At 29.4% G+C, this 144,179-nt stretch overlaps 3 protein-coding genes across 5 annotated transcripts; 2 read left to right on the forward strand and 1 right to left on the reverse strand.

The window, feature by feature from the left end:
• Nucleotides 1-7,388: 7,388 nt before the first annotated feature.
• Nucleotides 7,389-17,861, forward strand: LOC142317807 (uncharacterized). The gene is given in 3 exon segments (XM_075354356.1): nucleotides 7,389-7,467; nucleotides 7,470-7,958; nucleotides 17,533-17,861. Coding segments are annotated over 3 exon segments (897 nt in total).
• A 13,566-nt stretch (nucleotides 17,862-31,427) lies between these two features.
• Osi10a (Osiris 10a) lies at nucleotides 31,428-57,724 on the forward strand. The gene is made up of 4 exons (XM_075375676.1): nucleotides 31,428-31,525; nucleotides 34,990-35,299; nucleotides 43,931-44,128; nucleotides 57,338-57,724. Exons 1-4 carry the CDS (start codon nucleotides 31,517-31,519, stop codon nucleotides 57,667-57,669), a joined length of 849 nt encoding a protein of 282 aa, XP_075231791.1. The 5' UTR covers nucleotides 31,428-31,516; the 3' UTR covers nucleotides 57,670-57,724.
• A 4,753-nt stretch (nucleotides 57,725-62,477) lies between these two features.
• Nucleotides 62,478-100,262, reverse strand: LOC142330441 (uncharacterized). Of its 3 annotated transcripts, none has more exons than XM_075375691.1 (4): nucleotides 100,147-100,262; nucleotides 77,302-77,535; nucleotides 70,824-71,002; nucleotides 62,478-62,699 (listed from the first exon to the last, which is right to left on the reverse strand). In XM_075375691.1, the coding sequence occupies exons 2-4, from the start codon at nucleotides 77,505-77,507 to the stop codon at nucleotides 62,560-62,562; spliced, it is 525 nt and encodes a 174-aa protein (XP_075231806.1). In that variant the 5' UTR covers nucleotides 77,508-77,535; nucleotides 100,147-100,262; the 3' UTR covers nucleotides 62,478-62,559. The 3 variants fall into 3 exon arrangements, with proteins under 3 accessions (XP_075231806.1, XP_075231800.1, XP_075231813.1); XM_075375685.1 differs by lacking the exon at nucleotides 100,147-100,262 and adding an exon at nucleotides 100,015-100,131; XM_075375698.1 differs by lacking the exon at nucleotides 100,147-100,262 and adding an exon at nucleotides 82,456-82,684.
• Nucleotides 100,263-144,179: the final 43,917 nt, after the last annotated feature.

Consider the following 144,179-nt stretch of genomic DNA (forward strand, 5'->3'; position numbering starts at 1 on the left):
TGCGGGGAAAGCCGCGACGAGGAATGATAGTGTTTACTCAAATAAGGGGAACTACAAGCCAACGCAAACAAACGAGACATGTTTTCTTTGTATAAAGTGTAAAATATCTTCCTACCCACCATACAGTTAACTCTCTTTTCTGAAACAATACATACACTAGTGTATTATTTTGTTGTGTATTATTTTTATTAATGTAGTATCCCCTGAAATTGTTGGGCGATCCGATATCCCCTTCCCCCGACAACTATTAGACTTTATCATTCAGGGATTAAGTCTAATAAGCTGGATCCAAAAAATTCATTTTTAGCATTTTACATTTTCGTAATGTGTAACATCTTAAAAGTATTTTCACAAAATTTGAGACTATTCGATATACATAAATTATACGTAATCATCTCCGTAGTCATTATCCCCTCCTGTGTACCTTTTTTCCTGTTTAGCCTCCTGAATCACAGTAAGGTTTTCTTCAGAGGATGAAAGAAAGTGATATGTATGAATGTAAATGAACTGTAGTCGTGAACTGTAGATGTGTGGTTAATTGAAACCCAACCATCATAGAACACCGGTTTCACGATCTAGTATTCAAACCTGTGTAAAAGTAACTACCTTTACTAGGATTTGACTCTTAGAACTCTCGACTTCGAAATCAACTAATTTGCAATGCATTAGACCAGCCCGATGGGCTCCTATATACCTTAACTCGACGCGTGAGCGCCGCGCTCACTCTGACGTAATACTAATAAAAATTATTTATTACTGTGGGTTTTCCGCAACCCAGATATTCAACACTTGCTTATCGCATTCCAAACACATGCGTAGGCAGCTAGACGGCATTCCAAGAATCAAACATCAGCATAAATATAATAGGAAAAGAAATAATATCAATGTGAGCGTTCAACTTGTCAAATCAACACTATGTTGCAAGGAATGAGTGATGATGCAGAAAATATTTTCGAAAATATTCTTGTAACTGCCAAACAATTTTTGCGCAAGATATTTGAATTTGAAATAAGAACTTCGCGAATAAAGAAGGACATAGAGAAAATTACAATACTATAACAGAAGATACTACCGAGTATCTTGTTTTATTCCCTCCATCGATACGTTGAAGGAGCATTTGAAAAGTAAATTCAGTGACAATGCTACCTTCTTAAAAAATTATAAAATTCTTTTGCCAGGTTCACCTAGTCCTAAAACAGTGGATGAACTATTATCTTATCGATGTATTATGATAATAAATGTTCTAAATCTGTCCTCCAAGCGGAGTATCTTATTTGGTTCAAGGATATAAAGTCATTAAATTAAAAATGCGATCTACAGTGATTTAAGTATTTGATCACTCCAATAAAGAATATTTGCCTAATATACATTATCTCTTGTAAGTTTGAGCGACTCTTCCGATAATAACATGTACAAATGAACGCTGGTTATCCACAGAGGACAAAAAAATTCCGCCCAGCAAGTCGGGAGATGGAAGATTAAGTTCGTTAGTCTCTTAATATTACTATTAATAGAGATATTACTATTAATCCTGATGAAGGTGTAGATATTCTAGCGAAAAAGAAAAATCGACGACTAGCTTTCTAATAATTCATCACTTTTATTGGAGTAAATTTGTGAGTGTGAAATATAAATGTGGATTGTGAAAAAAATAATATCTAAAATTATGATTCTATTGCACTGTAGATGATGAATTAAATCTAAGTCTTTTTTTTTTATTTTGTATTTTTCAAAAGCAATTAATTATATAAAACCGTTTCGATATAAACTGATTTTTATTGTTATTTTAATTTTATCATCATCATCGTCAGCCCCCTATTTTTATTAAATAATCCAACAAAGGATGTAAAATGGAAGCTATTTACTGATAAACCGTGACCAGTACTCCATTATATGCGTTTGCTTTTATTCACTGTCAGTCTGAATGTCTTTAATATAAATATCCATAAGTGCTTAATATTTGTAGGCATATACTTTCGCGCGTGTGTGTGTGTATGCGTATATATACATATTAGAATCGCAACAGTTTTTTACAAAATACCGTAGAAGTAGGATGTTTATAATAATCGTTAAACATAATACAAATAAAATTATTTGTTGCAATTTTTAACTACCATCACAATAATATTGCAATTATTCAGTGTAAAGAAACATTTTTCTATACTAAAATATCCATTATTAATCTATATTTTATTAAATTGTAATTGTTACCTGTTGTAATATAATGCTATGCGTGTATTTTTTATAATTAAATAATATTATGATACAGAACATTAATTAATTGTAAGCGTTCTTTCTTGGATAATTAACTTACTCAACTACTTCAGTGTTACAGTTGAAAAATAATTCATAAATGATATAAATCTACTTCGGTTGATTTAATCAAATAATTATGAATTTGGCAATATTCTCTGATAAAAGTAATGAAAAAATGTTTATAAACATCAAGACATATATTGTATTACCTTGAAACGGCTGAAATACAAATCTCTCAGGGTTTTAAAAGCGGTTTTATTTTATGTAATCACAGTAATTAAACTTTATTCTTAATTTTTTGTCTATTATTACGTTTTGTTTATTATTATTGAAAACGCTAATATAAATGGAGGTCGTTTATAAAAATATTTTTTTCGTGAATTAGTCTGTTATCCAAAAATTTTCGTTTTAGCGAAATTTTGTTTCTGCTCTTTTTTCCCAATATAAGCAATTTACTTTTACGTAATTTATTTCTGTCAATATAAGCCTCACATTATGAGGCTTCTTAAAATCTTGTAAATTGAAGCTATAAACAGACGGTTACATAACAGTCAGTTATGAACAAATATTCAATCAAAATTTTAAACAGATGATGTAATTAATAGTCATATAAATGCATATGAGTCAGTCAAGTAATGTATGTAGCTGAGATTACAATTAGTAAACAAGGTACAATATTCAATATTAATAGTACAAACCGATCATACCGCTGCTACGCAGATCTAGTTGACATTTTAATATGTTTTTTTTTATGACCAAAGAATTTTCATAAAATAATTAATTTTCATCGAGAAATAATACGTAATAAGGTTTATCAGCAGAGTTATATTTACGTAAAAACTTATTTACCGACCGATATCAACGAAATCTCAATTTCTTGAATTGTTTTTGTTATACTTGCGTTTTTTTAATTGAAATTATGATGTTTAAAACCAAAATTAGGACTTAGAAATCTAAGTCCCCGGTACTTGACTTCGCAATAGTTTCGATAAGACAGAGATCCTCTACACAAAGTAGTTAGTTTCTTGTTTCTGTAACTCTACGATCGTCTCCTAAACGAAAATATTAATTAAAATTTTTGAACGATTCGGTTACTTTAAAAAATTATTAATGTTAATGAATAGGTAGAAATATTAACGAATTATCGGGAAAGAGTAGATTTACAAAAATAAATTGATAAATAGTTATTTTTATCATTTTCCAGTATGATGAATCAAGAAGTTTTCTTCTAGTACAGAAATTATTTCAATTAAGGGTTTAAGACGTGTCTTGGGAAATCTACTTTCACAAAAATCTATTTGATATTGAAAAACTCATCGCTAGAGATGAATTAGGGAAATCAATCCAAGTCGGCAATATGAATAAAGTATAAAGAGATTATTAAAAATAAGTAAAAAAAAGGAAAAACCAAAAATCCCCGTGATAAACCAAAGTGTACAAAATGTAGATCTCAAACAACTCAGAGGAGATCAGTTTTTGCATAATTAATTATTCACTAGTAACAGAACATATTTTTAATTGCCGTTATTTAGACAATGAGTAAACCGATTTATGACTTATTTATATTCACAATGCCCCACCTATTCATTAGTAACCGACAACAAAAGTCGGCATTTAATATTTATGAAGATAAAATTATAATGATTTCTTTAAGAAAATTTAGATTTTATTGTCTTTTTGAATAATGTAGCTGACTCAAATCGATTGTATGCCTACATATTTTACATCAATGTTTTTTAAGTCGGTTATAAGGCCAACATTAAATAATTTGCTCAGTACGTGTCTAATTTACGTGCTCGGTGTGATGTTACTATGGTAATACTATTGTAAGTAACGGTAATGAAATAAAATATTCGTTTTGAATCTTTATTCGAGTAATTTATCGGTTTTGATAGAATTTTATTATGACTCTTCAAATAAATTATCTTTGTGATTTGTGCTATGAACAAAAAATGTAATAATGATTCCTCCAACTTTTGCATTATTTTTACATCGTATAATCTACATATACGTAATCTACGCTCTCAAGAAATGCGAGGACCTCATTTTTAGTAATTGATTTCAGAAAAAAAAATGTTTTATTTTTCAATAAAATAATTCACCTTAATTAAAAAATGTACAGGTAGAATCAAAAGTAATCCAACGAAAAAATTGATCAGTTTATCTGACTTAGTCCATTAGTCGTTTAAGACCTAGTATGGCCAAATTTAGAGATATTAAAATTTTATTTATCTAATTAGAATACTGTTGCCGACTACAATTTAATTTACCATATAGATATCTTAAATATTACAATTAATTACACTATGTTTTCTTTTATCGTGAATAGAAATATTAAGAAAAATTCTTCAAACTCTTACTGCTAAGACCACTTATTATTATTCTTAATACAACTTAAAGTATGTAGATCTAATTTTATAAAATAGTGGTGTTATTTAACACTGCCAATGTTAAAATCGTATTTATTATGCAGAAAAAATTCCGAGAACAATCACTGGAGCTTTTTCCATGGATGTTACAAGCTATGTTATCGATATTTCTCATTTAGTTCGGCATACATTCGCTTAAATTTAATAGGTACAAACAATCGTTTAAAAATTCGTATTATTAGTACGCATACAATCATACTTATTATACAGAGTATAAGCATGATTTATCATTTCTACATAAGATAAGCATTAAACAAGTCTCGTGTTATATATATATATATATATATAAATTTAATAGGTACAAACAATCGTTTAAAAATTCGTATTATTAGTACGCATACAATCATACTTATTATACAGAGTATAAGCATGATTTATCATTTCTACATAAGATAAGCATTAAACAAGTCTCGTGTTATATATATATATATATATATATATATATATATATAATAAATATATATATTAAGATATATTTATACCAAAAACTCTGAGCATGTACAGAACTGTGTTCTGTACATGCTCCTCAAAATAGATATTATTTTAGAAATAAGTACTGCAGGTACATATTTTTCTTCTTTTTTTTTTCATTTTTATCCTGGTTAGAAAATTTATTTGAGCTAATAAAAATGAAAATGAAAAATATTTAAAAAAATATATATATAAATATATATTAAAGAAAAATATAAAAATATTTACTAAACCACTGAAAAAATTTGAAAATTTTATATGGCAATATTTGTTTAGAATATTAACTTTTTTTTTATGAATTTTAAAAGTTATTTATTCCTTTATCCCATAAAATAATAAAAAATAAACTCATAAACTTGCAATTAGAGCAGCAGAATATAGTAAAAACATAGTTAACGAATAATACCATCCCGCATATGTTCCTCAGCAGTAGCATTAGGATGAAAGTTAATTTTACATTTTCTTGATAGGATAATAAAATTTTTCTTAATTGTTCTGACTTAAGTAATTTATTCTATATTTTGATGAAATCAAAGTATATGTTGTACTTAGCTGGTGAAAGAACATAAAAAAGTAAGTAAATAAATTTAACGTAAAACTATTTAACTTTAAACTGATAGCCCCGATTAACGGATTAGTGAGTGAGGTATCTGTAAATAAAAAGAATAATAAATAAATAAATAGATCTTTTTATTTTGATTTATAGATAATTATACTTTATATATAAACACGTCAGAAATAAGTAAACGCCACTTTACAGGGCCATATATTTATATTGTTTTTACATACTATAAAAGTCCCATCAAGAAAATAATTATTATTAAATTTAAACGTTTGTAGTATCAAGTGATACTCTTGAGTTGAACAATAAAGATTCCAAAAATGTTACCACTGTCACAACTTTGCACTTCTATAAAATTCCTTGCTCATATTAATTACATTTTAGTTTATTAAAAGTGAGATTGTATTCGACCAGTTAAAGTGAAATCGTTCCGGCTCGGATAAGTTGAACCGAGACACATGTAGGAGATTCACGACTACGCACATAGAAAATCACTGCACAGAACTTTACAGATAAGACTTTGATAAATGATTTCTTTCTCCTAAATTACTTGAGAAGACTATCCTAGAATAACTGAGAGTTTAAGGAAAAAAGCATTGATTTCTTATCAAACAATAAAGGGAAATTTAACACCGAACTGTTCATCCTCATTTAATGAGAAATCAGATTAATGAATATTAGTTTTTAATGGTAAATAAATTAATATTTTTTACAGTCCGTGACAATCATATAAAATTTAAATTTAATTAATAAATTTGGAAATCATGGCCAAAGTCATTTATTATACAGCTTGTTTTTAAATCAGATATCTGTAAAATAGTTACATTTAAACATCTTTAAAGCGAAAACAGTATTTTTTTAAATATAATTACAAAAGAAGTATTCAAATAAAATTTTTTTTCAATAAAACTATTTTTTGGCAGCTTTCAGCAAATCTCTATCACTAAAAATGGTAGTTTTTAAATTGATACAAAATGTTTAAGATTAATACAGAAACAAAAAATAAAAAAGATGTTTAGGTTAAGGGGGTACAAAAAGATTAAATGAATGCGATAAAACGTTATTTGATATTTAGTATGATGTTTGGGAAGTGGCAGGAACCAATTTCTGACAGGATATAATGTTTAACTAATCCATTCACTTTTGAAGTGGCACACAAATTAGTAATTTTTTTTCTTATTTTTATATGAAAGCGGTATTTTCCTTGTAAAAAAGTAGTATCTACACTCGTTAAATTATTATTCTTTCTGTAAAAATATAAATACTTTCCTTTATGCCGTATTTCTATACGAATATAATAGTAAAAAATATAAACAAATCATAAATTTCGCTAATCGCTTACTTCGTCGAGTGTTGCTTCTTTAAAAGTTTAATTCGTACTCTTATTATTACTGTACTTTTTCAGTATAGAGTAATCGAGAGAGTACGTAAACTTTCTTGATAAAGCTAAACTTTCTAAGTTTGGGTTTAATATACTATACGCGTACTTGTAAAAGTAAAGGTATGAGGAATAATTCAGCAGTAGATAGGTAAGGCGGTGTTTCACTTTTTAGAATAACCGCTCGCTGTCTGATCGGGCGGTGAACGTGCCATGCCGCCACTGCTGGGAGGGGGCTGGAGTAACAGGCTGTATAGAGGGCAAGCACTTCCCCACCACATCAGCATATATTATGATTTCTCTACAGGTTTATCAATTTAAGGAGTGGATAAAAGAAGCTTTTGTGTAAGAGCGCCTTCATTTGTTGATAGTCGTTCTGTGGTGAAGATGATGAGGGTTACGTGTACGGTAATATGTGTGGTCCTCTGGTCTTCGGGAGTCTTAGGATACCCGACGACGGATGGAGTGAAGGAGACGCAACAATCTTCCTCTATGTTAGAAGATAGCCTCGGAATGGCTTATAGGATGGTTCAAGGATGTGGTGATAAGGATATGATGCTCTGCCTCAAAATGAGAATGTTAACTTACGTTGATCGTGCGCTAAGGAAATCTGACGACATTTCTCTCATCGATGGTATTTCTTTAGTCAGAACCGACACAGAAGAAAATTCTCGTATATTAAACGGCAGAGCGCTGTCCGAAGACGAATTAGACGCTAGCCTTCCGAAGGATGCTGAGAGCCGTGACACCCAAGTGGAAAACATGCTTGTTGACAGAGTAGCTCGTTTCTTGGAAAGCCGTACGCTGCAACTTAAAGTGCCCGAATCTTCAATTAATGATATGAAAAAAACTCTTGAAGAAGGTAAATTTTTTAATTATAAACTTAATTTATATAAACATAATGCATTTCGGTAGCAATTGTGAATAAATTAGTGTAATTAAAAGAACCAAAAAATGTGTTTTTAGTCAGCTTAATTATTTTTTATAATAGATAAATAAAAATAATGTTTGTTTAAGACTATTTTTTAGTCACTTCCGTGTTTATACACTAGGGTCTTTACCGACGGAAAGAATTTTACTGAGATTTGTAATTAGTGAAATATTTCCCGAAATTTAGAATCGAAATATGTGCGATTGTTCAAAAATAATTTTACTTTAGATTTTATTTGAAATCAATGAGTGATTATTTATTATGGAGATTACGTTTCCGAAAAACGTTCCAGGTTTTTCCTATGAAATTAACATCGGCACTGGTTTTGTTAGAAATTATAATTTTTTCCTTCATAAATGTAACTTTTAATATAATGTACTTACGGTCTTAATTTTTCATTTACTATGTATTAAAAAACAAATTTTGTTATAACACAATAATTTTTATATCATAATTACAATGAGAATCTACAGTCAAATGTATTGTCTTAGCAATTGTTATAATTAAAGAAAGAATCGCTCTTACAAAAAGTTTAAATTGAGATCAATTTTGAGATCATTGAAACCGCTTGCTAAATAATTAATTATCTAGTAAACAAATTATATTCCGTTACAAGTCACAAGCGTTAAGATATTTTACTTTTGAACTCTAAACAGCTAAATAATTAATAAAACCTCACCGTAACATTCATTATTTATTTATATATTATTATTTTTAATGAGCTTACTGCATTAAGGGTCATTTCTATTAAGGTTAACATGCTGTTATTATTTCCTGAAAGTAATTTTAAAAATTAATATTAAAACAAAGTTTAAACATTGACATTATCAACTTCCTTAAAAAAAGTAATTTTTTTGTCAACTGCAAACCATCCTCAATGGATTTTTTTAAATATTTTTGTTAAAATTAAACAGATAATAAATCTTTGACCTTTGCTTTTTTCATAAAATGCGTCTTAATTGGAATTTGGTGCGCAAAATTAGAACTTAATACCTCGATATTAGAAATTTACAGAAATACATTTTTATGATAATTTCATAAGAATAAAAAAGATAATCCCAGTATTATATCCGCTTAATATTGGGAAGAATAAAATATTTCATTAAAAATTTAAAATCTGTGTATAAGAAAATAAACTGATTCATTTTTCAGTTTCGAGAATTTAATAACGTGAGATTTATTTGAAAGTACATACGTATAAGTGCATATTAAAAATAAGGTATTTTACAACCAATTTCAACAAAACATGCACTAAGCTAACGTAATAGATGATGAAGGTGGAAGAAAGTACTAATGCGAGATGTTTGCATAATAGGACCGTGACAATAGCAGAGAGAGAAAGCGTATAACATTGAATTATTTCTTCCTCTGTATCCCTTGACCTCAGATACAGTCCTTGACCTCACACGTATCTTTCTGTTAAGTTTATTACAGACAATAGTGGCATCCTTATTTAAATAATTAAATGTACCAAATGTTAATTTTACGGTATAATTGATCTTGAATAAGTAGTTTGAGAATGTATTCATTAATTGAAATTTCTGAAACAATTGCGATCCTCCGTTAGTAACAGTTATATTTAAAATAAATCTGTAATTGATTTCTAAGACTTCACTTTACGGTCATAGTTATACGTCACGCATTTCAAATTTTAAATCGAAATAATAGGTCAGTCAAATCATTGATCAAACTTACTACAAAAAGGTTTATATAATAGCAAAAACACTTTTGAAATAACTAATAAATTATAATTATAATTCTAGAAAAACAAGTATAATTATTTTTCAGGAAGCTGAAAACTCTTTATCATGTTGCAGATTTTATTAAATAAATAGAAGCAAAGGGAACAGTCAGGAATGGGGTATAAACCAAACCTAAACTAACACATAATCAAAAATATTAGGATTGTTTATCGAAAAAAAATTAGAATTTATAAAAAGAAAACCCAACAAGAAACAAGGTCGCAATTATTTTAATTTCAAAACTTATTTCGACTAAAATATATTTGATAAGTGCCAAAGCTGTTACGGACATTAATAACCTTAAAGGAATCAAAGCCACTGCCAGTAATATCACAGACATCATGAAGTGTAACAAGCATCCCCGTGTCGGGCTTATTAAGAGATGAGTGAATCGGTTTTCTCCTTCGATTCTTCATTGAAATGAATATAATCTTGCATATCAGCTTGACAGATCCTCCTCGAAATCCAGATGGTACTAAAAATCTGTACCACAAGGCTAGCTGTATACTAAAAGATTATAACTCTTAAAAAAGCTATTGAACTGTTAATCAATTAACTATAATACATCATTATTAATATTATTTTAACTATCTATCGAAAGATAACATATTTTACAAACTGTTATCAAGACATAACAAGATTCTCATAACAATAATTTTTACTGTTTGCGTTGCGGAACGTAACGCAAGCGTAATTACATTCAGACGTCTGCATGAAAAAAATGTCAACTTTACTATTACCGGGACATATTTGCCTTTAAGTATTAATTAAAATAATATAATTAAGAAAGCTTAAGAAATTAAAAGTATATTCTAATACCTTTTCCAAAAAAATAATTTAACTTTCGTACTATTTCAGCTTTTGTAAGACTGTTTATGAGCACAATTTTTTATATATGTGGTTGTGCTTATTTAATTCAGGAAACGAATTACTGTATTTTGTGAAAATAGTAAGAAAAAACAAACATTTAATCATTTTCGCAAAAATTAAGCTTTACCCATTATATTAAACTGACATATCATCCAAAATGTAATACATTGTGATAATTATAAACATAAATTATTATTTTTTTTACTTTTTTCTTTTAATTGTTACTTGTTTGTGCAAATATATATATTTTTTTAATTCCTTTTCCTTAATCCGTTAATCTTCTTCAATCTAACTTACTTTGAGTTTTCCTAGTGTTCTTTAATCATTGAAATTTCTTTCAGATATTAGTGAAATCATTTTTTGTGAGTTTTTGCACAGGGTTTGATAAGAAAAATTGTATGTAATTATAAACTGCTCTTCTAAGTTTAAAATATATTTTTTTTTGTTTTGTAGTATATCTTGAACTATATAGCATAGCTCGAACGGTTTGTTGTAATACAACAACAACTTTTTTATAATATTAAAATCGGATTTGTATACCTTTCATCGTTATATTTATCTACTCATTAATCTACGCCCTGTTATTGATTTTTAAGAATGAATTGCCACTTTTTCTAATATTTAAGAATATATCAATAAAATGTATATTTAATTTTAATTCTTAATTTACTTTATTTCAATTTTATTTTCATTTGAAAGTATTGGTTCTGCTGAAAATAATTATATATTACATACATCCCAACCGCCGTACGGGAAGACACCCGCCTGGTGACGATTCCGGTCTCGCCACACCAGCCCCCGTTCATAGCCATGATAGGCTTTAACGAGGTAATTATATCTTACATAAACGAATTTCATGAAAATTACGTTGTTCTACACCTTAAATGCGGGTAATAATACTTTTTTTTAATGACTCATTGTTATCGCCATGAAAAAAAATTGGATTTATATATTTTATTTTCATCGGCAATCATTTGGCTAGGTTGATGCTTTTTTCTCTGTGCCAAACCTTTATTCTCGACACACTTACTAAACCCTGATATATTAGTTTTTTACACGGTCCAATATTATTCTTCCTCCGCAACTTTTAGACTATTCAAAGGCAATAGACTATTTCTACACCAAATGAAATAAAGCTGGTAGTCTTAAGGTATGGTCTTCCTTTACCTTTACCTAATTCCTCCTTAACCCACCGGCTTGGTCTAGTGGTGAACGCGTCTTCGCAAATCAGCTGATTTGGAAGTCCACAGTTCCAGCGTTCAGGTCCTAGTAAAGGCAGTTATTTTTATAAGGATATGAAGACTAGATTGTAGATACCGGTATTCTTTGGTGATTGGGTTTCAATTAACCACACATCTCAGAAATGGTCGACCTGAGACCGTACGAAACTATACTTCACTTACAGTCATACGTATTATCCTCATTCATCCTCTGAAGTAATACGAGACGGTAATTCCCAGAGGCTAGACAGGAAAGAGGAAGAAGTTCCTCTCTTAACAAGATTCTGCCATAGATTTTCACATACCGTGTATCCCTTAAATAGGAAAGAGAAAATTATTCTCCTCACGGTAAATGTTTTCAATCCACCTAATATTTCAGCATCCTCCTTCAACATCTCTACGGTTTAATTCTGATTTCACTATTTATCATGCTACTAGAAACAGTTTCTTTCAGAAATAAATCTTTTTAAAGATATATTTCTTATTCTTAGATAAATATTATTTAATTTAGAGGATTTTCTTTTTTCTGCAACAACTCTCTTTCTTGTGCAGTCTACTCTTGAAGTGAACCTTATGCCATTTATCCATCATCGTAATCCATCTGCTATTCGTCCACCTTTGTAATTTTACTACCTTATACCAGAATTTTCCAGATTCTAATATAACGTGTTCTAGTAATACCTCATTATCCTCTATTGAATTCTAATGTTTTTTTTTTTTTTTTTTTTTTTTTAATTAAATTCACTTCCGAGCAACAATTCAATATTTCTCATAATTCATTTTAGATATCAGCCAAAAGAATAATATTACCATTGAATCTTAAACCACTACTTTCTCTCCTTGGATTATTAATCCACTCCCAGATTTCAGTAAAAACAAATTCGAGTTCTGTTTCAATATTTAAATAAATTGTTATATTTTAACTGTTTTTGAAAGTAAAGTGAAATACAAAAATATATTATTAATAACTACATTTTCAAATGTTATTAGCGGTTATAAAAGTTTAGAACCAAATAGATATTTTTTAAATTATTTTTAAACTCTTAAAATGAAACAGAGATCAAATATTCATTGTATTTGTAAACACGATGACCAATCCAAATTTTTTCCAATAATTCAATCAATTTTAAATACATAACTCTTACCAATAAATTACTTTTTAAAAATACCAAAATTATTTTTCAAACAGCAGCCATTTGTTTATTGACGATAATACAAAAAAGTTAGTTTCAGTGAGAAAAAATAAAATCGTTAGATACAGACAGTTAAAGAAGGAAATTTAAAAAGATAATATTACTAAAACCAGAATGAACTTAATGACTAATGATTTCATTACTTCATGATATTTAAAAAAATAATCGCCATTACATCAAACTATTTAAGTTTGGTAGAATTTAAAAATGTATTTTATTTCCTTAAGTATTGAGTCTAACAAAAATTATGCGACAAAAATTAAATTTTCAATTATCTTTAATATTATTTATTTCACTGAGACAAAACCTGATACTTGTGCGAAGAAATTAATGAAATTTGTCTGAATATTTTAAAAATATAAGTATAAATTTAGTCATTTTTAACAAACTCATTAATTATTTTACGCACCCTATTCAAGTTATTATAAGTAATATTATATATAAAAGGTTCGGACGCTACTTCACCGTAATGTAGATCGGCGGATCTATTCATTTGTTTTGTTTTTTTGTTAGCTGCGGGGTTTTGGCGGATTTTATATTGTAGAATTTTCTTAACGATCATAAAATTCTTAGTGTGCCATAAAATATCATACTTGATCAAGAATTGAACCCTTAAACTTCCGACCGTTTGAGGGAAAGGATGACATTGCACCTCGGAGCTCAATCATATAGAAAGCAATTAGACAATGATAACTATAATTTAACATGAGAATGCAACAGGGTGAAATTTCTGCTGAAAATTTTGTTAAATTTGTATATTCTATATCGGGCAAGAGCAGGTTATATCGTTATTGTATCTTTCAATATCACACTCTTTCTTTAAAAACAAATATACCCTTGGGATTGCAGTATTTGCTCAGAATTTTAATCATAATTGTAAACCATTACTTATCACGTACACAAATATCAGTTTAATACGGTGTTAGGTTTAAATTAGTTATAAATGAATCGTTAGAGGATGTGATGGCAGTACAAATACGACTAACATATTAATAAAGTAGAAGTGTGTTACCGGAGAAATATATTGACTCGCCGCTAATCTGTTGTAGGGAAAGACGGATATGTTTATAAATAACAATAAACAAGCTATCTAACAGGTGGAAATGTTACTCTATTGTGGGTCACTGTACTACTCTCCGACATAAAGTTATGTGTCCTTTACCCGGAAAGAAATGTCACTTCTTTTAGGACTTGTCCTTTCTTAGAAGACCTCACATGGATCTTTGGAAACACGTTTTACACTACAACTGAGGGAATAGGTCATAGTCAACCGCACAAAAGTATTCCCATAAAACTATTAATAAAGTAATATTATAAAAGTATTAAACATTTAATTATAAATGAAACGCTATCCATTTTTTTTTCATTTTAATATATTTTTCATTTAAAAAAAATAAAAATACATTTTAGAAATACCATCATTATTAATTTTAACTACCTCCATTACGATTGTTTTTTAACATAAATTAATAATGTTATTATTGTCTTGTAATTTCATTAAACTGTAATAAAAAGGAAAAGAATCAAATAAGTAACTTAAGAAACGTTTGTCAAAAAACACAGGTATCAATAATAATACAACTAGATCTCTGAAACATCGTTAATAAAATGTTGAAATTTAAAAAATTGTAAAGCAAATTAAGATATTACCCGGTTTCTTTTTTTCTTTACTTCCGGCATAACTTATTTAACGTTTTTCCTTTCTGTTAAGTTATAAAATTAATTTTATAAATTTAACTTAGTTTGTTCCACTGAAAGTAGAGACAGGTTTATATTTATATATGCCCACTGACACGAGTATATGTAGGTAAACGCGCTAATCATTTAAATACAAATCAAACCGTAAAAATTTCTCTTTTGGTTAACTTTCACGCGCTTTTTTAGCATTAGCTGTTATGTTTTGGTATTTTTATGATTTTGTTTTTCATTTAATAAATAAAATTATTATTTTCTTTTATTATTTTTTAATCGTCCTTTATAAAATGCAATTCATTACATTAATCTTAATTTTGTAGTATAATTAACTAAAACGTCGTTTATATATTTATCTGTCAAACTACATTTCCCTTAAATTAAACGATTAGAAGAATTTCGTATGACATAGCCTAACACAGTTCACGCGTACAAACAAATATATTATTTATATATAAATATATGTGCTAGAAATTTCGTTGTGCATATTCGTCTGGTTAATTATTAATATAATACAATTAAAAATGTAGCTAAATGACATTTCTGAAACGAAAGGATGAAGAGAGTGAATGAAATAGAAAATTAAGAGAAAGAAAGAGCGATATTTTCGTTCATCAATAGCGACCTCCTGGAACACTTGCGTGATCTCTTTATTTAACGACTGGTTCGTCAAGTTAAAACAGCTTTGCACTCGCTTTAGGCTGAGCAGCAAATATGGAATTCTTGTCGAAGCATTGGCACACTTCCTGTAATGCATTTAACTCCTGATGTTTCTACTTCTTAAATGACACACTAGTGTGTAGTTAGAGTGTGTTTTTTTCCTGGTTTCTAGCCCCGTATCAAAGTAAAAGTATATAAAAAATAAAAGTAAATAAAATTAATTCGAGTAAGTAATGTGAACAATTTAACTTGTATTTTATTTAAATAATGAAGAAGAAATTTACGATAAATTTTAGACCTTAATTTAAATCAAGTTCTTTTAAAGAAATAATTAATTGTCCACCCGATTTTAAAGAAAAAATTAAAATTAAAATTTTAATATTTATACAATTGTAATTGTTATAAAAATGAAAAAAAATTTAAGGTTAACATTTAAATTAAATTAAAGTTAATTGAAAAGAAGAAGAAAAAATTAAAAGTTGATTAAAAATAAATAAAATTAAACTTTAAAATTAAAATTTCTTAAAGTTAAAGTTATTGATATAAAAATGTTTATTTCATAATCTTACATTTATATGATAATCAAAAGTCAACAAGTATACGTAAATTTGGTTTCTCTCATTTTAAAATACGTTCATCATATCCAGTTTTGCCCTACCCTTGTCGGTTCAACGTTTAAGAGTGTTATCGGCTTGTAACTTAGTTACAAGTGGCTCATTCTGTAGTATGATATTTTACTATCCCAAGATTGTAAGCGCAAATATATTTCTATATTGTTGAATTTGTAGTATTTTTAATTTATATTAAAATACAAAGTCGCAAAAATAAATATGTTAATAAAAATTCAGACAGTAATGTTTTATTTTATTGATATTTTTGTAAAATTAAAAATTTAATATCCTTCTCATTAATAAATTCAAAAAATATTTCGATGCAAACTTTGCAAACTCTATTATATAAATTAATAAAATAAGAAGTATAGTTTTATTATACTTTATTCTTCGGGGTAAAGTAAAAAATGTAGGTTATTACAAAAATTAACAAAAAAATCAACTATAAGAAAACTGACCATTTTATTTTTTTTTTTCAGCTCGTTGTCAAAGTCGTGTATAATTTTTTTTAACAATACACATACATAAATTGGATAATGTATATTTTTATCTGACTAGTCATCATATATATATACATATATATATATCATATATATAAAATGATATATGATATAAAATGATGCATATATATGCATCATATATATAAAAAAAGGAACTGTCTCCTACTCCAAAGCTTATAAATAAGAGCACGTCTTTGGTTTTATCTATGGTTGATACAGAGGCTGTGGGTTACAATGGACAATTTCATTCATCCTTCGAGCAAATAACACTCCTACAGAGACTTTTAATTATCGTTTATAAAATTTGATTGTTCAATGTAAAATTATCTTATCAAATTCTCTTCACTACTTCTAGCCTTCCTTTACTGGGTTATCATTCAAAAGAGATTAATATTGAAAAATGATTATATAGTGTACGAACAAATTTATTAATATTAGATATTTTGCAAGATAATTTATGTATATATATATATATATACACGATAACATCTGAAAATCAAAGTGAACAAATTAACGTATCTTGGATAATAAGATCAATATTGATGTGAAATTCTGTTTAGAAATAACATTAAGTACGAGTGTCAGTCTGTCAGTCTAATCGCACAAGGGTAACGATAAATATTGTAACTAAAAGAGGGAGCAAGAGTGGAACAACTTTAAAAATAAGTAAAACATTGTTAAAAAATATATAAACACTTGTGCATTACAACCATATTAATTAAAACAAAATTACAGTAAGGCAACTAACATAATAAAACGAATCTGCAAACTGTTAAATTTTAAAATAGTAATGTTCACGAGATTAGGTACGAGTCAAAAAATGTTTAGGGTACTCATAAAATTTGAAATGTGTTGTGTATATTATGTAGTTAGCTTCTTATATTATTATATTTTATTATTGTCTTACATATTTGTTTTAATTTCACGCATTGAGTATAAACGTAAACTAATACATAAATAAATCGCTTATTGTCACAAAAAATTAATGTTAATAACAATTTTTTTTTATTTGTTTAGCCCGAGGAAAGAAGAAGAACAAAAAGATGTTGTTGCCTCTCTTGTTGTTGCTCAAGATGAAGGCTGCTGCTCTCATTCCCTTGGCATTAGGTGCTCTAGCTTTACTTGCCCTCAAGGCGCTCATCGTCGGCAAACTCGCTTTGGTACTCTCCGCTCTCATCGGGCTTCAAAAGCTGCTTGCCAGCAAAAACCACTCATCTAGCTACGAAGTAGTCGCCCATCCTCATTACGAAGAACACCACGGACACTACGCTAGAGCCATGCAGGACCCTCACCAATTAGCTTATCGGGCGTACGAGCCGGATTCTAAAGAAGATAAGAAAGATTAGATCTCTCGTCTAATCCTTCGCAGAGTCGGAATGTAAAAACTGTACACTTTCGTTACTTAATTTTTGTTTTATTTTTATGTACAATTACTAGGTACGATAGACTACTACACATACGTACAAATAATTACGTTTAACACTAATTGACGTTACCATATGTTAAATGACAATATTAGTGGAAATGACGCTTAGTAACTTAGATACTCAAATAAGCACTCATTCATTTTTCTTCTTTTTTTTTATAATTCAAGCATTTTTTGTGTAAATACTATTTCCGTCTCTGTCTGCAAACCGTTAATGATTTAGAGTTTTATACGTATTTTACTTACTTTCTTCAACTTCAGATATAAATGACGATGTACTACATATGACTCTAACAAAGATAGACTTAATATCAGTCTTCCTGACATTGACCTATAAACCACTTGGATTTCTCGTGTTCTGTTACTGCTGCTGCTACGTTTTAATTATAACGCACTTCAATAAATTTAACCCTCACAAATTTTATACGTTTACGTAATCTATTTATTGAAGTAACATTGAACCCATATAGACAGAGCTACATTAAAATTACACGCTTACTGCACTAAAAGACGATACGTTAAATCAAAAGACATGAATACATTAAAATTATTACTATTGTTTAATCTTATGTGTGTATATATGTTATTAATTTGTGTTTAAAGTATTTATAATTATTTACAACGTTAATTTATTTTATAATAACAAATCTTAACATAGAGAAGCTGATCTTCGAAACTATAAAAATGAAATTATTGTTTAAAATAGTAAAGACTAATTTATAAAAGAATTGAAGCATTATAAATACATATGTATGCAAATAAGCTTTGCAGTCCGTAAGTTAATTTTAAAAAATACTGCAGGCTTATCCAAAGCTTTGCTGCATATATGCAGGTAATCGTGTGTAATCGGCTACTATGTTTTGATTTATTTTTTAATTTGAATACAAATTGCACAAAAAATTGATAAGAGAAGCGAACCCGTTTACCAAAAGATATTAAAATAATTAACGTTATTATAAGTTATGATCTTGAAAGAGAGTTCTAACCAAAGAAACAATCTTAGATATTCAGTAATATTTAAAAATATAAACCTGGTTGAAACGTGTCAAAACAGATAGATCGATGAGATTTTTTCCTCCACTTCACTAGTAGTTCGATAATTAGATGTAACCAGAAACCAGTCCACCTTTGTTACACGATTTTGTAAATAAATTTGTTTTAACTCAGGCTTATTATTTACAAATAAGACTGAATTAAAATTCTATTTTATATATAACTTATAAATATATTATAAGCTGTAATTTGCTGTGAAAATCTTTATTTATTGAAATTAGTGATTACTTATTTATTTTGTTGTTTTATACATATAAATATAAATAATATTTATTATAAAATAATCGTAAAATATTTTTTTTGTTTTTTCTTTGCTTCCTAATTATCTCCATCATGCCATTTGGTCCTTCATAAACGTTAAAAATAAATAATTGTAGTGCATTAGTTGACAATAGCCTACTTATATTAACATTATATTTCTCAAATTTTAATAAAGTAGATATAAACAATTAAAAACCCAATGACTATATGTGTATAATTACATACACAATATTATAGAAATATTTCTTATGTTTTTTGTTTTTTTTAAGAAATAAAACTGACTACGTATGTATATATATATATATACATATATTATAATTTATAACTAGAACACTTAAAATGTTGATACTTCAGTCATTAGTGGCATCGTAACATTTGAAGGACACATACAGGATTACATGAAGTGGAAATTCTACTCACTTCATTTCTCTGAGGACGTGAAATCTTTCAGCCATGTACTGATAGTATTAATTCAGTTTAGAAAAGAAAAGCTGGTTAAAAAATGTAACGATAGAATAAATTTTTGAAATCAAAATTTTTAAAAGACTGGAAAAGAAAAACATCTATGGGTATATGCAACAGAAACATTATAATCTCAAAATTTATAAGAGGCCTGTTGAACAGCATTCTTTCCACAGAATTTAAATGGTGTACACGTACAAGGTGTCAACTGGATTCTAATTAAAAAATAAGAGATTTTTTTCATTAATTTTTCTTGTCATAGATTAAACTTTACGATAACAAAATACATTTTTAGTTTTTCTATAACTGGCCATTTTAATTTTTGAATAAACTACATTATTTTGATTTTGTTCAAACGCCTTATTTCAATGTGGTGGTTTCATTTGACGATTCTCTAGACAAAGACCAAGATACGTTTCGTCCTTTGAACAGAAATCTGTAAGTTATTCAAGAACATCAGCAAAGAACAAGTGAGCAAAATAGTGTAATACAGTTTTACATTAAGGTGAGGGACATTACATATATCTTCTGTTTTTAGAAGTCGGTAAAAATTCTTTTTGCTTAAAATGTTTTATTCTCATTACTATGTTATTCGTGATTAATATTACATATAGGGAACGTAAAGTTTGTGTAGGTCTTGGTGGCTAAACAGGCATCAAATGAAATCACTACATTAAAATAAGAAGTCTTGAATTAAACAATCAACTCAAATTATGATGTAAATTATTCTAGGATTAAAATTACTAATCAAATCAAAGAAAACCTTAAAGCATTTATCAGCTTCTTAAAATATAATCTATGACATAATATAATATTGATTTTAAAAAGATTCACTTTTTTTAATTGATGTTGAGTTATAATACACGCTTCTTTTTACACAAATAGTCTCATAATAATAGTAAGAAAACCGTGTGCAAAAGACGAAGCATTTTTACATCATAATGAATTACTTTATTGTTATTGATATAATAAATAATAAAATATTAGTAAATAAACATGTATTATGAAAACAAAAAAAGGGAGAAAATCAACATCCTAGATCGTGGGTTTCAGTAGATCAATAATGCTGTTGAGCTACAACAATATTATTTAATTAAAATTTTTCTAATCAGTATCAATACCGGTATCACTCATAGGATTAAGACGAGAAATCTTTTGCATTAAGATCTCGATGAAATGTTTTTACATTTTGCGAATACTTACCCTCACACTACGTCAAATATTTATTTATTTTTATTTAATTATTTTCAACTATTTTAATACTTTATTTTCAAGAATACTTTATTTAGTACTTTATTTTCAACTATTTAGTCTTACCTTCCTTCCTTTTCAATAAAGTTTTCATATTGATCTTTATAACTTCGTATTAAATAATCTGCTAACTGACTAATTATATTTTTACGTTTTTACTTGTTTTTTTTTTTTTTTTTTTCATTTTTTTAATACTACGATATATTTCTCACATAATGATCTTTTTTTTCCGTTTTGTATTGGCGTAATTTAAAACGTATTCTGAACGGATAATGTTGTTATAGAACTTTATATTTACATACATTCAAATTATTGATTTTACATGACAGTAATCATGATTTAAATGAAAGTTCATCAATTTGATGCCTCTTCTAATAAATTTTTGACAATTTGAAAATTTTTTGCATATCGAGTTTGGAAAAAATGGTGTGGTCGACTTGTTTTGATTTTGTCAAAGTCGTTATGTACGGTTGCCAACAAATTTTTTGATGTACACTTCTTGAAAACTGGCCCGTAGTTCTAAAGTTAAAAAAATGATACAGTATATTTTCCTAGCTTAGAAGTAATAGTAAAATATTAATTATCCTTGGTAAAAAGTAAAGTAATATAAAGTAGATACATTTACTTTCATTAAGAGTATATTTATTTATTTCGGAATTATTGTAACAGATATGGTCGTTCACATTATGTTTTTACTTTGTTTTAAAATTTATTGGAAAGACTGTAGTTCCAACTTCTTGTATATAAATTATTTATCGAAATCGCATTTCCAAATATGTATGCATCTTACATATTATAAGAATAAAATTTTCTTTAGAAAATTTGTATTTTACAGAAATATTATTTTGAAATTGAGTGCCATCTAGAAGCAGATCACCGTAGTTCATAGTTTCAGTAAATATTTTGAAACGTATATTGTCAAAGTTCTTTCAACATGTTTCTTTCTTATGTTTACAAATTATTTAGGAAGTGCTTTTTTATTATCCTACCCAAATAACCATTTAATTGCCGTGACAGCTCAATAATATGCAATTCACGTAGAAAATAATTAAGAAAGTAGAGCAAAGTTAAATATTAAAGAAAATCATCTAAGTCATTATTTTTATAGATTTTTTATTTTCCTTCTATATCTTATATTTTCTTTCAATTATATTTACCAGGTAGTTAATTTAGAAAGTAGGTAACTTGTTATATTCTGGATTTAACATAGAATTGTATTTTTCTACAAATGTTTTCATATTTGTTGATTATTTTGTCCTTGACCTTTTGTAAAGCTAAATATTTTACTATATTTTAATAGCAAATGAGTTATATTTTTAAACTATTCTGTCACAATTGGAAGTGAAAGGTTAATCAATATTTCTCAGTTTATCACTTTTACAAGTGATAAACTGAGAAAACAAGTAAGTCAGAAACGTAAGTCTAAGTAAAACGTAAGTCTAGACTTACGTTAGACTTATTGAGATATAACCTAACCAGAACAATCTTTTAGGCTCTACTCGTTTTTTTTTTTTTATACATTACTAATATGATAATTAGTATAATATTTAGTTATAATAATTATAAACTTTGGTAAATAGGCAAACGACAAGATAATAGCTATTATTATCATTTTTAAATTAAATATCTCTAATGTTTTTAGAAAATTTTCTTCTAACCTTCAGAAAACTTACAATTTACTTCCTGAAAAATCATTTGAGGAGGTTTTACTACAAATTAACTTTAACAGTTAAAAAAGTATATATATATATATATATATATATATTTCCTGACATACTGCTATAATTTGTTTGTGAAATAGACACTTTTTCTAATCTTTACACGACACGATATTAATTCATGCATAACAGTAAGATTCGATAGAAAATGCCTCACGATTTATGTCACGGAAAAATAATTTTTGCTTTCCTCTTGAGAATATAAAATCTGTATTTAATAATATAAATGAATAAACAATTTATAAATTTATGTAAGTAAAAAATAAATCAGAATAGATTCAAGAGTAAATTTATTAGAAAAATTAAAACCATAAAGAAACCCGAAAACGTTTGGTTAATCGAATAGATAAAAATCCGATCTACAATTGATATTCACTAGCTGTAATCGATTTCCCTTCTTCAACTGAAATAGATAGATTTAGTTCATGTTGACTTGAAGAAAAGAAGAAATCGATTACGATCAAACGAATGTAGAATTCAATTACCCACAAAATTTTATCAGCGTTAAAAAGTAATATTAAAATAAAACGTAATTATCGGGATGAGTTTAGATTTGTACTGTAGATTTCAGATAAATTTGAAAATTCTTCCGATATGATTAATATTTCAGTAAACATATAAACATAATATCCCAAAAAGTATTTTCGACGTATAGAGGAAAAACTTTCTCCATATTTTTAAATAACCTAGTACCAATTATACCGGCAATTTTTATATCTTTATTATAATTTTTCATGAGAACCAACTCAACTAATAGAATTAAAAATTACTTTTACGCTATTATTTTATTTTCTCATTTAAGTACAGGCTGCTGTTAAATTATATTTATCTAAGATGAGAATTTTGCTGTATATAAAAAATATTAAGTCTGACCGAGATTCGAACCTTACGTAGGTAATCGTTAATAATATTTCATTCAAACAGGTAACCAGTTTTATTGTTCGTAATCGATATAATCTTTTACAGTAATACAGGTGCGTAACTATGGGAAAAAGTAACTCACAAAGTAAAGAAATAACGGACAAATAAAATATAACGGTAGTTATTAGGAACTAGAAAAGATTGATTGTATATGAATTTAAAATGAAGAGTTAATCGAATTCAGCCAAACAATTGTATGAGAACTATCAAAATATAAATGTAATCAATTCAGGTCGGTTCTACCTATATGACGGTAACGCCGTCCTAATGACCCAGACCAGTCACCACAACACGCACTAGCTCTAATAATTGTTCCGTGCCCATCTGCTGGCAGTGTGCCCATAATATGATGCCCCATTAACCCGCTCTCCTCACATTCCAAACACTTATTAAAGGGGTGTGGCAGTTAACAGATGTGACTAACTTTTTTACGGCGTTATAATATTTTTAAAAAGATAGAATTTGTGTTAGACGTTAAATGTTACACTATAAAAATGATTTCCTTGTAAGGTTCCACTTTTTACGAAACCAATTAATTATCTCAATGATTATACAGTAACATGAAAAAGGTATTAAATTAATGATTTCGTGAAGAGAAAATGGTAAATTCTGTCATACTTAAATAAATAAAATAAAAATTGTCAACCATTTTTTTTTTTTTTTTTTTTTTTTGTTTGTGGGCGAAAAACGCTTGGGCGTTATCATCGCCCGGTAGGTATTATTAAAAGGGTAATATAACTCCGAAATAATAAGCTATACAAGGTGCAAATGTAATATTAATCATATAATAAAAATTTACTAAAACAAGCCAAGAAGGCAAAATAAAACCCAAAACTAACATCACAGACAAAGTTGACAAAACATTAAAGATAAAATAATAGAATAAAGAAAGTATAAAAACTTACCTAACTCTGATGGGTTGTGCAAAAATCCCAACCCCGAATAGTAAAATTATACTAAAAAATCAAATCGAAAATAAAGGTTAAAATTATTATAAAACTCTCCTTACAGAAAAACATATATAAGTATATTAATCCTTTGCAGTAACCCAGTACTACGCAAAAAGAGAAACATTCGCTCGAAAACCCTGCCATCATTACCCAAGACATCACGAATGCTCCTGGGTATATTAAACTGACGACGCAATGCCGCATAACATACGCAGTCCACGAGAATGTGGGGTGCACAGTCATGCGGCAGTTGCATCGTGTGCACAGGGGTGGGTCTCCTCCCGACATTAGACTATTTTTTTTATGGTTGACAATTTTTTTTAATTACCATTTTTTAATAATTTTAAAAATAAAACAAATGTAACTACAATATTACAAAGAGTATTGCATATATAGATTATAATTTTAAATAGTATAAACCAACGATTATGTACAACATAATTCATTATTTAGAAAACATTCAAAATAAAGAAATGCAATATGAAATTAAAATTCTAAAAATAATCTTATTTAATTATACTCTATCATCAGAATATAATTTACAAGACGCCTAAAATTAAAAAAATATTCACTTCAAAGAATGGCTTAATAGATGACTTACAGATTTCTGACAGCCTAATTACAATAAACTTCTATGCATTCTATTTTTTTGCTAATTCACAACATAAATTTGAAGCTTTGTTGGAAAGTATAGAAAATGCCATAGCAGGCTGATATTTCACATCAACCTGAGATCATGTCAACCAAAAGGATAAGATGCTATCACTTATTGTAAATGCTTTTTGTTAATAATCAAACACAAATACAAAATAAAAATTTATTAAATCCAACTTCCAAGAACTTAAAAAAAATTTATAAAATTATAAGCACTGAACTTTATTTTTAATTTGTTTGATGTAACATGAAGTGACATGCTTAAACTTATCAAAATTTTTTAAGACATTTTATTAGTCTTTTGAAACAAAAACTGTGTGATAAAATTTGTCGAGTACTTGAAAGTAAGAATGGTACCAAAACAGTAAGCTTGTATCAAGAACCTATCAAATTATGATAAAAAAGAAAATACTATGTCATACCAATATTCACTTTAAACATGAATAAATCTAAAACATAATTCCCTACTATCGATATATGCATTTCTAATTTTTGCATTAGTATCCAGCAACCTAAGCAAATTATTACACTAGTTCTAAATCATATTTAAAATATTTTAAGTAACAAATATACACAAATATTGTAAAGGTTTTTTTTTTATTAGTCTGTAAACTTCCTTCTAATAGTGGATTTTAATCTTTATTTCAGATTGCAAGGTATTAATAAGCTCATGATATCTGTGTTAGTTTTTTAAAATTTTGATTGGAATTTTCTTACTTGTACTATGATTAAAAGTACATATTTTGAATTCATTACTAGCTTCCTTCATTTTACACTGCTACAAAATTTTCATTGTAAATCATAGTTCACATAGAAACTTGGTCAGACTAGTTAGAGTTTAAGAGAGGTCAGTTTTTAAACAAAAACTTGACCTCTTTAACCTCTGTTAACTTAACTCTTAACCTCTCTTTGGCTAGTCTGATGGATGATTTAATACAAAAGTATACTAAATGACACATTTAGTTGAGACTGTTATTTAAATGGAGATTACTTGAAGTATTATTTTGCTTTAAAAATTGCACTTTACAGTCAGCCATGGGAAAAGGAAATGAAATGTTTACATTTGATATGGCATATTGTTTAACATTTCCATGAGTACTTATTTTTATCATTAGCAGTCATCTTTTTAATAGTATGTATTTATAAATCAGATAACAGATTTCAACAATTAATTGTGATTAATGGCTGATTATAATGTATGACTGATTATAGGCAGTGGTGTGATGAACTCCCAATAACTGGATAGAATGTTTTTATTGCGAATAGGCATTATAAACTTCCACAAGAAAGCTAAGAGAGACTATGGCTACTCTATAGTCGCAACTAAACATGAATATAAATGATTATTATCAATTAGATGCTGACCAGATTTGACTGGGGCTGTACTAACAAAAATTAAGATAAATCACCATACCCCAATTATAAAACAATGATTTCCTGTTCAAGAATAAAGTGTGATATAATTAGTTAATTGTTGACATTAATAATAAATTAATATGTCGTAAACAGAACATAATTATTATCTGTGGAATTTTTATTGTATTAATTGCCTGGAGTTCACTTATAAAGATAAAAATATTTCATGTTGGTAAAATATTTACAGACTAAATGTTATGACTAGAATTACATTATAAAAAATAAGAGTATTATTAAAAATACATTACAAATAATGAGACGGTACATCTACAAACAGGTAGTGCAACCCTTCTAAATGGTAGTCTCTTTATGGAGATTACAATGAAATACTCTCAATAATGTTTCATAGAATTTGTAAGAAATGCAGATAAAAATGAAGGATACAATTTTTAATTGATAGGCGAAAAAACAACTGCCATTCTCACAAACTAAAACTTAATTTCATATTAATGTATAAATTAACCTCATTATTCTCAAAAAAAATTCTAAGACTTATTTAAAATGCATGAACTAATGAACTTGAAGTTCATTAGTATTTTTCAGAAAAATCGTTCGCCTTAGTTTGCAATATAGGGCCGCTAATAGGGATATCATTAGCCCTATGGTATTTAAACCATTTTAGGAGCGCTTGATCTATGTGTACATCATTATGTTGACTAGGTCGTAATTTGTTTGATTTCATAGAATTTGTTTCAAGATTTTTCTTAATCTTTTCACGGTTCTTCCATATCACCGATATTGTCGAATGACTTACACCTAATTCTTGGTCAATGTCCTTATTATTTTCACCATTCCCTAACCGCCACATAATGGGCGCCGTTTTCTCTATCGTGAATGTTTTTTTTACGAAGTAATAATTAAATCACTATTAAATGAATTACACAGGATACTTAAAATAAAATACTGTACTGCACGTTACGATAAGTTCACAGCAAAAGATTAATAACAACTAAATGTGGCTGCTTCAGTTTATAATGATTTGGTACAGGAAGAAGATTAGAAGAACAAGAACTACAGTACATATGCAATTAAAAAGGAAAAGGTGACTCATTTTAACCGTCAAAATATTTCTTAACTACAATGTTAATACTATGTTATCGACCAGTCACTTCCATTCGTCATTATAAGCGATAAAATGTTACATTGCGGTTGAAAAAATAAGTCATAATAACTGTTATATCACTACAACCAGTGTTCTTATAAACAATATACATATTATATTTATGTATTAGCAGCATACCAAACCAACCAAGAGACAAGTCTTCGGTCACTATATCCGATGTCACTATAAACAATACTTACTGTATATACAGTAAGTATCATTGAATCAATCCGCAGCATCTCAAGTCCCCTTCATCTTCTTAGATTTAGTAACGACCACAATGTCTATCTTCCTCTCCACCAGTACGTGCATGAACCTCAGGCTTTTCCCCCAAACCACTTCATAAATTCCATATTGCTATATTAAGTGTATCCTTTATCCCAAACATTGTATGAAGATTTCTTTTATAATTACTGTTTTCAAATTTCCTGTCCTTTCCAAGCTACTGTAAAGCCTGCCAGAAATAAAAGAATTCTCAGCCATGTTTCGAGCACTGCACGAAGTAAGACCAGTGGGCTGGTTGTATACTATTGTAGTAGTACATAAAGAGCTTATTCTTTTTTATATACTTAAATGCCATTATTTTTACAACAGATATAAAAATTAAGTAAACAACAATAGTCAATTACCTGAATATACCAACTGAAAAAAAAAATTCATCAGTTCAGAATTTAAAACTGGAAGAAACTGATGTTTTGTGTACCATATGTATAGTCGTCCACCATATATAGTTGTTATAATAGTTCTTATAAGAAACAATTCTTTTTTTTTTTAATCACAATAAAATTTGAAGTGCAAAGTGTAATTTTTAAATTACAAAATTTAATTGTGTCAAATCAGTTAGCTATACTGTATTCAGATTGCTTATATAGTGAAGAATAAACAAACATGTTTGTATGTTTTAGTTCATCATGATTATGCAAGTCACGTCCCATGTGTAATTGCCGATTCACAACGCGGCCATATGTATATATAACACTAAAATCATTACTCATTTATTAGCCACCGTAAAATTAGTCATACAGTAGTCATGTAATCAAAGGTTTATGTAATGTTGTTTTCTCAGTTCTAATTAAGCCCCTGATCTTTTCATATTATCACTTTTCTGTTCCCATGTTCAATTTTTGTGCCTGTTATTTATTTACTCTAATGTTATTTAAAGTTAATATAATGTAATTTTTTTTTATTGTGTATTCCTAGATTTATGTCTGTACAACTTGAGTTATACCATTATTTTGATACCATGTCTGGTGCTGATAATACTGCACGATTACTGATATCTCCTTTGAAAAAGGCATAAAAAATCGTGCAGAAAAACATATCACTTTAAATGCTAATAAAAGCAGATTACAATGTAATCCAACGGCGTTGATTTCAGATGTCGTTAATAAAACTGCTTATATAAGTTTAAGCTGTACTGCTTCAGTGTACAATGTTATTGGTGAGTATAAATGTACTAATGAATTACAGTCTCCTATGAAAACAAAATCCCACAGGTCAATTAAAGAAAAAGTTGACAATTGCAATAAAAATATGATTTGAAAAAAGTACACAATTTTATTTTTAAAACCAACTGCCTACAATAGACAAAATGTTAAGAGTTGTAAATGATGATAATGATGTGCCAGATTTCCAAAGAACAACTTTAGAATATTTTACAATATGAATTTTAAATACGAGAAACAGGACCGGGAAAGTGCTTTAAGTGACAGGGATGATATCATTATATGGCTTAGAAATTACCTCACTGAAAGAAAGAAAATGAGGCCAGAAACCCGGAGAATATATTATATGGATGAAACTTGGGCCAACGAAAGCCAAACAAAAAGTTTCTAAAATTAAAGCTGTGAATTAGTCAAAAGGAGCCTTTCTCCGTGGTTTATCAACCGATAATAAGGCTCCATACGGTAAAGGTAGGCATCTCATAATTACACATATCGGCAGTGATACCACAGCATTTATCAGAGGTGGTCTCTGGATTTTTTAATCTAAATCTATAGGAGACTATCATAATGATATGAATGGCAAGTCTTTTGAGAAACAGTTTAGCAATGTGTCACCTTTTCTGGAAGATAATTTGGTTATTGTATTAAACAACACTCCTTATCATTCATGTAAAAAGGAAAAATTCCATCCATGTCTTGGAAAAAGGTATGATATCAAAATGTGGCTTAGTTGAAAGGGAGTGATTTTTGAAGAGGATGAACTTATATCAAATTACTGCAAAGGGTTTCACATATTAAAAATAATTTTAATGTGTACAAAATTAATGAGTTAGCAAGATCTAGTGATAAAATCGTGCTTCAATTACCTCCCTACATTGTGAACTCATCCCAACTGAGTTAATTTGGGGACAAATCAAAAGTTACATGGTGACAGAAAATACTACTTTTAAAATATCTGATGTTAAAAATTTACGCTTAAAAGCCATCGATAAAATAAGCCACCAGAAATAGAAAAACTGTATAAAACATGTAACGGATACTGTTGAACCAAATTACTGGGAATTCGATAATAATAAAAAACAAAATTGAGCCTCTCATTGGATTTATTAATAGAAACAGAACTATGGATTTATCACAATCAGATGACGAAAACTGAAATGAATTTATTATTTGTTTGTTATTATAGAAATTTAATCTAAAATATTAGACTGTAAGTGGACAATTAACAATTTCATTACTCTTAAAAACTCAAGGAAACTGTGTAATAGTAAACAATTTTAATGAATAAAATACTCATGGGTTATCAGATGTGCTGAACAAGGAAAGAAACATTTATTGATCATTTAACACGACATGTAATTATGTTAATCATTTAACCAAAGTATATGTATAATTTTTGTAAAATATAATAGCACATGGTTATTGAATATTAACATAAACAGCATAGTTTCTGTTATATATATCAGGATTTACAAGAGATGCTTGTGAATCGACCATCTTGACACTGATACACGCAGTCTGTTTACTAGAACTCTATAAACTAACTGAATTAGGTATAGATTTGTGAGAAATAGTGGATACGGAATGTCTCTAAACGTATTCCTGTTGTAGAGAAACATATCACCAGATTTCAAAAAGATTTCTGACATTTTTTGATAAAGTTTCACTACAATGTTCTGTTTTTCTAGAAAAAATTCACAATTTTTTTTTATATTTTAGCATCTCATTTGTTTAATTAGCATTATTAATGGAAATGGAGAAAAGTTATTAACAACATATAAAAGAACTTCTACCTACCAACCAAATGACAACATATTTGATAGATTAATGCTGTAATTTAATAATGCAAAGACATTTTAGATCAATTAAATTCTAAAGCTATTTCATGAATACTAAGTAGCAGAATTCATTACAGAAACTTTCAGTTAGTTTTTGCAAAAAAAAAATAAATTAATAAATAAAAATTATGATTTTTTAATAGTGGTGTTTTGTAGATATTTCAACAGTCAACTGATTTATACTTCTTTTATGTTAATCTGCATTGTTTTTATTCTTTGTTAGAAACAATGAAAATGGTTCGTTCATAAATATTCAATGAAATCAATGTTTGGAAAATAAAAAAAGTGAAATTATAACATGAAAAGGAAAGTGTAGTGTAGTAGATTTAATCTAGATGATGATGCTTTGATAAGCATGAAAGTGAACATAATTCATAAATATGAATTAATTTTGTGAAATAAACCATATATAGGAGAGAAAATTATGTCCAGCCTTATTTAGTATACGCACCATTATAGTGTAAACACGTTTAGTGATTTTGTTAACTGCTCAATTTAATTAAAATGCATAAGGTGAGTAAAAATTTGGATATTGATCCCTATTTTGATGTTCAGGATCTATATAAAGTTATATTTAAAAATACAGACACTTTATTTAAATAATGTTTCTATATTTTATTGCATAAAGATGAGAATTCATCTTGCTATAATATGAGTAATCAGTAAGGAAGTGGTTTTATATAATTAATTACATTTATATATATTATATGTGCACATAAAAATGTATCTAGATAGATACATTTTATTGAAATTAATCTTGTTACAATTCATACTATTTCCTTGCACTGTTACAGGAAAAACTTAAAAATTTTTAAATTATATTAATATAAACCATCTACTACAGAATATTGAGATAAGAACTATCTTGCCTTAATTTTTGCTTGAAAGTACTTTTGTGGGATCCTGCATTTTCATCTTCAGTCATGATTGAAATATTTAATTTAAGGGCATATTAAAAACTAAGAATATAATAAAAATGAAAATTGTGTATTAATTTATTATATGATTGCTGCTACCTCTAGTAATATTTATACGATTTATCTTCCTCAAACTGTCTGATAGTTTTTCAAATTGAAAATTTATTTGCATTTATATACGTAATTTTTTCTTCTAACATATTTAATTTTATGTCATCTTTATTCATTTTTAATTTTTCTAAATTTGTGTTAATATCATAAATAGAATGTTTATTTTTTATTATTTGGTCTGTCATATTAGATATACCTAATTTATTGTTTGTTTGTAATTTATATTATTTCAGTATTTTTAATTTTTTATGTGGAGTTTAATTAAATATTTCAATCATGACTGAGGTTGCGGGATCCCAGAAAAGTACTTTCATTGTAAAATTACAAGATATCTTTTCATTGTAAAAAGATAAGATATCTTATCTAAATATTCTGTATTAGATGATTTATATTAATAGAATTATATATATATATATATATATGCATTTAATTTTTTTTTTTTTTTTTAATTTTGATTAACAGATTAAGAAAATTTTTTAATTTGTGCATATTTTTATATATTTTCAGCCTATCTTCTTCCATTTGTTGTATGACTAATAAAAAATACTAATAAAAAAGGAAAGGAATTTAATTTAAAATATGCATTAGCTACATTTGTTTATCAAATGAAAAGTCACCGATTTATCAAAACATGACATCATTATTTCTTACAGGCTGTTATCATGATGGTGTACAATAAAATGTTTTCTGCTTAACTCAATATTAAAAGAGATTCATTTGTAAAAGGTATATTTTTCTTTCACATAATTTTGAGATCAGAATCACTTTTGGATCTCAGCTTTCATAGCCTTTTTCCTGCACATAGAAAGAAACCAAACTTGAGCATCTAGAATAATTTTCTAATCTATCTAACTTTCACTGCAACTCCTTATTCTCAATTTGAAGACCACTAGCTTTCATTTTTAAATCAGATAACTCACTACAAAGATTACAATAATTCCATAAAACTAGAAATAGACTAGTTTACTTTATTCACATAATATATTACAATAATAACAGTTAAAATTTTTCTAAATTGACACACAAGATTTCAATGGTTTTTGGTAGAAAACCATCAGATGGGTTTTCTCAGACAGCCGATCAGTAACAACAAGGCCAAAACAGAACCCAAAAAATACACCTCTTTTAAAAGAAATACCATCCAAAAAGGAAGAACATTTCATAGCACTACACAAATTAGACTTTTCAATTTGAGCACAATAAATTCTTATTGCAAGATATTTATTCATTTAAAAAAATGATTAAAAAACAGCAATCATCTACAAATCCTCTGTTCAAAGGTCAACATCCAACTCCCATTACAGCATAATAAGGACAGCAGGTTTTTTTTTATGCCAAGTAAAGAATGAGAATATATCCTTAAAAATTCTAATTCTATTAACTATGTATCAAATGATTTGTTTCATTCGTTTGAGTGACACTAAGTTCATAGAGAAAAAAGAATCAAAATGACATTTATTTATTTTAAATCCTCTTTTCAAGCACATTTACATGATATTACTCCTATTAATAAGTTTTAAACAATGTTTGTTTTTTAGAAACGGAACATGTTATCTGTCAAGTTGTGTTTTTTTAATCTTCATGTACTCAGAATTAATTGTCCGATTAATATAAATGGTTTATCATACTTCATGTGAGAAACATGCCATCTTACTTGAGGTCAGAGTCACAACCATATATATACAAAATTATTAAGCACTTCTGAAGTCAGGTAAAGACAAACTTTTTGTAATGCAGTTCAGGTAATTTTTGGAAATCATGGAAACGATTGAATAATGTTAGCCTTAAATTAGAATAGAGTTATATTATTTTTATATTTATCAGTTAAATAATTTTTTAAATGCGGAACAAAACATTTTATCTTGGGAGCAAAAGGACAGTTTTTTCATAATAATAAGAGCTCAGCTTCCTCAATTAAAGATTTTTTTTTTTCAAAAATTTAGAAAAAGGTTTGGATAAACTTTTAATGTAATAATATAACTTTCTTTTGTAGTATGCACAAATCAATATAAAAATAAAATTTTAAATCATTAACATTATATGATGGCAAAATATTACAAAATTTTGTTGCTACCGTTATTAATAATTTTTTAACATATTTAATATAATTTCATTCTTATCAACATATACTACTTTTTTAGTACTAAATGAAATTTGTACACTTATGTCAACTGAATATAAAACCAAACATTAAAGACATCACCCTCTTTTTCATCAATGTCAGTGTCATTTTTTTCATTTTTCTGAACACTTGCATCATAGATAACAATTGTTTTACTTAATGCAGAAGAAGACTTTCTGAAGTTTATGAACAGCAGCTGAAAGTCAATCCAAACTAAAAACAAAACTGTGCATTATTTGTGAACAGTTTTTCTCATTATAATGATCTGATTAATTATGCAATGTATTTTCAAAACCAGAATGGTATTCAACCTGATTACACAGACAAATTTAAATAAACATACAAATTATTAAATTAATCAATTATTTTTTTAAAGATAAAATATAATTATACCCATGAAAAGTATTGGATTATTTTCTATATGTTAAAATAATTTTCAAAAAAAAAAATTTATTGTCTGATATATCACATTTATAATGTTTGATTGCATTAGGGAACAACTGATATTTTTTTTAATTTTATTACAAAACATTTGAGGCTTAAAAACAACCTACAACTAAAAATTTAAATTTAATATTTACACTGCTAAGTTCTTAAATACTGAAGGTGAGAAAATGTACTGTTTAATCTATAATAGAATGCTAAAATTATTCAGATTTAGAAAATTTTCCTTTCCTGGTTAATTATCTCTCAGTAAAATGGTTTATCATTGCATATTTTATTCACTTCATGATTTTATATATCTATTTTCTTACAATTTAAGCATCATTTTCATCAAAGAAATAATTTAATATGCAATCAGTTATACTATATTGATTAATCTTTAGGTTTTCAGATATAACTGTATACTATGGACGTCATTGATGGCTTTGGTTGTAGTTCCATACTACAGTTGTGAAAGTATAATGAGACCTCATGATAGTAAGGATTCTAATGAACCATCTGATCCAAGTTACATTGATGAGGTTGGTCACTGTTTGAGAGAAGGTGGAGGTGTCACTTCTTGTGTTGCAGCTGGAGCATTTGTGTACCTGGAAACAGCTTCTCACAAAAAAAGTTTATCACTTACAGAAGATCTAGAATTGTATGAAAATGACGTACTACCACAAGAGACAAGAACTAATTTACCATTAGAAGGTAATTTTTTAAAACTTATAAATAGCCAATAAAAGTAATGTCTTACACATCAACTGGTATTTGCTGAAATAAATAATGGAATTATATTTTAATATACTAACAAACAGTGCAATAAAATAATAAAGTTAAATACTTATTATATTAAAAAAACACATCTCATGTCTATGAAATTCTCATATTTCTTAAGTTTGTAACTCTAAAATAGGGGATTTGAGCCAATCTAAAATATTAGGAATCAAACTTCATTTGTATAAATTGGCAAAATTTTTGCAATTCACAAAGTACAGGAATTACAAACTCATAATACAAAACTTTTGATAATCAACAGTAACTAGCATGGGAAGGAAAAGCTATGGTAGGGCTGGCAAGATGCGGAGAGGATGGCTTTTACATTTTTTCATATTCTAATCATACCCAGGAATGTCAAATTAAAATGATATACCAAATCTCAGTTAGAAATCAATGATAAATTTTAAACAAGTAATAACAAAGTGTTAATTGTATTTTCTTCTTCATCCACATGAATATATATATTATAAAATATTATATTTGAATATTAAATTAAAATGCAAAAGCATTATTAAAAGTCATTCTTTAATTCATTAAGTTTAGCCATTGTATTGGTAAAATAATTGTAAGAGTAAAGTGTATAACTTTAATAATTCGTCTTGGAGCTATAGGTTTTATGTTTAAATCTTACAGAAAGTGAGTACTATATGTCTAATTAGTTCATATTTCAGCAATACAGTGAAATTTCAGTTGTTTCATTAATTTAAAGGTGTGAAATTATTTGTCAGCAATTTGAAAATTTTGTCAGCAGTTACTGACCATACAACCTGATTATAAGCAGATATGAAAATAAAATCTAAGTTAAAAGAAAGTAATTTAATGTGATTAGTTTATTTATACAATAGAAATATTATTATATTAACTAAAAATTATAAAAAAGTACATTTTAAACAAATTAATTTTAGTAAGATTAGAAAAACCAATGTGTTCAATTTAAGTTTAACATCTCCAGATTGTAGAATTATATTATAAAAATAAACTTTTAATAATTGATAATTATGAAATACATTTAATGTAAATAGGTAATTTTAGAATGAACATGGTCCAAATTTCAATGACCACTTTTCAGTTACATAAATGATGTCTTTGTATTATAAAAATACATATAAAAAATACATAAAAATACTTTGAATTATAAAAATTGTTGATATCCTCACCTAGATTGTCAAATCAAATCAGTGAATGAGTTGTTCCCTAAACAAATTTGTAAATTTAAGTACATGCTTTAATTGAAAATTTTCATGAATCCAAAGCATGGTTTAAAAAAATGACATGTGACAAGTGATCTAACAATCATTTGTGTTAAGGGGAGAGCACGACAGAGCAAATGATGAAAAAAAATAGATTTTTGGATTTTTGCGCCTTGATGTTCTCTGTTTATTTCTGAGTAATTATATACAATTAATTTTCTTGTATGTTAAAAATTAATATTATTATAAGCTTTTTTATGAATTACCGGCGGTCAAAAATTTGACTGACTTTTATGAAGTAACTTTTGCATAAATAAACAATTTTTTTGGATACTTTGTACACATTGTTTTTATACAAGAACGAATATAGTTTGTTATGCCTGTACGTTATGTTACTATCATTTGTTGTATGCAGAAACATAATTTCCTGAGATGAGTTTTTTGTAAACGCAGGTTTTATTTTGTGAGTGTCGTTTTAGTTACATTTATAATTTGAGTAGTGATTATTCTGACAAAATGCCTAGGGCAAAATTATCACACCAAACAAATAGAAAGTTAACTGGTAATAAACATACAAATTCTATTTCTATGTCTACACCTGCTAACCTAATCACGCCGGCAAAATCCAGTTCGCCGGAAAAAGTCAGCAGTTCTTTTAAAAAGCTTTCTTTTAGGAAGTATGATAACTATGAAACTTCTGGTACAGGGAATTTTGTATTTTATATAGCTAGCTTTTTTTTGTAAGTTTCAGCTGAAAGCAATAGAAAAATACGGCTGTTTTTTTTTTCTAAGAAAAAGTACTTCTGCATTCTCATTTAACAAAGATGCGCCTTCTTAGGTAAAATATTCTGGAGTTAAACTAGTCCCCCGTTCGGATCTCCGGGTGGGGGACTACTAAGGAAGGAGTCACCAGAAAATTAAAAAATAACATTCTACGATTCGGAACGTGAAATGTTAGATGTCTAAAATAGGGTGATAGGTTAGAAAATTTAAAGAGGGAAACGGATAGAGGTTAAATGTAGATTTAGTACGAATTAGCGAGGTTCGGTTGGAAGAGGAAAATGACTTTTAGTCTGGTGATTTTGGAATAATTAATTCAGCGTCAAATAAACGGCAGGCAGAACTAGATTTCATAATGAACAAGAAGATAAGGAAGAGTAAAGTATTTCAAAAAGCATAACGACAGAATCATTTTAATAAGGATAAAATCAAAGCCTAAGCCGACAACAATTGTTAACATCTATATTCCTACAAGTGGCCATGATAATGATGAGGTAGTGTGTATACGAAGAAATTAAACACATACAAGGGGATGAAAATTTAATAATAGTTGGAGATTAGAATGCAAGCATTCCCAAACAAGAAAAGGCAAAGATGGGAATATTGTTGGTGAATACGTTCTGGGCATAAGGAATGAAAGAGGGGACATGTCTGTCTGAGTTTTGCACACAGCATAATTTAGTAATTATCAACACCCTGCTTAAAAATGCAACAGAAGAATATACACATGGAAAAATCAAGGTGATACTGCATGGTATCAGATAAATTATATCATGGTTAAGCAAACATTTACAAATCAAATCATTGACTGCAAAGCCTATCCTGGAGCAGACATTAATAGCGACCATAGTGGATTGTAGATTGAGGTTTAAAAACCTAACGAAAAGTTGTCAGATGAATAGGTGGAATTTAGAGAAACTTGAGGAAGAGGAGGACATCGCAAGAGATTTGAGTAAAAAATTTAAGGTAGAAAATATAGAAGAAGAATGGGTGAATGTTAAAAAGGAAATTCTTAAATCAGCAGAAGCAAACTAAGGCAGAACAAAGAGAAATGGTAGAAAACTTTGGATATCAGAGAATATATTGCAGCTGATAAATGAATGTAGAAAAATAAGAATGCTAATGATGAAAAAGGTAAAACGAACTATTGACAATTAAAAAATCCTATAAACAGGAAGTGCAAATTAACAAAAGAAGAGAGGATTAAAGAAAGTGTTCAGAAGTGGAAAGAAAAATGATCATTGGTAAAATAGACAGGGCATACAGGAAAGTTAAGGAGAATTTTGTGGTACATAAATTAAAATCTAATGTGTTAAATGAAGATTGTACACTGATTTATAATACAAAAGAAAATATCAATAAGTAGGTAATATATGTTGAAGAGTTATACGGAGGGAATGAATTAAAAACTGGTGTTAGAGAGGAAGAAGGGGAAGTAAAAAAGGATGAAAAGAGATATGAATTTAATAAATCATTAAAAGATTTGAATTACATAAAGGCTCCTGGGATACATGGGATACCTGCAGAATTACTGTGCGGTGCAAGTGAGGAAGCGATAGATAAATTACACAAACTGGTGTGTAATATTTATGAAAAAGTGGAAGTTCCGTCAGACTTCAAAAAGAGTGTTAGTGTCATGATACGAAGCAAGCAGGAGCAGATAAATTTTAAGAATACAGAACAATTAGCTTAATACTAATGCATCAAAAAATATAACAAGAATTCTGTACAGAAAAATTGAAAGGAGAGTGGAAGAAGTGTTAGCAGAAAACAAATTTGATTTCAGGAAAAGTATAGGGACAAGGGAAGTAATTTCAGTGCTCAGATTAATACTAGAAGGATGTTAAAAAAAAACAAGCCAACATAGATAGCACTTATAGACTTAGAAAAGGCATTTGATAATGTAGGCTGGAATAAAATGTACAGCATTTTAAAAATTTAGGGTTCAAATATAGAAAAACAATTGCTAACATTTACAGGAACCAAACTGCAACAGTAATAATCGAAGAACTTAAGAAAGAAGATAGAAGATACGTAGAACTAGCAGTTAATGATGTTAAAAAACAATTTAGATCCAGAGTAACAATGCAAGGTGAAAAGATAAAGATGCTACGATTTGCTGATGGTATAGTAATTCTGGCTGAGAGTAAAAAAGATTTAGAAGAAACAATGAATAGCATGCATGTAGTCCTATGTAAGAACTACGGCATGAAAATAAACAAGAACAAAACTAAAGTAATGGTAGAAATAATATAGATGGACCACTGAATATAAAAATAGGAAGAGAAAGGATTATGGAGATAGAATGATTATTTGAGAATTGCTAAAGATGGTCGAAACAGGAGCAATATAAAATATTGAGTAGCACAGGCAAATCGAGCTTTCAGTCAGAAATATAATTTGTTTACATCAAAATTTAACGTCAGGAAAACATTTTTGAAGGTATGTTTGTAGCATAGCTTTATATGGAAGTGAAACTTGGATGATTGGAGTACCTGAGAGAAAAATATTAGAAGCTTTTGAAATTTGGTTTTATAGGAGAATATTAAAAATCAGGTGGGTGGTAAAGTGACAAATGAAGAGGTGTTGCAGAAAATTGATGTATAAGAAGCATTTGGGAAAATACAGTTAAGAGTCAGACTGGCACTAGATAGGGAATCTTGGAGAGCTGCATCAAACCAATCAAATGACTGAAGACAAAAAAAATGTAAGTTTACTTAGTGACATGTTTCAAAAACTTGTTAAATTTAAGTTTTTCAATAATGAAGATTGTACTGCGCTATGCACTTAGGATGAAGTTAAGCCAGGATCAGCAGTGAAAACTGAATTGAAGTGTAATGTTCGTTTTGAATCTATTGAATTTTACAATTCTACTTTATGTGACACAAAAGAGTATGATGATATTTAAATTAAAATTGTTTATTGGCAAAGGTTGAGTGCGACAAATGTTTTTTTCATACTGATGGACTTGCCCACACCTCCTCATAATAGCTGAGGGAGTGCAAGATTCTGCTGAAGAATCTATGAAACTAGCCATGCAGTAAGCTGTAAATAAAACCTGTACTAAATAAGACCCTGCATTTTTGAAAAACATGCTTACATAGACAAAATATATATGAAAGTTTTAACAGTGTGATGTGTTCAAAAATATCAAAAAATGTTTTTGTGAAACTGAATTCTCTAAAATTAGATGTGTATGATTTAGTATCTCAATGATAGTTTCAGTTCTAAACTAGACATCTACAAATGATTAGGCCTGAAATTGTGTAGAAGTCAGTTCTTTCACAAGAAATGTGTTTGAGAAAAGCTGACAAAGCAGCTCAAAATATGATAAAAGAAGCTAGGACAGCAAGTATATTGAAAAGAAAACCAATAGAAGGTGAGTATGAATTAGTAGAAGAGCCAGTATAAGGTGCAGGAATGTTTTAAAAATATAAGTTAATCATAAATTGTATTTTGTGACTTCATTGCCAGTTTTCTGAAAAATCAATTTTTTTAACAAAGGTACACTTTTCTCTTCAAAGCTATTGTAGATAGAGGGATGGAATTTTCAGGCTACATTAATTACTGTCTTGTTCAGCTTTAAAATTATATTTGTAGCTTTGGTACAACAGGTTTTATAATTGATAAAAAATTGAACAAATTAAAATTTTTTAAGTACTTTCCTAAAAAAATTCCAGGATGGAAATTTGTAATACATTTTATTGATTTACTACCAGTTGCTCATAATTGTACATATAAAGGCTTGGCAAAATTGCAGCATTATAGCTTTAATGGTTTTTGAGAAAAATGTACCTTTCTTTTTTTCTGTTTAGCCTCTGAGAATCACTATCAGGTATTACTTCGAAGATGAATGAGAATGATTGTATGAGTGTAAGTGAAGTGTAGTCTTGTACAGTCTTAAGTTGACAATTTCTGAGATGTGTGGTTAACTGAAACCCAACCAACCACCAAAGAATCTAGTATTCAAAATCTAGTAACCACAATCTAGTAATCAAATCTGTATAAAAGTAAATGCCTTTACTATGATTTGAATATTGGAACTCTCGATTTTGAAATGAGCTGATCTGTGAATATGCATTCACCACTAGACCAACCTAGCGCGGGTTGATTAAAATGTACCTAAATTTTCTTAATTTAACACAGGAAGTATAGGCCCTTGCTGCTTTCCTTAAAGTCAAAATAGCTTTTTTCCAAAATTTTGAATAGTTTCTAATGCTAGCCAAGCAAGGTAGGATATTTAGAATTAGAACAAACTCACCTCAAGGAAGACCTAGTTACTGAAAAATAAGTTGTAGAAAATTTTTAACTTATCATACCACTTTAATTCATTTATTACTTGAATATGTATTTGCCTTTTAACAAATGCAAATAATAAAGATCTGACTTATCTGATTTAAAATGCAGCTTACCAAATTAAAAGGCATTTACTTTAGTTAAAGTTGAAGATCTTTCAGTTCTCTCAGACCATGAATGTATTGAATTCTCTCAGTCCTGAATGAACTTAACAGTTAGATTAGAAATGTAGTATTACTTGCAGAAAAAATTTAATGTGGTTAGCAACAAGCCTGATATGTAACTTCTGGAAATCATTTTTAAGAAGGCGTGAATATGAGAACATTCCCATACATGATTTGATGCTGGATTTCTGGATTCATTTCAAAGTTCTTGCTGTTCTTCCATTAATTGATGAAATTACTAAAAGACAACCTCTATGAACTAATCTTAGACCTTTTACACAATCATGAATATTTTATAGGTATAATAACATTAAGATTATAAATACCATGATAGGTTTTTAGTTTTATTGAGATCAACTCTTACATCAAGTTACAAAAAAAGACTGATGTATGAACATTACAGATCAAATTATCTCATTATGCAGAACCCACATGAGAGTATAAATGTAAGTCAAAAATAATACTCACCTACATACTGGGAGATTCAAAACAGACTAAACAAATTTCAAAGCATATAAAAATTTACTGAGATAACTCACAGAGTCGGTCGAGGTCTCATTTCATAAAAAAATAATGTCAATAGTTATCAAGTTTGTCATCCAATATTCACTATGGTTTGATATGGCTTCCATTTGTAATGATAAATACATCCCACCTGAGTCAATTTCATTCCAGACTGTAGCCAGCAAATCGGGTGTTACCTATGCAACTGCAGCATTAATTCAAAGTCTTAGCTCAACAAGATCAGCAGGCAAAGGTGGTACATAAACCCAATCTTTAATGAACCCCACTAAAAAAAATCTAGTGAAGTCAAATCTGGGGAGCAAAGTGGCCATGCAATTGGACCTCCACTGACTTGGGAATCGTGTATCCATAAAATCTTGGACTTCTAGGTAGTAGTGAGGTGGTCCACTGTCTTGCTGATAGTATTGGAATTCATCTTGGTCAGCAACATCTAACTGAGGAATTACAAAATTTTGAAGCATGTTTAGATAAACAGTAGCACTGATAGTTGCCTACTGGAAGAAGTACGGGCCATTCTATCGGGAAGAATAACAACCGGTCTCAAGGAAGGTTTGATGCCAAGAGTAACTTGTATGTTTGCTAGGAAGCTCCCTAAAGTACTCTCTATGAAAATTACGTTGAACTGCAATTGCTGACTGCAAACTGTAAAACTAAAACACTTAGCCAGCATGTTCCACACCAGTAAATGTATCAATTTCTAATAACACTGGTGGCAGAATTCAGTACTAATATACTACATGTCAAAACTTGATGTGTTTTGTTATGATTTAAGACGTCAACTGAATCCATAAGTTATTTCAATAAACTTTTATATGATTTTAAATTTGTGAAGCCCTTTTTGAATCACCTGGTATATGTCATGTTTTAAGTAAGAAAAAATTCTGGTAAATGGGCAATAATAAACTTCTAAGATTTTTCAGACTTTCAGAATAGTCAGAGTATCTTGATAACTGTTGATACAAGAAATGTTTTTACACAGTAACTTGTTGATATATAACATAACAGTACAAACCATAGGCTGGTTGTAAATAAAGTAAAATTTCAATATGATTGTTATCCATATGTAAAATGTTATAAATTATCATAAATGGAACATGTCATATTATTTGTTGTTTAAGTACATATAAAAAAATTTCATACATACATTAAAAAAAAAAAGACGTTATTTAATAGATGCCAGTTTGTATGCATAGTATTCAGTTTATTAGAGGAATGTTATCAAAAACAATCAAAGGAAAACCACGGGGTGAATCTTGAGGAGAGAAGCAACATGAAAAAAATAAAAATAGTAGTGGCTCCTGTTCATATTAATATTTAGCAGTAACAATTATATATCTGCTGGAGTGGCATGTATAGTAAAAGGAATCTACTATTCCACAGAAAAATTACAGTTGAAGCCCAACTAACAAAATATGTTTTAATGCATTTGACTGTCCTTTAAAGATGCTTTACATGCACCATAGTTACAGAGAGAGACAGTGAATAATAATAAATTAAGCAACCCTTTCTGTGAATAGATGCATTGCCTCTATTCAGTAATCGACTTACTCAGTAAAACACATACTATGATCTACATTTAATATAATACTTTTATTATTTTGTTTCAGTGGATGGTGAAGCAACAGACTTTCATACTTTACTCGAAGCTAGTTCAAAGTTTCTACAGCGAAGAACATTGCGCTGGAGTCTTGGATCAATCTACCCTGGTTTAGAAGTATATGTTGGTCCAACAAATGCTGGACCACCAATTTTACAATTTCTTCTTGATCCAAGACAAGCAGCAGATGACAGAAGGCTTTCTACAGGTTCAGTATTTGATCGTTTTTACAATATACACATACTTGTACATAGGTACTCTATTTGATGAGGTGTATGATTAGTTTTTGCCTGTTTTTATGTTTAAATACTTTCATGCTCTTTAAAAAACTTAAATAAACATTTAAGAACACTCACTGACAAAACGGTTTTAACAAAATATCTTGTCAGGAACTGAATTAAAAAACCAACAAATGAAAATTATATATACCTGAAAAATGATAGGAAAAAAATTATTTTTTTCATCATGAAGCATTTAAAATATCCCTTTATGATTTCTGCAGTAAAAAATAACTGATTGTACTGCTAAAGTATTTTGTTACTTGAAGTTGAATTTTAACAATTTAAAATCACAATTCTTTCAAAATATTATTTTTAAGGAAATAGTGTATTAGTAACTACTGTAATCAGTTAATATACTTTTTTCACAAATATTTGAATATTAACTATAATTTTGATAAAATCTCTAACAAACAATTTTTCCCACAATTCAAATTTTTTATTTTTTTGTAATTATGCTTTCATGGTATGTGTCCTAACAAATTATTCAGCCTTTTTCCATGATGGAAAAGTAGATATGGTTACACTAAAACAAACTTAATTTAACAATTTTGTTAATTTATAAAACCAAAATTGTAATTTGAATCAAAGCATGTAAACTTCTTAACAAATTAATTGATAGTGAAACTCTTAGACGCAGAATGTTTTTGAATTTAATTTCATCAAACTCATCATTTCCTCAAAATTATTAATTTTAACATAATTCAGTGTATATTTCTGGTGGTACACTTCTTACATCTTTCATGCCGAATTCAGATATTTCAAACAATATATAGTTAAACATAGGGTAAAAGGCTGAATTCACTATTTCCATGAATGGAAAATTTACTGTTTTTAAGCTGATTTTTTATTATGCTTCTACATTGATTGCCTTATTATATTGTATGACTTATAAGATATTTTTAAAATAGTGATTTATTTGTATTTTTAAAATAAAGTTCATTTTATTCATTTACCATAGCTATTTCTTCCATATTTTGTAACGACTGTTCACTCAAAATGCAGATTTACATTTAGGTCTTTATTTGAGAGTTTTTCTGTTCTATTACACTTTACCTACATGTCTGCTCTACATGCTACATGTCACTTGTGATGTATAAAGGTAATACAAGTCGCTTCTGAAATTGCTATGTCATTCTTAAGACAACAAGCTTCCATGCTAGTCTTACTAAGAAAAATAATAACTGAACTGGGTTTCGCTTTACCTTCCTCAACTAACCCAAAACATCTGTTATATCAACATATTAAGGTCATTGAAATGCCTAGATTGTTAACCTGTTAAGTTTCACCTTCATTTGTTTTCTACAAAGAGTGGTTGTACTATAAACATCATTATTTTCTGTAAAATAACTCTGATCAAGAGTCAGTAACATCTCAGATGCTTTAAATGTATCACACCTGTAAAAAAACAAATAATCCCATGTAAATAAATAATACATTTATTTTGTCAAGAAACAATGATTTTACAATTCTAATTACCCCAAGAGATTTTTTTCTAAACAAAGGACAATACAAAAAAAATGACCTAAACAAAAGTTACTCAAACTGGAGGGGTTACACCTCATGATGACACTGTATTTGACCTTGAACTTTAGCGTTATTTCAAGGTTAACACAATTTTTTCAAATGGAATTACCTATTTTTGATCCCACCAATGGAAAGAGCAGAAAATGTTACATTGAATATGTGGTCACACATAAATACCTTGGAACGTTTTTGAAGATTAATGGTTAACCATTATTTTATGGATGCTGAATTCTTTTTGCAGATATCTACAATCAATGGTTTCTAATCTGTGAGAACAAGATTGCTGTTTTTTATAGTCTTTGAAATTCAGCAAATTGTATCAATTGGATACCGTATGTGGATACCATGAACTTCAAGAAGCTACAAGAAATAAAACACCATAAAGTGTTTTGACTAAATTCAGGTGTGCTGATGTGACATTTTTTGCTCTTTCCATTGATCAAAAAAAGTAATCCCATTTGAAAAATCTTGATGACCTTGGAACAATCTCCAAAGGAGTGCTGAAGGTCACCATCAGATGTCCCCATAACTTCTGTGAAGTCATTTTTATGCTCTTTCACAAGGTAAGGCTTGTAATAAGAATATTACATTGAATGACCTTCAAAAATGTTTAACCTGTAAACACTATCCCTGATGGCCACATGACCTTCAAAATGATCCAAGTTCCAGATTAATTCTAGATTTCACAATATATACCAATTTGTATTTCCATATTAAATATTTCATTTTTATTGCTTTATATCATTAGTCATTGCCCCATTGTTTATAAAAAAAGAATTTAATCACCATCAAGATCGTCAGATGTAAGGATATATACGGCCCTTACATTTTAATAAAACACAGAAATAATGTAAAATGAGACATTTAAACCAAATGTACAGACTTAGAGGGTGTAAAGAACCCCAATACTTATATAAAATACAAAAATACAATTTAACATTAAAAAAACAAAATAAAATTACACAATAGATGTTGGACAATACAAAGTAAATATTTGAGAACTCTATGTTTGGGTGTAAAATGCCTTCACTTACAGAATTCTCAGTTGCTCTTCCATTTACATGTAGTAATTCCAATTGTATTTAATTTCATATTCAGTCTTCTCCATTCATTACTCCAAATGTTTCTGATAGTGTTTAACGATAATGTTTGACGATTTTTAACATCTGCCATGCTAATATGGATTATATCCATATTCTCTCAGATTTTTGCCATTCTTGCAGCTTCTCTGGTGCTTACATTTCCTGAGATACCAGCATGCCCATACAAATACACATTGCTGTCCCATTCGGTTTAATATGTACACAATGAACAATATGTTTGCAATAAGGATATCTTCAATGTTTTTGTTTTGTATAGCAATTAGTGCGCTTAAAGAATAAGAACATACAAGCAGCCCTCTCCCTGCACAGAAATGAAGAAATTTTCTATGTAGTGAAGAGCTTGCCGAATAACAATAAGCTCTGCCATGTAAATCCTGGCCAGATCTGGCAGTTTCCACAAATGAGCTTCACCATTTATATATGTTTAACTTCCAATACCATGCCCAGTTTTAGAACCATCAGTATACATTTATAATGAGAACTTGTAATAAAGTTGTTCATGTAAATGTCAAGTAATACCAATAGGTTGCCGCGAATGCCCCATTCATGTAGTAGGAGCATTATTCCATGAAGCAGTCATATGAAAAGCCTTTTGCAGATCAACACTCCGACACAGTGTTTTCTAGTAATGAAACTGTTATAAGTAATAAATTGTATTTTCAAAATTTATCATTTGATCAGTAGTTGAATGGTATTGTCGACATCCTACTTGATGCAAGAAAAAAAACATCTTTATTCTAAAATCCAAACAAGTCAATTATTTATCATTTTTATTTCCTTGTACGAAGTAAAGGAAGTATTGTGATCACAAAACATTTCAGTTTTCAGATTTCAATGGAAATATCCATTTTGACATCTCCGAATCCATTTTGACTAGTTTCGGCATGACTTCTGTACATATGTATGTATGTACATAACTGTACATATGTATGTACTGTACGTATGTATCTCACATAACTGAAAAATGATAATTTGTAGGATGTTGAAATTTTAGATTTAGAACTGTTGAAACATCTAGTTCTGCACCTCCCCTCTTAATTACAATCAACTGAACAAAAAGTTAAATAAGCCAAAAATAAAATAAACTGAATTTTGGACTTTTTCTTAACTGCAGTAATAAGCCTTCATTGAGTGGTTTTGAACAATATAGCATAAGTGGTACTTATTTTCATTGGTTCCAGAGTTATAGAGAAATGAGATTTCAATTAATAAAATAGATGGATCTTATAAGAGGAAGGCAAATTGGTTCGAATCAGACTTCATCTCCTTTTTTTTTTTTTAAATTATTATTGACTTATTAATAATTATTAACCTCCGATTCTAAAACACCTTTATGATAAATAATAATTCAATAATACCAATAAAAAAATTATGAAAAAATATCATTAGTTATTAACGAAATAACTACTTTTCATTTTAAAAATAATTTGTACATGTAATTTAATCAATTTTCTATGTTTGTCCAGTAGCAGCACATATCCAGGAAATAGGAGGGTAACTAAAGAGATTAATTTTTCTTTTTTTTTTGGAATTCAGACAATATTCACTTTCTTGCAATGCCATAGGTACATTCCATTTGCCATACCTGATTTTATAATTCTAGCAATCTAGTTTTGCTGCGGTACTTAGTTGTCTGATCTTGACTTAATGTATTTCATCTGAACCAGATTCTGTACTGCTGGTTCTCTCCAATGCTTTCAAAGTTCTATCTTTAAAAGTACATTTGATTCCAAAGTTAACATGACCCTCAACTATAGTTTTTTGATTTTTAGATCATTCCGTCATAATTAGCTGTTAAACTAGCCCCCTCGAATTAGTTGGCTAATAATTCAGCAATTTAATTTGTTGAAACCATTAGCTTATCATCAGGTTGAAGGCTAGTTATGGAATTAAAGTTTTTGCATCCATGAATGGTCATCACTTTCTTGCAAACATCTGCCACAATCATATTTCTTCATTTTTATCGCTTATTTCATCATTCCATTACATAAAGGGTGGCTTTTTGAGTTTCCTGGATGTTCTGGGAATATATCTTGATGCCTAGTCAAATGTAGTATTGGTTATTGTGTTGTCATCATTTTCAATAGCTCCAGTTGTTTTGGGAAGTTACATATCAGCAGTGAAGCTGGTCCAATTTGCCTTAAAAACAACCATTTTTTCGAATGGGTTGTATTTTCATTGAATCATCAGTTGAAATTGCCATCAGAAAATGATCACTTCCGTAGAATTCTACTTAAAACTTGAAAGTTTACTTTGGTACTAGAGATGCATTAATAAATGCTAAATCTATACAGGATATCAATCTGTCTCTGGTAATATAAGTTCCTGAGCCAATGTTTATTATAACATAGTCAGAATTTGAAAGGAACTTTTCCAATTCTCTTCCCCAAGTTGGAGGTTTGTTTGAACTGACCTCTGAAGAGAGTTGTGTGCATTAAAATCACCCATTAATAGTATGGGTGAGAGAAGCTGGGAATTTAAACACATTACGTCACCCTCCTTCCAGTCGGCAATTAACTAAGCGGATGCTTCATTCTGATTGCACCGCTTGAACATGTATATTTATTTCAATCACTTTGGTGGTAGCTGTAATAATTATAACTACTCTGCCTTGTTGGTGACTCTTACATTTGTGTGGTGAGTGGCACATTGATGAAAGATTAAGATTTTTGTTGCTCAAAAGGACTGCATAGGGTGTTTAGACTGAATAGTAGCCTGTGGCTAGGGATCTGTTTGGGTAGCCCACCGGGCTGGTTTAGTGGTTAACTCGTCATTGCAAACAATCCAATTTTGAAGTCAAGAGTTCCAAGGTTCAAATCCTATTAGAGGCAGGTACTTTTGTATGGATTAGAATACTAGATCCTGGATACCGGTGTTCTTGGTGGTTGGGTTACAATTAACCACACATCTCAGGAACAGTCAACCTGAGACTGTACAAGACTACACTCATTTACATTCATACATATCATCCTCTGAAATAATACGTTACAGTGGATATGAAGTGTAAACAGAAAAGAAAGAAAAGGAACCTGTTCGGGTGCTTTTCCGTCTGAATAGGTGCATTCTGCAAGGTGGTTGTTTGGTATGTTTCATGGGTTGTTTGGTAATTTTAATTACTTTAGTATGGTAAGTCAAAATTGCGATGTTGCAAACAATTTTTGAGGGTATGAGATAAATGTTTTATTTTAGCTTAATTTGTAAATTTTTATTGGTTATCAGGTTTTTAATTTGGTTTAGGTGACTGTGGAAAATATGTTTTATTAGTTGATGGGTTTTAACATAGGTGGAAATATCTTTCGAGGTATTGCATCAGTCCCATTCTGATACAGACCATACTGATGAGAAATATGTAATCAGGTATTGAGGATCTGGAAGATGACCTCTGGTAAATCCCTTCAGGGCTAGGAATGAAGGGGATGGTGTAACCAGGATCATCACAAAGTGGGTGTCTTCCCCTATGGGGTCAGGATTATCTAGCTAACAAATCTTATAAAAACTAAAATCTTATAAAACTAAAACAAATCTTATAAAACTAAAATTTACATCTTGGCAAAAATATGTTTCTTGCAAGATACACAAATAGGATTTGCACCATCTACCAAACATTGGAGCTTAAGTATGTTTGACAAACACCCATTGATGTTACTTTGCAAAAACAACTATATTATATTATATTTATATTAGATGGTTAATATCTAGATCTTCTTTTTGTTTCCATTTTACAAATTTGTTCATGTTCAAAGATTATATAGACGCCTGTGAAGCCCCCTTGTAGAGCAACTAAGTGATGGACAAGGATGGGAATCATTCAGTGCCTACACCAGGCACCAATCCAGAGCTGGGAACAGGAGAGACAACCATGAAAAGTTGCATAAGTGCCTGCCTCTGTAAGGGGGGAAACAGGCCTTTCTCTTTGTAATTTTTGGTGGTCTTTGTGGTTTTGGTTGTGAGACCACCTCAGAAAAGCCTCCTTAAGTTCTGAAATAATCATTCTCTTTTCAAACTCATCTGAAGGGTTATGTAAATAAAGTTTATCTTTCTTCTGGTTCTGCTTAGTTGCACTTTTACTTTTACTCAATACAAATATTGGTGGATGTAAGTTGGATGGTCTCATAGTTTCCTTTTGAAGGAAAGATTTCATTTTTTTTATTATTGATTATTCCCTCAATCATAGTATTACCGGTCAAATTTGTAACAAGGTTGCCGAAAACTGGTCCCCATCACAGTTGGAATGAAACAGTGGCTGCCCCTTAAGCATTGTTATTGCTCTTGGTTTGAGGTTAACAATTTTTTTTTGGTCTTGAAATAGCTGACCTTCTGTAAGGTTTTCACTTCTTAAACAGCTACCTCGTCTTTGTAAACAGAACAGTTTCTTTATCTACATAAACTCCCCCCCCCCCTGTACATCGCCCTGATGGACTTCAGTGGGAGCTGTTCTTTGCAGTTAACACTAATGGGAGCATCATGGCATGGTTCCCCTTCATGTCAAAATAAATCCATTTTTGTCATCTCTCACATCAAGCCACGGTGGAACCAAATTGCTGACACCTGAAGCATTGCACTGATTGCAACTTGAAAGCTCGCACATCCAGACGATGTATACCAGCAGGCCATCTTTCCAGCAAGAAAGATATATTGAGAGTGAGAATATGAGAGACAGAAGACTGAGCTTCATCATTCCTTGTCATATTCTTCATTCAGCATTTTTTTACTCCCAATGGTGACAACTTCTGCACAATTTTCTGCTCAGAACAATTAAGTATTTCTCAACACCTTAACACCCTTTGAGGTATTGAGAGTGCTGTGAGTATCAAAATCGATCGCAAACTCATCTATTTTGCTTAAAGAGAGAATCTTCTACAATTGGATGCTGTCGTCTGTTTCGATGTACAGACCATTGAAAGTTTTTCATATTTCTTTTACCGAGCCACCAGCACAACTAGTTATTTCACGAGCAATAAGAAATTGGCTTACACTCATGAAATTTCTATCTTTCCTTGTAATCATCAGGTACTTAGGTCTGAGTGAAAAGTTCTTGGTAGCAGCTCTCTGCAAGCTTTTCAAATCACTACAAAATCTTCCTGTATCAAAACTCTTCTTGAGTTTTGCTTCTGGCAACAAGGCTGGTACTAAATGAGGCCGTTTATGTAGCTTCTGCCACTATAGATTGTTTAGCTTGCATGTTGAATTAATCCCTTCAGTAGCAATGTTAGCCACCAAGGTACACCACGCCTACTCAAGGGTTACCAACCCTGGAGGTCTGGCCCGGTACTCCGAAGGAGCAGGCAAATGTCCAAAGAGAGGGGATGTGCAATCTCTGCACTTACTCCAGGTCTCTTACTCATTAAAGCTATCAGGGCCCCTCATACATGCTTGCCACTATGGAGGGCATGTGGACAACAGAAAGGTCTCTTTACATCCCAACCCCGTAGGGGGAAGACACCCACCTTGTGACGTTACCAGTCGCCACAGCACCCCGTCCGTTCCAAGCCATGAGATGCTTTACCGGAGGTTGTCTTTACACCCTCTAACTAACTACAAAAAGAACAGTCAGCAGCCAGGCCTCGGTGGGGATGCCACCGATGTAAATGCCTCGGCAGACATTTGTATCGCTTCGTGGAAGCACGAACCCCGCGCCTAGTAAAGATTTTATAACACCGTTCGTGACTGTGAATGCCTCAGAAAACGAAAAAGTTTAAATTTAAATCAATGTGATTTAACTTTAAATTACAAAGCCACTGGCCACTGGCGGAGAGAAGCCACACCCCCGGTCGCACTGCTTAACATACCCGGCGGAGCGGCCACCCCCACCAGCGGGAGCCACAAACCGAATCACAAACAATATAACCGGGCACGATGCCAATGCGCCTACCTACAACAAATCCAATGCCTAAGCCGGAACCCTAGCCACCCGGGGTTCCTATCACGATCGAGATTAATCTTCCTCTGCAGACCTACATACTGCAAGGACACGAAAAGGTAAAAGCCACTATAGACGGATCATCCAGTTAATACGGAGATCCAGAAAGGAATGTATTCTCTGAAGTCCTTAACAGCTCCTGAACGTTCGACCTCCTATCGGGGACAGACGAAGAGGACGTGGTCCATTGTTTCATCTTTCCCACAATCCAGGCATTGACTCGAATCCACCCAACGAAACCTAGCCAAACTCGCCCGAAAGATATCATGCACGGAGAGAAACTATGTGATGTGATATACCGATTGAGGGAGACCCATCCAATCGCACCTATATCAGACACTATAGGAAATAAAATATACCATGCGTGTAGCGACTGGTATATTGTGGGGGATTCGTCCCATCTGACCTGCCAAGACGGAAGACCCTGGTCTTCAATCTCCTGCTTTCGTTCTGACGTCAATAGGTTATTTACCTTGGAAATGTAGTGTTCCTTACGCACATTAGCAAAGATATCTTGTTTGACTCCGGCTATAACACAGACTGCCTCCCACGAGACTGTTCTATAACCGCCTACAACAGCCAGTAAGAAGAGTCGCTGGGCCCACAGCAAAATGTCCGCACGATACCTAAAAGCCATGCGGTGAGCCCAGACAGGCGCAGCATATAGCATACTAGCTTCGCTGATACCTTTGTAAAGGATACGCATGGTACGGTAATTCAACCCCCAATCGGGATGAATGACTCTACGGATTCCATAAAAAGCATCAGCGGCTTATTTTGCTACATACTGTAGATGTTCCTTGAACCGAAAATTCTCATAAAAATTAACACCCAGGTATTTTTGAGTGGTAACGTAACGAATGGGGAGATAGCCATAGCCATCCGGACCCGGATTCGTCGGGTAGCAGCCAATCGGCCCTTAAGCAACATGTGGTTTTCTCTGAGCTGAAAATCATCTTATGTTGGAGACTCCACAGTCGGAGTGTCTCATAAGCACGAACAGCTCAGAACTCTACCTCGTTACGCGAATCCCGTTCAATCAGTAGCAGCGCGTCTTTAGCATAAGCGACGACACGACCACCATATGGCAACCTTAAACGCAACATCGAATCGAATTCTATGATTCAAAGAAGGGGACTCAGAACACTGCCCTGAGTCATCCTTTAGTTAAGGTCTTACGAACCTCCGAGCAGCCGTCACGCAGGGAAACGGTCCGATGACTGAAATAACTTTTCTTGTACATTTACGCTTCTGCATCTGAAACTGGGCAGATGGCCACCATAAGTTGTTAAATGTCCCAGATATGTCCAGAAAAATCTCTAATGCATATTTAAAATGACTAGAGGAAGCTATATCCATCACCTTTAGTATGGCATTCTCAGTGCTCTTACTCGGTCGGAAACCATACTGGTTGTCCATTAGCAAATAATCAGTGACCAACCTAACATTAATACGCAAATATAGGATCTTCTCAAAAATCTTGCCAATCATTGGCAAGAGCCTTAGTGGACGGTAAGAAGAACTCACAGTAGGGTTTTTTTCGCCAACCCACCGGGTTGGTCTTGTGGTGAACGCGTCTTCCCAAATCAGCTGATTTGGAAGTCCCGAGTTCCAGCGTTCAAGTCCTAGTAAAGCCAGTTATGTTTCACACGGATTTGAATACTAGATCGTGGATACCGGTGTTCTTTGGTGGTTGGGTTTCAATTAACCACACATCTCAGGTATGGTCGAACTGAGAATGTACAAGACTACACTTCATTTACACTTATATATATCCTCCTCATTCATCCTCTGAAGTATTATCTGAACGGTAGTTTCCAGAGGCTGAACAGGAAAAAGAAGAAAGGTCTTTTTCGCCACCTTTGATCAACACCGCCACATCTGTGAGCTTCCAACATGCTGGAAAGTGGCCGGAAAAGAGCAACCTATTATATATTCATGTTAGAGGACCAAGGACTACTGGAAGTGCTCGGACGAGGAGCTCCACTGTTATACGATCACATAAGGGGGCCATGTACTGTGCCATACTACAGATTACCTGGTGCACCACCGCCTCAATGATCTCAGAAGATAGTAAGTCGGTCTCGAAAATCGCGACTTCCCACCTGACACGTCGGTGGTGTGAAACCTTACCCATATGATTGTCAACCAGGAGCAAAATATTAAGGACGTGGTCCTTATCAATTACCACACCCTCATGAGATGACAAGGCTGACAAGAGGACATCTTTCCTGCGCTTATGTCCGCTTAAGGGCTCTATTCCCCCCAAGAGTCTATATTCCCTGGTCCTGAACGAAGGAGCACCAGGAATTATGCTTGGAGTACCTAATGCTATGAAGTACCTAACCCTCGCTCTGTGGTAATCTGCAGTTAGGGCCGCACGCCGATCAGGATCACCCTCGCATTGTGCAGCCCTTCTGAGTAAGTTCACAGACTGCTTCACTGCTGTCAGGTTTCTGTTACACCTGCAATCACTTTAACCCTGGCTGCACATCACCAGCTCTGTAAATCCATTTCCAAAAACATTTTCAATGTACGTGATCTGCAGGCAGCTGAAAAACTGCACTCTGTACACACCTGAATTGGAAATCAGGTCAACTGAATGTCACATTTCCGAGGAAAATACTCATAGCCCCATTAGCCAGCTATATGTATTGTACTTGTCTTTTCTTTTTCCTGTTTAGCCTCCGGTAACTACTGTTTAGATAATTCTTCAGAGGATGAATGAGGATGATGTGTATGAGTGTAGATGAAGTGTAGTCTTGTACATTCTCAGTTCGACCATTCCTGAGATGTGTGGTTAATTGAAACCCAACCACCAAAGAACACCGGTATCCACGATCTAGTATTCAAATCCATGTAAAAATAACTGGCTTTACTAGAACTTGAACACTGTAACTCTCGACTTCCAAATCAGCTGATTTGGGAAGACGCGTTAACCACTAGACCAACCCGGTGGGTTAATATGTATTGTACTTATGTACAGATGTTACCACTCTGGATGTGGAACATAGTATGTTCCAGAAACAGGCTTTCATATTATTATTTTTATTAGTGTGATATTTGAATTGTTCTTGAGTTAAGAAAAGATTATGCAAACAAACACATTGTATCAAATCATTTTTATCAGTAGATATTTTGTTCATCATATAACAACAGTGGAATTAATTTTAATAATACATGAAGGAAATTTATCTTAACCATAATTAAAATATTAAACATGAATGAACAGATATTTTATTCTGATCAGTACGTAATAAATACTGCATTATATAGATCATGTCAGTTATGGTCAGTGTGTTACTCCCATGATGATAAAATAACTCTGCTCCAGTATTTGTCTGGATAGATCAAAGAAAACAGTGGTAAAACTTTAAGTCATATCAGCATAATAAAATTAGTACAAGTAAATTTAAAGATAATAATAATAAATTAATGTATGTTAAGATACTAAATATGTACGTGAAATTTACTTATTATTTGATTATTTGCACTTACAAAATAAATAACAATTCAGAAGGTGTTAATGAAAATTATTTTAGTACATATTTACATCACATATTATTAAATGGAAATGCAAAAAAATCAAGGTTTTTTTTAAAATTTCATTGACACTAATACTCCTGTAAAAAAAAATGTATTAACATTATTTTAAATAAATTGGTGAGACATAGTAATAAAAACTTCTCAAATGCTTACGAATTATGCTGTTACAAGAAAAAGTTATGTAACTACCAGGTTTTATGACTGTGTAACTAAACTTGGTCTGATAGAAGGTTGTTAATGTTTAAGAATCACATTTACAAGTTTTAGCAAAGGTTTATTTTAACTTATCCATGTGTTTACATTTATGAATATGAAACCTTTGCTTACAAACACACATGGATAAATTAAAATATGTTATATACTATAAGCATAAATTGTTTATATGGGCTCAAACTCGCCCACCCAACAATTTTCAAATGATTGCTCTTGTACATAATAAAACTGTTTTTTGTATATATCTGATTTTATAAATTATTATGTGGAAATATTTGTCTTAAATGCAATAATAAACGTGATAATAAAACATCACCACCATCTTTTGATTCTTTAAAAAAAGAGAGACAAAAGATCTCATTATTAAAATTTCTCTGTTTTTTTAAATTAGTATACATCACATTTTTAAAATATAAAGTTTTAGTACTTTTCTTTTACGTGCTCTTAAATTAGATTCAATATTATTTAATATAATGGTCAGTTCCAAAGTAGGTGGAGTTTTTCAATCAGATTTTATTAAAAAAGTTGAGCATCTCAACCATCACAATCATTCATTCATGTTAAAACATATAGATCAAAAGTGGTTTTAATCAAACTTAATTAAAATTTCACTCAGAATTAACTGGAGTAAATTAACTGACTGATTCTAAGATTACACAACTCCAAAATGAGTATTAATACATAATTTTATTTGACAGACAAACCATTAGCAACTATGAATAAGAATCTTGTTACTGATAAAATTAAATAGTTATGACAAAAACTAAAAAAAAAATTGTTATTGTTAGCATTCATATTCAACTGATAAGTCATATTTTCTTATTTTACAGGCCGCCTTCTAGTGAAAAGGGCAGTTCTACCATACATTCTTGGACTAAAATTAAATTTGCTAACTATAATGCCTTTGGTACTTGCTGGTCTAATCTTTCTAACAAAGAAAGCATTTCTCTTTAGTAAATTTGCTTTTTTGTTTATGACAATGACGGGTTTCAGTTCACTAACACATTTGACAAGTCAACAAAATGTAGTAAATCATGCCCCAGGATATGGACTGAATGCATTTGAAAATTACTACAGAGATTACACCCAACCATCTTATAACAGAGAAGAAAACTTAAGAAAAAAATTTGTCTGGGAAGAAAGGGAGAGAAAAATGACCTGACTATGGCTGAGTTATAAATTATTTATGTATTCTTATGATATTACTACAATGCTTTGTTTCAAACAACAGTCTTTAATTCTAGTGAAGTGAATGATAAATCTTTTGACTAATATTTTGAAAATAGTCATTCATGACTAATTAATTACTAGTTTGTACTAACAAAGATGTTCACATAATACACTTAAGTTTTCAGAAGATACAAAATTGTAAGTTAATTTTATTTATTTTTAAGAGGAGACCTAATTCATATCCATATTTTAAATATAGTATTTCAATAGTCTAGAATTTTTATTTTTTTTATTCATTATGGTTACAAATAATATTGCTAGGCAAAAAAAAAAAATTAATAGCATACATTAGAGATCTGTAAATAACATTTTTCTGTCACCCTTAGTTTTAAATAGATTACGCTTTAAGAATATTAAGGGAAAACATAGTGAAAATCTGTAAAAATTATAATTTTGCATGGCTATACCTGTCTTAGAATGATTTCACTGATGAAATAAATAGCCTCAGGCACATCCCGAATTAATGTAATTGGCTAGCATGTTATGTTAGTATTCAATTTCCATTTCCATCACCAAAAAATTATGGTGAAAACATTCATCATGTTTGTTACTAATATCTACAAGGTTGTCCAGGAAAAAATCCAGATGTGAGTCAAGAAAATGTATTTTTAAAGATATATTACATCCCATAGTTCTGTATGAAGTAGGAAGTTGATTAACAATATTGTGGTAATTGATGGAGTTTTGCTTGCCAAGAAATATTTTGCAAACATCTTTAAATGAAGCCCAAGCTACATTATTTAACAATGAATTAAATACATCATCTCTGACCAACTCTCTTATTTGAGGGCCAAGAAATATTCCTTTTTTAACTTTTCCTTCACTTACATTCAGAAATTTCTGCCTGATGTAAAAAAATCTTCTTCATTGCTTTGACAAAATGTTTCATTAGGCCTAGCTTGATATGATGAGGGTGTAAAATATTATTTTGGGTTCAACTAAGGACTCATGAATAATATTTTTCCCACTTCAATTAAGTTGTCTCATTTTTTCAAGAACGTCTTATATCACATCAAATGTCTCTTTCAAATTAATACCATAAGCGAATGTTATCGAAGGATATTTATTACAGTTGTATAGTAGAACCACTTTTAAATTATACTTGGATGAATTTATGAAAAGGCGCCATTCCTCAGCCTTATCAGCTTGTCCTAAGTGAAATATAGCTCATCAATATTTCTTCAATAAACCAAATTACTTTTTCATCAATAAAATACTGAGAAAGTTCTTTTTGTCGGCTTCAAAAGCCTGAAATTTTTGTATTTTTTTAAAGTAAATTCTAACCTTGCAGTCTCGATCCTAACCAGTTCAGCTTCATTTTTTGATAAATTTAAATCCCTAACCAAATCATTTAATTCACCTTGTGATATAAGATGTGGTTATGAGAAGATAATTTCAAAATTAAAATCATTGTTGTCTTCTTCAGTACTGCCTGATTCTTCATCGCTGATTTCAAAACATGCATTCACAGGTGGCTCAGGAACTGGAATAATTTCACTGTGAGAAACAGCCCTGATTGCAGATTGTAATGAAGGATATTTTACAGTATGTTTAGATTTTTTAGAAAATTCCAGACAAATTTGTTAAACGAAAGTAACAATCGGTTACATGATCCTTTGGTTCATGCCAGATCATAGGTACACCAAATGGCAAAGCATTTTTCTTATCCCATGTCTTATACCGATCACCAGTTTTTTACTGAAAGTACAAGTAATATAATTAAAGGGGTAATGTTTTTCTATTTGATTTTATGGTAAAAACTACATACATACCACATCATTAAGACTGAATAATAAGACTGAACAAAATTAATTCATTTCTACATCCGGTCCTTAATACAGACAACACAGCTGTATTTTCAGATACATGTTTTGACCTGAACAGACATGAAAATCTTGTCCACAAAGGCCTCACTCTTCCATCATTAGATATGATGTCATAATATGCGACTATGATATGATTTAATTCTTTGATTATTTATTTATAGCTTACAAATTATGTTAACAAAGTTAAACAATAAAAAATGAGCTAACAAAATACAATGCAGCAGCTTAAAATGCTAACTATACATTGAAAAATTAAAAAAATCTTTTAAAATTAAAAAATTTTACATCATGTATCACATGTTAGGAAACAAAAATTGTTTATCAGTGTAATTAATAAATATATGTATATTTCTGTTTTGATCTTCTCCACTGCTACTTTCAACAATATCAAATAATGCTTGATAGAAATGAAATAAGACATACAGACATTAATTAATTGACAACAAAAGGGTCATCACAATTTTCATATTGTGCCTAGTACATGATCTATATGAAATTTACAAGCATGTCATACAATCAAAACTCTGGAAATTCTCAAGAAATAACACCCTATCTATCTAGATTTTCCCATATCTGTTCCTCAATTATTTGAAAATATATCCACTTAAAATTGTGATTCAGTTTTCTACATTCAAAAGAACAAGTTTTTTATGTAACTTTGAATCACAAAGTATCATAATCTTCTAAATTAGAATACATCATTCTAAATTAATTCTATGTTATTAGGAATTTATATTGCAAACAAATTTGTGCTGGATTAAGAAAATGAGAAGTTATGAGGTTCTTACAATCCTAAAAATTCCTCTTCTTTAATCTATACTGTTTCAATGAATTTGGAGCTTGTTTTTAAAATCTTCATACCAATGTTAATGGAATGCCTCTTTCTACAAGATGAACTGCAAGATTTCATTCTGCTACATGCAGCATCCGTTTTTTTACCCACTTTTTTTAAAATAATAGAAAAAAGGCGGGCCTTGGGCGTGCCACAATAATGGCAGTTTTTTTCGTTTAGACTTAGGTGTGTTCGTGTGAGGTTGTGTTAGTTGCAGGACCAGCTGCTGTTTGTTACTCTGCTGTTATTGGTGCAGAGTGGACCGTCATGGTGCAGAGCCAACTCTCTCCTGCTCTCTGTGCTCTCTTAGTCTTTCCCATAGTCCATTGTAACATACTTTTAAATAATTCTTTAAATAAATAATTTTTTTTACTGCTAAATATTAACTAATAATCCCTTTCTTTTACTAATAAGTTTTATTAATAATTATAATAAACAATTAATTTAAATATTAATAAAAATTGTTAATCTTTGATTTAAATTTAATAATAAATTATTTTAAATTACATTAATAAATAATTATACCTAAATAAAAATACAAATATAAAATATATACAATATACAAATATATACACATGAAGCATTTCATTCAAAATAAGAACACAGGGAGTGGGAGAGAGAAAGTTGGCTGTACTCACTAATAGCAGCTAAAATAAAAATAAAAATAAAAATGTGAGCACATATAACAAACCAACCCACCATTCCTTTTTTACTGGAGAGAAATGTGCATGTACGCAATTTTGTATTCAATATTATATAACAGAACACACTGTGAATACTAAAACAGGCACGCATGAGAATCTACTTACCATAAAAAGAATTTGTCAAAAAATCATGAAATACACAGTTATATATTGTTACAAGTTTTTATAAAATTGTACAAATTCAGAATATTACATGTATAAGAATATGAGACATTAGTAAAAAAGTACATAACATAATTTGAAAGTATTTTTTTTAAGAAACTTAAAAACTTAAACTATAATTCTATATTACACCCAATATTATTACTTGCTGTTCAGCAAAGTAGAACAGTAGCTTCTCTGCCTTTTATTCGGACATTTTGGGTTCTAGTCCCAATCAGGCATGATTTCTCACATGCTATGAAATTCACTATCATCTATCATAGTGATTATTTTATTGGTTGTCTATTATTATTTTACTGTATAAATAAATAAATAGTTATTTTTATGTTATTGACTATTATTATCTGAACAGCTCCTACAACTAAACAAATTTTTAAAAAACACTGTACCATGAAATATAAATCATATATACATTTTGCATCTATCTAATCCTCACAAACTATTAAAAAATTATTATTTTTTTAAAAATAAATATTATTCCTTTTGTTGTTTTGTATTATTACATAACACCCACCCCCTTCATGGACTATCCTTCCTCCATTAAAGAAATTAAATTCAGAAAGCTGCCCCCTTTAGTTTTGAGATGGATATGCCTCTGAATGAGTATGTGATAACAACAACTGAAGATTGCATCACAATTACTCCATTTCAGACAGTGGTGGAAACAATAAGCTAAGCTGTTCTGTGAGTTACTGGTAAATAGGTGTGAAAGTGTCAATATTCTATTCATTCAAAGTGTAGAGTAGTTCTTTTGCACAGTAAAAGTAATAATACTAGCAGAAAGTGAATTATATGAATTGTAGACTTTTCTATACTTATCTTACAGTCAATGCAACATTATTTTCTATCGGTCATTATAATTATGTTTTTAATAAACTGGACTCTATTTCAGTATTTGTAATTTAATTGTAATTGCATACATTTTTCCTATTTCTTTGAATTTCTATTTTGTATGTTAAATATATTTATTTTTAGAGTAATAAAATGTATTTATAAGAAAGTTTTAAGTTTGTCCTTAAATGTCCTTAAATAGCAAACACATGACAACATCTAAAGTTTAAAAACAAAACTGGATCTACAATATACACTAAAACATTCAGAAAATTTATTTGGTATAAAAATTAAAGGTCAATACATTATAATCTCTAGATATTCATTAACAGAAAATAATAGCATAAGAAAGGCAAGGCACCAAAAGAAAAAAACTTACACAATATTTTTTTATATTTGTATAATTTACTAATCCACTAAATTTCAATCGTAAAGAGTATTTACTATCTCAAAATTTACTACAAACATTACTCATCCCAAACATTATTATTTTCAATTTTTTTCTTATTTCCTACGTCCACAGACTCTCCTTGGTTCGCCCATAAACAATACAATGATGACAATGCAAGTCCAGTCAATCCACTCTTACCACACAACAGCAAGTTTCCTAAAATAAATTCAAAATTTATAAAAACTGTTGGATAATTGAGTAATTAAACAATAATAAGGAAAAGAATACTACTAAATATACGGAATTTAAAAAAGAATCTACACCAAATCAAAAACCTCAAGTTTTAATATTTGCCAAATTTGTTTCAGTAGTACTTTTATAGGGTATGCTCATCAGCTGTGTGTATACAATATAAATGATCAACAGAGTTAAGCAAGAGAATTACAACTCTTAATTAAAGCTGTAAAAGCTTCATAATTTATGAATAATCTTGAATAAAATTTCTTATTAAAAATATATTTAACTTGTAATTATATTAAACATGATAAGTAGAGGCCATTGCTTGTGAATGTGGTGACTTATGAATCCTCATTGAATTATTGGGTGTTAATTTTTCATGAAACAATTTTTAAGAAAAAGTCGGCTTTTTTTATTTTAAAAAATATGTTTTTTTAAAATGTATACAAAAATACGTTTTTTTAAAACGTATTTTAAGAAGTATACAAGTATGTGAGATCTTGAGATATCTATTGTAAAGCAAGTAAATGTATTAAAATGTTTATTGTCCACAATATATCATTTTGCCTGTAAAGTCTACTGTTGCCACATGGACAATCAAGATTCTTCATGTTACATGAGATTTACTGCAGCAATAGATGATATATATGAATTTATTTACTTGAACCTATTACCAAATTCAACCAACACCAACCGTGTTATTTACTTTCTAGATTACTCTATTAAATTTACTCAATCATTTTCTTATCTCTCATTTATACTACATACATTTATATAATAAATATTCATACATTTATTTTATTCATATATTTATATAATATATGTATGTCATTGGAAAACAATTATGGAATTTAAAATTTATTTTTCTACCAATAAGTAGCCTCCTCATAAGTATACATCATAAGAAAAACCAAAATAATTTTTTTTATTAATTATTTTAAAAACATTACAGTGTTCATTTTTTAATATCTTGATTACTAGATATTACATAGTGTTGAACAGATGGTACTGGAAAACCCCAGAGTAACCTATCAAAATGTTTCATTCAAAATTTCTGATTTTGACAAGTGACTTTTGTCCTTGAATTTTTTTGTAGAAGTAATAATGAATAAAATTACATGCAAAAAAAATAGTTCATCAAAGATTGTGGTCAAATTTTCAATAAATAATTTTTGAAAATTTATATTTTATATAGACATTAACAATTCTTTCTCCTTATGACAATGGGAATGATGAACGACTTACGTAACTCCTCAAATAACAGAGCAGATTGCATTCTCATAAACATTCTGCCAAAATTAATTATAATGTGTAGAGTGAAGTAGTAGACAGAAAGTGATATTTAGTAGATAAAATCTTCAGTGTATTCACCAGCGGAGGTGATTGCGACTGATAATATATTACCTTAAATGGTTTACAAACTTAATAGTAATAAATACTGGAATGGATAGTGTAAAATAATAACCTAAGTCATCCCTTTCCAAAAAAAAAAGTTCATTGCATATACTACTGCTAGCCAATAGGACAACTAAATATTCTATAAATGGTAGGTTTTGTTCTTTATACTAAAGACATTATTCCTTAGTAATAATAATAATTGCAAATCGAGTCAGAACTGTACATTGCAAAGTGTACGTACATGTTGCAGTCCAGTTCATAGCTTATTGTATTCATAGAACATTGTGCACAAGGCAGTGATTTTACTTTAATATCAGTTATTGTTTTCAACTTTTATAATAATTTATACTAATGTATTTTGTTTATTACCAGTGTCAAATTCCACTTGATTAATATTTTTTATTGGAAATGAGTTTACCTTTATCATCAGTCAAGTGAAATGGTTTGTGAAATGTCAGTCGATCACCTTCAACTTTGTATACTGCTATGTTCCATTAAGTCTGTGCTGTGCTGTGCTCACTGGTTAATCTTATATTAGTGCTATATTACAGGAAAGAAAATAATAAGTGTACGGACAGAGATCTCAGAAACTTGTAAGATAGGTATCATGAAGATATGAGACTGTGCTTAAGAAGCTTGACTTGCAAGAAAAGCAATTAAGTATTTGCCTTCAGAAAATCAAAGATCAAGGAATTTAAATAATTAACCTAAAACAACAGAATGCGGAACTCCAAAAAAGAGTGGTGTCCAAAAAGCAGAACTCTAGAGTGAATTGTCTCTACATAACGTTCCGACAGCAAAAACCATGGATGTGATCAACATTGTCAAGTCAGTGAGTCTGGCCTTAGACCATCCAAACAATGAAAACAAAATTGATTTTGTGAAACTACAAAAGCAGGAACAACCAGCGATAATAATCAAATTTTTTCCGAGGATTGACAGGGACAAATTGCTGCAAAGAGTGAAGCGTAATTTTTCTACAGGACATGGATTTGAATTCTAATATTCCTCTACACCTAAATGAAAATTTATGCTGAGAGCAAGAAAAGTGAAATCCAATAAAGGCTACAAGTACTTATGGCTAAGAAATGGTTCAATCTTAATCCGGAAAAACTGATGGTGACCCAGTAATTAACCTTGAAAGTGTTCATAATATTAATTGTTTGACCTAACTCGTGTGTGTGTGTATCTTATTTCTATTCATCATTATAATACTAAATGAATATAAATAGTTTTTTACCAATAATTTAGTGAAATACTACTATGTATAGTTCAAAATATTCTTCGTATCATAGAAAAATTTGATTCAATTTTGATGAAAATTATAAATAATAAAATTTATTGTACAATTTTAACAGAGATATGGGTTTATAGTGAAGAAATAAACTGTTACCAGATTGATAACGCTGATAAGAAAAAAAAAACTTTTTATTATTTCTCTTAAGTGTGATACGATTTCTTGAATTGTTTTCTTTTTTTTGTGTACATTACAGATATGTAAATAAAATTTTTCTATCACCGAAATAGTTTTAAATAAATTAAGTTTCAAAAAAAATTTAGGGAAAACATAGTGAATTTCTGTAAACTTTATAATTTTGCATGACCATAACTGTCTTACAATGATTTCATTGATGCTTTTGTTTTATAAATAGCTTCAGGCATATCCTGAATTAATATCAAACAGTAATTGGCTAGCATGTTAGTATTCCATTTCCCTTTATAGAGGCTTTCCATCACTGAAAGAAAAATCTTGGTGGAAATGTTCACAGTGTTCATCACTTACATCTCCGAGGTTGTCTGGGAAAAAATCCAGATGTGAATCGAGGAATTGTATTTTCAAAGACATATTACATCCCATAGTTCTGTATGAACTAAGAAATTGATTAATAATATCATGGTAATTGTCAGATTTTTGTTTGTCAAGAATTTTTTTACAAACTTCTTTAAATGAAGCCCAAGCTACATTATTTAATATTGAATTAAATACATCATCTCTGACCAACTCTCTTATTTGAGGACCAACAAATATTTCTTCTTTAATTTTCCTTTACTTACATTCGGGAATTTCTGCCTGATGTACAAAAATCCAGGACTATCCTTCTTACTTTTACAAAATGTTTCATTAGGCCTATTGAGAGGGAGTAAAATATTATTTTGGGTTCAACTATGGACTCCTGATTAATATTTTTCCCATTTGCAATTAAGTTGTCTCGTTTCTTCCACTCTTTGGTAACATAATGTTTATCCCTATCTTGGCCGTCCCATTCACAAAGAAAACACATGTACTTGGTATAGCCTAACTGCATGGCTAACAAAATAGCTATAACTTTCAAATATCACCACATAAGTTCAAGCTAAGTTTTTTATAATCAAATTTTCAAGAACCTCTTTCATCACATCATATGTCTCTTTCAAATTAATACCATAAGCGATTGTTATTGAAGGATATTTGTTACAGTTGTGTAGTAGAACCACTTTTAAACTATACTTGGATGAATTTATGAAAAGCCGCCAGTCCTCAGGTAAGACAAATTTCTATAGTAATAATCAATTTGGTTTTTGGAAAGGCCGTAATACTGAAGATACAATGCTAAATTTCTTCTCTGGTATTTATAACGGCATAAACAGCAACTGCAAGGTTGCTGCATTATTTCTAAATATAAGAAAGGCTTTCGATTCTGTCTGTCATGGACTCCTTTTAAAAAAAACTAATAAAGGCCGGTGTCAGAGCAACCTGTGGAGACTAGTTTGGTAGCTTTCTGTTGGGGAAAGAAAGCCAGCAAATTTATAGTTGGAAATTCTTTGAGTAATGAATCCCACATATTCTGTGGTGTCCCTCAGGGCTCTGCGCTTTCAGTAGAGCTCTTCTTAGTAAACATTAAATGTGGAGGTGTTCTTAATGATGCTATCACAGCATTTGCAAATGACAAAGCTTTACGTTATAGGGCAAACGATAGAAGAGAGCTTCGTAAGATGATTCGTAATGATCTCTGGAGGCTTAGCGTGGGGTTTGAGTAGTAGTTAATCACTTTTAAGCTGAAGTCAAATTTGGAGGAATTGGATCTACAAATGCAAACAAGTAGTTGTAAAGCTTGTGGTTATAATTGTAATTGGACTAATGAAACTGACCACGTGAACTATTTGGAAATAACTGTAGATCCTAGACTTACAAGGGCAGCTCATATACAAAAATTAAAGAAAGAACTTGTATATGTGTGTTGAACACTATTTTCCTCCGCAATAGTTGTGCTGATTTTGTAATGAAATCTCTGTACTACGCTTTAATCAAATGCAGACTACAGTATGATTTAATGATATGGGTAGGTGCTTACCAGTATAATATATTCATTGATTGTGAGACAAAAATATATAATCAGGACATCTCTAGAAAACCTCGTCTTGCTTATTTGTTATAGATTTTTCAACAGTGGGACTTACTATCCTTAAGATACCTGTATTTTTACAAGGACTTAAAATTCTTTTTATCAAAAGTGAACAAAAACAACAATATTACTGTTGGCAAGTAGACAACCTATGATCACTTGGGAACTTCATACCACCAAGACCAAATAAAGAAATATTTCATATGTTTTACTTTTATATAGCTCCTTGACTTTACAACACTATACCAATGAAATAAAGAAGTTTATTTATATAAAATTTAAATCTAACATTAAATGATGGCTTTTAGGAAAAGATAATGTCAAATGTTTATTTCTTTAAGCTAACATGATGTCTCTTCTCTATACAGATATTCTTCTTTTTTATTTTTTGAAAATTCAAATACTTTATGAACATATTAACCACTGTGTTAATTGATATATTATAAATTGAATAAATTAAATAACACCAAAACAGAGTTAAAGAATCTATTTATTAACCTTCAAAAGTACTTTCGTGAACCACTCACATCATCAGTTGTTTGAAGTTATGGTGATGTTATGACTAAATGAACAAATGAAAATATAAATAATTTTTTGGGTAATAAGCATAAAAATCAGTTGGATGTGAATTATTTTATGTTGTGTAAATAGTTATAATTTATTGTGTCTAATCAAAATATAGTCTTCAAAAGTTATTTGTTGGTTGATAATTTTATGTATTTGTTTGAATTTATAAATGTAGTATTTTTCCAAGATGTTTATTTGATTGTTTTTGCATGTTTCTAGAATTTCTAAGTTGTGTTTCTAATTGATAATAATATGTTTATGTTGTAACAGATGGGTCAGCTATATATATTAGAAATGTGTCTTTTCTTGTTCTTGTATGCATTATATAATGCTCTGTGAATCTTTTTGTTGAAAGTTCTGTTGATTTTACATTAGTATATACCATTACAGTCACTACATTTAATCTTATATATTCCATTTAAATTTTCTTCATTAATATTATTATTATTATTATCCCTTAAATATTTTAAAACGTGGTTATTAGGTTTGTATGTTTTCTTATATATCATAAACATCAATAGTTTTTTCTATTATATTATTTATGTGTGTTGTATGAAATAGTTAATAGTAAGTTCTTTATTATTATTCTACTGTAACATTGTACATTATTTTAATGTTTGATAGTTAGTTTTTTATAAATTCTTCTGCAAATTGGAAACAAAAGCCACTGGAAACTATTTGTTTAATTGTATTTAATTCGTTTTTGAATTTATCTGGGTTTTTTTTTGTACTGCAAACTCTAAAAATTTAATTTTTATACGTGCCAATTTTTTATGACCTTGGATGATTAGATTTTTTGCGTATAGTGGTGTGATCTATGGTTGGTTTTCTATATTTAAAATAGTCATATGTTCTGTCATTTGTAGTTAGATTGTATAATGACCAATATATCGTCCACATACTTAATCCACAACAATTATTTGATGCTTGTTCAAAATATCATTAATTATGATGTTTTCTGAATGTTGTAAGAAAATTTCATACATTATTATAGATATAGGTGAACCCATGGGTAACCCTTTTGTCTGTAATTAACAGTTGTGTTCGTATTAAAAAAAAAAATTAAACCAAAATTAATATTTTATTTTATCTTCTTTTTTATCTACACACATTTAAACACATAAAATAAATAAAATTTAAATTGGTAATTACTGTTAAAATACTCTAAATTTCTTCATTGTTACACAACTCTGATGGTATCAAGGTTAATTGGCATAGGTTGGTTTAATTCTTACTATACTTATGTACTTATGAAATAATAGTCATACTTATGTATGACTATTATTTCATTAACGTTTGTCAAAGACAGCACAGTGCCTTTATGTTATATATTTTTTTTAAATTCAAGATTATAGCAGTGTTCATCAGTCATAATATTCAGGACCTTAGAAATGCATACAGCTCGGCTGCAAACATGGCGGTAGGAACCTTAATAAGGACCAAGCAAGTAAGTTAGTTCAAAAACTACGTAAGCACAACTACTCTAATCAGATCTTTTAGTGTATATCACCTGCATTCTGAATAATATGGCAGAAAATAACAATAAATTACTATTTTAAATATCTTAAAATAAAAAGAAGGAAAGAAAGAGAAGGTATTAATTATTCAGTAAAGTGTTACAGTTATGCAGAACTTTTAACTCTTTTACAGCTAATCTTCTGTGTTATAACTGGAGTGAGGGTGCTGTCAGTTTATTTGGTTATTATAGTCTATTTCAAAATCAAATGGGTTTAATATCTAAATAAATATAGCAATCTTCTAAAAGTTAAAGTAAAATTATAATTAAAAATCTACCATTATTTATCTTTACAAATATTTTGTTAAATCATGAATCATTTCTTATTTAATTTTGTTAAGAGTCCTGTGACCCTGTAATTTTATTTTTTCTCACAATATAGATTATTATGAGATGTATTGTATTATTTAGTTCAGTCCAGATCTAAAATGCAGATGTTCACGTAGGATCTTAACCATCCATGATCAAGTATAATAGTATAATTCAAGTATATTACAAATGAACAATCAATTTCATAATTACAATGTGTGTGTAAAATTAATTCATAATGGAAATCACAGGGCACAGGTTTACTAAATACAATCAATTCCTGATTATCCACAAGCGATTTAACCAGCATGTGTTAAGCATTGCAGCTTAACACAATAGTTCATTGTGTGATATTATTTTACGCTAATTACAAAGTTCAATTAATTCAATTAAAAGAAAGTGTTTTCTGTCACTAAAACAACAATCAATAGTCGTAATTTTAACAAAATCTCAGAGTAAAATGCACACTTTATTAATTTATTTTTTTACAACTACAAACTAATTACAAACTATTTACATACAGTATTAGTGACAGTGAAAGTTTGTTATATGTTAATAAGTATTCTGAAAAACTCCAACATGTCACTTTTACTAGGTATTTATAAAAAACTTTACCTTAATAAAATATTGTACTGCAGTACAGTATTAGTTCATTTTAACATATATTAATTTATTAAATATTATTTTTGGATCATCTGCGATTTTGCTATGATTTTGGGTTACCAGCAATCCTCTTCCCAGTTAATATCTTAGATAACCGTGAGTTGGCTGTATTTTATTAATTGTTGAGTTGTGATTTAAATATCAATCAATCTTAAAATATGCTTTTTACATTCATTTAAAGAACCACCATTCAATACAAGGTAATATCCATGCATATGCATATCCATGCATATCACATCTAATAATAGAAATCAGACTGTTTCTCACCTGAAGTTGCTCTGTAAAGCATGCCTGTTAATGTCCCAGCAGTGAGAATATTTATATTATCTTCTATTCCACGAATAGTAGATAATGTACCTTCCACTCCAGAGTAAACAAACGGTAATAATAATGCTTTGGTAGGAAAGTCAGATCCTAATTTTTTCTGTGAGTTGGCTGTCAGAAGCCTGCAACAGTTTTCAAAATGAGTGCAAAAAATTAATTTTGTGGTAGTCAATTATTTATTTTCTTTTTAATTTTTCAAGGGTCATTTATTTTCAGTAGTTCATGAAAAATCATAACAGAACGCTACACGACTCAACAACATTTACAAACCATAAAAATTTATTATCGAAATATGCAATCTACCAAGACTGTGTGATTTACTCTCCCTTAGACTTTTTTCTCTGAGGTTTTGTTAGGTCACAAGTCTATAGGAACAAACCACAAATGATTGATAACTTGAAAGGAGATATTTGATGGGTTGGTGGAATTCAAGCTCATTTGTCTAAACATATAAATAACATTGTTTTTGGAACATAATCTATTATTTTAAGCTTCAAAATAAATAAAAATTGGTTGATATTACACAAACTTTTTATTTTATTGCAATTTAATTTGTTGCACAGAAAATGGGTAAAAGACCCCTTATTTAGAACAATTTAATTATTTTATCTAGGTAACAAAATACTACTGGGAAGAATTTTTTATTTCAGGGTAATAATGAAAGTATTCTAGACAAGATAATTTTGAGTATAAGATCAAAATCTCAGCACTTCTTTACATACAATTAAATATATTATTAAACACTGTTTAGTCTAGACTGGCTGAAGTGTTGTTCTTTCGATGTTTTTCATTTGAATCACTTCCTTCTTATGTTAACACAAGTAAAAAAGAAACAAAGTATAAGGAACAGGCAAGCAGATTAGTATCACAGGTAAATGTTGCATGTTTATTATGCTTTCTTTTCATTTTTCAATTTTTTCTGTTATTTTTCTTTTTGAGCTACTTTAACATTAAGTTCTTTATCAAAACTATTCAAAAACTTACAATGTAATATTTTATTATCAGGCAGTGAAATAAACTATAAATCTGTAAGTTCTCATGTGAAAATTTTTACATCAGAATAATTTTATTTTCATTAATATACTACAATTACATATGATCAGTAATTCAGATCAAAACATTATTTGTTAAAAGCAATAAAACGAAGTAATTACAAATGATTCTGTAATTGTTGACTGGATAAGATATTTACGGAAGAGTTCCATTTCAATAAGGAATATTAGCTTTTGGATCCTAGATAAGATATTAACCCACATCCATACACCCCAATGATTCTTCTACACCTATAATGACTCAGGGCAAAAAGTAGAATCTTAGAAAGTAAAGAATTCACACGCCCTGAAGCATTTTCAGCAAAATATAATTATTACTTTACATACTTAAGAAAATTTTTTACTAGCAGTTCAAGTAGTTTTTGAATTAGTAGACTGTAACTATAGAACTTTAAATATGGACAAAACTCTTGCAGAAGTTTGCTTCTCACCAAGACAAACCCTTCAAATTGTATATCCCAGGGGTGTTGGTGTAAATTATAAGTAACTTCTTTTTCAGATTAGTACATAAATTTACACTATAGTAATAATTTAGGATATATAGAAATGATCCTTCATAATTTGCTTGGAGGGATCAATTAAACCATAGAAAAACCTTACAAATACATACTTTATGTTTAAAGTAATAGTTACTGATTAGTAATATAAGATATTTATATAAAAATAATAATTAAAAATAAAAAAGTATGTAAAAATGTTACGTAAATAAATGGCAATCTGTAAATTTGGAACACATTAATTGAAATTCTTTGAGTACATACCATCTGGGCACAAAGAATGCAGACAATAATTTAATATTATTTAAAAACTCATTAACAGAATAACGTATTTCTAATAATTTTTCTATTTTAATTTTAAATAAATGCTTTCTTTTTTCATCAGTGTATTCCTTTGAACTTTATACACACAGCTATTAAATAATATTCTTACATTGTTTTATGAATTATAAATTCTCATTTTACTTATCTATCATAAATTCTTCCTTTCAAAAATCAGTATTACAGAAATAATATTAGTCTTGTTTTACAAGGTATTTTCACAATGATTTTACAATGTAAAATGTATTTTACAATGATTTAATATTATTTAAAAACTCATTAACATAATAACGTATTTCTAATAATTTTTCTATTTTAATTTTGAATAAATTCTTTCTTGCTTCATCAGTGTAATAAACAATTCCAGGTCTGATCTTTAGACGTTTATTCCTTTGTACTTTATACACACAGCTATTAAATATAATATTCTTGCATTGTTTTATAAATTATAAATTCTCATTTTACTTATCTATCACAAAATCCTTCCTTTCAAAAATCAGTATTACAGAAATAATATTAGTCTTGTTTTACAAGGTATTTTCCATTCATGAAGAGGAGTTAAAAGTATTGAGGTTATTTCTACTATGAAATATTGAAAATACTGAACAAATTGCCATTAATATGTGGGAACTGTTTCTTCCTTTCTTTATTCTTTCTTTTCTTTCTTTCTAGTTGAGTGCCGTAGAAACAAAGTCTGCGCTACCAATTTGGTTTTTAACCTGAAGCATTATGCTGACAATACTTTCTAGTAGCTGGCAGGCCAGCTGCTTCACTATTAGATCCCAGTGGGTTGGTGATCCTCATTTTTGTGCCTATGGAACTATATTCAAGGGCTTTTAGTTACAATCAGTATTAATATACGGCCTAATTAATAATCAAGGTACCTAATGGATACAGCCAAACAAACTGTTTAAGAGGATAATAATTATTCTCCGATTTTTTGTAAAATCAGATGGGTTTATACCTTCTGGTGTTACAAACTTATTTACAGTGAAATTGTTTAAAATCAACAAAACTAAATTAAGTATCAAAATAAAGACATTCAACAAAAGTTTGGAGATAGGCAAAAGTTACAAGGAAATCACTGCAAATATGTGAAGAATTACGTGCATTGAATAAAGATAAATTATATCAACAATGTATTAATGTGATATTATTATTCACCTTATATAGCTACATTGCCATTAACCAATATTTACAAATATTCAAATAATGCTTATTTTTTTGTGGGAGCTCCCAAGATTTCCTATCTAGTGCTAGCCATTTCATTACGGTATAACCTCTACATCCTACATCCCTAACAATTGGCTTTACATATTCCAAATGTTGCCTGCCTGCACAATTTTTTCCTTCTACAGTCCCTCTAATATTAAAGCGACTATTCCAGGATGCCTTAATACGTGGCCCATAAGTCTGTCTCTTCTTTTAACTATATTTTTCCAACAAAAGCTTCTTTCTTCATCTATTTGCTGCAACACCTCTTAATTTGTTACTTTATCCACCCATCTGATTTTTAACATTCTCCTACGACACCACATTTCAAAAGCTTCTAATATTTTCTTCTCAGATACTATGATCATCCAAGTTTCACTTCGATTTAAAGCGACACTCCAAACATATACTTTCAAAAATCTTTTCCTAATATTTAAATTAATTTTTGATGTAAACAAATTATATTTCTGACTGAAAGTTCGTTTCGCCTGTGCTACTCGGCATTTTATATCACTCCTGCTTCGTCCATCTTTATTAATTCTACTTCCCAACTAAAAAAATTCTTCTACCTCCATAATCTTCCCTCCTCTTATTTTCACATTCAGTGGTCCATCTTTGTTATTTCTACTACATTTCATTACTTTCGTTTTGTTCTTGTTTATTTTCATGCGGTAGTTCTTGCGTAGGACTTCATCTATGCCGTTCATTGTTTCTTCTAAATCCTTTTTACTCTCGGCTAGAATTACTACATCATCAGCAAATCATAGCATCTTTATCTGTTCACCTTGTACTGTTACTCCGGATCTAAATTGTTCTTTAACATCATTAACTGCTAGTTCTATGTAAAGATTAAAAAGTAACGGGGATAGGGAACATGCTTATTGGACTCCCTTTCTTATTACAGCTTCTTTCTTATGTTCTTCAATTATTACTGTTGCTGTTTGGTTGCTGCAAATGTTAGCAATAGTTCTTCTATCTCTGTATTTGAACTCTGATTTTTTTAAAATGCTGAACATTTTATTCCAGTCAACGTTATCAAATGCCTTTTCTAGGTCTATAAATAACAGTATGTTGGTTTGTTTTTCTTTAATCTTCCTTCTATTATTAATCTGTGGCCTAAAATTGTTTCCCTTGTCCCTATACTTTTACTGGTATATTTTACTTTACAAATTGGTTTTCTAACACTTCTTCCATTCCCTTCTCAATTCTTCTGTACAGAATTCTAGTTAAGATTTTTGATGCATGGCTAGTTAAGCTAATTGTTCTGTATTCTTCTCATTTATCTGCTCCTGCTTTCTTTGGTATCATGACTAACACTCTTTTTGAAATCTGACGGAACTTCCCCTTTGTCATAAATATTACACACCAGTTTGTATAATCTATCAATCACTTCCTCACCTGCACTGCGCAGTAATTCTACAGGGTATTCCTGTCTATTCCAGGAGTCCTTCTGTTATTTAAAAATTTTAATGCTTTCTTAAATTCACATCTCGGTATTGTTTCTCCCCTTTCATCCTCTTTGACTTCATCTTCTTCCTCTATAACTCCATTTTCTAATTCATTTCCTCCGTATAACTCTTTAATATATTCCACCCACCTATTGACTTTGCCTTTCATATTAAAAATCAGTGTACCATCTTTTAACACATTATTAGATTTTAATTTATGTACCCTAAAATTTTCCTTAACTTTCCTGTATGCTCAATCTATTTTACCAATGTTCATTTCTCTTTCCACTTCTGAACACTTTTCTTTAATCCACTCTTCTTTTGCTAGTTTGCACTTCCTGTTTATAATATTTCTTAATTGTCGATAGTTCCTTTTAGTTTCTTCATCACTAGCATTCTTATATTTTCTACGTTCATTAATCAGCTGCAATATATCGTCTGAAGTCCAAGGTTTTCTACCAGTTCTCTTTGTTTCGCCTAAGTTTGCTTCTGCTGATTTAAGAATTTCCTTTTTAACATTCTCCCATTCTTCTTATATATTTTCTACCTTATCTTTTTTATTCTGACCTCTTGCAATGTCCTCCTCAAAAATCTTCTTTACCTCCTCATCAAGCTTCTCTAAATTCCACCAATTCATCTAACACCTTTTCTTCTGGTTTTTAAACCCCAATCTATATTTCATTATCACTAAATTATGATCGCTATCAACTCTGCTCCAGAGTAAGTTTTGCAGTCGACGAGTTGATTTCTAAATCTTTGCTTAACCATGATAAAATCTATCTGATATCTTACAGTATTGCCTGTCTTTTTCCATGTATATATTCTTCTATTACGATTTTTAAACTGGATGTTGGGAATTACTAAACTATACTTCGTGCAAAACTCTATAAGTCGGTCCCCTCTTTCATTCCTTTTGCCCAGCCCGTATTCACAAATTATATTTCCTTCCTTGCTTTTTTCAATGCTTGCATTCCAATCTCCAACTACTATTAAATTTTCATCTCCTTTTATGTGTTTAATTGCTTCATCAATTTCTTTGTATACACACTCTACCTCATCATCATCATGGGCGCTTGTAGGCATATAGACGTTAACAATCATTGTCGGTTTAGGTTTTGATTTTATCCTTATTGCAATGATTCTATCGCTATGCATTTTGAAATACTCTACTCTCTTACCTATTATGAAACCTTCTCCTGTCTGCCCATTATTTGAATCTGAGTTAATTATTCTAAAATCACCTGACCAAAAGTCATTTTCCTCTTCCCACCGAACCTTGCTAATTCCTACTACATCTACATTTATCCTATCCATTTCCCTCTTTAAATTTTCTAACTTACCAACCTTTTTTAGACTTCTAGCATTCCACGCTCCGACTCATAGAATGGTTTTTTTTTAATTTTCTGTTGACCCCTTCCCTAGTAGTCCCCACTTGGAGATCCAAACGGACTAGTTTACCTCTGGAATATTTTACCAAGGAAGGTGCCTCCATTTGTTAAATGAAAGTGCAGAGAGCTACATTTTCATGGAAAAAAAGCAGCTGTAGTTTTCCATTGCTTTCAGCTGCACAGTACTCAGAGGACTGAGTGATGTTGATATGGCCGTTTAAGTCATCCTGACCTACAACAACTACTGAAAGAGCTGCTGCCCTCTTTCAGAAATCATTCCTTAGTCTGACTCTCAACAGATACCTCTCCGATATGGTTGCACCTTCGGTCTAGCTATTCTGTATCACTGAGCACTCAAGCCTCCTCACCAACGGCAAGGTCTCATGATTCATAGAGAAGGAAATAATGCTTCAAAATACTTTTAATAAAAACCAAAATTATAATAAAAATTAGAACTACTTTTGAAAAAAAGTACATGGGTTTAAACTTTCAGTTATACTTACTTTGTTTGCAAACCATCTTTGAATCTAGAAGCAGCTTTTGTAGCTCTATGAAAGCTTTTTGGCCCAATAAAGATTAAAGCAACAAAAATAAATGGTGTGCCAAACGGCCAGGAAAAGAAATAAAACCCATTTGTTAGTTTGGAGGGATCCATTGATGGAAAACTTCCATTACCAGCCGGCACTTTTACAGGAGACTTGTCACTCATATTTTTTAATATAATGGTATCTGAAACACTGATACAAAAATGAATACAACAATAACAAAAACAAAGTAAACAAATTTATTTCTTAAAATTTATGCAATTAAAACAATGAAAAAATTGAGTTTACCTCCATCTGATACTATAGAAAGAAAATCAATCTAAACACACATATTTAATATATTTAATTTTGGTTGAAAAAATACTATTTTAGTATTTATAACACATAAACCCACATTAGGTAATATGCCTATCCTTCATTCTTAATTATTTTTTTTTTAACCTCCAGGACCACCGTTAGGAAATGCTTCAGAGGATGAGATGGGTGACCATGTACTGTGTGAAAATGCCATGCCTGACCAGGATTCAAATGCGGGACTTTTGGATGAAAGGCCAAGACACTATCACCGTGCCATGGAGGCCAGCCATTCTTAATTTATGATACAATTATAAAAAGATTCAAACAGAGTACTGTATTTTATTTCTTTGTTTAAAACAAACTTATGTTACAGTGGTTTTTTATTATAGTTACTATATTGAAGGAGATACATGAACACTATAGCCATCTATCTTCCAGAGCAAATCTTCAGTTGAAAGTAACTGAAAATTTGCTCTAAAAAAAAAAATTAACGTATTCTTAAAAACAATTTTTAGAATTCTAAGCTATTGGTCCACCCAACAGATAATTTTTATTCTAAGAATGTAGTTTTCAAAGGCTAATAAAAAACAAAATGGTTTCAAAGAGTTTTTAACTCTATTCCTTTGAATTAACTAAAAATTTTAATATTGTGATACTCAATTCTTTTTCAAAATGAGCTACATCTACAATAGGTAAAGATTTTCAATTCCTTGGTGTAAAAAAGAGGATTGGAACCTCTATTATAGTTAGTCCCCTTTAATTAAAAGAAGGTGAAGTATTGGGACATTCAGTAATTGTATAAAAATGAATCCTTCCATATTGATTGACATATTCTAATTACATGCTATGAAATATTCTATGATATACAATTTTGGTATATTTTAATTGATTTGCTTGAAGAATTAAAATTACACTACAATGAACAAATGTCGTCCAATTGAAGGATGAATTGCTTCCACCAACTTGTTCAGGTTACAGTGTAAACAAAAAAGAAATCCTACCTACTCTCTAACTAGTAGACACAACAAAACACACTATTTAATTACAGTAAAACATAACCAAAATTCTAATGATTTTCCTAGCTGAATCTCAGAAACGTAGATTTGTACCAAATCAATACAGAGGTATATTATTTAGGTAATACTGTATCATCTTTTAAACCAATAAAAAAAAAGAAAAGGAAGATTTTAGGTGAAGTTTGCATAACCATAAAATAAGAATAACTTCCTTGGACACCCAATCATCCAGAAATAAGGCACATCACATTTTGCACAACAGATTCAATCTGCTATCATTGTAACATCTTACTATAACTGTTTGGGATGTTAACAAAAGGGGTAAGTCTGAATTGAGTGAATAAGCCTCAAGTAATTATCTTGGAGAATAGGTGATAAGATGTCAGCAATGTATGGAATGATTTCTTGAAGAAAAATGCTTTCAATGAGGAAAAAGATTCACACAGACTAATAGCATTAAATAATAACTCATTTAAAGCAACTGAACAGTGACAGGAAACCACAACCAGTGCAAGCTCATATTTTAATACATTTAGGAATTGAACAAGTTGAGTGAATAGAATCTGTAAAAAGATGCTCATGCACAACAAATGAAACATTTTTCAATGAAACTATCCAATTTTTTTTTCATATTCTATGTTACCACCAGAGCATCTATAAAATTCCTTGTTACATCAAAAATAAATTAAAAAGTGAGATGTTAACCAGATTTTTGGTGGGGATGATACACAGCAACTGAAACCACTGGAATATTTAAAAAAGAAGACTTATAAAACAATCTGATGATAATGATGAGATTTAAGTAAATTACCATTAGTACATAATTATTTTTAAATTTTCCCATGCCTTTGTAATACCAATATTCCCTTTTTTATTTACAAAGACATTTCAAGGTAAGTTCTAAGTAATGATGAAAATTTGTTAATAGTTATGCAATTGTATTATTTCAAAGTTTATATTAAATATATGCTCTTTAAATTCAACTTTGCTGTTTTTTTTTAATTAACTATAAGCTTACTGGAAAATAAGGGCAAATTTTCTTACGGTGAAGAATCTTTGACATCAATAACAGATCTCAAATAAATTCTTCTCGACACAAATGTTTTCCATTTATGAGAAGATTAAGCAGCCAAATAAATAAAATTTTAGAGATAATTACTAAATGTGATCCACTTAGTTCTTATTAATAAAAATATGGAAATTGAAATTTCAAATCATTTGATGTTAATAATTCTGGACTCCGTAATTCACAGCTAACTACTGTTGAATATTTAAAAAGATTGCAGATGTAATTTTATTTTATTAATAGCTTAATTTTATAAGATTTTTAATCCATAAGCTTTTCTGTAGGCAATTTGTATAACTTCATTCTGTTATCCTACGTAATGCCTACAAATTTTCTTTATATCCGAGTGAATATTATATTCATTCACTTTAGCATCTGATGCAATTACTGCAGCTCATTCCATCTATTCCTAGTGACAAAATTAACATAGATGATGCACACTTATAAGGTTTTCAGTCTTTGGAAGAGAAGGTTCCATTAATAATAAATAAAAAGTAAATATGCAATAATTATAGATTTAATAAGTAATGTAATTTTTAATTTATAATATAGTTATAAGTACTCTTACTAAATTTGAACCAACCTAGCTAAGAAATCAACCTAACAAGAAATCCTGATACTGAACTTTTTTTAATCAGAAAAGCGCATTCTTTTAAGAAGTTGACAGTAAAATTGAATATGAAATCAAATAAAAATAATATGGAAATTTTTAAAATCAATTTCAGAGATACTTAAATCATCAAGGTGAACTGGACATATTTATAGTGGATTTGAAAATACATTGTAATAATATCTTTAACAACCAGACCCAATTCATATCAAATATCCTGTTTACACCGAAGTAGTTTGAAAACTCCCTCCTACACCTCCTCAAATCATATCCAATACATCTGCACTATCTATCATGCTCCCTTCCAGTTCCAGAAAATTAAAAAAAAATTCAATTTTGTCTCTTATTATTAAATTTCTAGTGAACTATTTCATAAATGACATGAATGAATAAACCAAGAAAAACTTATTAACATATAGTTTCAATTACCACCTACAATTACAAAAATGTAAACCTACTTTAAATGAATTATAACAGAAAAAGGTAACAGAGATAAAAAAGTAATAAAGGGTAAAATTTATACAGTAAGGATAGGTAAAAGTAATAGAGATAAAAGATTAACAACACTTACAACAACTCTATATACCAGTAAAACAACAAACAGTTAGGAATAAATTATAGAAATATTTTGGAGCTTGCATTATTATTTTCATAAAAAATAGTAATAACTGGGCAATAAAAAATTGCTAATTTATTTTTTCAAAATTGGAAGTGTTAATTTTGTTTTCTATGACCATATGAGTAAAAGAAAGCAAAGCCATTGTATTAAATATTATGTGAATCGTAGATATGCAAAAAATAAAATTGTTATACAAACATTTTTACAGTGACTTCAACCATCAAATACAGTAATCGGGCAGTACACAAAGACAAAACACATTGGATTGCCTGATATAAATAATTTGGCACATGAGTTTCATGTAGGCTGTTTGATGAAAACATGAACTTTTCAATAATTTTTTGCATACTTAAAACAAATGATGCATCAATATTTTTAGTTATATTACAAAACATAACAAAGTCAATTTATACTTCCACTGTAATTTGTTTTCCCAAAAGCCAAACATGTAAAGATGTTGCTAGCAACAGAATACATACATTTAAAAAGTTTATTAACTTTACTTGCAATTTTAATAAACAAACATTTCAGTAGATTATTAAACCATTAAGTCTGAACAGTTATGAAACTACAGTCAGTAACGACAACCATTTCAGAAAGTTAATAAATACAGTTTAACAACATTATGCTAAATAATAAAAAAACCAGTCTGGCCTAATACGCTAAACACATCTTTGCAACCAAATGGTTCCAAAACACCAATGTAAATTAGGAATTGTGGAGCATTTTGTAAAACAAATGGTATGATGTACAGTATAAACTCTAATGGTCAAAACACATTTATTGATTTGCAGTTCTTTTATACCAATAAATTAAATAGTGCCAGTTACAGTTCTCTAAAACCACTACCAGGACTCAAATAAACAACTACCTAGATTGGCTATAGACCAGTCCAGTGCAGGAATGATTAACCCACCGGGTTGATCTAGTGGTGAACACGTCTTCGCAAAACAGCTGATTTGGAAGTCGAGAGTTCCAGCTTAAGTCCTAGTAAAGTCAGTTATTTTTACACAGATTTGAATACTAGATCATGAATACTACCGGTGTTCTTTGGTAGTTGAGTTTCAATTAACCACACATTTCAGGAATGATCGAACTGTGATTGTACAAGACTACACTTAATTTACATTTATACATAACATCGTCATTCATCCTCTGAATTATTATCTGGAAGGTAATTACCGAAGGTTAAACAGGAAAATAAAAATAAAAAAGATCAGGAATGACTGTTTTTTTATTTCGTATAATAAGATTGTAATTACTGTACTGAACTTCCAGAAATGTTTATAATTGCAGATATCAAGTCAGCCCTTTTTATTCTTTTGGTTAATTTCAGTACTGTTCAATCTTTATGGTTTAATAATATAATTAAATGTTACTGTGTGCAAAGATAATAGTTTTCTTTGGCATTTGCTATTGGTTAATGACATTTAAATTAGACAAAAGAAAAATAAACAAACTATATTAACATAGTTTAGCAATTTATCAATATATTTTTTCTCACCAGTATACGATACTATTAAATGCTCCTCTTGATGCATTTATACCGAAAAATAAACTACGCAACAATCATCTCGTACGCGATATGAAGGCGAAGATTAAATAAATTTTTAGTTTAATAAGTTTTTTATTTTTTAACAGAATAGATAAAATAAACCCCCCCTTCCTAATTATTACCTTACAACGAATACGATTGTCAACAATATCTTCTTTTTTTTATTGTAACTTGTTTACAATGAAATCACACGTCATCGTAAATCAGCTGATTTCGAATTCGAGATTTCTAAGTTCAGATCCTAGTAAAAACAGTTACTTTTATACGGATTTAAATACTAGATCGTGGAACGGTGTTTCGGGTTTCAATTAACCAAACATCTCAGGAATGGTCGACCTACAAGAGTACACTTCATTTACAATCGTACATATCCTACGTTACACCGTACGGTTCCAGAGGGTAGACACAAAGATAGCACCAGTATGGGTCAAGGCAGCGTTACATACGTTATCGCCATAATCTGATTCTAAATTATAACCACATTTTACTCATACTTTTCGATTTAAAATTATATATTGTAAAATCTAAAGATATAAATCGATGTATAGTTTATAGGTTAAGATGTTAGCCGTAAAAACCAAACGTATGGGATACAAAGCCGAATAAATTTTTTCGCATTATTTAAAATGATAAAAGGTTTCTTCTTTAATGCTCAAGAAAGAAGCGCGGCGTACTCAAATTTAAACTGTTAAATTCAAGGAAAACGCAATAATTGTCATCCTCTGCAAACAAAGATAAAGAACGATTTTAAAATGGAAATACCAATAAATACAATCTTTTTTAACAATCATTTCATTAAGAGCTAATAAAATAATATTTTTAGAATTACAGACTTACCAAGAACCTACGATAAAAGTGTATCTTTGTATGTACAGTGTTCAAATTAGATACAATGGTTCTTCCAACTGGATTTCTCTTTGAAGTTTTTATAAATTGGTATTTACGCATTTTAAACTAAATATTTTTCGCATTTTAAAATACGTGTACTATACTACACAAGTTTTACAGTTATTAATAAAACGTAGCATTTACACGAATTGTTTCCTAATAATTCAATGCCGGGTAAATTTTCGGAATTTCACAGCAAAAATTTTACATTGTACAACCTATTGTATATAATTTTTATTTTTAAAGTTAATTAAACGAGGTTAGCCAGCGTAAGTTATATTTGGTTTATGTTGAATCAGTGTACTGACGAATTGTACGTGCATCGAAACGCCTGCGTTCGCTAACATCGTCTCCCGTTGTTAAATATACAAATTGTATACAACTTCATAACAAAAATGATATTTAAACTAAGTACAATAATGTTAAAAACTGTTATTTTACTCTGATTATAAAGAAAGTTTTGATTTGATTTTTGGTTGTGAAATTCCGGAAAAATATCAAATGCCAATACGAATTGTTTCTTTTATGCTCCAAGGTAGTAAATTATTGTTTGGCCTAATGGCAACAATATTTTTTATTCACCTTAAATGAAAAAAATCACACATAAAATATAGGCAAATAAAGCAGATACTTTTAACATTTCACCCAGTGATAACATTTATGGCGCTTTTTCGTTTTACGCCACCCCAAAAAAAAATTAATAGTATGTTTTATAATTGATGAATAAAACATTAGAGAAATACCTTAGTCACCCTATATAACTCAATAATATATTACAGAAAACACATTAACATGCTGTTATATACAGGTCATTTTAAACATTCTCCTATTTTACATGTTATAATAAAAGTACTATTGCTTATAGTTATTAATATAATCCACCCAAACCTTACCTACTCTCGCTAACCTTGACTAATTAACAGTAAAGTTTTGATTATTTAAATAATTGCAATAATTACTGAATTTATAAAGTTCAGCAAACATACGTTATGCTTGGTTAGATTATAATTATAATTACTCTGCAAATACCCAATGATTTGGAAGTATTCTGCCTCTAATGTACTTTCTTTTTGAAAATGTGGTCTCGTCTATTTCTACCATCATTCCTGGACCACCTACCATTTTTGGGTTTTTTATAAATTAGCAGCACACACACCTCTCTCAGATACATTTTCCAAATCATTATTGCTTCACTTAACACTCTTTTCTTTCTTTTTCCTGTTTAGCCTCCGGTAACTACAGTTTAGATAATACTTCAGAGGATGATATGTATGAGTGTGAATGAAGTGTAGTCTTGTACATTCTCAGTTCGACCATACCTGAGATGTGTGGTTAATTGATCTTTACTAGGACTAGGCTTTACTAGGACTTGAACGCTGGAACTCTCGACTTCCAAATCAGCTGATTTGGGAAAGACGTGTTCACCACTAGACCAACCCGGTGGGTACTTAACGTTAACTTAAGTTCGCTAAGCTTAACTAATTTGTTTAAAAAGACCAGTATAAAACAGCATGTTGTATGTTTTCTCTTTCATGTTTTATTCATCAATTATTACAAAACATGCTATATTAAGTAATTTTTATGTGAAAAAACTGGGGATGTAAAACGAACAAGTATCAAATTTAATTTTTAATATTTCTGTTAGTTTTAAAGTTTACAAATGCAACTCTATACATCTAAACTGTGTATGCATGCATATGATATATGCCATAACTCTAATAGAGATGTATCTTCATGAAATGCCAGTTTCTCCCTTAGATGGAGTAGCCTTATTCAAAGTTATTCCCTAAGAATAACTTCATTTCAAGTCAATTTTGTTAGAGAAAATAGGAATGAACTAGTTTCCTCTTGCATTTTTCATTTTTGTATATCAGCATATTAGGTTTAACAAAATGTAAATATTTAGTCCTACACATGAAACCTTTTTCCAGTCAGGGTTTCAGTCAACCAAATTATACAAAAATTGGGTCAATTTCATTAAATATTAACTAATCTGACTTAATGGAAGATAACTTTTTTTAACAAAGTATAAAATTACCCCCAAAAAAATGAAATAACACCGATCCTGCTAACTAGGTACAGTATGTTTTAATGTACAGTGTGTACACACTTACTTACAGTAGGTATTAGTTGTAGCATTTTTAATCCTAGATAGGTGTGGATTAACATCTTATAATGCTGAACTCATTTCTTAGTTAGGTAAAATACATTTTGCTCTCAGTTTCACAAAGTGAAACTGAGAGCAAAGATGATTCAAATGATATTTTAGAAGATGTCAGAAACTTACTGCTTTGTGATCTTAGTAACATGACCAATTAAAAAAAAAACACAGTTAATCTTAGTACAACTAACTGTGAAAGCATTATGAGTGCCTTTATTCCATCTGAACCTAACCTGATAAAAAATCTTGACTTCTTAGGCTTACAAAATGAAATGATTAAAGATTCTGTAGATAGTATTATTATACCAAATGACATCTTTACTTTTTTACAATTTTTTTACTAATAGTTATATTCCATTATGCACATATACTGCCAGTTTAGAAACATTAAATATACAGTCAATTTTTTTTAAACTGAAGTGAATTATTTTTTTCAAAAGATCTTTATGGTGCTAATTGAGCAGCTCCAGCTTCAGTGGCGTTACTAGTGGAACTGAAGTTGGTAGTGCCCATCTTGAAGAGGTTATAAAAACCCTCAGTATCTAATTTAATATATGCTTTGTTTGGTGAGCAGTTTAATGAACTACTTTTTATCAAGTTAGATTATAAATTTCATACTGCTTAAACAGCTGAAATCTTTGCTTTATAAACCATGTACAATATGCATGTTATAATTAATGTCGTAATGTACGGGTCTTGTTCTATGATATGATTTCTAAAGATTCATTTTGCTGAATATAGTACTATGTAAAATCTTTATACCTGTGGGTGAACTTACATTCTGTCTGTTCAACAAAGTATTTAGTGAAATCACTGCAACTTAATTTGTTTAATCATAGGTTGGAGTGCATTTTTAGGTCTGTTAGCTACATAATCTGCAGATTTGATAGCAGTACAATAACCTATTTTCCTGCAAATTCTGGCATCTTTTATGACTGTTGGTTATACTGAATTTTAAGTATCAAGCTGCCGACAAACATAATGGGTTGCGATTAACTGCTGGTAGATGCTTTACTGTACTTTATTTGGTGTAGTTGTCATAATACATGCGTGCGTGTGTGTGTGTGTATGTGCGTGTTCGTGCGTGCATGCAAGTGTGTATACATATATATTTTAGTTAATTTTAAGACAAAAAAAAAAAATCAAAAATATATTAACAAGGACCCTTCAAAATTAAGTAGGATTTATTGTCTTCAGATTGGATGGGATAATATACTAGAAAATAAGAACTGTACGTTTTTTTTTATTTTCCTAATGTGTACCTAGCAATTTTTTGAAATAGTGAACAATAAGCACCAAATGAGATGAGGATATGTGTGACATGTAGAAAAGATCTGTATTGTACAGATTCAGGCCAACCATTCCTGAAATGTGTGGTTAATTGAATCCCAACCAGCAAAGTACACCGGTATCCACTGTCTAGTATTAAAATCCATATAAAAGCAGCTAAGCTTTAATGGAATTTGAACCTCAGAACCTCCACCAAAATTATCTGTTTACTAATTTGCAATGATGAGTTAACCAGTAAACAAGTGGGATACCAAAACTTAGGTGCGCTAAGTTTTGACATATACTACACAGACTTTAATGATTACTAAATTAAATGTTGTGTAATACAAACCTAGTATAACGCACTTCTGACAATTCTTTACTGTAAGGTTGACTTTATTAAAAAATGTAAAAAGTATTCAGATGAAATTAAATTTTGGTGGAGCAGTGTGCATAAAATAAAATTGATGTTCACTGTTAAAAACAACCATCAAGCAATAAATTACTGAAACTATTACTTATTCTTATTTCTATATCAGTATCATACTTTAAGCATTTACTACAATTAGTTTGCACAAAAAAATTAAATTAATTACTTACTTTAATAATTTTACTGCTATTTAAATTTATTGAATAAAAAAAAAAAAAAAATAGCAGTTAATCCCTTTAAATCAATGTTTTAAATTTTTGGGGATAATTTCACCCATTTACAAACTAATTTGTGGTATGAACTGTTCTACACAGCTAACTAAAATACAAATTTCTTCTGAAATAATCTTTGTAATTTTATAACCTACATTTAAAGATAATAGCAAGAGTTCAGAGTAAGAATGGGCTATCAGATAATTTTGAAATTTGTGACTGGTATGAAGCAGACTGTGATTTAAGCCCTCTTCTAGTCAGTTTATACAGGATATTTATTAAGAATTAAATGGTGGAGTTACTATTAATGTTACATAAGTAAAGTTCTGGGACATTCTGGTGATGTTATTTTTTTGATCATGATTAAGTAATCATTACAAAAGATTATTGATAGTTTAGAAGGGTACTTTTTTGAGATGACAATCAGAAAACCAATAGTTTTTAACTGAAAGTTTCATTCTAATGATTACTCTCAGTAAACCGCACAAAACTTAGTATATTTTAAAACTAATATCTAGAAAGCCAAAGGTTTATCAATTGTTAAACCTCTGTCTTTGAAAAATGGCACAAGAAAACTGGGGAGGCGTGATATTGTGCTGGAATTATACCTTGCATCTCAGTGCTAGAGAAACACTTTTCAGCAGGTGTGGCAATTCTTCTTGAAAAAAGTGAAAGTAAACCTCAGCATTTAGGCAGATAATGTGAATGGTCTAACTAGCTTATTGTGAAGAAAGCTGCAAAATTACATTTACTTGATGCAAAATCCATGATGAAAATTGCATTTCACCATTTGATGAGGATTTACTGTGTATTCACTTAATGCATTCTCATTGTAGTTGACGCCACCTTGTGTGAAATTTTCCTCGTCAGTAAACAAAACATACTTGTAGAATTGTCGATTTGAATTCACCAGTTGCAGAACTCCAAGCAAAGAGGATCGTCTCCTGGTTGTAGATGTTGAACTGGCTGTTCATGATAAGAATAAAACTTGTTTTGTTTGTCCTCCAAACCATCAATTACAAAACTCCTATCTGTTTAGAAAGAAGTCATGTTCTGACGCCTGGACTGCGCTGAACTGCATCGATAATAACCTCATCAGTAAGAGTGTCATTTTGGTCAGATCGATCGTAGCTGGTAATACAAATACTAGGTAGTGAAACTGTTTCCTGAAGATTGCAAAAAGTCATGGTAATTATTTTGGAATCTGGAATCCTGCGATTAAAAAACTGTATTTCTTCATATTCTACTGCATCAGTTGTACAAAAATGAATACCATATCAGCAAATTTTTAAGTTAAGAATAAGTACGGCATTACTTCAATGCAAACGGATTACGTTCAAAATAAAATCACAGGAAACCTTTGCTAACGACAGCAGAGTTCACAGTACCCTTAATGTATTAAGGGTGTCTTAACATATTAAGGGTTGTTAAGTATACTTAATGTATGTTACAGAATGATTTAAACATTGCATTGTTGATCAGTTGCTGTTATTTTATTACAAACTTCGAAATAGTAATTTCTCAAATAATTTATTGTATTTCTGTTATTAATAAAAAAAACTATTTCAAAGTAATTTTATTTTAAGACTGTTATGCAATTTTCAGTTTTATTTTTAATTTTTTAATCATAAATTCTGTTTAAAAATTTTTCACATCAAAAAAGAGTTTGGTTTTTGTTTACATTAAATAAGTACTTTTCTAACGAAGTAGTAATGTACACTGTTCCTAAACAAATTCAAATCTTTCTAACTTTTCTTTGTTTTATTCAATTTATCATAAACCATTTTATTCAGAATTAAATTCTCTATAAAGTTTTATGTGTTTATTACCCATTTAACACAGTTATTGTATGGTAAACATAAAAAACATGGTTTTTTACCCAATTTATTGGTTTTCACCCCAGATTACCAGTACCTGCAGCAGATATGGTTCAGTGACCGATTTTCTTTGATTTTTTTGTTCATAAACCATAAGAAATCACTACCTTTGCTCCCTAATTAACATCCTAAAAATTTCAGTACGACCTCGTTTCACAGAAGTAGCTGAAATCCGAGCTAAATATTTCACTCACTGTAACTCGCAAACTAAGCATTTAGGGGATATGTTTATGTAAACTTTTTCCACTATTTTTACAAGTAGACTAGGTTATTAAAGTCCAGGAGAACTTCACGATACACCTGTGTTTCAAACATGTTAGAATGAACACAGCTGAACATCTATTAAATAAGCAGATAGTGAAAAGTCATCGGAGAATATTATATTAAAATGATTCTTAATAAAGAACTAAATAAATGCTTGCGATACAAAGATAAATTATAATTGTATAGATTACTCAAAGGTCAATATAAACAGTATAGAAGTTATCAAACTAGAATTACATTTTTTTTATACTCTGATAAAAAAAAATGTTTTTATCAATGTCTATCTTTTTTCTAAATGCTGAAAAGGTAAAATCATAGATAACTGCTAATGTCTAATAAATGTAAATTATTGTATGGGCCTTATATATATTTAGTATGAAAAAGCAGGAAGAAAAAGAAAAAGTTCATAAAAATCTTTTTTTAAGAGAACAGGGCTCCCAAGAATATTTCCAATTACATTCTGCTGGATGTGGTTTAGAAACAAAATTACAAATTGAATGTTTTCAGAGTTTGAAAGTCAATTAAATTAAAATGTTTTCCTTTCCAGACAACTGACCACTGAAAAAGTTAATAGAAATAATAGTTGATACAAAAGTTGAATGGTTCTAGAATGGCTAGATATAATTAGAAATCTATAATTAGGCATTTTGTTTGATATACATGGAAAAGGCAGGTGGGAAGGTCAATGAAATCTTAATTATAAAAAAAAAAACAGAGGTATAAAGGTGTATAGATAGAAAAATTAACTAATTACAGTTTCATCATCCTAAATTGAATTTAAATCAAGTGGATGGGCAATGGAGTAATCTATTGATTCTGATGGGCATATTTTTATCTCTCTCTCTCTCTCTCTCTCAACCACTACCTCTGTCTTAGTTAACTCAAGCCCATTTAAAAACATATATATGGACATGTAATATTCTCATATGTATTTTTGACGTTAAATATGCTGTTTCTAAACTTCGACCCTCCTCTGTAAGAACCCCTGATATTTCAATCAAAATTTCTCAAAATAACCCCTAATTTATGATGGAGAATCTGAATCAGGTCTCAAATCCCAAAGGGCAAATAGTCTCGATTCACCCCAACTGAAATGGTAGATAACTTGGTATCTAGTGGCAGAGAAGGGAGTACAATAATGAAAAAAGGTACACATTTATTAAACACTGCATTCAGAGTGTTATTTAAATAATGCTCTCTCTTTGAATACTGTACCATTCAGGGAAATATATAAAAAAATTTGCTACCTAAGTAACATACAAATAAAAAGAAAAAATTGTGCATTTTTTTAGAATTCTGAGATATATTAGGTTTTACTGTTGAGGGAAAGAGTTTTGCAAGATTAAGGAATAGTTACCATTTTAAACAGGAAAGCACAAGTGAAAGTGAAAAATGGGATAACACGTACAATTGGTGAATTACTACAAATAGTTGAAAAGTAAGAGGTCAACGAGTTAATGACTAAAATTTTCAAAGTTTGTACATGCTGCATTTTTCAAATTTATACATTTAAATACTAATTTATATTAGTTATTTTATGTATTTACTCATTTCTTATTAAATTTTCATATCAACTCTTGTTCAACGAGTTCAAAATTCATTTAACTGAAAAGAAAAGTAGCTAATTCATTTAATTTTATTGAGCTATTCTTAATATCTTCAATTTCATCGGTATAGTATTACGGACAACATTAATAAAAAAAAGCCTGTAAAAGGTAACATAACTTTCCTCACTTTGCCATTGATAGAAGTTTATTTCAAATAAGCCATTGGGTTTTTAAATATTAATGCAATATATATAATAAAATTGCGAAAAATATCAAAATGTTCAGTAAACAATTTGGGTCCAACTTGACCCTCTTGGTCAAATGATTTTTTTTATCTTAAAAGATATGCAGTATTAAGAGTATAATTGAGAAAAAATTAAAATGTTTTTTGACTATCATCAAATGACATTGAGCCCAACTAAGATATGAGCTAAAAAACGTTGAATACACCCTAAACTAGATCTGAATGACCTAATAGTTTGAATTTTAAATAACTTAGTTGATTAATTAATTAGGATTAATAGCATCATTTGTTAATAGGGAAAAATATTTTCAAAAAAGTAAAATTTAATTTTACCCCATTTTAATCCTTTAACTCAGAATTTCAAAAACACATTGTTTAGTGTGCACTTATGTGTGCACCGTAAGAAGAATGTGAATACAAATTTTTATCAATTTTCTCAGTACATTTGTTGGGCGTTGATTATCAGTCAGTCAGCAAATGTTGTTTTATTAATTAATAAATGATGTTATTTAAAAATTAATTAATACACTTAATTAATTAATTTATTAAAAGTAAAAAGTACTTTCATTATACTAAAGCTCAATTTTCTTAATTTTTGTTACAATTTGTTTAGGAATCTTTTTTATTTTTTATTATTATAATAATCTATACAGTATATAAAACATGTCCTGACTGACGCCCATGATAATGATGCCCAGCAAACTATTGAAGATGAATTGATGAAAATTTGTATACACAAGTGTAAAATTTGTATTCTTCGTTGTAAGTGCATACTAAAAAAAGATTTTTTTTGAATTTCGAGTTGAAAGGGTTAAAATGGGAAATCAATAAATTTTACTATTTTTTTAATTACAAATGAAGATCAACTTGGATAGATTTGTTATTTCTAACAGCACAGAAAAATATTTCAGAAGGTCCATTTAAAGCCTGTACCACAATATTGCAGGTTTACAAGCCAACTTCTTCAATAGAAAATATTGATATCAAAAGAACACATAAAGAAATAAGCATCTATCATGTATACAAAAATGACAATCTAATAGTAATAAGAAAATGAAATCCCTCAACAGGAAAAAGAGAAGAGGGGAAAATAGTTGAAGAGTATGGGCTTGACAAAGAAATAAATAATAAGAAACTTTCTAAAACAATAAAATATCATAATAAATATGATCTAGAAAAACAAGGAGTATATAGTCTTAAATGTGAAAATTGTGTTTTGAAATATACTGGTATGACAAATCATTCATTCTCAATTAGATTTAAAGAACACGTCAGTTGCATTATTAATAATAATAATACAGATCGATCTAACCTTGCTAAACATTATACAGAATGGACATAATTACAACCCAAACAAATTTTTTGAAATATTGGAATACACTAATAACATTTATAAAACTAGTATATTGGAGAAATTTCATATATGTATGTATACATATATATATGAATAATAAATAATAACTTATGTGAACAAATCAGATTTGATAATGATGTTTTCAAGCAAATTATACAATAATTATTAATTATTTGGTTGGCGAACTGATTTAACTTCACTGCATAACAGTTGTAAACACCTTACTGATAAGATGTTTTTCTTTTAACGTTGACTTACTTTTACTATTGATAATCAACTGTTATGAACATAATTTTAAACTTTATTTTCATTCTAATTTCTATTTATAAAAATGTATATGCACAACTATAAATTTCATAAATTAATCAGTAATTCCTGATGATGAAGGAATAATCCAAAAGTGCTTGGATAGTCAATACTCACAAGTGTTGGTAAGTCAATACTATTTTTATATAAAAAAATAAATAAAAGATGAGCTAAGCTTTCAAAATTCTTAACATATGAACCAGTGATGGTGAACAATTTTCTTAAAAATTCATGAAAGTTAAGGGTAAAATCTGAAAATACAAGAAAGTATCAAACAGTTTATAATGTCTGGGTGGAGATTTTGAAACCATACTGTGGGCTGTAAAATGTATCTAAGAATGGATATAGATTCTGATCGCAACGTAATTTTGATGAAAAGTAGGTTGAAGCTTAAAAACTAAAGTGAAAAACAAAAAAAGACAGATGCAGACAGGCTCTCAAAAACAATAAAGTTATATTAACAACTGAACAAATCATAAGCAACGGAACAGAAATTAATATAAAAGTAAATTTAGTTTGAAATCAGTGGATAAATTGAAAAAGCTAACAAAAGTTGTAATACTTTTCTGGCATAGATTATTTATTTTTATATAGCGGAAAAAAAATTATACATGGAAAAAATTACCTTAGATTTCTTTTAGTGGTGGGGGGTAATTTATAATAAGTTTTATCGTAAAATTATTATTATATGTTTAAATAAACCCAAAAATATTTTAAAAGCCCAAAAAACTTGTATTTTTTATGTTCCTACCTCCAAAATCAACTTCCAAGAAAATTTTACATTTTTCTATGTTTAATATGTTAAATGGACAAAACTAAAAAAGTTCCACAAAAAAAGTACAACCAATCATTTTCCTAAGATTTTTATTTTGGGAATGGAACGAACTTGAAATTTGATTATAATATTATAACTAAAAATTTGTTATTTAAACTTTAAAAGATATTAAAAAATTAAATAATACCAAAAACGGTTTGAAAAATTAAAAAAAATCAATATTTTTAAACTTTGATCGGCTTCCCCACACCCAATATTGCCCCCAAAGTATTTTACTTTTTGGGTTGCTTACACTACTAGCCTAGGAAAACATTAAAAAAATATTCAGTTAAAAAATATGCAGTAAATAAATATAATTTTTTTTTTGTTTTTGGGGCAAAATCTTAAAAAAAAAGTAGTAAAATAAGCATGCACGTTTGTACTGAGCTTAATATAAAGTGGGGTTATGTTCACAAAATTTTGAAAAAATTGACCCCCAAACTACCCTCTCCACCTTCTGAAGATACTGACTCCAAAAATTTGCCAAAAATTTGTACAAAATTTCGAGTCTGTACAAAATTTCATCAAAATTGGTTCATCCGGCAAAAGTTATTAAGTTTCAAACACGTCAATCAATCATATAAACATTACCGCCCTTTTTTTTTTTTTTTCTTTTTTGGAGTTCTGGGTACAAGAAAACATTGATAAATGCAAAAACCCGTACACCATTTTTTGACTAATAACCATACTTTTCTTTTTGCAGCATAGCTCTAGAACTGTGATGACAGTAAAGTAAACATGAGAATAATTAGCTCAAGTAAAGAAATTTTAGGTAGAGAGGTTTTACCAACTTTATATTGGTAGAATTCAATGGATAACAATAAAATTGACTGATGAACACAGAAAGTAAGTTGGAAAGATGATTTCACATGCGCTTTAAATATAAAATTAATAGAAGATGCAAAAGTACAAAGGAAAATTAGTTGTTGCAGAGGTGTAGTGAAGTAGAAAAGATGTATTGTAGGGAAGATAGATACAACTTATGGAAAAATGTGAGAAAACTTTCAGGAAATGAAGCCAGAATATATTAATACTGAAATTACGAATGGAAAATCATTGTTATGGATACAAAAAAGAACTATCAGATGGCATAATGTACAGAGGGACTGTAACACAGTTGGATAAAATTATCATGCAAGATATTGGAGGAAAAAATATTAGTGATGATATTAAAGAAGATTCTGTTTGAAATTAGGGCTTGACAGAGCTACAAAAGACTTAAAATTAAATAAGGCAGAAGGACTGATGAAATACCAAAAAAATTATTTTCTTATTTAAGAGAAGCAGAAATGAAAATATGAAGAAATTAATTTTTATTTTAAAAAAACCATTTGTATATAGTTATATAATGCTTATAGTTATATATAATACTGTACTTTATTATAGTTAAAATGAACAATAAAAAAAAATAAGAATAGAGACATTTCAAATGTAATGTTACAGGTGATTTGTTGAAATTAGCATGTGATAAAAACAAAATGTATAGATATTAAGATGAATAAGATAAAAGAAGATAGGTCCATATATTGAAACATCTAGATTTAGTTAATGGATGTAAAAATCTTATGACAAAGGCCAAAATTTGGAATTTATAAAAAGTTTAAATGAGGATGTAGAATATAGTAAAAAAGTTAAAAGTTGAAGTTAAAATATTAACATAAAACGGAAAGTAATAGAAAATGGTATTAAACAAATAAAATGACTAAAAACCCAAAAAGCTAAAAAAATGATTACTCTTTATTTATTATTAGAAAAATAGATATAAAATAAAATTTTATAAATAAGATTGTCATTTTCAGATTCAATATTTGTAAAAAAATAATAATTTTAAATTACTTTTCTTGAACAAACAACATACAAGTAAAGAAAAGAGTTTCTAAGACTTTCAAAAAATGTACATACAATGAAATATGATCAAAGCTGCATAATTTACTAAATATTTTATAATCAAATGCTGTAAAAGTAAAAGGCCCAATCTGAACAAAACCAAGTGAAACTTATTAGTGATAATTTCACAGTAAATGAAAAATTTCTAATGGGTGTTAAATAAAATCTAGTACAAATAGAAGGGCTGTAAGAAACAGAATCCTATATGAAACAAATACACAGATTCAGAACCTTCTGAAGTAAGTAATAAAAATTGGGTGTATATTTTAAAAAAAATGGAAACAGAAACACAGTACACATTTAAAAAAAAATAAGATAGTTAATCTGTCCAAGTTTTGGTGGCTCATTTGTTATTATATCATATGTAGTATATGTTAATGCATTAATTAAGCTAAAAACACTGAAATAAAACAGTAAACAATGTTCCCATAAAAACTGATACGACAAATAGATACGTAATACAATTAATTTTACTTTCATTATGCAAAGGAAAATTATATGAAAATTTTTAGGTAGAGGAATACCTTCCATAAATATAATTTTCTTTTAATATTGTAAAAGGAAGAAATATTTTTTAATCACGTTTTACAATTAAGTTTCTATGCAAATCTATTAAAACTGTATCTCCTTTACATGTTAATAAAAAAATAATCTGTTGGGAGTGGTACAAAAATGATGGCATAGGCGTTTTGTATCAGTTTTTTTTTTCACATGAAGGCATGAAAAGACCATATTGATAGCAATCAGTAAACAAAAGTTTATTTTATATATGTAGATTTCAACAGTTATTAATTTTTGTAACTGAAGCAGTTAATAAAAAGCCTTTTTTTTCAGAAGTACATTTCTTTTTAAAAAAGAATGGTTGTGATATTGCAATAGTCAAATTTTTATTAACTGAAGGAAGCTTCAAGGCAAAGAGTCCTGAACCTCTACTTCTTTTGCAGGCTATTTTCTGAATACAGAATTCAGTTTAGAAAAGAATGATTCAAATATTGTAATACCAATTATTTCTCTTAAATTAAGAAATTAGAGAGGTACAGATCTATGGGAGTAAAGAAAACAAGAAACTCTTGGATGGTTCTGTTTTCGTTTGTCTGATGTCATGGAACACATTTTAAAAAATGAATAGAATACAAATTCAAATTGTTTGAGGGGATGATCCAAGAAGGTGGTAAAATCTGAAATAAAAATTTTAATTTCTCTAAAGATTAAAAACATTCTGAAGTGGAGCAATGTAATTAAGAGTACCTGGATGGGCTCTTGACTTAACTTTCAATATTATAACATTTTTATTGGTCCTCAAAAACCACGCCACTGAAAAAGAAAGGACCGAGTTTTCTTTAAATTGTTTTAATTTAGGTAAATAGAAGGATAGAAAGCCCTCAAGGAGCATAGTGACAAGAACCCTCTTTCATTATAAGGTCTTTTCTTAAGGTAGGTCATATTTTGAAACTCTCAATATTTTTAAAAAATCTTCAATATTTTGAAACTATCTCAATATTTTTATTATTACTGAAGGAGTTAATTAAGTCCCTCTTCAATTATGGTAGGTTATTAAAGAGTTTAAAATACAGAGTAAAGAAACTCTTTTAAAATAAACTTAAGCAAAAGTAGTTTTAACCATAACATTGTCCACCATTTGTTTAACAAATAACATTTTTAGTGATATAATGAAATTTACATCTTCCAATAATAATCTAGAATTTTTAAGGGTAGTTTAAAAATTTGAGTACAGTTTTGGCAAAGAGACACTTGAGCATCTTTAATATTCTTAAATGTTCCTGAAACTTGTTAAAAATTTCCTAATATTTTCCATTAATAAAATATTTGAAATTTTCCTAAAACATTCCAATGATTGAAACAGTTACTGTAAGTTAAAATAAGTATAAAATATTTATACATAATTCTTTGTCTCTCCAATTTTATGTATTTGAGTAGTTTCTTCTTATCAGAAAAAAAATAGTTTAAGTAAGCCCTCCTCTTTCTATAATGCTTATTTAATGCTTGAATAGTAAATTAAATAAGCACTATGTGTTTAACTAAATAAGTAATATGTGTAAAAACAGTTGCATGTTTATGTTATGTGAAGTGATTAGATCTATTTGGAAAAGTGTGGCATATGTGGGAAACCAGTAATTAATCAAAGCAGAGAATGACTCTCAAGAAGAAAGAGAGTATCAATGTTAACAATAAACAATACTTATACAATAGTTATCAATAACATATTAATAATAATTTATTATTACTTAATTTTTTAGTGTATAAAATAATAACTTTAATTCATGAACTAGTTGAAATATCAAACAAAGAAAATTCATTTAATATTACAATAAATAAAATAATTAAATTAAATAATTTAATAAAATAGAAAAGTAATTGTTTCAATATTGTACTCTGTGAAGGTGTGATCTGTGAAACTGCCTAGGCCTATTTTAAAGCTGCACTCTGCAAGTTAATCAACAATATTTTTAACACTAAAATCATGGCACTCCAAATTAGTAATCGGTGAGCAAAATGTAAACAAATAACTTAATACCTAATGTGGAATTTAAAACCTGACAGTCTACCTTATAATTTTGTGAACTGAAATAGCTCCAAGTAAACAGCTAAATTTTTAATGCAGAAATACTATTAATTATTGTACAAAGCAATCTTTTTTTGATTTTAACACTTTTGCTCCTGGGCTACAAAAGGAAACTATCCCTAAAAATGAAACTGTATCAACTAACACTGTCATGGACCTAACTGAACCACTTTTAGATCAGGGACGTGTACTTTACACAGATAACTTTCATACAAGTGTACAGCTTGCTCATATACTGAATGAAAAATAAACCCATCTTCCTGGCACCCTTCGCAAAAAAAGGAAACTGGATCAAAAAGTGTTGAAAATGTTAAGTTAGGAAGGGGGAAATTTTGTCAGAAGAAAGCAATACCAGCATCATTGTTTCAAAATGGAAGGTCAAGTGAGATATGTTGTTTCTAACAACAAGAACTGTACCATAAATGGTAGATGTATCTACTAAAACAGGCCCTGTCAAGAAATCCTCACCTGTAGTAGAATACAATGCATGTAAATCTTACACTGATGTGTTACACCAGTTGGCATTAGATGAGGTATTAAATGGTTCCAAAAGCTAATATTTGAAATACTGACAAATACCATGAAAAGTGAATGCTCATTCTCTTTACAAGAGGAATTGTTTGAAGCCACTTGACATTGTTTCATTTCGAGAAAAAACTTTTCATTATCCACTTGTTGAACATTATGACATTGCTGCAGGTCAAGTTGCAAGTCACAAACTTGTTTCGACACAAACTAGGGGTAGTTGCTCGCTTTGCTATGCTTCTATTGCTGCTCATGCTGGAAGAAAAGAAGCTTCAAGTAAATTGCCCTAAGTGAAAACAATATGTAATGGGTGTCCTAATCAATATGTGTTTGGACTGTTTTTTCAAGAAGCACAAATCAGTGCCAAAAATGTCTGGCAAGTAAGCCTATGAACTTCAAAAACCTTGTGTAACTGTTTAGGCAATTTAATGGAATTGTTTTAGTTGTTGGAGTTAGGTTTCAAGCCCATTATTTTATTTTGGTTTTTATAGCCTATGGTTTTTTTTTTTTGGTTTAGCGCATAATTTCCCATATTTATTCCATTATATATTATCCTAAATTTCTTAAAAGGTCATTTCTAGTAAATTGTTTGTTATAAAGTTATTACTATTGTTAGGGCACAGGTGAAAATTAAATGTAAATTTATAATTCTTCAGAATTGTTACTAACCAACTAAATCTGTCATTTTTATCCAGGCTCGTGTGTATCATATTTTCACACACCCAATAAAAAATGCTGTAAGCAAATTAGATCATTTTTCAAGTATTTACATACTACCACATCCACCACAATGCAATGAGACACTTGTGGGCTAGGCATAAAGTTAATGACATTTAGGGAGTTGAAAAATACTGTGCGTAAAATATATTCACACGGGCTGGACAAACGTTTGTGTGTGTAAATATTATACATATGGTAGCGAAAGTGTTAAATGGACCCGTACACGACTTATATTTCACACCTGCGATAAGTTCTGCTTTCAACAATTCCTAACTATTGCTGGAAATTTGTTAAAAAATAGTACTACCTGTAGCTAGCGTATTTGAAAAAAAAATACCATCTTCAGATATATCATAAATTCATTAATAACTCATTTTTAATGTAACCACAAATAATTATCTCAAAGTTATTCTTAGGCATGCTTACTCAGGTATCAAATCAATGTCATAAGTATTTTCATACGTAACAATCATAAAACTTTATAAATGGAGACTAGTACTAAAATTTAATAATACGGTGTAAATATTACTGTTTTAAATGAGTATTAAATATACTAACATCAAAATTTACATCAGGCTGTACCTGAAGCAACATCACGTAGTTGATGGTTAGTTTTCTCTAGAAGACTGTTTGAAAAAATTGAACTTGAGTCTATTTCGAGTTGAATTTTTCTTCGAAGCGTTCAATTCTCTACTCTAATCAGTATGCTCAATAACTAACCAGTGAATTATAATTGGCGAATATGATAAATAATAATAATATGATAATTCATTTGTGCAAAATTATTTTGGTTTTATTTTTAAATTATGGTAGATAGTTATCTATAATTATTTAGCATAATTACAATACTAGACACCGACGAAGGATTCATATAAAACAATTTCTTATTTTATTTATTTATAGCACGACGGACGTACTCGGGTGAATGGCGTTTCTGACGAATAATTTCAATTGTAACAAATAGTTCAGGTACTAAATAACGTGTAACCCAAATTTCATCAGACTCAGAGGTGGGTCCGTAATTGTATATAATTGGGCTGATGCCCAATAACGCTACTGATGGATTATAATGAATTTTGTAGTGTGGAAAATATGTTAATTCGAGCCCGGAACTTCCAGATGAAAGAAAGAAATTTTACTTTGCCATCACTGAGCCGGGAACAGCAGTAATTCGGAAGCAGAATAACTGAATAAATGGTGAGCTGAAACACAATAGCTCTATGGTTTATAGCTAGGAACGTTTGCTAGCTTACCTAGTATATTTAATTTTTTTCTTAAGTATTGAGCAAAAATTTAATTACTTATAAAGAAATTCATTGCTAGGTAGGATTGTAATGTGTAGCTCAGGTTTTTAGTTTTAGGTGACATGATATTGTTAAATTTAAAACTACAAAATTTATTTTGAACTATTACTGAGCCAAATTTTGATAACTTACTTCAAAACGTTTTTAGTCACCCTAACAACCACCTTCAGTGTGTCATGTTGCATTTCTTAGCCTGGTATCAGCTACAGTTCTTTCTAGCTATATTTTAGTTAAGCAGACATTTTTACAAAATATAATTCATAATTTTGCGCTAGAAGACTTTCAACTGTTTATGATATATTTGTTTGAAGTTACACTGCATATGATACCCACAGAACACTGTGCAGTCTGAACCTTTCAGTTTTTATATTCCAGAAGTGTTGCTTTGTTCAGGGATTACATTTATTTGTAATGATTTGTTTTATATTGTTTGTTGTTCTAAGGAAAGGTCACATTGAATATAGATTTTTTTCAATTTGTGAGCTATTTTCTTGAGTCTTTATTTATTTTAATGTGATGTATTTCTTATTTTGGTTACTTCATGTTTTTATTTTCATTTAATTTGGAGTGTATCAATGAACAAGCATATTTTGTCTGTGTATTTTATTGTGTTAATTTGCAGTGAGTGATGAGGTCAAGAAAATTTATTTTTTTCTTACATTGGTATATAGTTAAATATTTAATTTGCAGTTTATTATATTGATGACTCTTAATTGTTTACATTTTCTTGATAGAGCAAGATGGTATCATCAGTTTGTCTGTACTAATATAGTATTGCAATACAATAAAATATTTGATGCAATTAATGGATAAAAGTTACTTTAAGTGTACAGGGAAACTAAGTATAAAAGTTACTTTATAAATACTTAAAATATGATTATCATATTTTAAAACAACACTTGACAAAATTACGTAAACAAACACAATAAGTCAAAGGTATTATTTACTGACACAATCAAGGAATTTCATAATGTTTTTTTAAGGCAGATACAATTCGAAGCAGTGCTACCAAATACTTCACTGAAAAGTAGCTAATAATTAACTCCAGAAAGTTTATGAAAAATAGTTCCAGTCATCTGAAAGTGAGTAATTTAATATATAACAGTATCAAATTATAACAAACTATTATTATTCAGCTGAAAATTACCACTTATTTTTTAAATTATTAAATATTTATGGTCTATATTAAATATTCAATTAATTTTAAAGTGAATTGTTTATATTTAATAAATTTAAAGTATTATCATGTTTCAATATATTGTTCAGCAGAACTTTCTTGAGAAAATATAGATTAATATTTTTCTATTTCTTTAGCCATAATTTTGTTTATTTCCATTGTAAATCAGTAGGATACGTACAGTGATTAGCATTTTTACAACTTTTACTTTTAAAAGTAAGTTAACTTAAGTAGTAAGTTAATATTAACTTACTAATTTAGTAAGTTAATGTTCATCTTATTTTCCATTTCAAGAATAAATTGAGTTATTCCTCAAAAAACTGTTTAATCAGATTTCTTCAAATCTGCGTATTATGCTAATAATTAGCTATGACATGGTTTGTAGTTTGAATAATTTAAGAAGTCTTATACAGACCAAAAACTGTCTTAATATGAAAACAAATATTGCTTCAGTATAAGATAATAAGATATATAAGATATTATCCTTAGCTGTTACTAGAAAAAAAAAAAACAATGTAATAATAATCATATAAAAGCATAAATTCATTCAAATGTTACTTTGGTCCTATTTATTTTACTTCATGGAACAATCAGTTTGTTAGTTTGGAACAATAGATCTCTTTACTAAGAGATCAGTTTTTCTTTAGTCAAAATAAGCTATTGTTGATTAGTTACAACTTCTAGTTCACTGAATAAGTTCGAGATCAATTTTATTTTTTAATATTTTTAATGATTCATTTCAACAAAGTTTATTTATTTACTTAACAGGGTTTTTTTTACCTACTGAATTGGTATTCTAATACACAAAATTCATAACATGAGAAAAAGATCAAAATTGATAAATTATAAATACTACAGAAACAGTGACAGGAACAGTACAAGTAAAAAAGAATCAAAAATCTAAATATTATCAGCATGAAACTACTTGTTAATGCACTTGTGAGCCATAACACAATAAAACATTGAAATATAGTAGCGTGGGCACAGGCATGGCATGGGCATGGGCATGGGGTATGTCTCTATGTGTATGCTGAAGTACATGATCACATTCTCCAGTAAAATGTATATGAGTAGATTTTTTTCTTGAATGCTGTAATATACTTAGTCTGTGTCACATCTGCGATAACTTTATCAATAGCACTACAATGTTGGAAGTTGATGTATGAAGGGGGCTGGTTAGGTTATTTTGTGGATTGCATACTATTAAAGCATTGTCATACTAAGCTATTAATTTTCTTTTTATAAGCTTAAAATATACTAAAATTATAAACTAATTAATTAATTATATACTAAAATTATAAAAGTATTTTCTTTCATTGATAAAACAATATTTAATATGATTAAACTTTCTTAAAAAAAAAATATTTTTTGAAATTTAATTATAATTTTGTAATTGTGATGAGATTGTTGCTTTTACGTGGTATATAAAATTTTAATTTATGTTATAACAAGTATCTTTTTAAAGGAATATGAAGATTTTATAGCTGTGAATTTAGAGCTAGGTAAATTTGTAAAAAAAAGTTACTATATGTGAAAATTTGTATTAAAAACCAAATGGAATAGAAGCCAATTCATGAGAACTGTTCGTCTGGTGGAGAATGAATAATAAATAAAGAACTCACTAAGATCTTGTAGAATTCTACAGTGTATGCTGGATCTGTAACTGCTGTTACAATACTCTGAGATACCTAAAATTTTCATACACTGAATTTTAAGTCTTATTATATATTTAATCCACATCATGAGTTTTTAAAAAACCTAAGAGTTTTATTTATCATGTCGCTAAGATGATATTTATGTTGATTCTAAAATAATTTGAGAGTATTATTTATTAGTTCTTAAATGAGAAAAACAAACTCATGATGTTTAAAATTTTAACCCTGCACAGTTTTCATCCACCTACACTTAATGTGCATTGAATTACAAAATGAATGCTCAGTAGAAGCCAAGGAATGGAATGTTACAAGTATAAAAACCATTTTCATGTGGGGAACACATGATAGGTTTTTGTAGAGAATTTACAATTGAATTTATTCTTGGAGCAAATAAAGTTATACACATACCACCAAGTAAGCTGTCCGGGAACACTATTTTTCATAAAAAAATTGCCTAGAACCTTCTGTCCTAATCTTGTAGCAGAAAATTATTTGTTAAAGAATTTTTTCCTTGCTGTTACAATGCTCTGAGATACCTAAAATTTTCATACACTGAATTTTAAGTCTTATATATTTAATCCACATCATGAGTTTTTAAGAAACCTAATGTCCCCAATTATATCCACTCATTCAACATTTTTGTTGTACCTCTTTGACAAGCTGTGTCAGATAATCTCTTCAGATCGACAAAAGTGTCAAAGAGGAGTTGGCTCAAACGGAAACTATTCTTTAAAGTTGATTCACAGGTGATTAAGTCTTTATTGAATTACAGTATTCAATAGAAGATCTTACTCACAGAAACCTACCATTGCTCTGGTACACGTTAGGTGCATTTCAGTCTGCAGTAAACCAATCTGAATCAGCTTGCATGAACCACTCATTTGATATTCGCTGTTAACTGATAGCATATGATTTGTCTTTACCTGCACTTTTGATGCAGCAATGATGACATGTACCTTTACTCCATGAGGCAGGAAATTTATGCAATTTAAAAATCTTACTACATAAATTAAGTGGAAACTGAAAAATGGAACATCATGAAACAGATGAACATCATTGTTTGCAGAGTATTGTAATGAGTAGATTTTATATCACATTGCAGATCTCAGATAAAAAATAAAATATTTCGTTCATTAACAATTTCTCAAATGAAAAGCAATGTAATTCAAATGTAATTTGCGTTTCTGAAATTTTGAACTGTTGGCAGAAGTCCAAGAAACTAGAATAAAATTGCTAGCAAAAGTATTTGCTACATTATGTGACTGTTAGTGTACTATTGTCCAACAAGCCTTAAAATAGCATGTGTTAGAACTAATTTGTCGATGGTGACTTGCGATTGAAAATTGTTGGACTCGTCTAATATTCCAGTTTGCTTTCTCCGTGACCTATTTCTTTGTGTACTCTTCAGATTTGAAATTATCTATGAATGTATTAAAGAGAAGTTTGTGATTGTTTCTATTTAAATTATTGCTAGCAGACTACTGAAGGTGAGGGTTGAAAATAAGACTTCAAAAATAGACATCAATATTTATTTATATAAGTTAACAAAAGTAATGTAGATGTATTAATGTTTACATCAATGTTTAGGAAACAGATCTAAATCTTAAAAATTGCTACATTTGAAATATTTCCTCAAAGAGAGCAGGAATTTAAGTCTTAGAGTGTGGGATAGCCGTTAAAATAAACAACTATTATTATAGATAAATGTAAATAGGGGAAAACAAATAATGATGAACTGATAAATTTAGCAATCTGTTTCTATATCCTTGATCCTGCAGAGGATTTCAAGTAAATCAGATTGTTATTCTTTTTTGATTTCTGTTTATTTAGAAGGGTTTACAACAAAAATATTGATGAAAGAGTTTTTCAAAGAGTTTTTTCATTGTTAACTTTGAAGCGAGTTTTGGTATCAGCTTACCTATTTCTAAGCAGAAAACTTAAGTTATTGTACTAGGTGACCAAAGATAAACCGAACTGGACAAGGTAGAGGAATCGAAAAGCTTAGTGTAGTCAACGTCATTGCTGACATCTTCCAGCCCTTTGTAGAACAACTAATGTCAGATGATGTTTCATGTATTATCAATCAGGATGGCGCGATAGCACACACAGTGCATGCTTCATTTGAAGCAGTTCACTCAGTTTTCACAGCTGACAGTATCTCTCGATTGATCATTGGGCTCGACAGTCACCTGATTTACATAGCTTTGATTTTTATTTTTGGGAGAATCTTAAGGGCAAGGTTTACATGAACAATCCACAAACTATTGACAATTGCAACAGAATATATGCAACATCATCACCAATATCCAATGGGATGGGTTACAGCAAGTCGCAATGCACGTGATTTATTGAGATAAAGTGTGCCTGGAACATGTGGTCAACATTTTCAGCAGTCCCTGAAGAGATGGAGGAACCCACATAAGTAGGTCTTTCATTTACTTGTGTGATATCACCTTAAAATCATGTGGTCTTTGCTTACTTTGGTTTTGGTTTATCTTGGGCCAATCTGTATTACAAAGTATTTTGCACAATGTTTTCCTAAGTGTTTAGTAGTGGTATTTCTTGCTGGATACTGTAAGTCTGAGTAAGTCTAGATCAATCGAATATCACACAATATTCTTCAGTTTTTCACTTGATTAGCATCCATTATCTTTTGATTTGCTTGACACTGCCTTGTAAAAAATGTCATCTGCATCATTATTTTTGGGGGTTGGCGTCCCAATGCCTTGTATTCTGCAAAGTTTTCCCCACTACACATTAAAGTGCAGAAAGTTTTACATGTACACACACACCCGTACCCACTGATGATATTTTTGTGAGTAAAAATAGCATCATTGGAATATTTGCGATACCTGTAATTCTCACGCTGCAGATTTTTGGTTTGCTTGGGGTTTCTCCCGCAACCACCCCATTCGATTGTCCTAAAGTATAAGACCGAATGTCTGTGCCACAAACAGCAAATGAGCTTCAAACAGTTTAGTAACCAGTATCCTAACATATCTTCTATTGCGTACCTAACAGCGTGAGCGGACTAGCGCGGTGCCATACACCACCGGTTTACGTGTCATTTGTCATATATTTGCTAAGATGAGTGGACTCACCCCACCAACTACAAAAATATATATGACATCCATAATAAAATTTACTTCGTTTAGGCAGCAAATCGCTGCCACGCCTAGGTCGCTGAATGCCAGCAAGTACTTGTCCACCATTTTAACGCGCTTGGAGCCATAATAATTGGTTGGTGGTCCACCCATACTCAGGGTTAGCTTCCCACGGCAACGCGTAAGAGTCTTTTCCTCTTACGGGGCGGGGTCTCTGGCTCCCCGTAAGAACAGGGCAATCAAACATCAGATGTTCATTTTACTGGACCTCCCCGCAGCCGCACAGCTCATCAGCTGCCGAAACAGATATTGCTTCAAGTTAGCGTGGTTAGTGAGCACCTGGGCATTCGTTGCTCTTAAAAACGAGCTCAAGGCATACCATCCTGCACGTACCACGGCCTGCAGGGCTACGGAAACATTGCGGCGTTCCAACTAGAGGGCACAAATCCAATAAAAGGAAGGAAATACTGCCTGTATGTCTATAAAAATTGCAAAACCATATTTATAGTCGGCGCTTTCCATCCCGGCAAGAGCATTTAAGATGCAATCTTCGGTGCCAACTACTTTCGTGAAGCCATACTGATCTCGATTTAGAAAACAGTTCACCTCAATGCTTTGTTTTCACCTCAGTGCACCTAAATTTGCCGATTTCCGGAAAGCAGCTGTTGGGTCGATAACTGCCGACCTCACTCGGATCCTATCCTGGTTTTAAGAGCACCCTCACCAAAGCCACTTTCCAACAAGTCGGGAAGCAGTCCCAGCTTACGCACCCTGAGAACAGCCTGCCAGGCGGCTCTCTTATGACAAGGAGCAGATGAAATAATATATCTGGGTCAAGTTGGTCAATTCCCGGTGCCTTTTCAGTGCCATTTGAAAAATCACTCGGTTTATATCTACGGGATCCACAGGCCATAGTCCAGGAAAGGGCATAGCCCCCACCCTAACACCGACCTCTTCTTCACCCTCTGGAGCATCTGGAAACAAAAGTATCGAGGAACCCCTGGTAAGTCGCCACAGATGTTAAAATGTGATCACGACCACCAAACCCGCATCGAAAACTGGACAGCACGTGCAATGGCTTTGGCTGGTAACATGATTTTGTGAGCTGCCAGGGGTTGCGCTGCAACTGCCGCGGAGTCTTGCCATAACTGGCTTCCTTGATGGCATGAACATACTAATTACGGGCGCGCCGGTAGATCAGCGGACCCTCAGCGCGCACGTCATCAACGACAATCCCCGTTAGGGGGCGACGCTGGTATCTTCTCCTAGCGGACCTAACTCTTACGTGCAGCATGTTATGTCAGAGGACCACCACTTTTTCTCGGGTTTCCGCCTACGTTGAACAGATGGATCCCCGGAAGCAGCGGTCATGACGGCTCTCTTCGATCAGCGGACTGGTCACTACCTAAGGGTCCGTCCATTGGCCGAGACGGCCGTATAACCCTATCGCAGCCAGAATCGTTCAGCCCGGCCGAATCGTTCAACTATCAATTCCTCCTCCTCCCTGTGCTCCATGTGCCATTCCAACTCCTGCAAGGCAGCTGCGCACTCACACCGCAGCCTGTCCTGATCAAGGCCCCTTAGGTTATAGCCACCCGAATCTGGTGTTCTTTAAACAAAAGTAATTGTTTATTTTTGTTATTTTTATTAAGAACAAGTTAGTTATTGATGCACCCAAAAAACCTGTTATCGTGATTTTCTTTAAATGTAAACGACAAGTTTTTTGCCATCTAAACGAGTTTTTTACAAAAAAAAGAAGACAAATCAAATAAACTTTTAATTCGGTAGAAAATGTATTTTTTGAAAATAACTATTGTTGTAGTTTTTTTAATAACTATTAATTTTTAACTATGTGGCTATTTGGTGTTGTAATAAAATCTTGGATTCGTTTCATTTGTTTTCAATTAATAAACCGTACAAAATTATTTAAGTAGAACAATGAAATTAAAAATCTTCCTTCACAATTGTCAAATATACTAATGCACTTGTGTTTTAGAACCGGTTTCAACAGACAAACTCGTAGAATTCTTAGAATATATAACAGTAATACAAATTGAAATAGGCATAGATGTATAAATATTAGTCAAGATATTAATATTTATGTTAAATGTTAACACGTGTAAAATTTATATATCACTATATCTGCAGTAATTTGTTAGAAGATTTTTTTAAATGTGTTTCTACGAAGAGAAGAATAAAGTAGAATATAAGTGCTAAAGTTACGAATGCAATAGTTACTATGATTTGACATTATATCCTTCAATTAAGAATATAAGCGGTTAGTTAATTACTTAAAACAGGTCGAACTTGAAGGAAGAAATTAATTAATTGACAGCAATTAGTAATAAAATGATAGGTTCGTCGAAATCGATGAGCGGAAAAATCGTTATTTCTCTTATTAGAAAGAAATTGTACAGATGTAGTTAGCGGTAGGTATTTTTTGGTAGAAAGTCTTGAAAGAATTGGCCAGTTAAAAATATTTGTGGTTTCATTAGATGAATATAATCCTCATAATACAAAAGACCATCACCGTTATTTATTAGAGAGCTTGTTGTGAAGTGAAGAGTAAATGTTTACCTCAGCAGATAAACATTCCGTGAAAGTGTAGTGGTTTAATATATTCTGTTTTTTTTTTTGTTATTATTTTTAAATGAAAAGTGAAAGAGGTTGATACGTATAAGAAAAACTGACATAATGTTGAACAGAAATGAGAACAAATGATTTATTTCAACTGGGAAAATCGTATTATTGCTTGAGTCGCTTCAAACGCTTAACATGCCTAATTAATTAAGAAGAAGAAAATAGCTGGCTGAAGCACCACAACTAATTAAATGTAACCTACTTCGGTTTAATGTACTTCAGTTAATTTAGGAACAATTCCACTTAAAGAAGACACGTTCTAATAAACTATTCCGTTAATTTTTTATTTAAATTAAAAAAAATACAAATACAAATTTATTTTTCTGTAGCTATGCGATACATATATAAAGATAATAATGACATTATGGTGAAATTATTTTTAACAAATGCATGAATGTTATGCCGTAAGATGACTATCAGCCGAAATAAAATAATTGTGCTGCTAATAATAAGTAGAAGATTTTTGGACTTTTGTAGGAAAAACCTGTTATTTATGTGAATGTTTTGACAGAATATCCTGAGTAAGAAGAACGATAAGTCTCTTACAAAGAACTTTTCCCTGGGGCTTCATGCCATTCCAAGTTAATAAGCTTATAGCTATGATTATGAGCAATCAATAAGCCTACAATTTTAATGGATAATTACGTGACAAAAACTGATTAGAAACCTTCGATGAAAATTTGTTATTCCTTCAAAACCGGCGAGAGATTCTCGGGGTTTGTGCATTTTACTATTTTGTGGGAGTAACCAGGATACTTCCCACAAAAAAAAAAATATTTAAAAATCTTTCTGAACCTTAAAGATATATAAAGACTTCTGCTAGTTTGGTAAAAATTAATTTACCGATCTAGAGGGCAAGGAGTGAAGTGATTTCGCTACTTGGATAGACAGGTGACAGTACAAAATCAGGTGCAGTTTTTCTAAAATAACTAATATGACGTGATTGCATAGGTAAAAAATAATCTTATTATCATTAGTTTTATCATATTAATGATAATTAGCTTAATAATGGATAAAGGATTTAAAAAAAAAAATAATTTTTTTAAAATTAAAAATTATAAGAAACCTATTGATATATTTTATGTGGTAAATAAAAAAATAAATAATTCATATATTCATCTTTAAACTCAATAAATACGGAGTATGTAGTTACAAAAGTTTCATCGACACCAGTACCAGTATCCAGATTGTTTTACATATTGACTATAGTTTTCCTTTGTAAGCAAACGGCGAATAAAAACTTTTCAAACTAAAAATCAAGTACTTACTTTCAGGTAGACGCTGTTAATTTTATTTTTAATCATTTTTGAAGCAAAAACATTCTGATCAGACCTGCAGAACAAACCTTTGGGAAATTAAATCTACTTTTACCCCTTGTTTCAAAAATAAATCGAGTTAGCTATCATTGAAAACTGCTTTTAAGAACGCTAATGAAGTAGTATTAGGTATTACAATTAATGATGATTATAATACAAGAACGTTTTTGAAATTAAAACTATTCTACCTTAGTGATCGTAGTCTTCAAAATTTTTTGCAAAACAGCAATTTTAGTTACTTATCCACATCAAAACAGATACGATTCTATGCTTCAAGTAGACGTAGATTATCCGATTTATCTAACTTTTTTGATTACAAAACGTATATAAATTTTTTCAAGTTTGGAATTACCATTTGATTACTCGTTGGTAATAGTGATTTAAACTCAAACAATTACAAAGGAGTGGGTGCTAATACAAGAATAATGTATATAATAATCTACAGATTAGAACTATGTTATAACTGTACGTTATAACATTAAAATTATCTCACTGGTAAAAGCTTTGCTGCTTTTTTTGTCATCAGTTTAGATTTATTTTTAAAGACTAAAAATAATATATCCAATACAGCTGATCATTAAAAAAAAGTTGTTCAAGGGCGGCTTTGGAAAATTCACTGAAGTTTTTCCAAACTGTAGTGATTCCTAATTCAAGTAAAGATTTAAGAAACCAGTCAATCTACTTCCATTACCATTAAGCTTTTTAACTTTGCCATTTGATTTTACCCTTTTAATTTTGGAATGTACTGAATCAATTTTTGTTTACACTATTTACTAGAATTTTCCTGAAAGTCAAATTATAATTGTGGCAACGTTTGTAGATTATACATGCAGTATTATGAAGTTGATGCAACTATTAAATGGACGGGTGGTCGCCTCCAGAGTTCTGGAAAGCATATGACTGCACAACAAAATTCAAAATTTTATACAAAATGCAAAATTAAAACGAATGATAAATTAAAACACGTTAAGTTTACTTAAGGAAAGCAGGAAACCCTTAGATTATTTTAAAATAAATAATAATTCTATAAATAAATTCTCAGAATAATAATTCTATTTGATGTTGCAGAATTCTTGGGAGTTCATTTACACCACCGATTAAAATAGGAATACAGTCTGGAATATTAATATAATTGGAAACTACACATAGGAATAAAACTAGGAGATCTGAATCGGATGATAGGCAAAAGTAAAAATTTTCATTTGACTTTTGTAGCTTGATCTCTGCTACTCCTCTGCCAAGTCATACTAAGATTTATAAGTTGTTCAAATAACAATTTGAAGATCAGCGATTTCGTTAAGTACTTGAATTATCCGTCGATTCCAATCGTAAGTCTTGAGAATTATAGTAAGTTAAAAACAATAAATTACCCAGAGACGTACGTGTAAAAACGGTAAAAGATGAATATCAACTTCCCAGTTTGAAATATCAAAATAAAGTTAAAAATCACTCCCTGTCGCAGTACTATAGAGACGAGAATCAAGTATTTGATCTTATTATAGTAATGGTGAATAACTCGTATCTCACATTTCGATCTATTTAAATTACAGTCTGTATTCTTCACACTCTAGTGAATTTATATAATTCTGTCACGCATAATTATTTTGAATATTATCTTTATTTATTATCATCAGATATCTTTATTATTTAATCATAGTTTACCGTTTATTCATATATTATTTTAATTTTGTAAATTTAAAATGATTTTGTTGTTTGAAACATTACTGTTTGGTATCTTTTTAAATTTAATTTCTTTTTTATTTACTTACTGTTTTGTGTTAAAGAAATTAAAAAAAAAAAAATTAATAAAAAAGCCCATTTTTTAAAATTAATTTTTCAAAAAGATTTGCTACAATTATAAAATCATTTTTACAACTGCTAAATTGTAAACCATTTGTTCTAATTTAAAATAATGTTTATACGTGAGATCTATAGCCAGTCTTTCTAATTATACTCATATAAATAATTATATTATTATTATTAATAGACACAGTTTTTTTTAAATTTGTTTGTCGGGAGTGAACTCAAGAACTCCTGAACCGATAAGAACAATATCTACATATTTAAAATTTTACTTCTTCATGAGTGTCAAAGGCGAAGTAACCTTGTCACCAAATTTCATTGCCTTGGTAATCCAGAACGATTAAAAATAAATAATAGTAAATTATTAATAATGCGTAGATAAAATATAAAAGCTGATCGTGAGAAAAAGTTTTATCATCCACTGACAAAATGTTTGAGTTTGATTCTACGGGACCAAAAGCGAACTAATAATGTTAGTAAGCTAAACACAATGAGGTTTGAAAAGATTCTAAAATCCCGTTAATCCCTTAGGATACCCCTTCGATTTACTTTCATAAAAAAAACTGAAGTTTTGTAATGATGTAATTTTTTTAATTATTTACTTAAAGGTTTTTAAATATGTATACTATCTTAAAAATATAAAATAAGAGGTTCATGCTATCTTGCTCTCCAGATAGCTAACTGTCCTCTAATCCCTCTTTAAATTAAAAAAAATATTTAATTACCAAAACTGTAATTTTTTGTTTTAAAAGGGTGTTTTAACTTTAGATAAAATTAAAAAAAGAATACCTTCTAGCTCCCTTATGGTCTGTACTCCCTTTAATTCAATATTGAAAGTTTAGGATTTTTAATTCCTTCTTTTTCAGAGTTAAATGTTTCTTAGGAAGTAGGGTGAGAAAAACTTTGATATTGAAAGCTTTAACTGTGATTCTCAACTTCTTAATTTTAAGTTCCATAACTTCTTTATTAACAGAAATATAAAATTTGTGATATTTGAATTTTATTTTCAATCTCATATTTTTTCAAGAACACACAGTGTGTACAAGAGGTCAATGATCTCTTACCAACCCAAGCCTTCATTATCTTAAAATTGAAATGAAATAATATTAAGGAATTTTTTAAATAAATGTCTTTTTAACGTTATAACCATTCTTTTTTTAAATATTTATTTTTGAAGTAAGTTAAAACTGATGCTGATCACATGTGCGCATCTTTGCTCACCTTAGTACACTTCAGATATGGAAATCTGGTGGGCTTTGTAATTAGAGTATTGTAAAAAATGAATAATTGCTGTAGTACTATCATGAATAATAATTAGGTTTAGCTGTATAAGTAATTATCAGTAATGTCACACTTTAATTAGAAAATTGAATTTTGTATTTATTTTGAATTATAATATTTCTGATACTGATAGTTAGTGATGGTAGTACATGACCACAACCAACAATACACTCAGTACTTCTGTTAGTATGTAATATGTATATCCATTTTAGGTGGATTTCATGAGAAAGCTACCTATTATAATGGGTACCATGATTCGCTTTCCGGAAAATTTCGACATATCTTCGCGTTTCACATCCCCCAAATCCCAAAACCACCGTATATATATATTTTACTTTCTTGTGGACACAATAACTGCCGTAATTTTTCGCCAATCACTTTCACATTTTTCCTTAAAAATAACTCGTCCCAAAATCTCGGTCGAATTCGTTAACGGCTAAAATCTGATCATAGGCGTGGAATGGGGGGGAGCCTTTTCGAAAAAAACAAAATTCGCTATAACCTACTTATTAAGCAAAATACCGCATTCGTTTAAAGTTCCTACTACTCTTAGGATAAGGCCCTAAAACTTAAATAAGTAAATTTTTTTGATATCAACCATTGGCCCAGGGGTGGGAAAGATTGGATTTTGAAGACAAAAAAAATCATACCTCGTAAGGGATTATTTTTTATACCTGTTTTCAAAAGATTATTGAAGAGCTTTAACATTTGAATTACGAATATCAACATGCATATTTTGATTTGATTTTTTATTCTTGTATGTGCGAACGCTGTTGGGTGTCACAAAATTAATTGTCACTAATCTGTAAATTATTACTTTGGAAATACTTTAGTAACATCCTTACCGAGCCAGCCGCATCAGTGTTTAGGTCGTTTGTTGATACAGATCTATATTCATCGGTAAGAAACAATATTATCTGCAAACTCTTTTTAATAATAATGATATATTATGCATAAAAAGAAATCAATTTATTCATAGAAAATCTCAATAAAATAGAGAAAATTACCGTTAATACCCAAATTAACGGTTATAATATTATGGCATTGTACGGTTGTAATATACGGTATTGTGGTAATCTAGGAAGTAAACCTCGGTTTCAATAATCATTTCCAGCAACAATATGTAGAATTAGAGCACTACGAAATTCAAACGTACATTATACTGATTATTCTAATGACAGACAATCTTTCTTTAAAACAGACAACATATGATGCGTAGAATATACAGTTGAAAATATAAATTTACGTGTAAGATCTGAATATAATTTATTTTCATTTTTTTGTCTAAAGTTAACAGTTGTAAATGTTAGTGAAATGTTATACATTCATATTTCTGCTGTTTTATGTGTTACTTTATTAGTAGAAAATACAAGAACGTTATCTATTTTCACAAGAAGTATGATTTACAGTCCAGAAGAGAATAAAAATAAATCTAAAGAATTTTTTACGGTTAAAACGAATAAAAAGACTGAAGATATGTTTCAAGACGATACTAAAATACTCGTAGGTAATACTAATTTAAGTCTTTCGGTAAATGAAACCGATGACTATCCTTCTAAATTTCAACCGTTATTATTTACGGTAAGTAATACAAACGCTACATTAATTAATAATTATTCTTCGAGAAGACAGTTAAATTTTATGAATAAATTAATAAAAAATGAAAGTGAATACAGTAAAAACAGAATGAAATATTTTAATGGTCAAAATGTAACAAAATTATTCAAAATTGAATCTCAAAATTTAAAAAATACGGGTAAATCAATAAACAGCAACTACTACTCTAGAAGCCCAAAAATTATAAATAATACAGTTTATCAGTCTGTAAATAATGGAAGTGTAATCAAAGAGGACTCGGCTGAAAATAAAAAATCACAGAGTGAAATGTATAATTACATTGATCGGAATTTTTTCAACAATAATAAAGAAAATTTTACAGATTTTTGTAAAAACGTCGGTACTGAAACAAGATTTAAAGAAATGCTAAATAATATAATTTCATATAATTCGTGGGAAAAAGTAGTGAATACGATTATAAACCGTATATCAAATATAATACCTTCTCAAAACTACAACTTAACACAAAATAATCTATTTTATGATCGCAGAAATGCACTTACTTACGAATACTATAAGGAAAGGGATTCTTCTATCCCAGGAACTGATGCAAGAATTGTAATTTTGTTTGAAAAGTTATATTGGTGCATTTGGAATCGTGGAGTTGTAGAATGCATTTTTAAGTTGATCCAGGAAAACAGTTACTCAGTGGATGACACAATGTACAATGACTTCCAGAGATCGCCTGAAAGTACACACGTTATAAAATTGAAAACAAACGATGTTGTAACCGGGAAAGCAAAAGGTAACACTTATTTTGAATACTTAATAAATTTAATGAATATGAATATTGTCATTCAAAATACTTAAAGTATAGATTAAATTTAATAAATTCATTTATAATATATATATATATATATATTTACAAGTATACCGTTTGTTATTCATTTATATTTGTATATAATGTTTTTCATTGAACGTCTCATATTTTTAATATATCTACAGATCTGCTTTTGTAGCTTCCGTAATCAAAGTTAGAATAGTTCTGTTAAGGTTAGTAATTAAAAAATCATTAGTGTAGTATATCTGTATGAAGTTGCTTATACTTATATTTAAGGCGAAGGGAGTGATCCGTTTGTCATATCGAGTTTGTCAAATTTGAGAGTCCAAGAAACGAAAAAAATAAACTAATATTTCCTCATAAGAATAAACCTATTAATTTTATAACTTAACGCACTGAAACAATATTTGTATACCCTACGATTAGTTATTTTCTTAAATTTAATAAATGTATTCTAATCCAAAAAGATTGAGAAAAAATGAGATGCAGAAACCGCTTAAAGTCTGCAAAAAGTGATAAATTTTGTTCATATTATCAATATTTGTTAAAAAAACATAATTAATTTTACCATAAATATTTATTTTTGAAATTATTAAAATAGTAAGAAATTTAACCAGAAAATATGGATAATTTAATCGGTGTACTATTACTTATTATTTTGAGAAAACATAAATTTATATGATGGAATTTTTTTCAAAATGAAAAGAAAGGGCAGTATTTTAAGTGCTTATAAAGTTTAATTCAAATAGTTCAGCAGAAATGCTCTCAAGAGGGGGATAGACATTAATTGTAATTTATTTTATATATTCTACTTATTTGTTTGTTCATCTTTGTCGTACTTTTATATCTGTAGTTTATTTTCGGTAAATTATTTCATACTATCTGCCACAAACGTCTTTACTTCATATAACTTGTAAGTTTATGCCATAATTAATTAGATGTGCAAATTGAATGACATAAAACACAGAAAAAATTATTTGTAGCTCACGTTTAGTTAAAAAAAAATAATAAATGTATAATAATGAAAAGTGATTGTAGGAAATCAGTAAAGAATAAATTGGGGTTTATTTAAAAAAAGTAAACAAGTACTGCTGAGCGATAAAACAGGAAAATTTCGGAACAGGAAAATAAAAAAATAGACTATATCGACTACTATAATCAATTAAAATTTTTAAGTAATATTGAAAATTCATAATTAATTTTAAACAATAAGAACAGGAAACTGTTTTCACAAATAGGGCGTTTACAATTTAATCATAAATTGTATGATTTTTTTGCGGTATATTTTTCCCCCGTTTATTGTTGCAGATGATTAATCTGATATATTTATCAATAAACGTTTGATAATTATTTTAAAGCTCTTCAAAAAGATATCATTTTTTAAACATATTATCTATGTGTATGATAAGAAATAAAAAAATCCTTTTCGGCACGCCGGAAGGCGAAGGTAGATTTCACCGGTGCTAAGTAGGGGGGATAAAAAAAATGTCCACTTTTAAGTTAACAAAAGCTTCAAATTTATTCAATACGATAATGGTTGCATGTGAAAAAATTTCTCATATTTAGCATACGACAAGCCCCATGTTACAATGCCAGCAATATTTTGGTCATCCCTTGCCGTAAGGGTTGGTCGTATCAAAAATTGTTTCAGGCCAAAGTTTTAGGTAGTTTAGAGGACTAACGACCACTTTAAACCGATTCAATACTGTGCCTATTAAGGGAGGTAAAACTTTATTTTTTGTTTTTGAAACTCCATTTTTTCCACTCTCTGGGCCAATGGTTGGTGATATCAAAAAACATTACTTATCTATTTTAGAACCTTATCCAAAGAATAGTAGAAACTTTAAACGAATTCGATATTTCACGTAATAAGAAGGTTATAGGGACATTTTGTTTTTTTTTTCGAAAAAGCCACCCCCCATTTCCCATTTGTATGTTATTTTCCCATGGTCTTATTTTAGCTGTTAATGAACTCGACCGAGATTTTGGGTCAAGTTATTTTTAGGAAACAATTTGAAAGTGATTGGCGCAAAATTACGGCAGTTATCGTGTCTACAAGAAAGTGATATATATATTTATATATATATATATATATATAAATGTACATGTAAACGTTTGAGCTGACGGTGGTTTTGGGATCTGGGGGATGTGAAATGTGAAGAAATTTTATACACTGTCTTCACACGTAGTAAGTTTTAACCATAATTACAGCATAACAGTAGAAAAGGGAAGAATAAGTATTTTAATGAAAAAAATTATGTTTTATGGAAAAATTAAATCTAATTCACATAAAAATATTTGATGCTAAAATAATTTGTAAATTCGCGTATGTATATTTCTTTGGATTTTGTATTAACACCATATTATACATTTTAATTATTAATTATGTGTTGTGGCATATCAAACAATTAATTTAATGATTCGATTTGATTAGTACGTAGATTGTTTGATATTAATTTATCAATCGTAATATAATTTTTTGGTGCTCTTTAAATCTATTTTTAACATACAGGGTCATGAGGTAAAGACAAACCTCAGAAATTAATTCTGCAGATGTAAATAAAGAAAAAAAAAATTAATGTAATAAAAAGTTCTATTTTAATATGGCCGAAGAATTTTATTTTAGATGTGGGTACCCAAATATTTTTCCAAACTTTTGGACAAATATAAATTAATACTACACAATATTAAAGTAAAAACTAATTTCAGGACAGATTTTCGGTTTTAAGTATTAACTGATTGGAAAATTATAAATTTGAATTAAAAACCTGTATCTCCTTATCTATGTTAAAAATGTTATCTTAATTTTTGTAAAATATTCAATAAATGACTGTCAACACGACTTTTTTACGTTTGGAGTAAATTGCCTAAACCTTAACAATAAATTTCCAGATAAACTTTTTTGTTGAGTTAATAGATGTAAAATAAGATGAAGTAAATACAAATGAACCATTAAAAAATAATGAAAAGAAAATACAACAAAAAACAGGGAATAATTTAATTGGAATTTTTAATGTAAATGTAATCACCATATTTTTAAAATTATAAAACTACCAATTGCTGTAATTTTAAAGCAATTCAAAAATATTTTATTTAATTTAATTAAAATAAAGGCTGGCTGTTTACACTATTTTTTCGTTATTGATGAAATGATTTTATCCACATTATTTTATCATCATTAAGGGAAAATAATCCCTGTATTGGGATGTATAACTTTAGAATGTATCAATAAATTTCGATCTGTCAGTAACTGTTTGAAAACACACCAGAAAAAAAAAATTAATTTAATTTATTCAGAAATAATTTTGTATGCTTCACCTTCTTTTTTGAAACGCACATAAACATATCTACATGTGTGAAATATTAACACATGAACCGAAAAATAATTATAAACTAGTGAGTGATTGATTAAACTGAATAATTTTGAATTTTACTGTCAAAAATTTAAATTTTATGAATATTACTCGTATGTCTTTAAAATCCAGTAAATTAAAAAAATTCAACCAAAACCATTACAGTTTTTAATGTACAGATATGAATTAGCACTTTCTAAATTTAATGACATATATTTTTATTTATTTGTTGATAATATATTTACCATTCGGTAGTACAACATTTAATTTATTAATTTTACGTTAACTCATGTTATAAAATTTATCAAAAAAATAAATACTAATTGAATCTTATATGAGTCACTGAGATGGCAAATATATCTCTCTATAATAAAAATTTATAATTACGCTTTTAATGCAAAATTTCTATATTTATCGTTTTAATGAAGCAGAATTTTCTTTCATACCCCTTTTGATTCGTTGAGCGAAAGGGCTAAATATGTATCAACCAGTTTTGATTCCAAAAGATTGTTAGCATGAAATACCATTGAGGTCACTCAAAGAACTAGAGTAACGAGTGAACAATTTCCCTCTCTCTGACAAACTATAGGAAAAAGGTGCCAAGTATGAAATATTTTTTTATTATCTTCATATTACTTGGTAGATATGTGGAAAAATTGATTTTATAACTCATATTGTGTTACAAAATATGATTTAGACAGATTAATAACTTTTATTTATGAAAAAGATAAAATAATTTTCCAACCTGGGGTAAATCACATGGATTTCCTATCTGTCTCCTAATATGAGATACTCGTACTGTGTAATATTAGCAATCTTTTGAACCAAGTAATTAATAAAAGATACAGAGAAATTATTTCATTCGTGCTATTAAAGTAAATATTTTTCTAAAGGAATGAAGAATTGTAGTAAAATATGTATGTTCACTAATACTCAAGAAACTAAGAGTACTTGTGAAAATCCTAAAAATTCAAAATTTAAAAAAAAAAAAATTAAAAAAATTGTTTGTTACTTTCAATAAAAATAACTTTAAAAAATTTTCAAGAGTAAATAAGATACTTGTAAATTACATACAAGGAGAATTACAATGATATAAAAATTCTCATATAGTAGCTCTGCATGCTGTAATTATTTGTGTTTTAGAAAAATTGAAAATAAATAAATGATTGCTTGTGCGGAAGTGATTTGCGAGATAGTAATTGTAATCAGTGAAATAGGCATGGAAAATTATTAATCTACCGAAATTAGCGATGCACATTTTAATGGATTAGACTTACAGTCACAATAGAGAAATGTAACTAATTTTAAATACTTCTGTGAGCCCAGATACTAGATGTGTCATAACCAGAATCACTGTATTACTTCGTTTAAAGGGTAGCCGAAATAAAAAAAAATTGTTCAACACATTAACAACAAATAACGTTATTTCTTGTTCTTCATTAACAACAGAATCATTTTCTTTCCTTCATGTTTACATTAGCGTTGAAGTTCAATATTCGATAACTTTTCAACTGATGATTATCGTAAATATTTGATTGGACGTCAAAAATTAATTATGACTGCAATTATTTTCTTATTCTTCATATCAATGTTACTATGTAAACATGTTGGTTTATATTTATACTAATCTATTACTACATAATATGTTTAATGAATTAAACATACTGCATTTAATGAATTAATCTAATTCAATACAATATATTTTATTATGATTTTTTTTATATATATATATATATATTAAATTTATTATCATTATACATTTAACTGGTATCTTTGTATTAATTACTTATATATTATTTATTTTTTCCCTAAAGGTTATCCCTACGTAAAGAATAAGTGGATGGATTTACTAATATTTATTTTACTGCAGCTTAAAATATTAACATTACCAGTAATAGCTGGTTTGGCTCTATTGTCTGGAAAAGCGTTATCAGTTAGCTTCATTGCTCTAATTTTGTCAGTTTTGGTGGGGTCTACGGAGAGGATATCGGATATGTGGTATGGCAACGCAGCGAAGCGGCACGATAGTCAACCACAGGTTTATGATTATAAATCACGAGACGAGTATTACATGCGATGAAATGGAACGGAAATTGATTGTTTTTGTATCATACGCAAAATAAACGATATGTAAAAAAATAAATAAATATACGAACTAATCAAATGATTCCATTTTATTTGTTGAATACCTGAGTTATTTCTTAATAAAAGTGTGTGACAGCTTAACACACTTAGAAGTGATAGCTAAATATGCATAATTTTTAATTAAATAAGGAAACGTATGGAGAACAGTTCTATTATCTCCTGTGGTTGAACAGCTGCTATTTTCACGGTTACATTACACGCCTCAAAATTCCGGGGAAGGATGAGGTTGTTTCATTTCTGGAGAAAAACAAATAATTTTCAGAATATATTTAACCTGCTCAGTAAAAACTCATTGATCAATAATGTGCTGCATCTTTCTAAATAATATTGTCCTTACTTTCCGAGATAAGGCAGAATGTGCTCGTACTGCCTGACGAAGTTTTGAACTTCCCTCTCGGTGAAATTGCTTATTTCTTAGGGACAAGCATATCTACTACGTCTGAGTGTGGTAGCCTTTTACAAGGTAACTCTGAAATCCTTTCTCTTATATCAGTCATCCACCTTTTTTCTTACCCTTGATTTCTTTTTGTTGTTCTATTTTTTACCCTGCTAGTCTGTAATGAGGACACCATTCTCTGTAAATACAGTACATCCTTAATATGATCGAAAAGGAGCTTTCGTCAGACCTAAACGCGACTATCTCACTTTTCTGTCAAGTTGCTTTACGATAAACCTAATGGTTTAGTGTTTTTGGGATCACTTTGACCAACTAATCCGTTCTCAAAGAAACGACAAAATTCTAACTTAACAGTGTTGTAAAATATTTTTAAGGCAAGAAAAGAGTAAATTTTAAAAGATTTTATGGTAGTAGATAATTTTTGGGATTTTGGTATGAATCGATATAATTCACTGTCTGAGTAAAAGAACGCAGGCAGGTAATCATTGATCAAAGCTTTTGTAATATTAATCAATTTATAATTATACATTTATGAAGTATATTAATACTGTATGTATAAAGAGTTTACTGAACGTAACGTAAGTTTATAGAGCAACGAAGGTGATTACTTTTGTAAGTAGTGTTAGAAACCGTTTTTAAATATAAAACACAGCATAAATTTAATAGTTAATTTAACTAGTTTAGATATGGCAATTACGATAAAAAAATTACTTGAAATACAGATGTTAAAAATTACTTGCGTGTTGTTTTGACATCAACAAACATTGTTTTTGACATCACGTGCGTGATGTCAAAAATTGATTAGTTCTAACAAATAATAAATTGCCTTCACTACCTTTAATATAAAACTTGACAAATGCGAGGGTGTCTTTTTGGTTGGTCACAGACTATCCTCCTGCTAGTTGCGTGTCACTGTGGGCCGCGGAAAAATATTTAGTATTGTCGTTCTCCATCCATTCCCAGATATCAATCATAGTTCAGCATGCACTCTTTCTGCTTTCTTGACGCACGTGAAAATCCACTTCCTCATTTCAAGGGCATGATGTTCAAAAACAGCGATTTTTTAGCTGCCTTAAACTCCTGGGCATTCTAGGATTTTAACTTAACGTAGGCGTTGGCTACTTTGTTGCAGTTATTCGACTCCAGACGACTGATCACGTTAGGAAGAACTAACATGGTGAGTTTTCTGGAGAACATCCAATAACAGAGGATCTCATCTGTTATTTGGTTTGGGAGCCTTGATTTGACCTGCAAAATGTGTAAGGAGAGGCCACCGTTTGCAAAACCAAATTGAAACTGCCTAAGCTCAAAAAATTTTTCAAAATTAAATATTTTTCATATTCTAAGTTTAAAAGGCTCTCTAAATCCAAACTTCAATCGTAACGCCAGATGTTACCTCCTTGTAGCTGGCGACTAACAGCCACCCGTCCTAGAAAGTCTGGTCTGATCTAAAATACAAATCTCCGGGCCTATAGTCAAGCCGCATACTTCCTGATTTAAATTTCAGGCATAAATACTAAAATCGCCAATATAATGCGCAGGAAGAGATTGAAAAATTCACAAAAGTATTGTTATTCAGCAGAATGAAAGACATTGGTGTCTTGATTTATACATAGCCGACTGAGAAAGAAAATTTAGTCCGTTGATTCTAAGAAGCAAAGTAATCAATGATGACTTTTCACGATTGAAAACTGTAAAGCTAATGCATTCTGTTTTATCAAATTTAATATTTTTCATTTCCTACGAACTATATTAAGAAACAGACTGTAGTAATAATCTTAAATCAGTTCCCTTGCAGCAAGATGATCTATTAGTGCTGTACACGCTTCTTTTTTCATTCAATTTGCTTTGTATTCCCATCTAGGTATAATTGTTTGAAAATTTTGTACTTTTTTTAGGATTTTCAGTTCCTTAATATACAAGTTCCTTGTCTTTGTTTTGTTTGAAATTTATACTCGATGAGCAGCATAGAAAAAATATTGCTTCTATTCGAAAATGTACAGTATTACGTAAAAAAAATGTTTAAAAAGATTACAGTTAAACATAATTTTTCCTAACCACCTATTATTTGATGTGAAAAAGAATCGATGTTAATAAAGATTTAAATAGTATATTATTTTATATTTATTTTTCAATTCGATTTTAGACTCCCATCTACTAATATTTTACCAATTAACTTTACTATTAAAATGCTGACATAATCAATAGTCAAAAATTTGTAAACACAGATGTTTTTTCGGTTTGCAAACCTAGAAAACATTGTACAAATTTGTTTATTGTAGGAATAGTAATAAGTATGGAATAAATAATATATTTCAGTATTCTGAAAAAAAATAGTTAGGAAAAAAATAAAAATAAGAAAAGAAATCCAATATTTTTTTGTCTTAAAATAAAATTTACTATCGGTATTACAGAAACCATAACTAAATATTGTCACATTCAATCATATGTAGAGAGGTTTCCATTAAAGCTCTTCAAAATTTACGTATTAATAATCCTATACAGAACATTTAATGTAAGTACACAGATAATGTTAGGTCAGAGATCAGTGTCATTGTTAGTTCAATAAAAAAGAAAAACAATCATAAGAATTCATAAACGGAGAAAAAATGAAAATAAAACTATAATTAATAATGAAAGAATAATAATTAAAATTGAAGGAAATGAAATAATATGATGGTAACACTAAGTTGATAAAGTTCCACCTCAAATCATATAAAATCAAAAAGGTCCATAACATGGAAAAACGTCCAACAAGTGGGGCTGTTTAAGTCTTCTAACGTCTTCACTATTACCTGGAAAGTTAATAGCTAAATAGTACTGGTTGTTTAGCCGCAATCTATGTTTTATACCAAATCGCTGTATTTCTCCTCGAATATACGCTAAACTCACGAATTCGTGGATCTCACTCTTTCTTACATACCAAGGCGCCTTTGTAATTTTCTTCAATAATTTGTTTAATAATCGCTGTATAATCTCTTTGTTGCCGTTGCTTGTTTAATCCATAGCTTGATCCCGTGGTTCCAATTCGGTTTCAGGATCGTCGTGTACAATAATTATCCGTTTGATTGTAAAAGCTGTGACCTCTTGCTTAGCAACCAGTACATTTCCTTAAATTTAATATGCGGTTGTTTTCTCTTTTCTCTTACGTTTCTCTCGTTTTCTATATGGACGTTTTACATCAGACAACGATCACGATGAAGATAAAGGTACCGTACACTGAGTATGTGGTACGAAATCACCATGGAAATCACCCACGGCAGTTCCCGCTCTTCATTGCGAATGTCACATGACGTGACATCGCTTGATTAATTCTAATCTTCCATCTAGATATCCATCCGTTGGTTTGGTCCAATTCAGATTGTAATTTACTTGAAGCAAGAGTTCGATCAACATCGACAGTCAGGACAGCGGTGTCATCGGCAAGTGAAACGAGAGTGACGTAGTCCATAATCGGAAGGTCCGCTGAGAAGATAGAATGTAAAACAGGTCCTAAAATCGATTTTTAGAACACCTGACTTAATGTCAAAGAATCCAGACAACTCCTAATTATTCTTTACTTGTGAAAAACATCCGTCCAGGTAGGTAAGCGGAACCAAATAATAAGGTAGAGGAGACTCTTTATCAACTTGTTTATCAAGCCAGACAGCCAGACCTTGTCAAAAGTCTTCTAAACATCTACAAAGGCAGCCGAACAGTGTTTCGTCTCCTCAAGGCACTTGATACCTTCAACAAGTCTATGCGTTTGCTCAATAGTAGAGCGACCACCTTGGAAGCCGAAGTTATGATTAGGAACAATATCACCATATTCAAGAATAGCCACAGATTCTGAAGAAAACGTCTGTAAAACATTATAAACTAATGAGTAACAGACATATTTTCCTGATTTTTTTCCAGCAAATTGAATTGTTGAAATTCAGTTTGAATGCAAATAATAATGAAATAGAAATTAAAAAGAAGAAAATTAATAATTAAAAAGCAGTAAGACACATGAAATGAAGTTTGTAGAAAAAGTTGGAGAATTTTGTTATCTAGAGAAAATGACCAAAGATGGACTTAGACCGAGAGATCTTGGATTTGTATGGAGGATAATCGTAGAAATATGAAAACAAGAATTAATTAACTTAAGATGCATTTTAAATTTGTTTCTTGGAAATTCAATAGATTTATAAATATTTTAAATGACGATTTAAAAAAAAAAAAATAATTAAAAAAAAGTTTTGTCGCATAATTTTGTAGAAATATGCCTTATATTGGTAGGCCTGGGTAAACTAAATAATTATTAAAATAGAAAGAACCGAAATAATTTTTCATTGTTGGAACAATCATAGCTCTCACCTAAAAAAAAACTTACTTATTCGATAATTTAAACTATAATTGTAAAGTAATGACATCAATTTCGTAACAGTTTTGAATTTATATATTTTGTATCTGGATCTCAAAATGTTATATATTTACTAGCCGGTCAGGACTGACTTCACTCGCCCGACCGACTAGCCAGTGGGTTCTACCCTCTGACCCCTAAGGCATTCGTTATCCTTATGGTTGTGAGAATATTAAATATTTTACAGATATTCAATAAAAAAAAGGAATTAGTCATTTTTCATTTTACTTCATTATACTTCTATTGTCATGGGGACAGAAATATAATGAAATAAAAGGATTAATTTTTTTCGTAATGAATATTTGTAATACCTTTAATATCTTAACCCCCAAAGAGATTAGGTCTCGGATTTACTATGACGTGAAACCTTTTGTGGAGTAACACGAATGTATCCTGATAATTTGAAAGCAATCGCTCGGTTGGTTCTCGCGTGACGCTGTTGCAAACAAACAAACAAACAGAGAAACAGAGTTCGTTATAATACATATAAATTTATTTAAAGAAAAACAGCCTTCAATAAGTGACTGATGAGTGTACGTAAAAAAGTGCACGTAAAAATCTTGTGAAATAAATCTGAATGAGAGAAATTCAACCTCAAAAAAAGCAGCAATACTTTTTCTTTTGTGGCCGTTTATGAGATTATGAAAAAATCTATCTATTACAAATTTGCTATTTATTACAAAGTTTAAATTAAATAAACATTTCCACAAATACTTTTTTCATTAAAATTTAGCAAGAAACGACGACTTCCAATACAAGATATTAATTTTTAAGCAGTTATTTTTCTACAGTAAAATCTTATGGTACTAAACAAGTTATATCACAATTAGATTCGACATTGCATAATATTCATTGGTTCTTTAATCACTTATGTCATATAAATATTTGTTCTAAAACATTCTTCATAGTATTTAGTATAATAATAACCTTAAGCTTTTTCGTGCGTGTAGTTTTTTGTTGTTCAGCTAGCCAAATTTGAGCAAGCGTTCTACGAAGAAAGGTTTAGATTGTTTTTTTTATTACAGTTACATGTGTAGTAACTCATTGATGTTTATAAAAGTGACAATTCAATCGAATATCTTTAGAAACCGTCGTATAAGATTGTAGTGGATGGTAACAATAAAAATCTAATTTAAAAAACTGCATAAAAAAAATCCTCTTTTCCTGAAAACAAAATTTTAAACGGGTTTCATTATTTTAAATAAAGAGTATTTAGTACAAATTTTAACAAAAATTTAATATTTTTAGTAACAAGAAATTTTTATTTCACTGAACTTGTTAGTTAATTATTGGTTTGAAAAAGTAAGAAGATTAAATTTATGTATAAAACAAAAAAAAACAAACAAAGCACATAAAATAATAAAAATTAATTGTGTGATCTAAATTCATACTGACCTTCAAGTAAAATATGAAAATAAGACAAACAATAACTAAAGTAATGCCCTAATGATTGGTCATATTGTTCTACTACAGGTGGGAAAAAACGTCTCTATATAATGCAGTTTATAGTAAAAAAAGGATAAAAGTAACTACAAATAAATGAAACGTAGAACATTCATTGCTAACTATTTGTTTACAAAAAGCTTCAAAATTGTAAAGAAGGCTGTTACGTAGTGAAACAAATGGAGAACAAAGAAGATTTGTGGGAAGATGGGATTACCTGGATTACACGCTTATAGTTGCCATTCTAGGTCGAGAAAAGTACCAACAGAATAATTTTATTGTCTGAATAACATATGAGTATTCTAATCTAACATTAAGGATGTTCATTTCCTGACTACTCATTTCTATAATCGGTTGTTGTTTGCATTAAAGTGGATTTATAAAAAAATATAATCATTCTATTATAGTTTAATTACATTGAAAATAAGATGGTGATATTACTTTTTTTAACTTTATTTTTTCGATTGTCTCTTGGTCTCTGAGCGTGCGTTCCCATGTCCCTTTGTATGTATGTTTGTGTAAATGTATTTACACAACATACATATTGTTATGTATGTTTACCCGTGTGTAAATTGATCACTGATTAATAAAAAAAAATGCATTAACGGACCAGATAACGTGGTCCATTCCTAACTATGTTTTTCACTATTAAATTATATGGCCAATTTCAAATAAGTTATCTTTTTTTCGAAAAACACTGAAGACAAAAACTGAAAGTTGTTTAGCTTATTTCTGAGCGGCAATTTAATCACCTGAAAAATCAAGAAATGTCGTTCATGTAAGTTAATTTCTTTATGTTTTTTGGTTTTTATAAATAAACATTTTAATGATAAATATTTAATAGTTATTTATTTTTTGAATTTTAATAATTTTTGTTACCTTACTGGCCAGGTGTCTGTATCAAAACCGGAAAAGTGGTTGCTCTAATCTCAACGCTAATACGGCATAAAATTATGACGTCAATACGGCATAAGTCATCTAGCCTATTTACTCGTAGACATTGTTCAAGTTAGAGACTGACGTCTAAACCTGACGTCAAGCTCTAACGTGATGCCACATAACGTGTTACGAGTAACATCTACATTTCAAGAGGAATTTACTTAGACCTGTGCAGGTCGTTAAGCTATGGTTACACCACTTGTTCAATAACGGTAGATGCTTATCCCCTCTCCAGGAGTAATATAAAATTTTGTGTTTACGGCTTCAGCTATTTTGATAGGTGTAGACTACGCTCCAGCTCTCCATGTTTTACCATAGACCTCAAAGTAAGATACTGATATTCACCCACCAGCAATCCACCTTGATCAAACTCCAACATCTAATTGCGCAGCCGAGATAAAGGGAAATAAGATTTTATCAGCAATATCAAGACGAGAGCAAATTTTTTTTCAGAAATGGTCATGTTCCAAGAAAAAAATTATTTTGAGCACAGCCTAATCTTAATAGCGCAGTTCCTGTTCTCCAATCAAAAAATCGATACATCCGTGGATGTCATGAGAGTAAGATATTAGCTTGAATAACATCTACAACGATGTAGAACGAAGTACTGTGCATAAAAATCTATTTGATACTTTTACAATACGTCACAAATACCCGTACTTTTTCTTTTACTTTAAAAATAAGTAATAAATAATAGTATACATTGAAGTTAATCCTGTAAAAATATTGATAATACGTAAAAAAAAATGTAATTTTTTATTTAAACGAAGTTTTTATACTAAAGAGAAAGTAAAATTTGTAATACATATCACTGCTGTATTCATTTTTTTTTTTTTTAATTTATTGGTAGAGAAAACATACCATGAAACCATACGAGATGTAAACCAATCAACAATTATAATTTAATACAAGTTCAACATACCTTATTATTTTTCCTGTTTAGCCTCCGGGAGTCACCGTCAGGTATTACTTCAGAGGATGAATGAGGATGATACGTATGAGATAAGTGAAGTGCAGTCTTGTACAGCCTCAGGTCGACCATTTCCGAGATGTTTGGTTAATTGAAACCCAACCACCAAAGAACATCGGCATCCACGGTCTAGTATTCAAATCCGTATAAAAGTAACTAACTGCCTTTACTAGAATTTGAACGTTAGAACTCTCGGCTTCGAAATCAGCTGATTTGCGAAGACGCGTTTACCACTAAGCCAACCCGGTGGGTTAAGTTCAACATAACCTGCAGTATGTTTAACGTTCACTAATAATCTGAAGAATTTCATTTAGGAGCAGTTTGGCTGGAGATTCACTCCGGAAAACGACCTGATCGTTCTTAAAACAACAAGCACTCTATTACATATGTGTTGGGATTAACTAAAATTCCAAACTTTAATTATTCATAACTACTAATTAGAGTTAGCTTGACAAGTAATATTAAATATAACAATTTTTCCAGTTTTTTTAATCAAATAATTAATGGTATAGTTGTAAAAGATTAGCCAATATTTTTACTATCAACATAAATATTTTTACCTTCTTAAAATCTTTATTATTGAAATTAAGAAATTAATAAAATTATGGTAAAAAAAAAATTCGCAAGTGTGATACTAGATTAGAATAGTATCATGAAACTCTTTTTTTTATGGTAGCTTATTCATATTTGGGAAAATGAAGACAATTGTTTCGGTCTTTGTTTATATATAAAATAAATCAAGTTTTTACCTATAGAATAGTCTTTTTACCTATTGAAAGTACTTTTCAAATAATAAAAAACAAATATGAAACAACTAAAAACATTTTCTTAGATTATTTTTTTCTTTAAAATTTGACAGTTTAATATATAAGGTACAGAGAGTCAGATAACCAGCAGATATGTTAGATATCACTGATAAACAGATATTATGTTGGTTGTATTGGTCATTTCAGATGTGCAATAGTACAGATTGATAGGGTGTACATATTAATATTATTAATATATTATTATGTATTACATTACGTCTTTCAATAAAAATTGAAATTATGTCTACATAGAAATTTAAATAATTTTTTTACGAATGACATTTATTGGAGTACAAAAAATAGTTACTTAATTCGTAGTGATGGTTAATGTTGTCTTGATTATTTGAATTTTCTGTAAGTCATTTCCACTCTTAATAATTCTAGACAATTTGATCTCAATACACTTTACCTAATTATCTGGTATGAATAAACAAATATAAAATTATAAAAAAAAAAAATTCTGGCTTAGGATACTTATTGGCAAGATGCAATAACCGCAACTGTTATAGGTAACCTGATACGGTTCACAGATCACTTCTGCGATGTTTTTAACCAGGAGAGAAATTATAGAAAACAAAATCATTTGTGACCAGGGCTGATATAGCAGTGAAATTCCCTTTTCCACAATTCTGTGAAGAAAAAATTTCGTTGTATATGTAATACACACAAAAATTCCAAACAAAATAAAATGCAGGTGTTATTTAGCTCTTCAAATGACAACTTTACTACGTTCATTATAGACTGGCAGTTTCGAGAATGTCATTCATTATTCAAACGTAAAGCAGGTATGATTCCTCTCGAATTTAGTTGGTTTACAAGCATAAAATTCAGAACGAAGATTCAAACAGATTTTGTAGAACAGCAAACATTCAAATTACATATTAACAAATAAGCAGACACACGTGCACAAACACACAACTGTAAAGTATAAAACTTCTATTTCAGAGATGTGTTAGATCAATAATAAAGGGTAGTTTCCTTTCCTTTATGAAATTATAAAATATTGATATATAATTAATTTTTATGGTTAATAACATACGAGTATATAGCCCACATTTAAATACCCCTGCAAAGCGCTAAAAGTTAACAAGTAATTGTTGTAATATACCAGCATTATTTCTTGAAAGAGATATAAAATATTATATTGCATTACAAACTGGAGACGTGTCTTTTGTTATTTATAATGTTGTACATTAAATGGTCATAATGATGTTTTTCCATTTTTAATTTACTCTCTATAACTCACTGGAAAATGGAATGAGGCGTTTAATAAAGTTAAATAAAGATCGGTTTCGCTAACAAATTAGAACTGAATAATGATAATTATATTATTTCACAATTACTTCCTTACAACTGACTTCAGAATGAAAGATCTCTAAATGTATCGAATAAAAAATTATTTCCGGTAATTATAAGGTATCTATAGGTCGAATTAATTTAAATGATTGTTTAAAAAAGGATGCATAGGTTCTTTTATTAAATTATTGTTTACAAATTAAAAATAAAAGGAAATATGAAAAAAATTAGAACGAAGTTGAAAAAAGCACAAAGCGGTCTATGCGAAAGTATTTCCGCAACTAAAATGAGAAATTAAATACAAATTAGAACACGAAGGTATTACAAACTGATTAATGTACGTAACATCTACTAATTTTAGTTTTCTAATACAGTTATTTATCAATAACGGTGCAGATGTGTTGTTTCGTTTATATGGAATATCTTTTATTCAAATTAAAAGAAAATAAATTTGGCACGTTAACACCAGAGAACTGAATGTGTATTTTTTTACTTTCATTTTTATAAATTTGTTTTAACAATTTGTTAACCCTAATTAACATTTCGGAAATAAATCAATAAAATAATGTTTTTCGGTTTTCATTTTCCTTATTCCTTAGATTACTGATATGAGGAACAGTTCCGTGATTCTTTTGGTTGAAAATTTATTTTTAGTAAAGGTAAAAAGAACCTTTATTTTTACCCGGATGTGAATGTCATTTTAGATACATTTTTTGGTCGTTTGGTATTTGAAAAGTCCGAAAAAGAACCTATTTTACACAGATTTCATACACATTAATAGGATGTAATGCCATCTAACAGGATTTATAATAAGCCAATATTTATTACATACATATTTTTAATTAAAAAACCAACTGTATTATTATACTGTCTTCATCAATAAAATTATGAAATAAAAATTCAAACAAAACCAAAGTGTGAATCTATAAACTTTTGCGTTGAAAGTAATCTTTAATAAGGGTGATCTTATTCCTATGAATTATTCAATTACAAATCACACACTTGTTGTTTAACATTACATCTGAATTTTTTCGTTTGAAATCTCTGACTGTCAGTTTATCTGTCTACTTTGTTTAAGAAACATAATAAATAAACTTTCTTTAATACTTTTGTATAGCAAATTTTGCCTGTAAGTAGTTCTTATGAAAAGCAATTTGACTAATAGAAATTTTTTAAGTTGAAGGAAGCTATTGAGATGAATACATATCTCCAGAAACGTTAAGCAGTATCATTCTGTGGTCTGCAGATAGAAGCTGAGGTGGATTGCAGTTTAAGATTGCATTGAAGATAGACTGAAACCCTTGCGATTTCGAAGAAGAAAACAACGTACACTGCTATATATAAGAAGAGCTTAGACTGGGTTTGCTCTTCTGAAATAAGGCTTAACGGATGCCGAGAAAGCGTGGTGGTTAATAATTGATCTAAAGTGAACATTACTTGAACCTTCCCGAAAAAATCCATACCTTCCAAACACTTTTGCTTAAACGAGTGTTATATTACGAGATTTGTAGAAACCGACCTTTTTCAACAAGTTTCCTAAACAATTGATGTGCTTGCTGTTCATACTTCAAGTGCAAGAAAGAAGGAATAGAGAAGTTTATACATTTTATTATAGATGAAGGGCCGATAAATGTTCGTTAAAAGTTATTAGTGGCCTCACATAACAAGTCCCAATCGGTTTCTTTGATATATATAATTTACTCCGCTGTGGAAGTAAAGTAATGTGTTTAAGATTTACAGATCTAGTATGTATGTTTTGGCACTGTAACAATGGAAAGACTATGCCCATTTTTAACAATTTTTATTCCAGTATCAAACGATTCGACTCAATTGCTTCACACAATGGTTGACAAACATAGTTAATTAAATTGTAGGCGCCATAAGAACGTGATTTTTTTCAAATTAATAAATTCGATTTTAATACAGAAAAAACGTTTAAATAAATGAATTTCACACATAGTTTTAGTATTATTTACTTTACTTAGAAGAATTTTATATCAAGTTGAAGTAACCACAAAAATTATTAACGAAACTAATTAATTTTGGATTATATTGTAATTTAATTTAATTATAAAATTATAATTTTGAATTTTAAAAGTTTTTATTAATCCATAATTAAATTTTGGTTTCATATTAAAGTTAGAGTTTTATCTCTGTCATTTTTGACAATAATTGCATACCTATGTGAAGAAAACTTTCGGAAAATCGTAAGGAATGTATGTCGAAGAGTACTATTAGTGAAATTCTTAAATCTACCAATCTACGAATACCTATCTCATAAATCGCTGTAAGTTTCTAGTTCCTGTTCTTTAATATAAATATCTCATAATATTAATTGATGTAATCATATGATAGCAGCGTTATAATTTGTGTACACTTTTTGTCATAAGTAGGATTAAATGAATGAAAAAATGAAGAAATAGAGATAACTGTTTTAGAAAAAACAAAGTTCCATCATTTTAATAATTAGTGTTATTCATTTTTTGTTATTATTATTTTTTTTTAAAGTAGTGTTCAAGAGAAAAACTCTTTCGATTAAGCAGATCGACTTTTCCTTTGCGTCGCCCTATTTGGCAGTCAGAAACGCACTGATTTTAAGAGTACAACCCGCAACATATGTTCGTTTAATAACCAGAATAAGCAGACCATAAAGAAGCGTAAATTTTAAACTCACTGACCACTTTGACTCACTGCATAAGCGCGTAGAAAAAATACACCAACACAAAGGTCAACGTAACTTCAAATTGAGGTTGTGTTGTCTATTATCCTTAAATTGAGCGTAACTCAAGACCTCTCAACCAATCTTCATACAATTCTTGCATGTACAACTTCTTATGTACTAATACAGCAGATGTAAATTTCAGTGAAATTGATTTAGTAGTTTTGAAGATTTTCCAGCCACAAAACTTTGTACATGAATTATATCTTGAGATTTTCGAGACAACATTTTATACACGAATCGAATTTACGTAATCCTCTTACCTCAAAACCTAAAGAAAATTCAATTTCACCCACCAATCCCACCGTGCGACTGAAAGTAACACCATATGTTTCTTCGAAATATCGGTAAAAATAGTAGACCGTATCTTACGGGGAGAGAGCAGTTTGCTCCTCCAGTTTATTTTTGAAATATATTGCCAAAATTAGAGTTATATAAAATTGTAAAATTTGAATCATACGAAGTCAGAGTAAGAGTTTAACTGAATATATATCGTTTGTAGGATGGTAACTTAACAAAAAGGTGACAGATAAAAATCCTTGCATTTTTTCGATTTAACTTTTTTTTTGCTACACAGCAAAAGTAATGAAATCTATGTAAAAAAATTATTTCATAAAGTATACAGTAGACAAATATATTTTATGCGTGCGAAATAAAGTTAAATAAGTTAAAAATAATGAAAAGTTTTCATAAAGCACTGATTTCGAGAAAAATTTATGAAAATAAGAATTATTTTTTATCCTGGATTATCCGTGAAAATATAGCAGAATTAAAGATTAGATATAAATGTAGCAGATACAAAGAATTAAAGACTCTTCTTAAGACCATATATATATATATATATATATATATATATATATATATATATATATATATATATAAATATGATAGATTATACACGCACAATGTTTGCTGAAGTATTATACAAAAAGAAATCGCTAACATATTTTGGTAATAATGTTCTAAAATAAGAAAGTGATTCTAGGTAACATCTTTTTTTTAAATGAAGTATCCCCATTAAAAGTAGAAAACAAGTGACGGTCATCCTTAACAAAATTTTGAAGCACATCTGATAAGCAGAATGGGTTTTTTTTTGTTGCCAATAATAATCTGTTCATTTTCTACCTTTAATACCCGACTTTATCGGTATAATCTATTTAATATCCTTGCTGATTTCCAATGATAATATACCCTTTTGTAAAGTGAACAGGACTTTATCAAAATAAAATGATTATGAAACGTCATTTTACAATGTAACAGATAAATTAAAATAAGTTTATATTACTGATCAATATAACGTTCTAGTCTGTTTATTTATGCCACGTGATCGATTACCCATTGTTAGGTAGGTTAGAAAAATAAATGTTATATTTAATTATTTTTATAACCTAATTCCTAGCAACGTAAATTTTTAAACTTTAACCATAGCTTAAATTTATAGCTATAACTATGTATAAAAGGTACAAAAGAGTATTTTTAAATATTATGGTATTTTAATAAAGTAATTTTTAATTATTTCTTTAATATAACTCACCTTTATTATTTTTGATTTATCACATATTAAATTGCAATATCTTTTCTTAAATTTAATATGAACGATTTATTTTTTTAATGTAACTGTCTAGAAGTGAAAATTAAAAATAAGACTATTTTTTAATATAACCAAAGTCAAAAAATTATAAATGCGTGATGAATATTCATATTTTTAACAGAAACAATAAAAAAGTTATCATGTAACAATTTTTGTTGGTTGATGTTGACTTCAACTATTATTAAAATAATTTTAAATACGTGTGTTAAACTGATAAACTAAGTATTTGATTACGATATGGTTTAGCATATTGAATCAGATATTTGATTTATGCAAGTTCTTTGATACAAGCAAACAACAAACACAAATACATTTACACAGTAATACATAAAACAAATTGATACATACATAATAATAAACAATTTACATATAATATATTTAAACGTCCTGCACAATACACGAAGAAGGATTTCCTAGATGCATATATTCATGGACCTAAAACGAGATTCTATTATTTATTTTTTAAACCATTACTTCCTGTAGATCAAAAGAAGAAAATAAGACATAATATTGACCCAAAGAAACCATCAAATTGAATATGTTTAGCTTTTCCTGGAGTGTAAATTATTAAAATAAGGACATGAGTATTGCAAGCATATACAATAACTATTTTTGAAGCCTATAACATTTTTATAAAAAATACAAAAATTTCAAGAGATGATTTCCTTGCCTAGAAATTTCCTAATCTGAGTTGAAAATTTTTTGATTCTGTAATTATGGAACCGCTGTAAAACATGCAAAATACAAATTAACATAAAATGTAATTAAATCTTATAAAGAACACAAAATATAACTTAGCGAGTACTGGAAGCATTTAACAAAATGAACAATAGATAGACGCCAGCTATCATAATTTAAGAAGAATTTATTTATGCAAGTTCATAATCTATTATCTGATAATATGATAGGTAATTTCAAAAATAGAAATACAAAGAATAAGAATCATGGAATCCGATTGAAGGCAAATGAAAGATTATGTAGAAGATTCTTAAATAGAATAAGAAAAAAAAAGAAAAAAAAATAGTTCTAATGCATCCTTATGTTGTGACCTTAAAATTAACCACTGCCTTCAGCGAGCGAATTTTATTAACTTTTCTAAACAATATACTGACATTACTAGGTGAAAGTGAAACTGAATTAAGACAAAATTTGTTTCTCAGTAAAAGAAGAATACTTTCTTATCTGCATCCTGCATCGCTTAATGAAATTTACCGTTAATTAAAGACTTTTAATTAAAATTAATTTATTAATTTCCAAGAAGATTCTTAATAAATAAGTAGACACTATAAAAATATATAAGTAGAAATGTAGAAATATATAAGTAGTAAATATATAAGTAGATTCTATAAAAATAAAACCACTTAAGATTTTTTACTGGAATTCATATAACTAATAAATATGAATGAACTGAATATGCAGTAATATTTAAAAACAAATTTCAATACTAATACAGCTAAAATTATTTACAATAAAATATTTAGCTTAAGGTAAATTACTGTGTTATTCTGAATCTTTTGTGATATGAAAACACACTTTATTCGTTACTACAAGAATGTAGTTTATAACTCGTAACATTTACTTAGTAAGATGTGTTTTCGTACCTGATTCTGCGGAAAATTACGCTCTTTTGCGAGTAGTTGTAAAATGCTATACTGGCAGTATTATTTGTTAAATTTTACACAGTATTTTTTTAAAACTACTATGATTGATTTAAATAAAAAAATTGGAAGATGGTGAAGAAATACAGTAAAGTTTAAATTAAAAAATTTAATGAAGCCGAGTTTTATTCTTCCTTTTATGTATGTAGGAATACTTTGGTGCATAAAAAAGTTTCAATATTTTGTAAAAGTTTTGTGGTGGTGTTACTAGACCAATATACCTTGGCTAAAATCTAAACTATTTTTTTATTTTTTTTTTTTATTTTTTTTTTTTAGTGGTATCGCCTTGTTTGAAATAAAATGTTTCATGACATGTTTATTATTGTTATTATTAATGGAAAGTTAATTTTTTTACTGTTGTCTTGTAAATCACCAGAATTGTGTTTAGAAAAAATATCTAATTCATAATTTGACTCATTGTCATCGTAGCCATTTTCTCTAACGCTAAAAACATTTAAATTCAATTTCATTTTCTTGCAAAGATTCATCATATTATTTTTTCAAATAAAAAAAACACACATGTTAATTTAAGTAACTGAAATGAAACTATTATTTAAACAAAAAGTCTATTAACCACATCGTAAAAAATTAAACACAAAAAAGTACACGAAATGGAAATTAATCTGTACCACCATTTTACCACTGAAATAGCTATTACCGTAGCATTTCATAAACATACGAAATCAAGTATTTTAAAAAACAGTGCCTAAAAGATTAAAGAAATAAATTTGCAACATCTATCAGAATTCTTAACTACTTAAATACTACTTAAATAATTAAACAAACGATTATTTTTTGACCATTGTATAATGATTTTCTGATGATTTATTAAAACAAACAAATTAAACCGATTTTAAAACTATTAATCAATTAAAATATCCCTTTCGGCATGTCGGAAGGCGGAGATAGATTTCATTGGTGCTAAATAGGGGATAAAAAAGATTTCAATCTTAAGGTTAAGAAAAATTTCAAATTTCTCAATACGACAATGGTAGCATGCGAAAAAAGTTTCACTTGTTTAGCATACGACAAGCCCCATGTTACATTGCCAGCATATTTTGGTCATCCCTTGCCGTAAGAATTATTCATATCAAAAAATGTTTCAGACAAAAGTTTTAGATAACGTTTAGAGGACTAATTACCATTTTAACCGTTTCGATACTGTGCCTATTAAGGGAGGTATGATATTTTTGTTTTCAAAACTCACTTTATTTACATAAGTTTTAGGCCCTTATCCAAAAAAGAGTAGGAACTTTAAACGAATTCAATATTTTACTTAATAAGAAGGTTATAGAGATATTTTGTTTTTTCGAAAAGGTATCCCCATTTCTAGATCCAAGGTTCGATTTTGGCCGTTAACGAACTCGACCGAGATTTTGGGACCAGTTATTTTTAAGGAACAATTTGAAAGTGATTGGCACAAAATTACGCCAATTATCGTATCCACAAAAAAGTGAAATGTGTATATATATAAACTTTTGATATGACGGTGGTTTTGGGTTCTGGGGGTTGTGGATCGCAAAGATACGTCAAATTTTCCGGAAGTCAAATCATGGTACCCATTACAGTAGGTAGCTTTCTTACGAAATCTACCTAAAATGACATAATAATATAATTCTTATATGGAAGAGTAAAGGAATGGTACTCATAATTAGTTTTTGAATTACTTATTTTTTTAATTAGGATTTGAATTTTTTAATAATCAACTATGAGTACAATTATTTCTCGTCAATCAATCTAGTAGTAATAAAATTACTCCCGTAAGATATCTTAATAAAAAATTACTTAATAATAAAAATTAACAAAAAAATAATAAAATTAAATAAAATAATCATTATAATTCAAATCGGGTTTGAAAACAATAGACGAAAAAAATATCAATAAATTGAAGAATGGGTATTTTGCAATGGATAAAACTGAGTCGATCGATTAAACCGAAGGTTATGATTTATGACATCTCTGAAGATCTTTCCAATGGTGAGGTCATGGATTGTGTCTTCAGCCAAAACGTAGAGGCTAGACCGTCAAGGGAATTGTTTATTGATGGTTTCAATGTTCTACAGGTGATGACAACGTGGAGAAAGGAAAAGCATTGGGTCACTGATTGTTCCGCAGTGGTAAGAAAGTGATTGAGGATACGAGATAAAATTTAGACCAAATTAAAAAGACCATAACTCGATGACGTAGGAGTGAAGATGGCAGAGAATGCATAATTGGAGCTCCCGGTTTACCTCAACGTGATAGGAAAGTTAGGTACCACGGTGATAGGGTAGCCTCGCATCAGTTCCACGCTGATGCGCTCTATCGTTTGGTGTTGGCCTCGTGGGGGTAGTGTTTGTTCTGACAATGTATAGTTCCGAGTGTGGAACATGGTTGGTACCCTTCGGGGTACCATCTGTGTGAAGAACACTCGGGGACTCTAAAGTTGGACGCTGGGTTGGATGATAGATCCATTTGCTTGGATGATTGGGAGTTAAAATTCTCACTTCCACTCTCGCAAGTAGGGAATTATTATAAAACTAAAACATCCATTTCGAGGTATTATGGCTAATACTTACATCAAAATAGCCAAACTTTGAAAAAAAAGATTAAACATACCATTCAAGATTAATAAAAAAATTTTTTATGACATAAAATATAAAGTACTTTATTTTTGTTTTCTGTTAGAAAAGACTAATAATAATGACCATTATAAAATACATTGTCTAGTCTGAAGATTACTTTATGCAGGTTAAGCTGTGTATTTTCATTTCGTAAGAACAAGTTACAACAGAAAAACATTTAAAAATTACTTTCTAAGAGCTGATGTACAATACACTATTCTAGTATGGCAACAGGTAATTAATAAAAAAAATTATTTTCCTGCAGAGACGGAATTAAAATTGAATTTCTATGAGAATTTACTTACATTAAAATTATTATCAAATGGGTAAATTGATAAACAAACAAAAACAGATCTAACAAAATATAATCTAAGTTAACTATCATTATAAACTGTTTCTCTAAAATATTTTAATTCTAATAAAAAAAAAGTTCTGAATGTGAAGTCTAGAAATGAAAAACTAGTTATTGGATAACAAAATACCGGCTCATAATATATAAATGATTTTTAACATATAGGCAATTTTTTTTGTTTGTTTGGTTTTATCGGGAAGTTTCAGGACTCGAATCCACGTAAGGTATGACACTTTTCTCTAGCTAACAAAGTTAATTGGACACTTAAAAAGGGAGAGAAATATTAATATCTAATTTTAATATTTTTTGTTAATATTACATGTTATTCCGCGACTCTTTAAAAAGATGTAGCAGTAACCAAAGTAAATAATATGCAAAAATAAAATTGGGAAGTAAATTTCATCACTTTTTAATCAAATATAAAATAAAATGAAATTATTAAAAAAAATACAATAAAAACATATAAAAAATAATATGGAATAAAAATAAAAATAAATGAAAAATATACGGAAAAAATTATTTAAAAAAATATGTATATATATGGAATATAATTATTTTTGAATGACATACTTTCTCAGACTGTTTTGCGTGTGTTTCGGACAATGCTTTAGATTACACGAAAAGACCAACCATAAATTAAACAGATTACTATGCCAAAGGTTTTCACACCGTGATTTAAATATATATTTGATAAGTGTGTTAGTTTCTGACCTGTTTTTAAAAATACAGAAAATTGTTGTATAAAGCTTTTAAGAGTCCGATTAGTAAATAAATGTCCTTTAGTTATTCATAATAGAACGGTTTTAACAATAATAAACACAACAATCTCTATTGCAATAGTTTTATGTTAACGTGCATCCATACACATATTTGAAACGTTCATAACTATCATTTTGTAGTAAGTGATGGTACGGTCTGAAACATCAAGGTTGACTGAATAGGTATGGTGAAACGCAGCGCAAAATATCATGTATCATGAAAAATATGTGTAATGTTCGAGCATCATGGACCTTTATGATAATTTTTAAATATATTTTCCTCTTTAGATAACCTTATATATTTATCTAAGCAATCATTTATCTTCTAGCTAAATTTGTTTTATTATAACTTATTAAATTTACTTATCTAAATAAATTCATATTGCAGTTTTTCTAAATTAATTACCCAATTTATTTAAAGTAACAACAAGCTGAAGCCCAATTAATATTAATATAATTATATCTTTTATGGTGAAATGAATTTTGTATCGTGCGCGCACGCGTGTGTGTGTGTGTGTGTAAACGCTCTGATTACTTTACGGCTGGATTTTTACAATCTACATAATTTTACATATATTTGAAATTTTCAAGAATTTTCATCTGTACAAAAGAAACAGAAGCACCTCTGCTGCGACAGTGTGTGTGAAATATCTTACTGGTAGGTATAAAAACACCATAATGAAAGCGGACATAGGAGTTTCACTTTTATTTTCTCATACAAAGAACCAGAATGTGTTTGGACCTAACAACTTATTGGATTCACGCTTTGTTAGCTATTCGAATACATACCTTCTATTTATTAATACGTTGAATTACTTTTCTCTACAAATCAAATTAACTTTCTTCGTTGTTACTTTAAAAAAACTGAGACTAAAATGTCAGTGGAATGGATGTTTCTAGCAAACAGAAAAGTGTTTTAAAATACTTGTATGTTGATGTGCTTTGATTAGAATATTTCTTACGAATTTTAAATTAAAATATTTTACGGTTACTTACAATTACTAGATTTTAACCGATTAACTTTATTGGTTCTAAATTCAGAAAAAAATAATTTACAGTAATTATTTTAATTTCAGGTAGGAATTAACCTAATTACGACAGAATTAATTTGTATGTATACACACGTCTACAAAGTTTAAAATGATTTAATTCATGGAAGGTGTCTATAAAAACTGGAAAAAATAGACTATATATCTGGATCTCTTAATGATCTACTTTCAATTCCAATGAGGTTTAGTTGTGGGGAGGGGATATCTCGTTGTACATATGTATTTATGTAAAACGACCTACACCAAAAGGAAAACTTATTACTTTATTAAATTCAAGAGTAAGAATTTTGTAAGAGATTACAAAAAACAAACGTTGTAAATTACTAAAAAATAAAAATTAGCTATTTTATTATATATTCATTAGTACTTTATTTCATCCAGTTAGAGAGAAATCTTACATTTAAAAGTCCAGCGACAAACTATCTGTCCTATACATTTTTGAAACCCTCAAACCACCTCTGTCTTCACCAATATCTTGTACGAAAAAATTCATAAATAATGGTTTGATTGTTTATGTGCTTGTACAGTAAAGATTATACCGCTTATTCTTTCAAATCATCTTTTAAACAAATTAGTGATCAGCTTTATGAGAGTTTTATTAATCGTCACATTTTTGTTAATTTTAATTTTCTATTCGGTTAGCATAATTCTGTGTTTAAAATTTTTTGGTGGTGAATTTGTAGGCTACCTTTTACTTTTCATGATATTTCATCTCGTATTACTTCTATTTGTAGAGGTCCAAAGACACTTTTTATTTTCCAAAAGTTAATCTGTCATTCATACCCTAAATACTGCTGTAATAACTATAATATCTACATAAATAAAGCATCGATGTAATTAAAATAATACGTTGCACCCGACATAATACTTAGTATATGGTTCTAACACCACTATTATAGTCAAATATTAACTGCCTCACTCTCTATTCTATGATCTCCCGATGTATTTATGCACTAATAAGTTTGTAGGAAAAAGAAAACTAGCTTTATTTTAAAGTAATTATACTTTAATTATAATTTTATAGCTCTGCTAAAAGTAACAATTCTTTATTTTAGTATTGATTTTCATTTTTACCTTAACGATATCTTCCATAATAATACGAAAGAATTTCGATGTACTGGTACAAGATGCACTTGTAAGATGTACATGTGTTATGTCTTGGTTACGAATTTGAAGCTCAGTAACTTGCTTAATTGTAAGTCACAGACACAGCTATTTTATTTTCCAATCCGTTTTAAATAAACTGAAATTGTACTTCATTATTGAAATTAGTCTTCATAAAAAAATCAAGAAAAACTAAAGAAAATTAAATCTTTTTTTTTTGTTTCTTTCTAATCTAATACGATTTCACGTTGCATTAACTGTGTAATAACTATATTTTTCCATTTTTCATGCTCGACTAGAACTTTTATGATTTACAGCTACCAGTTTTTGGTCAATTTACGGGCGG

This window comes from Lycorma delicatula, chromosome 1, assembly GCF_047948215.1.
Source record: "Lycorma delicatula isolate Av1 chromosome 1, ASM4794821v1, whole genome shotgun sequence".
NCBI lineage: Eukaryota > Metazoa > Arthropoda > Insecta > Hemiptera > Fulgoridae > Lycorma > Lycorma delicatula.

What these genes read in the sequence shown, in the direction of transcription:
- Osi10a (XM_075375676.1), top strand. An exon ending in AACTAATTTACCATTAGAAG is followed by an intron (nt 35,300 to 43,930) that starts GTAATTTTTTAA and finishes ATTTTGTTTCAG; the next exon opens with TGGATGGTGAAGCAACAGAC. An exon ending in TGACAGAAGGCTTTCTACAG is followed by an intron (nt 44,129 to 57,337) that starts GTTCAGTATTTG and finishes CTTATTTTACAG; the next exon opens with GCCGCCTTCTAGTGAAAAGG.
- LOC142330441 (XM_075375685.1), bottom strand. Translation starts at nt 100,061, where the DNA reads ATGATTGTTACGTATGAAAATACTTATGACATTGATTTGATACCTGA. An exon ending in GACATTGATTTGATACCTGA is followed by an intron (nt 77,536 to 100,014) that starts GTAAGCATGCCT and finishes TTTTTGTATCAG; the next exon opens with TGTTTCAGATACCATTATAT. An exon ending in AAAGATGGTTTGCAAACAAA is followed by an intron (nt 71,003 to 77,301) that starts GTAAGTATAACT and finishes AAACTGTTGCAG; the next exon opens with GCTTCTGACAGCCAACTCAC.